The sequence below is a fragment of the Xiphophorus maculatus genome, chromosome 18, assembly GCF_002775205.1.
Source record: "Xiphophorus maculatus strain JP 163 A chromosome 18, X_maculatus-5.0-male, whole genome shotgun sequence".
NCBI lineage: Eukaryota > Metazoa > Chordata > Actinopteri > Cyprinodontiformes > Poeciliidae > Xiphophorus > Xiphophorus maculatus.
Window position 1 is genome coordinate 23,813,108 of NC_036460.1, and position 106,421 is coordinate 23,919,528.

At 41.0% G+C, this 106,421-nt stretch overlaps 1 protein-coding gene across 4 annotated transcripts; it reads left to right on the forward strand.

Annotated features, from left to right (window-relative positions):
* Positions 1–1,869: 1,869 nt before the first annotated feature.
* cux1 (cut like homeobox 1) lies at positions 1,870–95,437 on the forward strand. Of its 4 annotated transcripts, none has more exons than XM_023352028.1 (23): positions 1,870–2,102; positions 25,788–25,898; positions 35,438–35,485; positions 41,644–41,722; positions 47,981–48,118; positions 51,848–51,971; positions 54,926–55,002; positions 56,426–56,492; positions 63,615–63,663; positions 66,211–66,315; positions 67,912–68,100; positions 68,320–68,378; positions 68,505–68,544; positions 68,654–68,750; positions 70,275–71,060; positions 74,023–74,106; positions 75,742–75,843; positions 75,947–76,494; positions 77,196–77,340; positions 77,918–78,208; positions 79,733–79,921; positions 81,855–82,122; positions 83,461–90,390. In XM_023352028.1, the coding sequence occupies exons 1-23, from the start codon at positions 2,040–2,042 to the stop codon at positions 83,954–83,956; spliced, it is 4,155 nt and encodes a 1,384-aa protein (XP_023207796.1). In that variant the 5' UTR covers positions 1,870–2,039; the 3' UTR covers positions 83,957–90,390. The 4 variants fall into 4 exon arrangements, with proteins under 4 accessions (XP_023207796.1, XP_023207797.1, XP_023207798.1 ...); XM_023352029.1 differs by having other exon boundaries at positions 77,921–78,208; XM_023352030.1 differs by lacking the exon at positions 74,023–74,106 and having other exon boundaries at positions 1,872–2,102.
* The last annotated feature ends 10,984 nt before the right edge of the window (positions 95,438–106,421 follow it).

Consider the following 106,421-nt stretch of genomic DNA (forward strand, 5'->3'; position numbering starts at 1 on the left):
TGGAAACGGCTCAGTTTGGACTTCAACAACAAAGTATTCAGCAAAGGCTGTGAATACTTGTGTTAATGTGATTCTTTTTAAAATGTTTTTTGTTTTCAATAATTTGCAAAACTTTAAAAAAAAGTTTTCTATTTGAGGATTGCATCTCGAGGAAGGCGATTCATTAAGTACAATTTGGAATAAGGCTGTAACATGACAAAACGTGGAGAAAGCAAAGTGCTGTGAATACTTTCCAGCTCTGTACATACATTTATTTTTGGTGTTTCCTGACTAAACTACAGTTGCTTTCTCAGTTCTCCCTCCTGTCGGATTGCTTGATTAATGTATCTGTTTTATGTGTGGGTGTCTTTCTGGTCCATTCCCTTACAGTGAGGATGTACTATGTTGAATTTGTGCTAAATGCACATATATGTGAGATGAAGGGCAGTGACTTACTGCCGTTTCCACAAAGGACCAGTCTAAAACTAAATGTCACATTTAGTTTTAGCTTAAATGTGACATTTATTGGGATTCTGTTGAAGAAAATCTTATATTATTTATTTTTTTCTTTGAGCAAAAGCCTGCTAATTTCCAAATTTTTCCAAATCTATTTGGATCAACCGTTTAAAAGTATTTTAACTCCATGCACTTTTCCACATTATGTCACACTGCAACCACAAACTATAACGTTTTTTTGTTTTATTTTATAATTATTTGTGATAGACCAACACATAGTAAAACATAACTTTGAAGTGGAAGGACAGAGATACATGTAAGAAATCATGTATAATGTATCATTTTCCTTCCACTTCACAGTTATGAACTATTGTGTGTCTATACAGTACAATCCCGATAAAAATACATTGAACTTTGTGAATGTGGTGTGGCAGAATCTGGGGAAACAATTATCCCAGAAAGACGCAAGGACAACTACAATCAGATTGACTGGAAAAAGTCATTAATGAAGAGACTAAAATGACTATAAAGAGATTTAAACATGAAAAACTGGGACACAAAAGGACCATAAAGAAAAGCCAAACGGCCATAAAGAGACAATAAAGGCAAAGCAGCTGTTAAGTGAAATGATCTCCAAAAATACCTGTAATAAAAATGAACAAAACAATGCAAGATATAAATATCCTTGAACGGCAAAAACATACATACGCTATGTGTTACAAGTATGAACTAAATGCCCAGTTAGTACTCCATGAAGAGTATATAGTGTATATGTGTAGGAGCCTAAACCGATTTTGATTGTAGGAGCTTCCAAAACTACTGCTCACCACAAACTTCATCAATGGTCCCTTTAAATTGTCCTCATTTGTACATTTTATACATGTGAATGTTAATGTTTACAATGACAAAGAAATCTTCCTATAGAAAACAAAATAAAGCATTAATAGAATATGCAATATTGCTTAAATTTCAGAAGCCAGATGGCAATGGTGTGTACACTGGTGGCACTCTGAGTTACACTTTCTTTTAGAAAGAATGCTTAAAATGCTTAAATCATAGGTCCCCCTACCCCCCTTTTTAAATTTTTTATGTTGCATTTAGAGATTCTAAATTAAAACTAGCTACATTTTGAAAATAATGTATCATTTTTCTTCTACTTCACATTCATGCATCACTTGGAGATGGTCTACCAGATAGATATCAGTAAATATATTGGAATTTGTCGTTGTAAGGTGACAATATGTAACAAAGTTCAAGGGATATGATCTTGAACTTTGGAAGATACTAATAACAAGCAAATGAAAAACATCCAAACTTGTTCCTGCGCATTTTTATTTCCGTTTAACAAAAGTCACTGTAATTAAGTGCTAGTTTGGTTGTTTACCTGTAATTTCTCAATGTTAATAAAATGCTATTTAAGCAATTATAATGGCGTTATTAAGGAGACATTCATACGAGCCGAGTCCGCTCCACATAGCAGCTGTCTCCGGAGCACGTGGCGGTTGCGATCCAGTCCGGGTCTTCCGGCAGCCCAGTCCTCGCCACTGAACTCCAACCCCCGCGCTCTCTATCAGCATCTCATTCCTGTCTCAATATGTCTCAAGATGGCGGCCAATGCAGGATCGATGTTTCAATATTGGAAGCGCTTTGACTTACAACAACTACAGGTCAGTTCAACCCCCCTCTTAACCGCCTAGCCCTCGTCTTCTTCGGCCGCTTTGCCGCTCCCCGGGGGCCGCGTTTTGTGTTTTTATTTCGGCGGCCGCCTCGTCGGTTGTTTCGGAAGAGAATCCAGGACCTCTTCCTCACATTGATGAAAGTGGCTCTCTCGCTGATCAGAAATTGATCCTCTTTGTTCAATTCAACATCGATCGGACACTGCAGCCGGGCAAGCCGGGGCGACGCCGCGGGGGGATGCGCCGAAATAAAAGCCAAACGGCGGGGCTTTGGCGTTGGGGAAAGGAGAAGAAGCTCTCGGCTGGCTATCTTTATTGCGTGTTGTTCAACTTTTACCGGAGCGAGTAGTAGCCGTAGTTAGCCGCGACGCTTTAGCCGCTGTAAGGTTGGATAATTTGGGGGAAGGAAAAAAAAAAATAAGTGCGACTCATTATACGGTGGCGCTGTGGTGACACCAACCGCGGAGACCCACCGGAGCTCTTTGGGCTTTTTATGCTGTTTTGCGGACACATTTTTAGTAAGTTTCGGACCCATTTAGCAACCTTATCGGCTAACGGTTTTGGAACAGTTTACATGGAAGTCGTTTCGGTGATTATGCTTGATGAGGTCGGCCGTTTCCCCCCCTCTTCTGTCGGCATTCACACTTCACAGTGAGTTGTGTTTTTTTTTTTTTTTTAAACAGACATTGCCACGTCCGTGGAAGTGGTCAGGACGGGACAGTTAAGAACGCGAATGTTAGAAATGTGACAGATTGACCTTGTAATTACGGTAAACTCCTTAAAATGTACCTCCCTCATCCTCTTAACACCTTGTGCGCTCCACGCAGGGGATATGAAGAAGAAAAAAAAAACAACATATTGGGCCTGAATATATTAGACCATGTTTGACCTATCACAAGACGCGCGAGACAATGGCACTGTTGTGTTTTTTTTTTTTCCCGTGGCATTTAACACGCGTTGCTGAATTTCAAATCATCATTTATGAATATTAGTTGCCCGCTCGCCCGTCGTCATTAACATAAAGATTGCATTATGCAGACTGTAGCCCCGATTGTTCATACATTATTTTGAAGGCTGCACAAGCTTTGGGTTTTTAAACTTTTATTTGGGTCATGATGCCCTGATGACTGCGTAGACAAAAGGACAGTGAGCAAGTCTTCCCAGCGGGCTTTGTGTTACACTTATGCCACATCATCAAGGCTTCACTACTCCTATTTATTTGATCCTATTTGGTCCTCCTACTCGTTGCCCCCTTGTTCATGCATTATGTAAAAAATGAAAAAAAAGAAGAAAAAAAAAACTGAGACAGCTTTCTCTTGTCTTTCCTCACTATATCTATTAGGCACAGTGGCAGTCCTTGCATGAAAGACTCCCTGGGCAAACCCCTTCTTTGAAGCCCCCACCACCCAAGAATCTGTTACCGATGTATAATAATTGAATGTACAGTTAATTAGTCTATATATTTTATTTTTCATGTTTGTCTTGATCTTAAAAGACCCATTTCTTAAGTAAGCACAGGGATTGTGTTTTATTTTTTGGTGAGCAAATGCTTTATTTTGAAGGATTTGTTAGGTGTACATTGAATCTGTTAAACTTGAAACATTTTTCATTTTTGTTCAGAAGCAGTTGAGTTGACTGTTAGACGCTAGCTATGCTATCATGCTTACATCATGGTAACCTTGTAATTCTTTTTTTTGGTTGTTTTTGTTCGGATTTCAAAAGTACTGCCTAACTTGCTTGAAGACAACATTCGCTTGTCCTTGCCTAGTTTCACAAACTCCTTCTCGAAACTCGTGTTTTATCAACTTTCTGCCGTTCTCAACAGTGCGGATCTACACAATGCAGGAGAGAAAAACTAGTTACTTTATTGATAAAATGATGACTTGCACCAAATAGTCGTCCAAGGCTTTTAATAGCCCAATTTCCCCTTGATACTGAAAAAAGATTTTGCTTTCTCCTTCAAATGCTTTGAATCTGCCAAAAAAACCCCAACTTTTTTACTTTGGTCTGTAAATGCACAACCAAGTGGGAAGTTCTTTGAGGCATAAATGAGGGCAATCTTCCTTTAAAAAAAAATTTTTTTTCTCTGATTTTAAAGGTACGACCTGTCAGAGAACCTGCAGCACGTTTTCTGTTTTTATCGTCATTGTGAAAAGATCGGAATCGGCCACCATCTCAGCCGACTAGTCAGACGACTAGGAAAAGGCTGATCATGGCATCTCTGCCGCGCATCACCCCTCCTCCCCCTCCCAACATCCTTGACTTCCTCTCCGCCCCCTCCCTTCCTTTTTTTTTTTCTCCTCCATTTTTTTCTCCTCTTTCTGGCCCTTCACCCTGCTCTCACCTATTTTGCCCTGTCTGAACTACTATATGTATGTGTGTGTGTGTGTGTGTTTGAGAGAGCTGGTCTGGGATCCGTTGCTGTGTTGTTATGATTTTTTTTTTTTTTTCATAGATTGACAGCCAGCATGGACAGTGGAGGCACTGCCAGCAGCCAGGACATAAAAAATGCATCGCATAAGTTTGCGATAAAGCCCTGGGTAATTATGGCAAAGGCCCCTATCACAAGCGATTAGTCAGGACAGTGAATCTGAGCGTGTGCAAAAAAAAAAAAAAAAAAAAGGGCTGGCGGTTGGCAGGCCTGTCTGCAGGATAGGAATCAGCCGGAGCTGGTGCGCCGTGTGTGTGTGTGAGCGTGCAGAACCGCTCAGAACATTCACTTTCTATTATTGATGACATCTTATTTACTCTCCCTCCCACTGAGAGGCTCCTAGAGGAAAGCCTTCAGAGAACAACCTTTTCTTCTTATCCCCCCCCCCCCCCTCATTTTTTCTCCCGTTTTCTTTATTATTATTATTTTTAAGGCTAATATGTGGCTGGCATGATGTGATCAGAACCAACGCACGGCCTCGTCAGCCAGGTCGACTCCTCGTCTCGCGTCTTTGCCGACGAACGAGACGGGACCGCACACACACAACACAACACAACACGTGCTCGTCGCCTGTTTTTCCTTTCAGGAATGTTTTCTTTCTTGTTTTCCCTATTTGAAGATGAAACTCCAACCCCAGCCGGGATGTCAGTAGCTTTAAGCAGTCGTGGCGTCTGTTCCTCGCTCCAAATGCTGATGTTCATTAAAATCTTATTTGATCAGTATGTCCCATTCCCTGTGTGGGAAAACGAGCTAGGTGGTTGTTAGAGGACAGAGAGTGCTTTGAAACAGCACAGTAAGCTGTTAAGTTGTCTCTGCATGATTTTTTTCCTTCTTCTTCTTCTCCCCCTCCACCAACCACCACTACAAACACAAATGGGTGCAACTGTGAGGCTTTTAGCAAGGTCTTGCACACTTGCAGAGTGGATCAGTGATTCAGAGATGATGGCAGGGTGACAGTGAATTACAGATGGAAGAGGTTTTAACGTCTGTAATCCCTCTCTGTCCATTAGAGTTGAGTTTCTTTAGAGGGGAGGGAGATCATCACTCTTCTCTCCTGTTGGTTTTCTTCTTTTTCTTTTTCCCCTCTCTTTTTTTGTGTGTATTTTTGAAGACCTAGTCAAGCAGTTCGCCGGAACGTCGCATGTCTGCTTGAGAAATGACTCTTCGTTACAGACGCTCCTTAATAAGACGCGGGTGAATAGCCGTGCCCGAACCTATAGCTTGTAATTTTTTTTATTTATTTATTTTTTTTCCCTGCAAGTTGAGAAAATTAAGAACAGACTGCTCAGTTACACACAAATCCCAGTTTAGGCCTAATAGCCCCACGTCTCACCTCGTAATATTTCCCTGGGAAAAAAAAAAAGAAAAAGAAAAGAAAAAACACCCCAGATGCCACTTTGAGAGGAAAATAAAAGCAAAATAGTTCGCGAGTTGCGCGAAGCTAAATATCAACTTGAAGGGGGAAATTGATCCGGACGCTGTTCTTAATTCACCACCTCCTAATGGGTAAATTTAGGAAAAGGGTTTTGTAAACTGACCCCGGAGCTGCGGCCGGTGGCAACCCGAGTGGTATAAATCTCTCAACGACTGGCTCGCTGTTGTCTGCAGGAGTTTTAGTGTTAATTTATGAGCTGGTCGTCTGAACCCACTGGCGGGATATTTTTACCCCTCTTGTTGCTGCACAGGCCGGGGGAGCACCGAGGGACGGTGGGAGGGTTGTGGGGCATCACGTCATGGTTCCACCGTAGCCAACTCGCTGCTCTGCCCAGTGACAGAACCTGGCATCGGGACTGAAGTTTCACTGTGTGGTGCTGAGCGACTAAGCATGAGTCAGAGAAAAAAAAAAAAAAAAGAACAAGTGTATGTCAGGTCTCCAGTCTGTCCTTGGGTCCGCTCTTGGAGGGTCTTTGTCCTCTGTCTGTGAGGTTTTACTCTGAAGGCGTCGGGGATGCTCATGGAGAAGAGGGCAAAGGAAAAAAAAAACAACACTTTTCATGTTTACCATATTGGCCAGTGTTTCTAGGTAGAGACTGTCCTGAAAAACTTCTCACTTTGGTTCCATTTCTAAGACGTTTCTGCTTAGTCTACCCAACCTGCAAAGGATGTAGGACAACACCCAGTTGATTTAAATGTTTTTGAAAAATATTTCACCGAGTTTAAAAGTACTTTAATTAGACATCAGAACCGTAACTTTGCTCTGTCTTGTCTGAATATTGTAAAGAGCTCTCCATAGCTGCAAAAAACTCAGATAAAAAATAATGTAATTAGTTAGGGATGCAGCGGTCACATGTTTCCTGGCCAATAGCGATTTCCGGTCGTCTTTGTGACCGGAACCGCCAATTCCAATTTGGACTGAATCCCAATACGTTTGTAAAAGTAAGAAAGAATGTGCTTCCTGTTCTTTGATAGTAGTGGTATTAAGTCTCTGCGAAAACAAGGTTGTTCCTCTTTATGCACCAAATTAAATGTCCCTAAACTGTATCTGGTTTTTATTTAGAAAATCAGAAACATATTTAAAAATGATCAAAAACAGGATGGGGCTGGCTGGATCAGTGCAGACAGGGAAAACTGATTCTGACTACAGACTGATGGATCTCTAGTAACTTACCAGTATTGAAAATTCTGAAATGACAACAAAGTAATATCGGTTAATACTTTGAGGGGTTATAATAAAAATGGAAAAGGCTTGCTGTGGCCAAAATGTCATTTCTTAGCACATTTATTTTTATTTATTTTTTTTACAGTTGCTTATAACATAAATACATGTTTCCACCCTTTTTTCTAAGGTACAACACCCCTCCACAGTATTTGCTGTTGCTTTAATAACTCGTGTAGTAGTAGTAGTAGTTGTAGTAATATTTGATCACAAACAACTGTTTCTCTCATTAAATGAATGCAAATCCCTACAGAAATCTGAATGCTAGATGTTTCAGTAGTTTGACAGAGTGTGTTAAATAATATTTTGGCAGTTGCTGTATCAGTAAAATCAATAACATCTGTTATAACTCTTTATAGACTCCTATTTGTTTGTGTGGTAGTTGCTGGGATCATAAGCTAGCAAGTAGGGAAAGTAAAGCTACCGTTCAGCTCAGTTGTTCTTATTTACTTTTTTTTTTGTTTTTCACTAAAATGTGGCTGTAGTCGATCAAAATTCCTGACCTGTACGTATTTCGCTCCGTAACTTTAAATATCAAACTCCCACTGATGAGCCTCTCCTCCTCCTCGACCAGCTAGTAACAAGAGCAGAGAGGGGGGGCCGGTTTCCTGAGGCCTAATTCCAAGTGGCAGGCTTTATTTCCAGACCCACTTGGAGTCTCCCTCACCTACAGCATCATAGAGTTTCACCGTGTCTCATGACAGAGGCATAGCATGCATTACTCTCCTGCTCTGTATTCATGCATTGCTGAAGCTAGTTCTCCTTTTGAGTTGAAATCCACACTTGTGGTGTGCTACTGAGCGTAAGAAGTTAGCCAAAAGTTCATATTTTCATTAGTTCATAAGTGAAAGTGTGGTGGCGTAAGAATAGAAAGAACAGTGGCAATATCTTTGCCAATATTTCTTGATTACCTTTGGTTATTTGGAAAAACTGTATGATGACAACGCAGTTAAAACACATGTCTGCAGCTAAGAGCTAGATGGATTCTAAGTTTTCAGAAGTGTAGACTGATGAATATACGCCATGTTCTTTAAATAACTAGGTCTTTCTTTTTTTAAAAAAAACTAGTTTTGTGAAGACAAACAAAACAGTGAACAACAGTCTGGTAAGTAATTAGACCTTTCTACCTTTCAGGTTCGAAGCACTTCACTTTCTAAAACTATCATTTTATGTACCAACAATGTCTTAGACCTAGTATTATCAGATGATGGTTTGCAAATAATTTCTGTTTCAAGCTTTTTAAAAGCCAGAGTGATGTCTCGAACCTCATGTTTTAAGGAAAAGTTAGATAAAAGAACTCTTGTTAGTGAGAAATTGCCTTTTGACATTTCTGTGCCTTTGTGTTATCAAATTACGAGAAGTTTATCAGTCAGTAAAATATGTCCTGTTTTGCAGCGATACATTTATCAGGCATTTACTTCCAGAGACCGATTTCAAGTTTTCTATCATGTCTGACCTGCTGCTGATATGTGTAAACTAATCATTCAATAGTCAAATGTACAAAAAAAAAAAGGGAAGTAGAGCTACGGGTTGCTTGATACAGGTATTAGTGTCGAATCCCAGTGAAAACAAGGATCTACAGCATTACCGCCACAGATGAATCATCACTAACGTTTCAAAAATACTTAAGCATTGAATTAACTTGTAATTCAAGTGTTACAAAAAACTTTTTATTTTCAGATTCATTTTGCGCTTCATAAAGATCGAATGCAAAATTGTGACATAAGTCGATTTGATGAAAATGGGTGGGGGAAAAAATAGCTTGGGAAATCCTACCTTCAAAAACCTGATTGTTTCTTAAGGCTCAGATTTCTTATGACTCAGCCCAACTGATTGTGATTATAATTGTCATCATATGAAGTGTTGAGCAAGACGTCGACAGGGGAAGCAGATGCAGTCGTGCAGGACAGGAAATAGTCTGACTTTATCAGGGTACGTCTGATGACGAATAAGGTGAATATTCATTTGACGAGGATCTTTTTTTTTTTTTAGAAGGTTTACTGAACAGATTTATAGTTTTGTAGCACTTTGTCCTCCATATGTCGTGTTTGTGTTGAAGCACATAGTAAAAGTTGTTTCTCTACCAAATATTCTGCGGTCTTCAGAATCTAAAGCCAATCTATTGGTACCTAATTTTAGTGTTGTTTATCTCCCTGTTATCACGGCATAGCTGGGCTAAAAGTGTCTGAGTGGCCCTATGTGGAGAGCTTATCCCATGTCAACCCATGACTCCAGTATCAGTGTACTGTTAGATCATTGACCATAGGTATTGAATTCTAATAGGCCTATTGGCGTGTCCTAATGGTCCAAGTATTGAATTATGATATTGGCAAGCGCTGATGTCCTCGGGATTGAATTATGATATTGGTGTGGAGCAGCCTAATGGTTCCTAGTATTGAATTATGATATTGGTGCACTTTGATGGTGTAGGGATTGAATTATGATACGCTAATAGCTCACTCTGTGTAATTTTCAGTGTCAATCATGGCTTTTGTTGCTGGATCCATAGTCAGCCCTAAGGGCCGATCCTTCAGTCTTATCCGATAAGTCTTTCAACTTTTATTCTCAGTTGCTCTTAGTCTTTTGAGCAGTTGCGTTATTTGATTCTGTTCAATGCAAACAAAAATGTGTTAGTTTAACATCTATATATTTTTTGTGGTTATACGGTATAGAAACAGCGACTGTTTCCAGAGAACACCAAAGCGATCTAGTCTCGGTTCATATATCTGTGATTTATTCATTTATTTTTCTGTGGATTTTGGTAATCTCAATCTCTACCTTTTTAGTTGTACTGAGCCCGGTGTCCTCATTTCAGTAGTTTTACACCAGAGATGCAACGGTTCCTCTGGCCTCTCACATAGTAAATGGGTGGCTTGCTTCTGTGTCAGCCCTCTAAAAATAACACACACTGCTGGCTAGGCTCAGCAGAAAACTACCACCGATTATGATGATTCAACTACCCTGTATTCACAGGTGCATATTTGTGTCAGATGGGGCGGGGACGAGGGTTTTGCTTTCCAGATCGTCCTCTGCTTTGGGTATGGTCTTGGCTGACTTTTTTTTTTTTGCTTTGTAGTTATGTTGGGAAAACTTTGCTGAAGTGAGGAAAATCTTTTTTAGCAACTGTTGAAAAATACCTCAAACTGCTTATGTGTATATTTACTGCAGTAATTTTAGAAGCCTACATTTTTCACAGCTGGCACGATGTTGATGGTAAGTGCTTGTACCCAGCTATTGTCATTAGGTAGGACTATGATAACGCTTAAGCTAAAATTGATCCCCAGCATTGTCCAATGAAACGTGGGAAATTCAGTACAAATGATGCCCAATAGCTGTTAAATTCATTGAGCACCATGAGACGCCACTAACCTCCCCCCTCTAACCTTTGGGCTACGCAGCTGTCAGACTGGAGCCACAGTTCAGAGGTGGCGTGACCCTTACGGCCTCAGCATGACCTGGGCTGTCTGACAGACCTAACCTTTACCAGGAACAGATGATGACTTCACCATCTGTCTTGTGTTTAGTAGGTCTAGCCTACTTGAACTTGAACTTGTTTGAGACGTTATTGTGAGGGGAAAAATGCATCACAAGATTTTAGACTGAATACCAGTTTCTGGGCATAACTCTTTACCGTACCACGCCCCATGTCCGTCGACTATTAATTCAGGAAGTGATGGAAATATCCTTCTGAGAATGTAGCAACTCCTTCAATACGTGTATACACCATCAATTTGAACAAATTACTACTATTTTAGCATATAATTTGCCGGTTTGTCATAAACATTCTGTTGGAACAAATATAAGCACACATTCATTTTCAAGAAAAAAAAATGCATGGCCTTGATTTATAAAACAACATAAACTTGATTTGTGAAACAACAAATCAAGTTTATTGTATTTAGATTTTCTGTAATGTCGTACTCCAAACAGAAAAATAAACAAATTTAGTCAGTTTCTCGAAAATGCAGACCACATTTATATTCTGACATTCTTGACATTCTGAGGATTAGTCTGATTGCAAGTTTACTTGAGGGCTGCAACAGCTTTCCATTGCTTATGGACAAAAGAAAAGACAAATTTGCATGTTTGAAAATCTTTCCGGATCTGAAGAACAGACAGTCATGGTGTGAAAACGAAATATGAATGAGATGCCGAACGGTCGTGTGGCAAGTGATATTTCAATCCCTGGGAATCTCTAACTAACTGATATGCATCGCACTACAGTAGTATGTTAGAAAATAGTTGAATTTTTTAGCAGAGATCAATTAAGTGGCGTTAATGATTGTTATATACGAGAACTTCATAGTGGTTATTGTAATATTAAGATATAAATTTGTGAGTGGATATTCAATCACAGCTTAACCTTTTGTTTCTGTGAGTGCCTCTTCAAATTCCTAGTTTATCAGGGCTAGCAAGCCTCTCCCCCTACTCCACAACTACTAAGATACTCAAAACGTAGGAGGGGGAATGAACAATTAGAGGCAAGAAGTGAAATGAGCTGTTTCTCAAACTTAAAAAAAGTAGTTTTTAACCAAAACAACTAAAGAAGTTTCGGTTTTGGTGCAGAACTTGTGTAACTCATCCAGAGCTGGATAATGCGCATCATCTGTCGTTAAGTCTGTCAATTGGATTTTCAATGCTAAGCCGCGTAGCCGTCCATCTCCTCTCCCAAAAGTGAGAGTTGCCCTCTTGAGTAAGGGGGAGGGGGAATTGACTGTGTGTGTTTAGTCGACACAGGCTCATCCGCTGACTGCTGTCTGACCCTGAGTTCAGCGGTACGGTTATTAATAGGCCCGGAGGCCTCAACTTCCAGGAGGCCCTCTGATCAGCTCCAGATGTGGAATGAGAGGACAAATCTGTGGGCCTATCCATGTTTCACATGAAGCAGAAAGTGGGGAGATAGGCATTTGGCGAGACTGATAAAGAGCTAGGGAGGAAGGGAGGTACGCAAGACCTTTCCACAGCAGGAGTGTGTTTTGCGAGGCTTTGTTTTCATGTGTGTTTTTTTTTTTTTTCCTTTTTTCTTCCTTCATTTATTACACTCTCTGCCCTCAGACCAAAAGACCATAAAAACGTATGGTATCACCATGGCGACCATAATAACCACCTATAAAACAGCGTGTAAACTGTGAAATAAGACAAACAGACCAGAACAGCCTTGACTGGCTGGCTGGCTGGCTGGCTGGCTGGCTGGCTGAATGGCTGCCTTCCGCCATAAAACTATTTGAGAGCCAGACTGAAGGAATGCCTCGGAGGCTGCTGTGGCTGTCACGACACATGAAAGGATTAGGCTCTGTGTTTTATCTCCTCTTTATCTGATGGTAATGGATAAGCCGAGTGTAGCCTATCATCCGATGCTCGGGCTGGGGGTTTGATGTTTTAGTAGGGTGACGGTTTGTTGAGTTGACCGCTTTGGTCTATTGATTGCTGTTTGATGGTTTTGATATGTAGGCTGCGTGGAACAGGTCAAGTCTTTTATGCAGTGAAGGCTCCAAATAGCTTTTAGCTGTCCTTCACTCCCCCCCTCTTCCCCATTACTCTAGTGGTTCGTTTGATGTTTGGATCAATCAATAGAAAGAGCCTGAGCTCTTACACATGCTTCTTCCTACTTCCCACTGAGCTCAATTCTTCCTCCTTCATTGTGCAGCCTTTATATCACATTTTCTCAACACAGAATAAATGATATAATTACAGCTCATTACTTAGCCTAACGCAGGCTAATTATTCTGTCATTATGGCAAGGATTAGCTATGCTCATTCTCTCCTTTGCACTGTTTTCCCCTCAAAAGTCATGTGAGCGGTGCAGAAAAAGTCTTGCTCATAAAGGCTGAGTAAGTCAAAGCCCCTGGACATGTCCTGTTGACGTTGATCGTATAGACCGCGGGTGTCAAACTCGGTCAGACGATGAGGCCTCGCTAGGAAGTAGTGACAGCGCAGACCAGACACATTAAAGAGTCCGGGCACAGAGAGATGCCTAACCTAATGGGGCATTTTGATGTATGCCTTTTAATTTATGCAAAGAAATCAACATGCTGCTTTTATAGGCCATGGCACAGCTCATGCTGATGTGTCATCAGACGTCTAGAAAATTACTGGATACAACAGATAGACGAGGCTAAATTTAAAAGTGGGGGCTGGGGGGTGAGGGAGGTGGAGAGACATCATGCGGAGCAGGGTTGTGATTTATCAGAGGCACGTGAGTGATGGACACCCTCTCTTTCTTCTTTTCCTCTTTTTTTGTTCACCGTGCCGCAGGTCGTCCTTATATAGAAGTCTAAGTGAATTACAACAAATGAAATGGGCTAACGAACTGAGAGCAGAAGAGCACTGAACACCGTGCTGTTGTCAAGGGTCGGAGGCTTTCTGGGTCAAAAATAGATGCAGATGAGTGGAGGAAGTTGTGGGTGTCTGTAGTGGGACTCTGCTGTAGCACACCTGGGACTCTGTCATTGTCCTGTGATGCCATCTGTGATTCACATATGCAACACACCAGTACTTAAGGTATAAATTGGTACTTATGTAGGGATTTAAGTATTTACTGCCCACTTTTAAAACTCTTCTTAAAGCACATTTCTATCCTTTGGCATTTAACAAACATTGAGACTTTTGCTCTTACTCTATAGCGCTTTATTGCTTCTATTGTTGTCTTTTGTTTTGTTCTTTTCATAATTTGAATGTTTATTAATTTTCATTTGTACTGGACTTTATCACAGTGCCTGTTGTTTTAAAGTGCTAAAGTAGTAGTAGTAGTCTGTTGAATACTTGAAAAATAAAAACTCCTGTCATCTTTGATTTATAAGGACATCAACCAGCGATATGTACTTCAATACACATGTATTTAGTTTAATAATAATCTGATGAAGGTTAGGTTGATTAGTATATTGGGATAAGCTTGCATTTGCTGGAGTTTAAAACTTTCTTTTTCCATGAAGGAACTTACTGTACATTTTTAGGTGCTTTAGCCCTGGAAAAACGAAATGTCAAAGTGATAATCGGCAGGTCAGGCAGTAAAAAGAAAAAAATCAGTATAACCCAGGAAGAGCATGTTTCTGTGAATCACTGGTTTAGTCACTTTTGTGAGATACCAGAGCACCAGAGGAATTGAAGTTTTTTTTTTAAATAACTTTTAGGGCAAATAAAGTAATACTGTTCTGCCCCTCCACCACTTCTTGATGCACACTGCTGGTCAGCTGGTTGAATAAAGGTAAAAACGGTTTACTCCACTTAAAAGAGAGACAAATTCAGCTGTTTGGAAATTAGTTATAGAAACTAAAGGAATATGACTATTAAGTATGATTTTTGTGTTAAATGGGTTCATAATTTGGAATTAATAGTGTGTGAGATCAATGGGCAGGTTCTGGACGGCGCAATCGGCGCACACTCCTCGTGCCCAGTTCACTACATCAACTATAAATGCAGCTTAATCTGTCTTTACAGTCACTGTTACTGGTGTATAAAAACCCTATTTAAAATTAACAAATGACTGTTAGCCTGGTAGGGGGGTGGGCAAGTGAGTCTGGTTGCCCGCCAGGCTTATAATACACTGGGGTAGGCCCTGCTTAAGGTAACTCTGTTCTAAAACTAGGGTTGAGTTGCACAGTTAACTGCAGCCTTGCTACCTGAGCTGCCAGACTTGTGTGCTAGAAAGAATATAAAGATAAAAAGAGCAAAGTGTCCAAATGTTTATTCTATACTTTTACTTGAGAATCCCAGTTAAAATATTATATTTATTGTTAAATAACTTTAGCAATATATATGCAAGTAGAGAAACGACTTTGGCAAAACAAGAATGATTCTTTGAGATCCATCAATCAACCGTCCAAAGTTCAGAATGTGCCAGTTTTCCTGATTGGTAAAATACCCATAAAATCAGATTTTAATTATATCTGGTTCTGTTCATTAAGTACATCACAACTGGAAGAATAAAATACTTTTGATCTATAAACATATCAAACAACATGGGCTTTTTTATACAATAAATACCAAATAAAGGTTGGAATATATATTTATGCTATTGCCTTCTGATCCAATAAAGAATCTGTGGCACTGATCAGTTAATGTCAAGTTTCAACCATTTGCATTTCATGTTATGTCAACTACTAGCACCACTAAGTTGACAGCCTTGGGTCTCAGGCCTGTTTTTGTGCTGTAGGGCCTAGAGAACCCTTGTCCTCCCCCTCCTCTGGACTTGATTAATCCCTATAACCCCCCCCTACTCTATGTAGAATCGCGTTTCCATTTTTTCTAGTCTGTATCTGTTCCTTCATCCCCTCCCCAATCTTCCCCTCACTGGCACAGAATGGCTTCCTGGCAGAATGGAGGCATTAATTCAGGGATGAGAGGTGTGATACTCTCTCTCTCTCTTGCTGTGTCTCTCCGGTTCTCTCTTTCTCTCCACCGGTGTTGCGTTTGTAACTCCTGGCCTTTATCGTAGCCGAAACAGCTCACTACCCTCTGATCCTATCTCGGATCTCAATATCCTCGCCGTTCCACCCTGTAAACGCAGGGATGAAAAATCTTGCCCTTTCACCAATGCATTACACCCCAGCATATCGCCATACGCCCCCCCCCCCCCCCCCCCCCCCCCCCTCCACCCCCTTTCTCCCATCGCGCTCTCCATACCACTCACCCTTTGTGACACGGGCCTCCAGCGAAATTCGAACTCCGCAAAATGAGACCAAGTGAGCTGCACTTCCTTTACGCCAGAAACCATCTTAGTCTCATTATATTTGTATTTAGGCCCAGCCCAGGCCCTTGAATCTCCCTTGTCAGACAATAGGTCAGGCAAAATAATGACTCGCTCTCTGTAAGCTTCAAGAGAGTTAAGGCTTTGGATGTAGGGGAGATAAAACAACAACCGGTCTCTCAGCAGAGAAACATGGATCAATACAAACGAAGCGGCGGTGTAAAAAGGCTGTTTTTGATCCGGGCTTGCGTCAGCACGGCCGAGGTGAGTCTTGACAGCTCCCGCGCTGTTGGTAGATATGGATCTGTGTTCAAAAAAAGGAGCAAAACGCTCAGGGAGCACAAGCGTCTTGTTAGGCTGTGGAGCGTCAGGCCTTCCCCCTACCCCTCTGTTCCCCAACCGCTCTGCGTGCAAACACACGGGCTGAAATCATCATTGCACTGAAACTATAGCATTGGCTTGAAAACTTTGTGGTTTTTCACTCCTCCAAAGTAGGGTAGAGGAAAAGCAAAAATGGAGGATATGACTTGTGGTTTGTTTTTGAAAGCGGCGCCTGCTGGCATATTTAAAGCTCTCTAACCTGCTATGTCAAAGGTAGGTAGGGAAGCAAGCAAGGATGGCAGGCTCTTATCTTTGCTGCTGTTGTGTTTTGGGGGGAAGGGGGGCGTGCCTGTGATCTGCAATCGTGTACTGTGTCGTCGTAGCGAGTGTGCCTGTCGCTCCTGACTGAGCCGCCACCCCACAGCTCCTCCACCCCCCCCCTCACCCCCCCCACAAAGTAGGTTTTGGCAGACAGAACGAGTCAGCCGCCGTGGAGCTGGAACGCTGTGCCGGGTGAAAGAGTGGGGGCGGGGTTGAAAGGTAGGCTTCGTAGATCTTTAGATAAGACATCTTTCCAGACGCCTTTACTGTTTACTATCATAACCGCATAACAGCCTCAGACATGTTGGAGATGAAAGGAAAGATTAGTGACTGCTTTTGCAGGATAAAAAAAAGAACTTCATCTCTTAAACATCTGTGTCATGATGCCAAGTACAAAGGCTGTAAAAGGCTCCTCACTTTGTAATAAAAACTTGACGTCTTTATTTTCATATTGGTTTCCTCTGTAGTGGGGCTTCTATGGTAACCACTCCTAAAGTACATGTGTTTTTTAATGTCTCCCTTAAATTTAGAGCTCCTACTGTAGACATTAAACTTGTAGATGATGGCCTGCTGGATGTATGGATCAAAGGATTGGTGTTTTTATTGACAATTTCAAATTATTGTAAAGCTTTTATGTGCTGATAGAGAATTTAATCAATTCTGACTTTACTTTAAGAAGTATGATGTCAGAAGTATGTCAAAACTGTTTTTATTTTCTAGCCTTCTGCTATGTTTGAGAATGAATTGATAAAATAGTAGTGGGGAGGTGACGTCACACTGTGTGAGGGGGCAATTGCACTATACCAGGGTTTTACCATTTAAAAACGCAGAATGAGTTGGAGTTGGTATTTTAATGACTTTAACATCTCATCCTGCCAGTTAGCATAGCTAGCTTAGAAAAAAAGGACTGTTTTGTGTGGATATTAGAAAGTTTTTTTTTCTATTTGGGTTTTTTGAAGTTAGGTTCTGTGATTATTGGTAAAGGTTCCCTTAGCTTTAGTAGAAAGGTGTTTTATCATCGTAAGCATCACCTGCCAGTGAGTCTATCGGGATGATTTCTAATTCACCAACCTCCTTTGATGCTCAATGTAATTCCACGCAATAACAGGAACTTTGTTCAGCTGAACAAAACGCCACAAAACCTGACAATGATTCCTTGTGAAATTATAAATGCATGCGCACATAGCGTTGTGTCTTGCTGATATAAACATTTTTAGTTTCAACAAGATTTGTTTACTTTTTATAAACTCAGTGGCTTCTTTCTGCTACAGATAAGGAAAGTATTACTGATTGTAATAATCTGAACTAACTTTTAATGTAAGATTTCCAAAAGGCCACCAATATTTTTAAATGCAGAAAATTCCCTGATAGACGCTGATTAAAAGCATGTCTAGTAGTGCAGCTTTGTTGTGGTCTAGTCAACTTTTTCTGTTCCTTGCTGAAAATATTGCTCTCCTTCTGGCTGAATGAAAGACATATTTCAGTATGTAATACAAAATAAAGTTTTCTGTGAAGAAGCGTCCTAAACCTCCGAACTTCTTTGACTTGTTTTTCAACACCTGATGGTGAAAAGTCTTCACTCAATAACAGCATCCACACCAAATCAATTCGCATAAAAATCTTGATTCTCATTTTCTGTGATTCTGAATCAACATAAATTCTCAGTCGATTTAGAAAAAAAAAGGAAAGAAAAATCCACTGACTTTTGGCGTCCATTTTGTAATGACGTGGGATGCCCTGACGTCACCACACAGCCGGTACTGGAATGTTCTCGTGGTGGATAGCACCAAAACAAAGTGGACACAACAAAAATAAAAGAGAGGTTCAACTGAAACCTGCCTTTGTTGAAGTAAAAACTGCAAATCCACACAGCCAAAGTATGCCATACCATCCTGCAAGTTTTGCACTAACAAGGCATTTCTACTGCTTTACCTACAGACTACAAAGAAGGTTGTGACTCACCAGTGCCTTATCCAAGATGACCAAAGTGGAAGTAACATGTGATACTACTTGTAACGGTTCCATCTAAGTATGGATTAATGTTTGAAACTTTATAAATGTGACAGACACTTTAATGTCACCATTTGTCATTCTCTTTTGCAAAGCAGAGTGAAGTAGATCACGAGGATGCTTTGCAAACCTTTCGATTGAAGCAGAAATCTTTGAGTAACCAATTTGAGTGGAAGGTTCATTTGGAATTGAATTGTGGCCTCAGACCTCAGAATTGAATTGAATCTTGAGATGGTCATTAGAGCTACACAATATCAGGAAATCATGTGATAAGCAAACATGTTGGTGAATGTTTCTATGCATGTGTGATTTGCAAAAGATAATTACTTGACAATGTTCCATTTTTGATTTATGAGTCCCAGGATAATGAGTAGCATTTTATTTATATGTTGCGGCGTACTATTTATTGCAATCAAAGTGGTTATTATTATTTCTCACAATGATACTGCGATGACCATTTATTTAGGAGCTCTTTTGTTACCATTACCTGGTAATCAGGCTTATTGCCTGATAGCACAGGCAATGAGCAATTAATCAATTAATTGCATGATGAATTAAAATGAGCTTGATAATTTTCATTCTGATGATGAATATTTTTTGGAAGGGAATGTTTTTGGAGACTTCATAATTCATTCTATTTACAATTTTGGTTTTAAATGGTGTTTGTTTTTGTTTTAATTATTTTTGGTTGTCACGTCTTTTATCTTGGGTATTTAAAACATCTTCCTGTTCCCGTGTTTAACTCTTATTTTGTGAAGAACACTTATTTGTGTTCGAGAGGGCAAACTTGCTTTACTGTGTCATTATCAGTATATTACTTGAAAATTGTCTCTCAACAACATTATCATTTATCGCAATAATTTCTGGGATGATTTAATGTACGGTGAAATTTATCATGAGAGACCTAAATTTGTGTTCCCTGATTGACTGAAGCTGGACTGTTTTATTCAATCTTCAGTCAAATAATAAAGGCAGACAACTCATAACTTATTACAACAGACATAGTTTTTCGTGGGATTCACATTCCCAGCTATTCTCCAGAGCATCAGGCCTAATACCAGGCCGTGTATTATCTCCTCCTCCTTGCCTTAAACTCCTGATCACCGTGTCGGTACAGACAGCAGCTGCAGATTGACTTCATACTGTGTACATAACAATGACTTTGTTGTCATTCCAACGGCTTATCGAGCTCGTCATCGTCGGTGGGTGAGGGCAGAAGGAATTCCACAAAGTTTTGATACCAATTAAAGTGCGTCTGTCTCCCGTTATCTCATTTAGGCTGAAGTCAATATGATTGGCATAATCAGACATGCCTGATTGGGGCCTCCCATTTAATTAATCAGTCGCACTGTATCATCACCTGTGGCTCATTAGAGTAATTAGACAGAATTAGTCAGATAGACGGCCTCTCTCTGCCTGCACATGAGTGGAAGGAATTGCATTAGGAGGGCTGAGCACACAGACGTATACCTAAGTTCTGATAGCCGTCGGTAATGGGATTTGTTTACCCGTGACTGTTATCAGCGACAAGTATTTTTTTTTTATTTACCCCCCCCCCCCCCCCCCCCCCCCCCCCGCCCCCCTCACAGCGGTAGATGGAGAGATGTTCGTTTCCAAAATGGCCCTAACCTCTCCTGCCTAGCTGCAAACAAGCGCGCCCCATGCCAGATTTCGCCGGGGCGAAACATGTTCGCCGACTTCCTCTTCTGAAGCCCGGTTCAAAAGAACACGGAGAAACTGGGCGCGCCAAACTCGCTGCGGAGGGCCTGCCTGTGCGCTCATGTGAGAGCACACGCGTGCGGAGCAGCGTGCGAGAGAGGCTTCTTGGCCAAGTCGGTGTTGAAGTCTCTCGAGGGAGTGTTGGCAATCTGTTCCAATCGTCTTTACAGATGACCAGACGACCAAATGAACCAGGACAGGGACCGCTGCTGTGGGCCAGTCCGGCCAACCCCAAGCAAGGGCTGTTGCAGCAATCACGCAGACATTACAGCCCACTTAATGCTCTCCTGCACACACACACACACACACACACGCACGCCCTCCCCCCCATGCACACACACATTTCGTCCTCCGCTGAACTAGTCGGTGGAGACTTTACTGAGCTTTGCTCCATTTAAAAGTAGTGCTGGAGCTCATTTGAATAGTAGGGTTTTTTTTCTAAATAAAAATCCTAGTAAAGTTTTATTGTTTTCAGATTTTAAAGACTTTAACGACTAAAGAGCCAGAGGATTGTTTAACACACAGAATCCCTGAACATGGTAGATCGTACCTCGACTGAAAAAATACCACATTTTTGTGGTAATAAAACAAAGCTTTAAAACAACAATATAAAAGTAGTTGAAGACGTTGTGTAGAAAGTATTCCTTTCTGCTCACAAGAAGATGGTTATAGCTGGTTAATTAGCCAGGCGGTCTGTTCTGGTTCAAGTTTGATGCTTGTAGTCTTGCCAACTGCACCTTTTATTTTAAAACGGTGATACCTTTTTTTAAAAAAGATTGATGGGTTGACTTGTAAAATTCCAGAAAATATAAAAAACTACAACAGGAGAAATGTGGAGTCACCTGCACATTTGATCTCTAGAACCCCGGACTGTTGAGGATGCATTTGTAGTCCAGTGCACTTTAGTTTCCACACCATAAATGTAGGTGTTCTTTAGGGAACACTTTTTCAAACAGTAAAGAGAGTGTTATTTTCAGCCAGATTCCCAGCAGTGTGCAGCAAAAGGTGTAGAGAGGTGTTGCTTGTTTATTTGTTCTCCACGCAGCTGGAGAAAACATCAAGTTTATTTGTAAAGCCCATTTCAGCAACAAGGCGGTTCAAAGTGCTTTACACCATGAACTTGAAATACAGTAACGAATTGTGAAAAGAGTAATAAACTTCAGATCTTGTCAAATGACATCATCAGCTTTCTTTAGCATCTTATTGAAAGGCTTTAAAATCTTACGAACAGTACAGAGGGAATCTGAATCTGTACATTTTCAAAACTTTAAATTTAGCAGACACGTGACTTTCAGGTATTACTAATGGCTTGTCTTAGTAATTATTGAAGTTTCACTCTCATGTACACAAGGCTTCTTTTTCCTGAAAGCTTTTTCTCTAATATAAAACACATTCTACAAGCTGCTTAATTTTTTTGGGGTTAGTAGTTTGACTGCTTGACATGAAAAGTTTAATTATTAACATCAAATCGGTGAGAAAAAAAAAATCTTAGTGGCATTCCAGATGACTTTGAAGCATTTTGTTTGACATTAACACTTCTGTCTAGTACAAGTTAAAGAAGTGCGTTTGTGGACTAGATTTGAATAAAGGCAGAAAATAAGAAAGCAACTTATATGAGGCGTATAATACGCCTCATATAACATAAGCTTGACCTAATTACAGATCAATGGGTCTGGAGCTGCTCCCATTCTCTAAAACTGATCTTCGGTATTCTGGAAACCAAGTTTGTCCTGTTGACCGCTTTCCCGGCTGCTACAAATTCGTTTTGGCCTGTTCGTGTTCACTGTTTATAAAAATGAAAGGTCCTCATCTTTCTGTTTAGCCATCTGTTAATTAAGCTATCTGCTATATTTAGCCTCAGCAGTAATATCAGCTCCAAAGTGGGTGCGAGGGAGGATAAGTCAGCTGAAACGGCTGGCCACCGAGTCCACGCTGCAAAAGTATTAGAACGGTTGGATGTAAGAGGTTAGAAATTAATACCTATGTCTTAAAGACCTACATCCTTCTGCGGAGAGATATTGCTAAAATGAAAATATAACCTTTCAGGAAAAGGGTGTGTTTTATATGCCAGTGTTCCAATATCAATATCTGTTTTAAGCAACTTAAGAAAGATTGAGGTTTGTCTCCAGCTTAAATTTATTACACAAACACAGTAAGAATAAAGAAAATTAGCCTGTGACATGGTTCTCGTAAAAGCTCACTTTGTTGGGTACACATGGAGACACTAAAAAGCTAATTCCAGAAAGTGTGTGTCTGTTTTTCCTTATTAAAAACATTGTTTGCATCACGGCGGTCAGGGCTTTTAGGCGGATGTTGTCTTTTTTTTTTTTTTTCTTTCTTTCTCCCCCAGTGCACGTAATACAAAAACTGCATTGGGCAGAGAAAACACCAAAGCCTACTTTTTCACTAGTTAGCCTTACGTGCATAAAATTGTTTAGAAATTTTTTAATACGTGGTTTAATGTGCAAGAATAATGTCTGGCAAGAGGGATTGTGAACTTTTGGAAGTCACGCTTCAGTGATAAAGCAAGTGTAAAGTCTACCGTGGCCCGCTGATGTGGGCAAATAGTTTTCTGCATAGCCAAAACCTGATTGAGTCCAAGGGTTACTTTTTTGTTAGCTTAAAAAAAATGTTTTAACTAACACCTGGGACCGACCCAATCCTCTGTGATGTGTTTAGCTTAATGCTGAGAATTCCTTTGGAAATGGGGATCTGGTGTTGGGATATGCGCCGGGCATTGAGACGGGATTAAAGTGAATTGAGGGCGTTGGGGATTGGCACATGACCTTCTGGAGCAGAGCTCTAATTTTGGACCAGGCTTATTTTTAGATGCATCGATCAGCCGTTCCGCGGCCGATGCACAGTTCCCCATTTGAGGGTTAACTGGCAAAATTCTCATTGCGATTATTTTTATTCCAAGGACTGCAAAGCATAAATGGGTAAAAATCCTCAGCATATTTTAGTCCTGAATACAACAGGAAGTGAAAGAGTCACAAGAATATCCCGATTTATGCGTAAGAGCATTTATCTCTAACCTTTATTAGGTTTTGCAGAAATGCATCAGTACTTCTGCAAAGTGGTGTGGTGTGAGCTCGTGGTATGAATTAATTTGGTAAATGGGGAAATATTTGACATTGTTTACACTTACATTAAAAAACTGGCAAAGTTCTAGGTTTGCCTACTCTATAAATGTCTCATTGACCTCCATTTTTTGTAGGTTTCAGGGGAACTTTATAATATAGATACACCAATAAATCAGAAATGATTGTAAATTGCCCTATATTTTCTAGATCTTTCTTTTTATTTTGCTCTTTAAATTAATCAAAATTAAGACTTCCCACCATTTCTGCTCTATAAACACATCAAAGTGTAGCTTTTGCTTTAATGCACAAATTTGATAAAGAAAAATATCACATTAAGGTTGGGGAATTGAGCTTTGATACATATGTTGAGCATTATTTTTTATTTCCTTCTTTTTTTTCCTTTCTTTTACTGCATTCAAATCACTTACCTCTTGTCAAAAAATCTGCAGTACACTTTTTTTTTTCTAGAATAAAAAAATCAGACTCTGCAGTGAGATCAGAATTATGTTCTAGCCAGGATTTGACACATCTGTACTCATTACACCTCTATTTCTAGGCTACATTTAGGTGGATGATGGATGATTATTCCATTTAAATTAAGATCTGGTTCAAACTACTAGTACTAATTGTTAGACATTGTGGTTATCAAAATAAAATCTTGACGTAGTCGTAACTGTAAAAATGAATTATTCAGATATACTCGATAGCGTTAAAATCACAATTTTAACTATATTTGCCCAAATTTGTCGCCTTAATTTGCTGCAGGTTTTAAACTGTAAGATGTCGAGAACATCCAGAGAAACGTAAGATTCTCTTTAACTGACCAACAGCATTGTTAGGAGGTACTGATGAGGACTGCCACATGCTAGCTGCGCCAACGCTAAAAGCTAACATTATTGTTTTTATTTTCATTCTATTTTACTTTAGAATGATTCTTTAGTTGTCCCTCTATTTTTAGAGGCTAGTTGACAGAGAAATGGCACAAAAGCACAATATAAACCGGTATAATAACCGAATCAATATTTTCCAGCATCCTTGTTCTTTTTTTCTTTTTTTTTTTATCAGAGCCCAATCCATGTAGTAGAGCACCCAGTTTCTGGCAATTAATTTCAGGTGATAAAAAAAGAACGTGTTAGGCTCCTCCTTCCGCCATGCTTTGCACAAGCTCCCGCGTACGCTCGAGTTCACTTACACATAGCGCAGCTGCTCCATGGCCACAGGCAGACAGCCTGCTACATCAACTGCACCATGGGCAGCAAGAGCAAGATGGCGTGTAAGCAAGTTTTTTTTTTTTTTGTACCAAGGCTATAGCAGCAAACTGTCAAAGAATGCATGCTTCTTTTTTTTCTCTTCCTTATCCTGGTTTGTGAATAAAACAGAAATAGCGGCTGGCCAGGGAATTAAACTTAATGCTGATGAAGGCAAATCTACTAATTAGTACTTGATCACGCCATTTCTTTAGAGGATTGTATTGTGTGTTTTCGATGGGGTGGTGTGGGATATATATGCATGAGTGTGTTTTGGGACCTTGTCAGCGGACTGGGCCACAAGGGCCCCTGTGGTAATGTGTGTATTAAATGATTAGTGCGTTAGTTAGCATAACGGCCCTTCAGCACCATTTAATCACTCTCAGGGGTGGGCGTCCTCACAGGGGGTGGATGGAAGAGTTTTGTGGTGGTGGTGGTGGGAGGAGGAAGGGGGACTAAAGAGCGAGGCGCACAGTGCAGGAAACTGAGGAGACTAAACTGAGGAACTGCTGGTTGAATGAGTGAGTGGATGATCTGTGGAGAGGCTGCAGGGGGAGAAAAAAAAGAAGGAAAAAAAGAAAAAGAGAGAGGGCAGGAATCCAACAGAAACATAATCCGGCAATTGCCACACAGTCAGCAAAGAGAGATACAATCGGTACAAGTCTTGAACGTGTTGTTAATGTCAGAATTGTACCCATCGTCTGGAACAAGGCCCGTGAATGGCTATTAATAACAATGCAAAATAAATGTGGTTAAAGGCGGGGCTGAGATCAGCCTTGACGACGCTGTTTTAGATAATTGTTGCCGTTGTTATGTTACTCAGAGCGGAGGAGTCGTCTGGGGCTCACAGTTAATAATCGCTGTGAACTGCCTTGAATTTGCTGCCATTTGCTACACAGGTTTACACGGCCGACATAATTGTATTTTATGAACTGACAGGCTGGATGACTAAGATGTTACAGCCAGGAAGAGCAGATTCTGTAGCAGTTTTTTTTTTATTATTATTATTATTTTTGGGTGGAGAAAGGTGTTGCGGTGTTGTCCTCTGGGTGGTCTTCAGCTTTGTTAGATGATTGTGCTGCTATTTAAGTGGCTTGTGTATGTTTGTGGTGTCTGTTTTAATCATTTTGTTTTAACATTAATGGTGCTATGCGCAAAACAAGCCAGAGCAATAAATACAAATTTGTGTTTTTGGGTTACAGAAAGAGCTAGATGCCACCGCCACACAGCTTGCCAACAGACAGGATGAGAGCGAGCAGTCAAGAAAGAAACTCATCGACCTGAGCCGCGAGTTCAAGAAGACGACTCCAGAGGTGAGACGGCTGAACCCGCACTAATCTTTTATACAGCCATACTTGATAAATTAGTATATTGTTGAAAAGTTTGTTGAGACAAGTAAGTCATATATGACGTCTAAGATTAGAATATTACATCAAGCTAGTAGTATGATACAGAAATGTGGGATTGAGGAAAATACGTTAGAACAAATCTGGGTAAAAGTATACTTTGTGTATACCGAGGGAGGTAGCACCTTTTGGATATTCCCAGAACTATTGGGGGAGTTTTATTGTACGTAGACACAAAACATTTCCCAAAGTAAGAATATTTTCTCACTGACAACTCATTCTCCTGAAACTTTTTAATTTACATTCTTTGAGAGGTCAAAAACCGGGTCATTCCTATTGATTATGGACTGTCATGATTACAAACTTTGCTGTATGATAAATTACCCCAAAAATGATTGTGATATTCAATGTTGTTTTTTCAGACTATTTTCATGTAATGTATATGGCATTATCATTACAAGTATGCCCTCTCGCAGATCAATAAACTTTCATTTCTAGAGAACACTCTGGACCTAGAATACATTTTAAATATTCCAAAATAAAATAAAAACAAAACAAACAATATCGATAAATAAAACTGAAATATAAAACAAACACAACCGAAGCCGTAGATATAATCAATTTTGAAGTCTCTCTAAACAAAATTGCCCTTCAAGAAATATATTAATCATTAGGCTCAGACAGGTAAGATGGGTAACGCTGCTAGCTAGGACATTTATAATTATCAGGCTCATTTTAGTTCATCGTGTGATTAATTGATTTATTTCTCAGATGTTGAATGCGTTCTGCCACAGCTGTGTTGGAGAGTGACGTTGGTAAATGGAGTTGTTTTTCAGCAATGCAATTGTTGCGAATGAAAGGATTACGCTTTGACACATGCAACTTCACTTGAACATTTATAGAAAGGTATAACTAACATTTTAAAGCAGTTTCACCAAACTAGGCTTCCAGTTTAAAGTGAGAAGAAACAAGTCCCTAAAATGTTGTTTTGACTGAAAGAGTAACTTTTTTTCCCCCTGCAAATATGATAGTTAAAGTTAACACAAAATATGAGCTGTAAAGTGACACGACACGCAAGAAATAAAAAGAAAATTGAAAAGCTTAGCACTCTACATCCACAAAGCTCAGTCTTAAAGTTTGTGGTTTATAAAATATACTACTTTCCTCCATTTACCCTGGTAAATTCATTGAAAACAATGGCGGGCTATTATGGCGCCATCAAACTACCCTGGTTACTGGAAAGAATCCCACAGTTATAACAAGCCTTCACATGGTGAATACTTTCTAGCATTTTGTTTCGGTCGTTACCCAGTTTAAATCCCCTCTGAGTTCACATTACCTGTTAATTTATGTTTACACAGCAAGTGTTTAGTACTTTTTGTTTGCATTCACTAGACTCAAACCTGGTTATTAAATGTGACGCTTCATTGTCTACATTCAAATACATTAATAAAATGAGCTATCCTTTGTGGAAGTATTCGGAAACATCTGTGGAAGCAGAGTAAACTATCTTATCAGAGCCAGTTGTAGAGATGTAAACTGTAAAATGACTTTATACATGTTTTAGAATGGTAACCACAGTGAAATGATGATTTATGGCTGTAAAACATTGGGTTAAAATGCTGGTTATAGCTCACTTTAAAAAAAAAATAAAAATCTTTGCTCCAAAAGCGAGAGTTTTACATAAATCTGTACTGGCAATATTACTTTGTTTCTTAGTTGCACCTTTTTCCAAGAAATTTGGAATGACTTTACAAGAAGTTGTAAAGTTTAATCCATTTGACAGAATCACTGGTTGAAGTTTTCTTCCTGAAGTTTACGTTATTTCCACAACGGGAGCCTGTGTGTCTTCCACACACTGAGGCCGAACAAGACGTTGGTCCACACTCCCGAAATAGGAGCGACCCCTTTTCAGCATCGACAGATGCAATGTACATTAACAGCCCGTTTTTTGGACCCCACACAAGAAGCAGCCTGGGTAAAACGGGACGTTCTGGAATGGGGGAAAAAACCCGTTCCGGGCCGCATGGTGGAAACGCACCTTGAGAGTTTGCCCAAGTGTGTCTCAGCATCTGCTTTGTTCATAAACACCGCTGTGATTATTTACTGAAAAAAGCAAAGGGGGAGGAGAAGTCGGAGCAGAGAGATGCGGGCTCGTCTCCCAAAAATAGTCCCTCCATTAGTTTCCCTGAAATCCTAAAGAGACAAAACAGAAACCCCCTCAGGAGTTTGTATTATCTGACCTAGTTTTTTATGTGAGCAGAAAGTGTGGTCCCTGAGAGTGTGTGTGTGTGTGAGAGAGAGAGAGAAAGAGAAAGAAAGACAAGAGAAGCAGGAGGGGTAAGAGAGAAAAAGAGTGTGACAACACTACTAAGTGGGATCAGGAGGGAATTCTGTCCTGTTCCTATGTTCCCATCGCTCCTCCTGGGAATATTTGTTTCATCTCTGTTACCAAGGCAACACATTTTAAACCTCGCAGTGAAAACAAAGTATTGTTGTGTTATTATTGGTAATGTCACCATGGTGAATTATTGATGGTGGCATGAATAATGGATGAATGGTGTAGACAGTGGATAGAAAATCGTCAGCTCTCGGTGGAGTTGACAGCAGGCCTATTATAGTTACCACAGGATGAGGATTGTGACGATTGACTCCAGCATGTTGCCTGTCCTGGTGGAGAGGAACTGTAGCTGCACTCCATGTTCACCTCTAAAATAACCAGCAGCACACAGGAGGCACTAAGGCAGAAACAAATAATCGTGATTAATCGGCTATTGAAATAATCAGCTAATTTAGTAGTCGATTAATCGTTAGCTGGAGTATACAGACTAAAAAAATGGCCATTTGATTAAAATAAAAACATTCTGAGCAGTAATTAAACCAAATGTGTACATTCGGCATTTAAGATAAAAAATAAAATAAAAAAATCTTTTCTGTAAATAGGCTTTAGCCAAAACTCCTCAAATGGCCTCATAGTTTCAGCTTCACCCAGTTCAGATTTATTAAAGGAATGCTATGTTAATGCAAACAATAAATTGTTTATTTTCTTTAGGGATGCACTATATTGGATTTTTGGTCGGTATCCAATATGCCGATATACTAAAGCAAATTTTTCCGATAACCGATACAAATATTTTTTCACTATACCTACTTAGTGAAACTATATGACTTTCTCTACTGTGGAATTAAAATACTACATTATCTTTTGTCAGTCTAATCTGCTACAAAATGCAAATGCTGAAGTGATGCAACACTTTTAACTTGCATTATGTTTCTCTCTCTAAGACAATGACGACACTCAAACAGTGCAAATTTGACGCTGTGCTGCAGGTATCATTGTCACTGGTTTGTCATATAAAAACGACTTTTATATCGGTGAGTTATTTTGATGGAATGGCCGAAGTTCGATATTAAATTTTACAGCTAACGTCGGCCGATACAATGCCATGACGATAATATCGTGCATCCCTAATTTTCTTATCTATAAGAGGAGTTGTATTAAAAAGGTTTGTGGTTAGATAAAAAATCTGTAGGGTGTACCTTTTTAAAACAAAAAAATGATTAATCGTCAGAGCAATCGATAAATTGATTACTGAACCGATCGTTAGCTGCAGCCCTACAGAGCACACAAAGGAGCACATAGGCAGATAGCCTCGATCACAGAACAGAACTCACACATTCATCAGTGTAACAAGGCTGTGATTTAGGAAGGCTCCTCTGGCGTCTGTGTGGCCCCTGGCATCTCCCTGGTATGTGGAGGAGGAATCCGAGCCAGGCCAGCCGAGCGACGGGATTCATTACAGAGCTCTAACGGGCTCAATAGGAATCGGCACTAAAACTCTGCAAGTACCCAAGCATCAGAGCCGCCTACCATAACAGGCTGGTTTATAACATGTGATGGCCTGCGCTTGATTAAAAATCTTTGTGTTTGTGAAGTCTTTTTTTTTTTTTTTTTTTTTTTTTTTTTCCCCCATCTGCATGGCTCTGTGTGTGGTTGACCAGCCCATAGAGGGGGCTGTCAGCTCTCTGTGGTCCACACCAGTCAACGGAGATCACAGTCACATCAGATCAAGACTGCATTAAGCGGAGCGGGAGTCCGTCTCTGATCCATTATTCAGCAACCAGGAGACCGGCCCACGTTGACTGTGTCTGGTCTGCCGAGCTGTACTCGGTGTGAACTGCACTCATGGTCTGCATAATAACACAAACGCACACACACGCGTGTGCGCGCTAACACAGCGGCGTTTCTAGCGTTTGGAAAGTAGCGCAAAGAAATGCAGCGTGAAAACAAAGTTTTTATAATTCATTAGAACTGACACACAGATTTCCCCTCCCCACCTCCTAAAGACTACATCTCACAGTGCTTCCTAATTTGACTGAATTATTTATCTGGTTTTTTAATTTCCTTTCAGTTAAGGCTGTGCTGCTAGTGTTTCTTTCTTTTTTGGGGGGGGGGAGTTAAAAAAAGGAGAAGATGGGGATGATTGGAAAATGCCCCAAAGATTGCTGGCCAGAGGCAGTGGTAGTAAAAGAACACACACACACGCGCGTGCACACACACACGTTTGTGTTTAGCTGTAGGGCAGACAGACAGGGAATGGGAGTTCCATACTCCCTGGAGGATTCCTCAGGCTGGCCTGTCTGCTGTCTGCCGGCAGCTTACACACCAGCCATCCATCTCCTGCTGCCTGGGCCCCTCACTCCCCTTCCAAAATACACACACACACTCACACACTCGCAGATTGACCATGGTGTCTGTGTGCATTGTTATGTTATTTGGTCATAAATCTTTAGAAGTGGTGGGGGCTGGGGAAGAGGGGCTCCAGAGTGGACCGGAGGGGTTCAGAGCTTCACTGTCCATCAGAGGTACATGGCTGCTGTATGCTGGGTTGGGTGAATGCGTTTATTTATTTATTTTCTTCCCCCATGCAGGTACTCCCATAAAGTTGAAAATTACAAAAGCACAAGCTTGAAAGATAAATCGTAAAAAGAAAAAAAAACTATTTTTCCATCTTTATTTCGAGGTGCGTATTTGAAGAAAGTGTGCTGCATGTATTCGAAAATGAAGGAATTCTCCATCGAAGCATATATTTTTTACTAAGATCAAAAAGTTCAGCAGAGTTCAGGCTGTTGAGTTGTTTATAGTCTGAAATTGGTGGGAGCTCTTAATTGTGCGTATAATAAGTTCAAATTTAGTATTTGTGATTAGAGCTGGGAAAGCAAAAACTGTCTGGCTGATTGATAGGTGCAAGTAAGAAAATGAGAAAGCAGTATGAACCTTTCACTTATGTCTGTTATAATTTCAAAAAATAAAACCCGTTTTACATTGATTTACATTTCTTTATCACATCCTTTATATTTCATTAGCCAAAACATTTGTTTGATTTTTGTCAAAGTAGTTGAATGATTTGGTTTTTGAGTCGCAGACAAAACGTCATATACACCAATTTTTTCTTTGCTCCGCACCAGGGGTAGCCAACTTCTAAATGTTATAGATTTGTCCGACCCAGCTGCGTTATTAGCAGAGTTATTGGTTTAATTTGTCATGAAGTTTTGCAGAGGTCTGGTTATAACCCCATCATTTGATTCACATGTGTTGAACCAGGGGAATGTCCACAACATGCACAGGAATTGAGAACAGGAACCCTTCCTCTACACCCTCCTTACCTGTACTGTCCTGGGGGTCCGATCTCATTTAGGTCGAGGGTGGGGGGGAGTGAAATTGGATCTTGTGGCACAAGATCTCTCCGGTACAATGACTATTTCTGATCTGTCTTGTGAAGCAGTGAAGTATCTCAAAATCTCAAATTAGACAGATCAAACCGGAGCTGGATGATATGGGACAGTGACTCTGTAGCTTGAAAGTTCTGGGTTCGATTTCATGTTCCTCTTGCCATATGTCGATGTGCCACCGGGCAAGGCACTTCACCCAAAATTGCCTACCAGGCTGTTATAAACGGTTATTTTAGTAATTGAGTGATCTATCAATTATTCTGACAACTAATTATGTAATTGAGTATTATAGATTATCCTGTTCTGCAGTAGCTACTTAAGCTAGTAAAAGAAGTATGTGAAACAGAAAATGCTAATAAAAAAAACATTCAGTTCCTTTTTTAAATAATAAATGAAAATACTGATTATTTCTAATCAATATTTTCATGTCACTACTCTTCTTTATCAGCAAGTAGATGTAATGTTAGTCAGAATGTATTTCCTTGACATGCATGGCATGTCAGATTCTGTACTATCACAGATTAAAGCTAGTGTTTTGCAAAGTGAGCAAAAAAAGTCACCTCTTGGCAACCATGAAGGAGCTCGTTTTATGTAGTGGATGTTTCCTCTTGATTTGTTTGAGGAAGGAGCATCCAGGACTTGCTATCATAAAAAAAAACAATTCCGTTTTGGAGTATGCGCACGTAGCTGTGTCATCTTTTCTATTTAGTATAAAATAATCACACCTTTGACACTTTTTCCCTCTTTACTGGCGATGGTGAGGGACATGGATATGTCACTCAGCATCTCCCTCCATAGCTGCTAATAGCCCTTAGCATTCGTCAGCAGCTCATTGGCGGAAGTGAGAGTGTTGCGCTACACAAATAATCATCCGGCTTTAACACAGCACGCTAAATGGTAAGACATAATTTAATGAAGCCTTGAGGCAAATAATTTGCTTAGAGGAATTTTAAAAATCAAGGTCCTTGAATCATTCATGAATCGTCACAGCCCTAATCGGCTTATGAATGTGTGCACTTTTGTGGGTGCGTCTGGGTAAATGTGGTTCTAGTGTAAAGCACCACGAGTGATCGTTGTGACTTGAAAGAGAAAAGGGTTACATAAATTTAATCCATTGACCATTTAGGACTATGGAGGCTTTTCTCATACCCCTTAAGATTTAGCCTTAATTTTTAACCCAAAAAGTACTTTTTAAATGCTTTATTTGAATTAGCATTAGACAAGAAACGCACAACGAACCTGGACAGAGATATTTAACATCCCCACCATACCCCCAAAAGTTGTTTTTTTTTTTGGTCCAATCTCTTACGCAAACTAGTTGAAAAACCTGAACAGTTGTGTCTGGGAAAGAGTAGAAGCTTTAACATTTCTAGAAACCCTGTAATTTGCTAAAGAAAAGCATAACTTCCAACTCCGTCATGTGAGCACTTGCTAAATAGAATCTGAAGATTGGGTTTGCATGCTGTAACCAATTATTGCAGGACTGATAGACTTTCCTGGAAAAGATGACAACCTCCTAACTGTAGATATTGATCTAAAAATAATTTTATGCCTCTTAGTGGACTTTTAAAATAAAAGATTTACTTAAGTGTGCCAACATTTTGAAGCTAAATTAAATGGGGAAACCGTTGTCATCCAAACGGGAGCATGTATTGGTAATCTCAAATGCACGCCGAAATGGGAGGGGTGGGGGGGACATAATCACAATCTGATGCAAATTTTGTAACAGCCACTTATGCTAGTGGTTTTGGGCGTGGGGCAACCCTGGGCTGGACAGGCGGGGTTAGAGGGTGCAAGTCATTACCCACGACGGGGGAATATTTGAATTGGCCCAGACAAACGGCCGATCCGACCCCTAATGAGGCAACAATGAAGCGGGGTCACAGACTCCTGACCTGTCCTAAGCCCCAGACAAACGGCCTGTCTGGACCTACTCGAGATTAGTCCAGCCCCAGACGCTGGTCACAGGTCAGCTCGGGATGCCTGCTACCCCACACTTCCCACTTGGCGTTTTGGCTGCAGGTTTTTGAAAAGGTGCAGATTGTCCTCTTCAAACAGCTGCTGTTGCCCTACTTAACGTCTTCATTAGCCGGTTTTGTGTTTGTGTTTGCATCCGTACGCTGTGCAAATCAAATGTTTCTGCACATAATGTCCTATTCTGCTGAGCTTTGTACCGCACGCTCCAGTTCAGTCTGTCAGGATGCAGGCTTGGCTAACAGCATGGTGATTTGCATGTTCCCCTGATACATACAAGACTGGCTATCTAATCTGAAATTGCTGATTCGTACTGGAAAGTCATGCCATACTGGACCTGAAGGATGAAATGCATTTGGTTTGTTGTAAGAGAAGGGGGGGGGACCCTGGTGTGCCACTAAAACAATTTGCATTAACTGTAGGCCTGCTCTATGGCTCCTTTTGCCGCCGAATCACACGCACTAGCGGTGCCTCTGGGTGGCCCAGGTGGTGCTGCACCTGTTCTTATGAGAAACACAGTCCGGTGAAGCACCTCAGGGTATAAAACCGGGCCTTTTCCCCCCACTCTGTTCATCACTCGCACACTACAGTGGATTTATTGGCTGCAAGAAGAATGGCTGCCTCTTTGAATCTAGGATTTGATGTATTTTAGCGTTTTGTTGGATTTGGTTTGTGCTTCTTCAGTACATCCCAGCCTCCTTTTTAAATTTACAGACATCTTACTAACAGATGCACCAATTAGAGATTCTGTGGGAACAGGTTTCTTTTTGAAAATGAGATATTATTGTTTTCCATTCTCAAGAGAAATTGAAAAATTAACTTGTTTGAATTACAGTGCTGACTTTTTCATATATGGCTCAACGTTACAGAGCTGTCTCCCTCAGCCACTACGTAAATCCACGAATACAGTGAAATCCTGCAGAAGTATCAATAAATAAAACCCAACTAAAACCGGGCTAAAATCACTGTTTATCTATTTGCAGATATGAACATTTTGAAATATTTCACCAGATGTTTTTTCTCTACAAGATCCACTGAAAAATATTCTGTCTGAACATATTAAATTTAACAGAAAAATGTTTTATTGCAGCTATAGAGAACGTTAAGTGCTTGATCCTTATTTATAATGTGACCAGGGTGATGTCACACTGTGTGCGTGAAGAAACTATTGTCGTTACACAGTTCTGATTTTGAACACATTTTCACTCATTTTCACAAACGATTATGAAAAAAAGAGCCAACATTTCAAACTCTGTAGAAGCTAATATTAATGAGATTAGTATGGTTAGCATAAATACAATAGTTTGAGTGTATTCCTCAGTAAGTAGACCTAACTACCTGTGACATTTCCAAAAGTTTGTCAACCTGTCCTGTTACAGCATGTCCCATGACAGTCCCAGTTAGACTCTGAAAATAATCAAGTGGAACAGTTTTGTTGTAATGTCTATAGCTTCCTGTTATCTGTTGACATCCAACCCACTGTGGATACATGAAGAAAGCAGTTGACGTGTCTTTGGTTTCCTCTTTGCAGTGTCTTTCACCTTTTGATATTTTTCCCTTTTGAAGACACAGTGAACTTTAAATGCTTCCCTCACTAACCACTTCCACACAAGGTTCTCAGTGCGAGCTGGTAGCGTCGATGTGACTGGCAAAAGATCAGATTTATTTTTTGTACAGTTTTCGATCAGAGCTGATTTAGCGGAAAATCACCAGATTCCAGTTAGGAAATGTCTTTTTTTAATACTAAAATGTTAGCAGATTTTCATTGTTTACTAATCTCTCTGCATTTTATTTTCTAGGATTTACGGAAACAGGTTGCCCCTCTGCTGAAGAGCTTCCAAGGAGAGGTGAGTTTTGTTTTTAAAGTATGTGTAGAAATGTAAAGTAACCACCACTGTTCCATTTACAGTACTTAAAAACCACTGTTGACAAACCATGTTTGACATTCTTCAGTGCCCTTTTCTTCCTCCTCTTCTCTCGTCTTTCCTACATTGTCACTTCTTCTCTTCACCAACTGTTTTCTCTCTCTCTCTCTCCCTCGGCACTATCTCATTTCCCCCTTTTCCTCTCCTCCTTGGCTTTGCTCTCCTCTGCTCTTGATTTTCTGTCCTATTCATGAAGTTCTGTAGCCTGAGGGTGTGTTTAAATTGCATCCTGCAAAAAGAAAAAAGTCACCACAAAATCCCTAGCTCTAGCCAGTCACAACTCAGTGACTGCTATTTCCTCACACTTTGTTCCTCTGTATAATTCAGTGGTCTTTTGGTGAACTATAAACTAGCCTTTTCTCCCCTCGTTGTGCCACATTTGGTTATATTCAGTTTAATGGTGAATTCACGAGGATCAATAAAAGTTGACTGAACTGTGCATGTGCTGCATTATGCTCTTATATTGCCGTCCTCCATCATTTTGGCCTGATTCCATCTTGATTCCATCTTGACTCCTCCTTTCTGGGCAGCCACGCAGTTCCAGTTCACTCCCTTATGTGAAAGTCCGAGGGTAGGAGTGGAGACGGCTGGTTAAGACTGGGGCTTTATTCAGGGTCGGAGTGGGTGGGTGCACGCTGACGCACACACACGAGGAGACACACACGTACATGCAGTCGAGCAAAAATCATCTGAATAGATAGTGACAAGGTCTGTTGTACTACTGGCCATGGAATATTACAGTTTAACACTGGGTTAGTTTCCATATTCTTGTGTTAAAACAACAAACACAGCCGGCGGTTGTGTAAAAATACAGTAATTTATCGCGGTTCCACCGCGTTCTGCTGATGATCCACAATCTATTTAGAGAATAGAAACAGCCAGCAGTATAATTGGGGCTTTGTCAGCTGTTTCCACCATCTTTATGTTGACACACCTCGATGGCGTGCACACCAGGACACGCCGAGACGCGCAGTGGGTGGCCGCGGAACTGAGAGACATTATCTTATGATTATTGAGATAATACTGTACACCAGCGCCAGTCTCGGAGCACCCCATCAATCAGGCGACTATTCTGTGCGTTTGCGTGCCACAACTCGAGTCGTTTTCGGAGTGTGTAATTTTAGACCCGTCTTTGTTTGCTTAGCCCTCAAACCCTTTGATCAGAAACAAGACAGCACCAAAAAAACAGAAGGGGTGTGGGGGGTCGTCTTGGAGTCTCTCAGTAACCCATCCCAAAGCACTCGCCCTCCCTCCACCCCCCTCCAACAAACTTTAATCATTACTAAGTGACTGTGGAACTTTGACAGGGCAATAAAAAGTTTTAGCACAAGGAACTCTGAGGGTCCAACACTTTTAATCTTTGTCATTGAAAGGTGGATGCCCTCGGGTCATAATTATTACCAATAACAGTACGGTTTCCACAAGGCCCTAGTTTGGTAAACGGGTTCTCTGTGGGGGTGTGTGTGTGTTGTGTGTATTGCATGCTTACTGTTCCTTGTTGGTCCATCGATCAGATAAGCTTTTCCATTATCCAACGCTTCAGTCTCTGCTTCCCATAGCCTCCCCTTATCAGACTCCACTGGGGCCACACTCGCACACACACAGACACACCCCCCCACACACACACACAGGTCAGCCCGATGCCCTTCACACACTACGGGTTAGATAGGGGAGCAAGGCGGTGCTGAGTGATGGTGCCACAAGCTGCTGACGTATGTATGTATGTGTTTGTGTGTGGATTGGTCAGGGATACCTTCTGCCATTGTAAGCACTTCTCATTGGTAACCCACCGATACTGGCGAGGTATCATTTGTGTCACTTGGTTTGTTGTGCTTGGTTTGCGTCTGTCTGTCTGTCTGTCTGTGTGGGATGGGGGCAGGGGAGCGTGTAACAGCAGATGTCATCGGGATTGGTTGAGCGAGCCGCAGTTTGGAACAGCAGGGCTGTATTTGCAAATCCTGGGTGGTCTTCTAATGGCTCTGGTCCTGCAGTTAACCTGCTTTTAACTGTAGGGTGTGTCCTACATTAAACGTCTATTTCCTGCCTCCCATGTTGCGCTATATAAAGCTGCTGTACCACTGACCTTGGCCCAGTCATTGTACAGTCATGCAGCTGGTTTCCTTCACTGCCATCAGCCCGTCTTTTTTTTTTTTTTTTTTTGTGCCGTCTTTATTATTGACAGTGTTGATGGTTCTCGGAATCTCTGATCGCATGTTATTACAAACACATGCACACAAGTTCAACATTGTTGTGTAAGCGGTCTTAACATCAGTAATCTTCCATTAGTGGCTGAGTATCTTCAATCGCACACGGTCACACAGCATTCGAGAAGGGTACTGGGCATGATGCGGCATGTTGTGGGAACGGGATTTATCATTGGCGTTTAGGCAGTTATGAGAGTCTCATGATGTCTACGCAAAAAAATGTAAACCACACATGATCTTTCACTGTACATTTACTGCAAAGTAAATGTTTAGTGGTGCCTTTTTTTTCTTCTTTCTTTATTTTCCTGCAAATAAAGTTTTAAAAAGTGTGGCTTTATAAAAAATACTGTTTTTGCATTGTAGATTTTTGGATCACTAATGTCAAAGAGGGAGTAGGAATTGAAGGTGGATGACAGGAATTGGGAATGGTCGATAGAACGGCAATAACAGGTTTATGGTAGTAATTTTTTTTTATGTATTGGTCTGATAAGTAACTAGGCTGGTATTAATAGTTGAAATTTATTTCTATCTTGTTCCATTTGTGGTTTGGAAGAAGGGTTGGCACTTGGCATTTGTTTGGGCATGTGACAGTGATGCAGTGCAGGATAATGGAGTGTTTAACATCGGCAAATTAAAGTTAGCGGTGTGGCTTTTTAAAATGTATTTATTTGTTTCACAGTGTCAGGGAAATATAGGTATTGCAAATAACAATACATTATTGCTATCGATCTATTAACAGCAATAATACATTAATTGCTGTTAATGTAAAGTGTATACTTTATACTTGATAAAGTATTGGGGTTTATCAAGTCTAGAGGACGGCAAAATGTTTTATGCTACATTTATTCACACACCAATGGTGGTAAACTACATTGTAGCTGCAGCTGTTTTGAGACAATTTCACAAAAGCGAGGGTGCCATGCACCGACGCCACCAAACCCTCTGGCCACCATCAGCGAGCGAGGCGCGTGAAGTTTCTTGCTCAATGATTCAACTAAGACAGGCAGAGTGGAGTTTGAATGGGCAACTCACCGATTACAGGACAAACTCACACCCCCATCGCCCCAATATCCTAAATATTGGGAATTGGCCATAGCAGCAATATTAATATTGGATATTGATATTGACCCAAATTTTTATATGAAGCAATCTGCTCATGTACTCTCAGCAAGTTGTAAAGGGCCAACGCAGCAGGCAAAGTAAATTGCATAATCAGAGTGGAGGTCTTTGATTTGTGACCTTTGCTTAACTGGATTGTGTTCTTGGCTCAAAATGTTTACTTGTTCACATGACCTAATCAGTTCCTCTGATCGCATCATTATTCTTTCTCTCTACCAGATGACTGCTTTTGACAGTCATAGCAGATAACTCTAACTCTATATACAGTTGGTTTGTGGAAAATAAGTTAATTTCAGTCTACCCTAGTGTATGGAGTTTCAAATATTTTGGAAACCTTAGCTGTGTTTGCAACTTATGTCTTGGTATTTTTAAGGGATACAAATATACATCTGAAGAATAAGCTGAAATGATTTTAAACAATGTCTGGCCAGAACGTTCAAAACAAAACAAAAATTCAGGCTCCTGCTAAAATAATGTGTACAAAATCTATTACTTTTATTGTATTTTATTGTTGACTAGATTAAAACTGTAGGATCTATGATGTCTGCATCATTAAGTCTTAAATTCATTCATATAAAACTAAGGTCTCAAACATCTTAAAATTCTTAAAGAAAATGTAAGTTGGCCTTAAATGTGTTAATCACAAGTCTTAAATTTTGTCATGAAAGAACTATTTAACCTCTTGTGGACGTTTTTTTCTGGAGGGACTTTTCTGTCAGGTAAAAATTTCACTCACTGCATTCTTGGACTCAAGGTGGTTAAGGCTACCGGAAGCGAGCTGTTAAAACTTGCTAGCTAGCTAGCCAGTAAGCCATTAGCATATGGTTAGCTAGCATGTGCCATATGAGAAGCACAAAGCTGCTACCAAAAGCCGCAAAATAACCACAGAAATTTTACAGGTTTGGTCCCTTGCATTTCTTTTGTCTGTCGTAATATAGGACTTAGATTTTATTCACAATGGTCTTTACAAAGGTCTTTAAAAATCTTAAATTTGAGTTGGTTAAACCTTCATAAACCCTGAGATCAATACCCACTAAATTCATCAGTGCTCCTGTTCTGCTGGTTAATTAATTGGGCTGTTTGCTTGGAAAAAGCCTGCAAATCGCTGATTAAACAGACACGCAGCGCCTAGCTTACAGCGTATGGTCGTTAAACAGAGCTTTGTTGGTAGGAGTGACGGCTGGCGCTTCTTTTGTTCTACGCGATGATGACCGTGTAGGTTTTTCACGAATGGAAAGATTTCCAAATCGTTGAGTTTGCCTTCCCTGTATGGAAGCCATTTGTCCACCAGCTGACTAGCAGTGTGCAGCAAACGGTGGGGGAGGGACATTGCTGAGTTACTCTGGGCTTATTAAACTCCTGTTGCTCCAGAACTCTCTCTGGTGGCTCATTAAAACCACTGTATACTGCTGGAACGATACAACGGAAAATTTTAGCCCATTTAAATTTATTTCCATGTACCTCGATACCGGTAACCGGCCCGTTTCTAAAAAAGTTGTTTTTGCTTCCGTGTGAGAGAGTAGAAAGTTCTGTGACAGAGAAACATGTGAGAGACTGACGCCGAAAATCATTGAGGGAGAAAAGGAGGGGGGGAAAATGAGTCGGAGAACATGGAAGTGACAAGAGATAGACTGAGAGAAAGCCAGAAATAAAAAGACTTGGGGGAAAGAAGGAGGGGTGCTGGCACCAGCCTACTCGGGGCCAGATGTTTTGTGGCTAAAAAACTACAGATGAATCAAAGCCATGTGAGGAAATTTATTAGGTTCCCATAGGAGCCGAGGCAGTGTTACATGTAGCCTGTTCTGTTTACAGTGGCAAGAACCCCTCAAACCACCCATCAACTACACTACTGGTTTGGCTGGGAATGTGAAGACTTTATATTTGGACTTGCGCAGGCTTTTGTCTCCATTCCTTTTCAGTTCGTGAACGTGCTGGAAGAGCTGGAAGAGAAACACATGGGCTGTTTAGTCTGAGCGCGGCAGCCAGCGTAGTCAGCTGTAGCTCTGCCCAGTACAGTAGCACCATCTGAATGTCTTTATTTGGCATCTGTTTCCCTCAATTTAGACAAGATTTCAGATGCGTTCTCGACTACCGCGTCTGATTCTCATATGGACGCGTGGCACAGTCTGTAGTAGAGCCTCATCGCTTCCTGCTGCCGCGCTGAAAACTGCTCCAGAAGTCCCACAGCATGATTTTTAGTAGTAATTTCTTATAGATCTGTCCTAATGTCGTCCATTTCGATATTATTGGTGATGGAATGCATGCCGTGCTCTCTTGTGTTAATGGCTACATCAGTAATGGATCCACACTGTATTGCTGCTAAGAGCTGACTGAATAATCTGCCCCTGCTGTGGCTGGAAAGACTGAGCCAGCTGTTTAATGATGTCAGCGTGCTGGAGGGGGGAGACGAACACACACCGTTTTATACACACACGCACGCCCACATACACACACACCGGCTAACAAACGGACTTAGGCACACTCACTCGAGGACAGAGCGACGCAGACGCGCGCTCGCGCACGGCAAACGAAAAGCATCCGTCAGCAGCTGAACAGCTGAACTGGCTTCACGGGGAAGGAAGCGCCGTCGTCGAGACGGCCGCCATCGCAGGCAGCATACCGAAGCATAGTGAGAAAAGACAGATATGCAGGCTCCTCTTACTGTGAATTTAATGGGCCTTCTTTTTGGGTCAGTAGATCCGACTCTCAGATTTGTGGTGATAATTAACCGTTCCTTTTCATTTTTCGTCTTCGCAGATCGACGCCTTGAGTAAAAGGAGTAAAGAAGCAGAGGCCGCCTTCTTGAACGTGTACAAGAAAATAATTGATGTCCCAGGTAAGGATAGTTTCTCGGTCTGTGTTTGTGTAAAATTTCTGTTGGGATACATCAAGTCAGAACTGGAGTTTGAAACCCACATCCACCCAGACGGCCACTTAAAGAGACGAAGGGAAAAACTATAGCTCCTCCTCTCCAGACATGACGCGTTATCTTGAATTAAAATACAAACGTTCCACCATATTTAATATACCAAATTGCCTTTATTTGTAACAGAAAGTCATCATTGAAATATAGCTTTAGCCAAAAAACGTGTCTATTGAATTAATTACCACACTTTAAGATTTAGTTTTATTGAACAAATTTTATATAAAAAAAGTAGGATATATTTTTAAAACATTTTTTATTATTCAAAATTGGTTACCTGCCAAACGGGTAGATAACCAAGGCTAGTAAGGCTAGCTGCTTATCAGACATGATGACATCGTCTGCTACTTGAAGATTTAAAGCAATATCTCTATAACAAGAGTGACTTAGACTGACTTTATTGTCATTTTGCATGCACAGGGTGTATACAGAACGAAATTTCATTTCGTGATTGCTGACATTTTAATTCCACACCCATAACTCTGTTTTTCATGAATAGAAGTATTTCAAAACAGCTAAGCTAGCCTTTGTTGTGATTAAGGACTAAAATTTAAAAAGATTATTGGCAGATTTTAATAACATACTTGGATAAAGACAAAATTATTAGAGTTCATATCACGCTGTGAAAATATAATGTAGAAAAGAATAATATAGAAATAGCCTTTACAGACCAGCAAAGGGGAAAATCAAGTTTAACATCATCATCCAATATAAAAGTTCACACAAAAAAGTTATTAAAGAGTTAAAAACAATTTATAAAGCAACAAGTTTAACAATAAAAACAATCACAGTAATATCCTGCAATAGAAAATACTGTGTAATTATTAGAAAGAATGTCCGACTCATGATCCAAGAGATGTGCAACTGAGTCGGATCACTTTGTCCAGAAATGTAGATAACGTGGTTGTATATTGAGCATTAAAAAAAGAGATTATTTACAATACAGTGTAAGCGCAGAAAAACAGATGTGGAATAACAGTGGAAATGTTATTTAAAAATGAGTAAGAGCAGAGCAGATGATTATGCATATGCCAGCAGGGACGTAAACACTTAATGATTTTGTTGGGAGCAGTGATGGTTATAGAGTAACAGCTGTTGGCGGGAAAGATTTGCGCTATCACTAATTAAACTATCTCCATGCACTATGCTGTTTCACAAAAACGGCATAATTCACGGAGAATCAACCAGTCAACAGACTTCACTCTGGTTGTGGGAAAGGAAACGGGTGATTTTGCAGAACCAGTTGAGACCAAACAATGGGTGAGCACTGAAATCACTTTAGAGCAGTGTTTCTCAAACTTTTCCAGACTTAACACTTAACCCGTTTAGCAAACACTCACGGACCACCTAACTTGAAATTGCCCTCGCAATAACTCAACAGATTAAAATATACAACCTGAAATGAAAATGTTAGTACCTTACTGCCCTTATTGAATTAACTACTTTTAGCTAAGGGTATATGTGCTGGTGGCCTGCTGTTGTGCAATTCACACTGAGAAACTGAAAAATACTCCTGTAGACATACATTCCCCCTTTCAAAGATCATAGTATTTTATTGTGTAAGCTCTTTTAAGTTTTATCAAGGCAAAGAGTTCCATGTTAAAATGTTTAGTTATTCGGTAAGCTAACTGTACACATTTCACTTTGAGCTCATGTTACGACAAATAACTGTTTGTTTACATGTGGTACCTTGTGGACAATTAGGGGGCGCAGTTTGAAGAAGACAATTTTAGTGGAAAAGTCTTCTTCACACACTAACAGCGTCCACACTGAAGAGGGTTGTCATCTTACTGCTCCTAGATATAGAGGATTTACTGATTGGAAATAGATCAGATTTTTTTTACGTTTCTGAACAGCTGGGTATCAATCAGGTTGGAACATTTTCGAGGTTTAACCGGGCCATGCCCAGTCCGCTCTGATGCCGTCTCATTTTTCAGCTTTGTGTGTGTGTGTGATTCCGTAATACATCCCTACAAGGCCTAATCCCACGGGTGTAGCTTTAAGATGGTCTTAACAGAAGGTGCATCCTGACATTGATGACAAGTACGGCCCCGGATTGGCTGTGGCGAAACGCACGCACAGAAGAAAAAAAAATAAAACCAGTCACGTTTCATACACTGAGGCAGAGAAAAATGACAGAAGCGTCTGCACAGCACTGCTGGTTGGAGGTTTTCAGCTGCGCGGAAGTCCTGGAGGGCCCCGGTATGTAGGAACGAGAAAGGAGTCGAGTTCATCTATAACGTAAGGAGGTCATCATATTCCCACACGGATAGACCTACAGTAATATCTTTGGATTGTACTGCTCCCAATAAGTCAGCGCCGGTTCTGACGGGGCTATTCTTAACTTGCAGCGAGACAATGATGTAATGCCTGATGCGCACATGCACAGAGACACAGAGCAGCCTGACTAATGCAGCAGTCTTGAAAGAGGAAACAGTGTGTTTTCTTCTGCCTTCTGTCAGCTTGAAGGCCTGGACAGTCATCCCAGCGTGCTCTGGTTTAGATTAAAGGTGTCTGGTGAGAGCGCTCAGCACCAGCGGCCCACAAGTCAAGCTGTCTTTAACCGGCCGGGGAGGGACGGCGTCTCTGTGAAGGACAAAACTTTGATAAACGGGAGAGAGAAAGTTAATTTTCAAGGGCACAAAAGTAGATAGGAGTCTATATTCAGAGCATACTGTTATGTTACTTAGTATTTGTTTGTTTGGGACTCCAACTTATGTGAGCGAGTGTGCGTGCGCGTGTGTGTGTGTGTGTGTGTCGGAGCTCAACCCTGCGTGGTGTGTCACCTTGACGGCACAAAATCAGCATGAAATTCCCCAATCGTTCTCTGCTGATCTCTCATTAGCATAGTTAAGATATCTAACTGCGTCAGACACAAGACACACACACACACACACACATACACGGCTCTTACCCCCAGCTGTAAGCTGTCAGTTCCTCTTATCTGTACAACACACACACTCACAGAAACACAAACACACACACACACGCATAAACTGCTCTTTTAGCTGGCATGCTGATGAGCGTTGCCTGCGTCTCTTGGCTGCCTGTCACCAGTCTGCCACCCATGAGCACCAATCAGATGTGATTGGCCTGACTGACAGAGCTCTCTTCATCACACTGACAGTTAACCCTGCTGTGTGTTTTCCAGGGTTGTTGGTAAAATGCCTCCAGAAAAGTTGCCTTTCTTCCTTCTGTCTCCGTTTCTCTAATCTCTTATTTACAGTTCTCTCTGCCTGTTTTTTTTTCTTTTTCTTTTTTTTTTTTTTTACAGCTTCGCTTTTGTCCAACTGTCTGCTGCCATGTTTCGCCTTTCCTCTCGCTTTCAAGATGCATCGCAGCGAACACTTTAACTGATCACAGCCAGTAATCTCTCGTTAATGTGTCTAATCTGTGTTGCTGTCTGTCTGCCTCGCTTTGCGTCTGTTATCCAATTCTCCTGCTGTGTCAGCCATCGTCGTGTTAGATCCCCGCTAATACGAAGCCAATGTTTATGACAAAGCTCAACAGTTTCCTCTTACAGGCCATTGTTGACTAGACCTAACGGAGAAAGTTTGTTCACACGGGTGGCGGTAGCTAACGGTGACGTGTCGTTCAGTTTCGGATTTTTACAGCAAGCCTCGATTTTAACTTTTATAATTATTACATCATTAGCAACACATTGAGTAAAATATTCTGGCTGTTGAAGAACAACAATTAAACAATAGCAGTTGAATAAGGAAACTCGGCTGGAAAGCCACTTTTTTTCACTTCTGATGCCAATACAGATATCTGAGGTTTAGCACAGTAAAACAGTGATGAATTAACTGACATTTTTTTTTTTCAAGCACAGTCATAAATGTACTGAATTACAAATTTATTTTATAACTCTGCATCACTACAGCACACTTCGCAAGTTTGGTCAAACATGTAAAAGCAACACAACTTTAATTTGTTCAGTCGGTGCAATTAGGAGAATAACAGCCAATGTAAAGTAACTTGTAAAAAAAAAAAAGACTTAAACTGACAAAAATAATTCTAAATGTAACGTAGAATAAATAATACAGCATAACATCGCTCCGAGCACAAAACTTAGAATTAAACTGAATAGATCTGCCCTTATGTATCGGGTACATTGTCAATAATTACCTGTTCTGGAATTTTCTTTCAATATTGATACGTTTTGATTTTACTTGTTTTTTTTTTTCTTTTCCAAGTTTGAATAGATGTGAAAAAGTCAATAGTTCTGCTAAAAAGTTCTGATAAAAAGTTTCATTTTCAGGTTTTAATTCTCATACCTTGTCTAAATGCGTCCTTACTTCTGTTCTCACTTTCTGTCCAGTTTTTTTCATCTTCTTGTTTTTTCTTCCTCCAAATTCCTTGTGTCCTTCCATACAAGGGAAGGTAGGAATGTCCTACCTTCCCTCTTCACTTTTTCCTTCCTTCTTTGGTCCCTTTTTCCTTTTTTTTCTTTTCCTTAAATATATTATTTTTCCCTATTCTGTCTTTGCTTCCTTCCTTATAACCTTTCTTTCTTCCACCCTTATGTCATCCCATTTTTTTGTCTTTCTTGTGTCCTACTTCAGTTGTTTCCATCCCACCTTTCCGTCTTTCATCCTATCCTTTCTTCCTTTATAGTCTTTTCTTCTTTTATCCTTCCTTTCTCTTTCCTTCCTTTCTTGTAGCATTTAGATCAATAGGCCGACCCTACCTGACATTTGGGCAGTCAGGTTCCAGCACAGAAAAACCTGAAAGAGAATGGACAACATAAATATGTTTTAATCTACTTATTCTTGTCTAAATAGAAGGGCGGCCAGTTTAGCCTGGTCAGGAATCAAAGTGAAGTGCAGAAGCTAATCAGACTGTAGCGAGCGCAGTCGAGGCGCATGCAGCCCCGCCCTGCTCCTGTCAGTCACACTTCCCAGATCATTTGCTGTTGACTCACCCTGCAGTCACAACAAGCAACAAGATGGAGCTGGAACATGTTACACTTAGCTAAAAACGGAGGAAATTACGCTAATAAGCCAGCAGAGTGCAAAGTCGGAGGTCTGGAAGGATTTTAATCTGGTAGCAGTTTAAAGTAATAGATCAGGTTTACTTCGGGCTTGGCTCTCTAATTAGAGTTAATTAGTCAGGTTGGATCAGGCTTCAGCACAATGTCTATGGGCTCGGGTTGGGTTGATCTCATTTCTTCAGGCTTGATCTAAACTCTTGTGTCCTACATCCATTCCTTCTTTGTGTCCTTCATCCTTCTTTATCCTTGGTGTCGTTGTTTGTTGATACCATATTGAAAGCCTTCCTGCTGTATAAATATTTGCCTTTTGCATAAAAATTACAGTGAATTGTTGGGAATTTTTCCAGTACAGTAACCCTGAGTGACAATAATCATGGTGTCAAGGTATTTGGCACAAAGATTTAAAGCAAATTGGAGGCGATCTATTTGCTTTTATCTTCTTTAGGATTAGCTCGACAACTAGTTCATAGTTTGCCCGCTGTAGTTTTAAAACACCACTAGCTTAATTTGAGTGATGGGTGTTGCTCCTTTAGTTTCCATGACTGTCAGTGTTTTCTGCTGCTGCTGAGTCTCTGTGAAAAACTCCATGAAGGAGAATCTGCGCTCAGTAGATCGACAAGATTACACGCATGGCTTTTAATGTAGTTTGTCAAGTAGCCCACATGGAAATGCGGTGCAATAACAAAAATGCCAACACAAAACGATAAAACAATACTGAAAGAGGTTAGACTGATGGAGGACGAATACAGAATTTTCCCTTTTAATAATCAAATACTTAATTTATTTACATAACTGTATATAGATCTATTTCTTTTACCAGTACAGCTGTATTCTGTGTGTTAATGACTGAACTTACATCTTATCTTATCACAGGGTTGCTTCTAATTATGTTTATGTTTCACTTCTTCCTCCAATCAGTCACTTTCCACAGAGATCAAAGGTCAGGGTTCAGCTTCAAACATTTGTCCTTAAGCTTGTAAGATTCATTGCCTTGCTCAAGGACGCATCAGCAGTTCAAACGCTCGCTCTCAGATGGCCTTGACTGCAGTTATTCTAAACACACTCGGCCACCTCGCCGCCCTTGCTTGTCTGATCTGTTTTGGAGTGTGTTAACATGGAGTGTGTTTTTTTTATTTTTTTTTTATTTCATGTCTTTTTTTTATTCTTTCCCCCCTCAGACCCTGTACCTGTGCTGGAGCTGGCTCAGCAGCTGCAGCTGAAGCTCCAGAGGATGCACGACATTGAGACAGAGAACACCAAGCTACGAGAGACACTGGAGGACTACAACAAAGAGTTTGCAGAAGTTAAAAACCAAGGTTAGAGGGGGGGGGGTTAAACGGAGAGGATATTGTTAACGTACAGGGGACAATGAGGTAGCCGAAACCAATCAAAATGACTCAGTTTTTGCTTCACGCTGCGACATTATTTAAAAAGAAAATTATTTAGTTGCTCAACAGAGAAGGAAATCTTTACCTGGTGAATATGCTGTTAATTTGAAGTGTCTCTCTGCGTTCTGAGAAAAATTGAACTGGTCCCCTTGTTTAGAGACTTTAAGTTTCATAGTATCACAATAGTTTGTGATGCTATTGTGAAAACGATGAAAGTGAAAAAAGAACTATTTATTACTTCCCTTTTAGGTAACTGTATGACTGTCGCTGCATGACACAGCAATTATAACCCCATCATACAAACAAATCCATCTGTAATGCGCTGCTTTAGGACACCAGTCACATAAAAAAGTGTGATTTCTGTCACTGAACTGCACATAGTAACTGCACTTCATCATATTTTCAAATTAATTAATATTTACTGATACAAGCAGTGGAGAAAATAGCAAAAATAAGAATCCCGACTATACAGACAGTTTTGGCAGGATTTAAGCTTCATTAATTGGAATTTATCATGACAATGATAAATCAGAATAAGAAATTTATCACGGTAAATGATAAACGATACGATAAATGCACACTTCTACTTCTGTTAGTTAAAAATAAGTCACTCTGGTGATTATGTGAGGTCAAAGTAACTTTAGTTCCCTTTACAAATCGACTCGTAAACCTTTTCTCTTTTTTTCCCCCTCACATTTGCATTTTACTGTAAATTTTATTGGGTCGTTTTCCAACATAGATCCCTTTTGTATATAACAAATATGAATCAAGTTTTCTTTTTAATGGAGTTACTGAAGTACATTCACTTGATATGTGAAGCACAAATACATGTCTCCTAAATTATATTAATTTAGTTAATTTTGCATCAAAAGAATTTTAACAGTTACACAACGTGCTTTGTTTTTTTTTTATGTTCTTCTATAAAATTTATAATTTTAAGGATTGTGACTTACAGCAGGCGGGGGGGAATCAGCTTCCCAGAAAATTAAAATCTCGCGGAGAAATGTCGGCCCACTGGGAAGTAGATGCACACACTAAATATTTTACTGCATCAGTGCAGCTTGGCATGGCCGTCAGCCTGTGGCTCTGCTGTGTTGCTAAGGAAGCAGAGGCTGCTTTCACAGCAGGAGTGTGGAGTCTCACAGCTCATCTTCCCCTCCACAATACCTCCAAGATTTGCCAGGTGATCAGCTTTGCACATCGATGCCACTGTTATTAAAGCAATATTGGTACCTTTGGTTCGCTACTAGAAAGTGAAATCAACATCTCCATGGAGCTTGTCAGCAGAAGAAAGAACCAGGTGCTTTAAGGCTTTCTGATTGGACTTTGGACTTGATGAAACACTGGGTACCAACTGGGACAGAGGACATGGTGAGCTGTGGAAACAACATACTGGACCTCCAGCAGCTTGGATTCTTTGCCTCTGTGCTCTTCCTCCAGACTTTGAATTTCTATATAAAATGCAAAATTAAGTTTTTTCTTAAAGCTGCAGTATGTAACGTTTGTAAAAATGTTGCTCCATATTTCTTAAAATATTCACTCTGTCATGACAGCATCACATGAGATGGATGATCTGTGGGGGGAAAAACAAGCTCCTACGGAAACTTGCCTTGGCCTTCATTGGTTGTTTTTTGACAACTAATCAATGAATGTCTTTAGACGGCTATATCACTAGAGATAGAAGGCAAGGGAACTTGGTTTTTTTTTTTCACAGATTATCTGTCTTACACTGTCACCATATAATAAAAGTTTTAAAGAAATATGTAAAAAAAATATATATATATCAGTTGTAAAAGTTACATACTTTAATATTGCTTTGGACCACTGAGCATACTCCTTCTCTCTGAATTAAGAGTGACTTAACACACTGCCAAGCCAGTAGTCGGCCATATCCTGGATACGGGTGTGCGTGTGGGCGTGTGTGTGGTAGCACTGTGACTCCATTTGCAGTCCTTGTGAATTTTCTCCAAACTGTTGAATGGACTTTGACAACGCTGGATTTTTATTGCATTCCTGTGCAGTTTTTCTTGTACCACACTTTTTCCTTTCACTAAACTTTCTAACAGTGTGCTTGGAAACGAGGCAGATTCTTTGGCAGTGACCTTTTGCGTCTTATCTTTCTTGTGAAAGGAAGGAACCGTCTCCTGGACAGCTTGAGTCAGCATTTTTCTCCATGATGGTGTAGACCAAACCATGACCAGCATTACTGTAATAACGTTCCTTGTGTTGGTCTTATGCAATATGAGCATTTTATGAGATTTAAAATTTTGGGTTTTCATTGGCTGTGAGTCACAATTATCAAAAGTAACTGAAACAAAAGCCAAAAAATTTAATGATGAAAAAATCTGAGGTTTTTTTTGTGATCAAGATGCAGAATCTATCTTAACGAGTTATGAAAAAATCTTTTCCCGTTACGTTTTGCATGCTGTATTAACAGAAAAAAATAATATATAACATCACAACAAATTCAAGGTTTAAGTCCTTATTTGAACATATTTAATGCGTCATGCATATTTCAGAAACACAGGAAAACGTACAAGGTTCTACATTTTCAAATAGGTTTTAAAGATGGGAAAAGCCGGCAGAGGGTTCATGAATAAAAGACGACGGGCTACCTCAGGGTAGAGAGAGATGGAAAAACTGACAAAGGCAGAAAGATAACTGTGAAGCGGTAATAAAAGTGCTGCAAATCCAGTCAAAAAGGAAGAGTGAGCAAGTGAGGGAATGTTTTGGAATCCCCCAACCCTGTTCTTTTTCTTTTTTTTTTTCCTCTTTCTCAGTGAGAGTTAATTGGAACAGCTCGATAACGGCAGGGTTCCATTCTGCCATTGATTTTTCTGTTCCCTCATCCTTTATCCCTCCTTCCCGCCTCAATAGATGCGGGGGGATATTTAAACCCCCCAAAACACACTCTGGAACTCCCACTCCTGTTGAAGCGCACACGTGGACTCGCTCGGCGCGCATACACCAATACACACACACACAGACACGCCGAGGCGCACGGAGAGCAGAGGCCATTGATCCCTGCAACCTAAATGTTTAAAGTTCAGTTAAGCAGTTAAGGGGTAAGAGGGCTCTAAGGGGACTCTCCTGTATTGATTATATGTCAGAGCTGTGAGGCTGTAGTTTAAATCACGTGCACACACAGAGCGCTAAGAGCCCTCAGTCAAAGGCAGCATTGCTTTATATCATTGTCTCACTCGCTTATATCTCTCTCTGAAAAACGCACACGAACACACAGGCCTGTTTATTACTCCAGTTATGTGTTAGATTTATCTCGGCCGGCCCCCATACGGAGCTCGGCAGCCGGCAGGTTATGGGATTTCGGTACTAATGCGGCCCTAATGAAGACAATGTATCTGCTGGCGTGGGGGAGCAGCTGAATATTCGGTACCAGTCGCGGACGCAAAGATTAGGCTGGAGCCACGGGGGCTACGGTCTGCGGCCTGTGCTGACAAGAAGAAGAAGAAGAATGTGTGGATATGAAGCGCTGTTCCCTAAAGGTCAAAATGCCCCGTCAAACACATCACGGTCACGGCTGCCGCTTATCACATCCTAGAAAACGGATGTGCTCTGGGTTTTTTGTTGTTGTCGTTTTTGCAAGTCGTTCAGTTTAGTTTGAACACTTGTTTTTCTGCTCCGACTCTTTCCTTTCAGAGGTGACCATCAAGGCCTTGAAGGAGAAGATCCGCGAGTACGAGCAGACTCTGAAGAATCAGGCGGAGAACCTGGCCCAAGAGAAGCAGCTCCAGCTACACAACGACTATGCAGAGAAGGAGAGGTATGATAAACAGTTTGACTGCTGATAATTATGTCTTTATTATGAGGTTATTTTAGTTCTCTGGGCCGCTGTGGCCCTCAGACAGAATTATCAACACTTTGAAGGATTACTGTAAAGAACATTTAGGGGAACAAATAAACAACGCTCATTTATGAACCACTTGTTTGCAGATGTCTACCAAAACATCGGATTGGATTTTTGAACAGTTTTAAAGGAACTGAGATGATACAGTTAATCAAATGTAAAAAAATAAAAATAGCACCTTCAACTTTCAGTCATTATTCTGGGTTTTAGGCCTCCATTTTTGATTTTAAATTTGTTCATAAAGTAAGGATGTGGGTCCCTGGACTGAAGACAGTTTTGGTGCCCTATGCACCAAGGAAAAGATTTTTCACTTTTACAAATTACAATACATTAATAGCAGAAAGAGCAGGTATGAACTGATGCATTTAACACGTCCTCTGCTCAGTAACTTCATGTTGTTTCCAAAGAAATAAACTATAACTTTATCATTTTCAAATGCTGGGATATTGTTTATATTCAGTAAAATCCTAAAACAGTACTACTCACATCATTTGGGCCTATGAGTTTTAATTACAGTGCAATGTTTTATGTTTTAAGGTTGATTTCTATTGTACAGCATTTGTGAATGTATGTCTCTGAGGGTTAGGGTTGTATGTATGTCTGTGAAAAGCACTTTAAAATGAAACTGTACTTTCTTACTTACAAAACATTCATCATTAATTAAAAACAAACAAACAAAATAATCCTTTAGGGCCATCCCCAAAAATTGGAGCCCTGGGCTATTGCCACAGTAAGCCCTTTCAGAAAATATCCATAGGTCAGTGTCTCCATAGGTCAGATGTTTTCGTTGAGACTCTAATTTATGCTTTTCTTTCCTCTTGCTATGAATATTGCATTGAAAATAACCATGTCGCACTAGTTCAGTTTTAATGTTGTTCCACAATGAATCTGTTTGGAACAAATGTTATCAGCTGTACCTGACCACTAATGTCCGGTAGGACTCCCCTCTGACACTTTTGTTACTTTCAACAATATTTCATTCAAATGGTCACACCCAACACAACAGATAAAAAAAAAAACACAAAAAAAAAACAGAGTCAGATCACAAGCCAAACGGGGAAGAAGAAAAAAGGGTTTTGATAAGACGCATGTTGTGCAGAGATCCGTCTGTCCTCCGTCCATCTGGAGGGAGGAGAGCCGAAGATAATTTATCTTTCAGGAACTGCAAGGATACAAAAACTTAACCGACTTCCTGTGAGAAATCACCGTGTTCCTGTACGCTGTGCCGACAGAGTACAAGCCAGTGCTTTATCGCCCCCTATGAGGCAGAAGTGACAGCTGTTTATGACTAAGTGGAACTCTCTGGTTTAACTGAGTTAAAGATCAAGTGATTTAAAGCACTGCCTTGTTCTCTGGGTCCAGGTGGCTTTGAGTTCAGCTGGTCGACTGCTTCTCTGTTCTGACCTAAAGGTAACGTCGCTCATTTAGGACGGGGCTGAAATTTTTTAGAACAAACTCCCTCTCCATGGTCGCTCCACTGCTAAATGTGTCGAGATTGAAAACTCGTTTTCTGGGACTTTGTGAGAAAACATGCAGGCTTTTTTTTTTTCTGTCTTAGTTTTGATTATAAGCCATTAATTTTCTTCTGCTGGTCTAATTTGATGTTTATTGCTAAGTTCTTTGAGGCAACAGGTGTCTTTTTACACAGTCCGTTATAAATTGAGTGACTTGCTTTGAAAAGATTTGACACCACTGAATTTTCAAAAAGATCAAGAAAGTGACCAGAGTTTTCTCTGAATGTTTGAAGCTTAGGCAGCACCGTGCTGCCCCCACTTGTTGCTGTGCCAGTTAGCTAACAAAACGACACCACATTATGCCCTAGTTTACAAGAAAGACAGAAATATGTCACACTAAGTCATTTTACTTTTCTATCTTAATTAAAAGCATACAGTCATGTTTTGGATTTTATTTGTTTTGTATAGAATACACATGTACTGTTATGTAAATCCAAAGACTTTGGGTTGTCACTCTTACCATTTCATCATTTTGAGCGAGAAAATACAGAAGACTCATAGTTGTAATAAAGCTTTAATAACTAGAAGTCAAACTAATTGAACAGGTATAATAAACAGTTGACCCAGTTATCTGAAGGTGGCATAAGTCGACCTAAACAAGGGTTTGTTTCCATAATGAGCTCCATACAGACTATATTTTCCCCTTGTCAATCACCTTGTTTACGTTCCGAAGGTGTTTTAAAGATTTCTAGGCTTGCAGTCGAAGATCAATTGTCCGACTGCGTTTCCTGTACGTCAGAGTTTTATAGGCCCCTTCCTGTCAGCAGAGAGCCGACTTCCTGTGTCTGAGAGGGCTGGTAAATGGATGGCACCTCCTGATGCATTTTATGCCGCGAAGGAGCGAGCGGAGGAGAGAGACGGAGATGAAAGGCTGAAGTAGAGGGCAGAAAAATAGAGATGACAGGAGAGACAGATTGGTGGAGAGGAGGGGGGCGCATCAAAGGGTGTCATAAAGGCCGTATTTGTGCTGGATTATTGATGTTTTTACACGCAGCGGCAATTTCTCAGCAGAGCCCCACTTTTTATGTGCCAAGAATGAATCTATTTTATCCCTGTGGTTTCTGCCCACCCTCGCCCACCTCCCTCCCCCCACCTTCTGAGTCAGCCATTGCGGCCCCCCACTCCACCCCCTGGGTGCAGCGTGCCCCAGTGGCCAGACATTCCTGCCTAATAGGGCTGCTTAATGAGGAGTGGGTTGTGTTGTGGAGGGTTTTTAGTGGGGAAAAACTCTTCAGAAATGGTGGGAAAATGGAGGAATGGTTGCATTTTCCACCAAGTGTGAACCCGAGAATGACTGACTCACTATCTCTTAACTGCGACTTTGTGCTTCCTGCTTTGTTTTTCGCACCTCTTTAGGAAACTCCAGGAGAGTCAGGACTCCATGTCTTCAAGGTTGAAAGAGGCTGAACACAAGGCGCAGTCCCTGCAGACAGGTACCGGGCCCACCTCTCTGGGCTTCCACTGACTTCATTTTGAGCCCCTTTCTGACACTAAGAAAAGCTTGCTTTGTGTCTCCTTCACTCTGTAACCGACCCAATGCCACAAGAAAAAAATTTTTGTCACCATGACCTGGTTGCACTCAAAAATAATACATTCGCTGACCGGAAAATTATCTTTGAGCTTCACATTTTTAGTTTTCAGGTCCAATCCAACTTGAAAATTGACCAATTCTGATAGACTGATTCTCTGTTCATTTCTGCTTAACTTTAATCTGGACTGTGTGTGTGTTCAGACGGTTGAAGATAATGTTAGAAAAGGCAAATACCTGACATAAATTGGCACATAAACGTCTGACATCGGGATGTAAACAATTAATTGACTTATGACTACTTGTCGACTAATGGTTTATTAAATTAAAATGAGTTCCATTCGACTATTTAATAACATCCCTGTAGACCTGATTGTAGTGATGGAGGTTGTCCGTCATCCAGCAGAGGGCACCGAAGGTCATCCTTAAGCAAAGCCAGTCAGAAATAAAGATGGCGGAGCCGCCTCTGAACGTGAAAGAGAAACGGTCCCATAAAAGTCCGGTGTGGGACACAAAATGCATTTTATGCAATTCTTCTTTTGAAATCCAAACGCTCCAGAAGTCGTAACCGTAATAGCGCTCATTTAGTTGAGCTACATGACGGTGTCAACTTCTCATTCAAAAATTACTGATGCGCTAAAAGTGGGCAGCATTACTGCAGAAAAAAGATTACTTGATGATAAAAGACATGATGAAGGTTGATTTCATCATGTTGAGGGCAGTTGTGAGTTTATGCACTTCATAGAGCGAAGCTTTAACATTCTTCCAAGAGCAACCACAGACGGTAGGGAGCTACTAGTATGAATATCTCTCTGATTCACATATGTTTTCTTTTCATCTTTCATTTTTTTCTACTCAGCAGCCTAAGAGGTACCTGTTTTGTTACATTTTATAAATAGGTCTAAGTTAATCTGGGGGAAAAAACAACACGCTTTTCCATTTCTCAGTCAGTATTTAATACAACTGACACAACATAATAGTAAAATATATATTTTTTAAATTCAACATATTATAAAAATGTAGTCCTTAATGTTATGAAAAAAACGGTTGGCCCTCTTGGTACAAGAGAAAAGTCAAGCTTTTAAGAAAGTGTACGCTTATTAAGCATTAGTTGATCAATAAGATCAATCAACTTTAGATTATTTGATAACTTGCTTCCCTAATCCGATAGAAATATCACCAAAATTAATTAAAGGTTGTGTTCATCTCTTGTTTGTGGATGAGAAGTTAAGCTAATATAATTTCCTGTTTTTGTTTTAAGATGAAATGCAGTTGGAGAAAATAAAAACACAACTAATTATTATATATTTTCCCCCCATTTTTTTCAGCACTTGAAACAACTCAGGCCGAGCTCTTTGATTTGAAGACAAAGTATGACGAGGAATCCACGGCAAAGTACGTGTCTCTCTAAGCTGCATGTGTGTTTACAGGGTGACTTTTCCCCTCTGGCGCCCTCCATATTCTGCTCTTGACATAATCATCCTGCTTTAGTGAATCTCCCTCCCTGGAAACTCCTCCTGCTCTCTCCCCTAACAGCTGGAATGTCTCCCACAACGCTCAGCAGCCTCCAAATCCCAGCATTACCCACTCACAGTAAATACTGAGAGGGATTGTAATGCGTTTTGCAGATTCGGCAGAGCATCAAAATTGATTTATGTTTTTGCCGTGGAGTTTAGAGTGCTCCGTCTGAATCGGAGAGACACAGGGGCAGCACACTTTGAGGCCTCTGACTTGAAGCCACACGGGTATATATTTTTTTTACAGGACCTGAAAGACAAGATGGCTTCGGGTTCTCGAGCTGTGTGCATCTATCATTATTGATCTGGTTGTGTTGGGCATGATGAAAACTGTTTTTCCATGTCTGCAATCCACACTGAGAGACTCTTCACTGTCTAAGGTTTAGCTATGGGAACTGAAACCACTTAAGTGTCAAAACTCCTTTCAGAGAGCTGAAAAATTATATTAGTGGGAGTAGGGCTGAAACGATTAATCCAATTAATCGGGATGAATCGATTATTGAAATAATAGTCAACTAATTCAGTAATTGGCTAATCATTAACTGGAGCATACACACTCAGACATGCCATTTGCTGAAAGAGCATTAAACTCAGAGCAGTGTTTAAGCCAAAACTATGCAAAGAATGTATACTTTTGGCATTTACAATGGAAAAAACCTCCTTTTCCTGTAAATATGTTCTTTCCATTACTGAAGTGGCAGTTTTAGCTACACCTGGTTCAAATACTGTTAAAATTTCCTTTTCAGCACCTTTTACTGTCCAGTTATCAATTTTTGAATCCAAAAAATAACCTAAACTCTTGATAAATCAAGCAGAAGTGGCTGAAATTTTCACGTTGACGTGTTGTTTTAGCTTCAGATCCATCAGTCGTTCACTAAAGTAATGCTGTTATTGCATTTTATGGAATTAAAATATTTTATTTTCGTACTTGGAGAAGGAATTCAGTTGTTTATTTAATGTATTTTCAATATTGTATTTAAAAAAGGCTTGAGTGGTTAAATGACAAATCTGCAAAATGTGCCAATTTTCTTTATCCAATTAATTATCGTTAGAAAAATCGACAGGACAGTCAATCACTAAAATAATTGTTAGTTGCTGCCCTAATTGGGAACGTCTTTCAGAAAAACAACTGAAAAGTGCGGGAACCATTTGCATCCAGTGCAGTTAATCATTTCTTTTTTCTTTTTTTTTTTTTTACCCCTCCAGGTTTTTTTTTTTTTTGTGGGCTCTGGTGTCCCTTATATGAAAGTAGGCTGACAGGAAAGGGGGGAAGACATGCGGCAAATATTGTTGGGTCCGGGAGTTGAACCCGCGACGGCCGAGTCGAGGATTCAGGGCCTCCAAACATGGGTCTCGCTATCCCCTACGCCACCACGGCACGCCCAGTTAATCATTTCTAAAAGTAACCTGACAGGTCGGGTGGGAAAAGTTGTGGAGAAGTTCAAAGCAAGGTTGGATTATAAAACTTAACACCATGGTAAAAACGCCATTCCTATGGGGAAACATGGCGGTGGCAGCATCATGGTCAGCTCTCTTTAGGATCTTGAAGCCACAGGAGCTGAAAGACTGGTTCGGCTACTAGAGATGTGTGCCGCCATCGTTATTGATCTCCTAGTGGTGGGCAGGATGAGAACAGAAGCTTTTCCATGTCTGCACTCCACGCTGCAAAGTGCCACTTTATGACATTCACACTCCGCCGTCTCTCAGGGCTATCGGTGGAAACCAGAACCACTCGAGCGTCCGGACCCCTTTTACAAAAGCTGAAAAATTATATTTATGGTACGGCGGGTGGAGAGAGAGGCGGGGATGGGAGGAAGGAGACGTTTATCGTTTTATTGATCACCTGTGCGCAGTAAGAGAAAGTGGCACTTTTCTGGAACTCCCTTGCTAAATACGAGGCGTTTAATAAAAGCTTGAAGAGCGTCCCGCGTTCATGCATAAAGTGCAACCTGGAATCAGCCCCGCTTTCAAAAAGCCACGCCATCCAGTGGCGTTCACGCCGCCCCGGACTCGCCGTGTCTCTCCATTACCAGCGTTGTTAAATTGATTGGGTGTTAAAAACAGATCGATCCCTCCTCTGTCTTCGTCAGAATATTTTTTTTCCCTTCCTTTTTCTTCCACCCACCCTTTATCTTTTATCTCTCAGCCTTGTGTGTTTGTGTTAGCGGAAAGGCCATATGAAGATATTGCGTGCAGCGTGGAGGCGCTAATCGATAGTTATTGTTTATCAAGGAGACACCTAGTTTTTCCACTTCTGACTGTCTTGGACTTCTTTCTCCACTTTCTTAGAACTTCACTTCTTCTTCCCCTCCTCCCCCTCTTCTGTTTCTTCCTTTCATTTCAGACAAGAACCCTGTTAAAAGGGATGCCTATAGTCAGCCCCATTTGCTTACAGAAGCTAATAAGCACATGCCCGCCCACATCCACACATGCACTCACATTAAAGTATACACACACTTGCTCGCTCCCTCGCTCACTCATTCGTGAGCCTCAGGCAGTCAGGGTCCTTGACTATGTGGCGTGCTGTGATCTGAAATTTTAATGCAACGCTTTAAAGCGCACACAAACCCCTCTCCGACCCTGCACCCTCCCAGTCCTCGGAGTCCTTCCCCCCCGTTTACTGCTTGGCTGAGCAAATCACCAGTGTTTGGCTGAACAACTTTTAACCCTTTAACTGGGTCCACTTTCACACAAATGCCATTCATATTATGTAAAACATACACGCGTCGATACGCGCGCACGCGAAAATGAATTCGCCGTGGAAACTTCCCAGCGAGGAGTTTACGTGACAAATCCGACCCCTCCTCCTGCGGCCCCCTCGTCTCTCGCTGCGTTTAGGTAATCTCCCTTTTAAAATACACCCTCACACACACTGATGACACACCCCGACAATCTGGATGACGTGGCGATGCCCACGGTGTGTGTGTGTGTGTGTGTTTGCGAGAGAATCAGCGGGAGGCAGACCCTGTGGATGTAACGTTGCCCCCCCCCCCTCTGCTAGAGTCTGGCCAGCCGCCTTTTAATCGTTTAGTTCTTGTTAAAGATTAATGATTTATTGATTTCCAGCCCCGCAGGATGCTTTAAGAGGGCGTGTGTGTACAAATTTCTCTAAATGGTTCTCTGTCTCTACCACTCTAGTTATTCTTTTATTCCCAATAGTTAGGCAATGTACATATATTTTTTAAATTAACGTGACCAGTACAGCTGGACGATAAATTGATTTCATCAATTAATCAATTTTTCTTTTGGTTTTTGAAGATGACGTTTCTGGAAAAACTGATTTTTCTTTTTCTGACTATTTCAATCCTTGAGTGACGTCAGCAGGCCCAGGGCGGCCATCTTGTTTTGACAAGTGTGTTTTACAGCTTCTACTTATTTAGACTTTGAAATCAGGTCAACTCTGTCATGGAATATCAGACTAAGATTTTTTGTTTTTACGAAAATAAAGTCCTAGTGTCACAAGAATACAGTCGTAGTAACACAAGAATAAAGTCATATGACAAAGTCGAAATAATACGAGAATAAAGTCATAATATTAGAAGAATGAATAATTTTTAATGAGAACTTCAACACAAGGTAAATGTACAAGTTTTTTACTCATTAAAACAACTTTGTTCTCATAATTGTAAGACATTGTTCTGGTAAAGTGACTACATTCTCGTAATTAAGAAAAAAAAAATCTTGTAGCCTGGCCCTGATATTCTGTCGTACAACTCGCATAAAGAATGATTGAAATTAAATCCACTTTTTGAAAATGTTTTCTGTCATTTTGTAATTTCGTTTTTGAAAAAGAAAGCAAGAGGGACAAAATCGATTTGAAATCGGATCTGGTGTGAAAAAAATAAATAAATAAATCGGAGAGTTAATTTCCAAGCCGCATCGCCCACACCTGGTGTCCATTGCAAGCACCCACAAACATAAAATGGTGCGAGGATATACTCAAAACAAACACATACTCTCTCTATCTCTCACGTCTCGTTTCGTTTTAAGCCTCCCTGAAATCCCTACGGTAACATGCTGTGAAAATGCAATGTGGAGAAAGCCAAGGAAAGAAAAGAAATGGAGTGATGAAAGCTGGGGGGCAAAAAAAAAAAGCAAAGCCAGGGGGTGCTTGAGGCTTCGGCGAGGAAGACGGGATAAGAGTGTGATAAAGAAGGGGAAATGAAAATCTAATTCAGGGGAATATCCTGCTGGCACAGAGGACAGAGGCCGAGGAAGAGAGGGCGATAGATGAGAGAGAGAAAACTGGAAGGGAACAGTTAAGAGGAGGAGAACATAGGCGGAGGGGAGAAAAAGGAGCAGTCGAGAGGAGAGCAGGACAGAGAAGATAAGAGATGAAACGGCCTGTCTGAGATGGAGGATGTGCAGTCAGGGCTCTGAGGCTCTGGGTTGCTTTCAGAAGTCCTACTAATGTCCCCGGCGGCACCCGCTGGCTCTCCTGGCACAAAGCAAGCCTCTATACGTCTACCTCTCTGTTCCTGTTTGCCATTCCTCCCTGTGGTCGCCGCGTTAAGCTTTACATTTCGGCGGTGCGAAACCTCACACCGTCGCGCCGCTTTATTGTTCGTCAATGAATTAGTTGGGCCTTCGGGTCCCGCCCCGCTTGGCGGCCGGGCCGACTGTTATCAGGACGCGCTGAAAATCCCCTTCCCTGTGATCTGCTTTGGCCCTCAGCCTTTATAATTCCCAAATACAGCCAAATCCAAAGGTTATTTAAGAAGACTTTGTGCTTTGATTAAGCGATCACATTTGGAGCAGGAGCGCCGCTGTATTTGGGTTGCATTACCACCCATAAACGCTCTCCATTACAAGCTTTTTGAGCTCGGTGACTTCCTGACCTCGTGTGTGTTTGTGTGTGCATATATGTGTGTGTGGAACGTAGGCTGAGTCCCGCACGGTATAGCTTAGGACTAGATAAAAGCTGTTTGCGGTAGCGTTACCATTATGTTGCCTAAACACACACCAGATCCTTTCAACTATTAAGGAAAGAGTAAAAAAGAGAAAAGAAAAAAAAGCGGAGAGCGAAAAAGCTCTCCCACCCACATCTGATTCTTTTTGCTGCATCGCCCGTGGCACAATGTTGACCTAATATCAACTGTGTCTGTTTTGTTAAACACATTCAAATCAGCAGTACGCGAGCCTATGGGACACAGCGCTGTTTCGCATACTGTGACACACAAATACAAAAGCTGCGTGGGCTTATTGGGTTCGCTATCAAAAGATTGCAGTCGGATCAAAAGGTCCTAATGGAGGCAGCGGTGCACATATGGGCTCACATCTTTGCTCTCGCCGTGTCTTAAATAAGCGGGCCGGCGTGTAGCGTGCTTTCTTTGTGCTGCGCTGAACGCCATTTCTGGGGTCTTTATTTCCGTTCCTTCTTCTGCAGCGCTTCGCAGAAACATTTAATTCTCCCTGAAGTTCATGTTTGGTCTTATTACAAGCAGATTTTATTTTTATTTTTCTGGGAATTGATGGGATAGGTGGATGCATTAGTAGGAAGTGGAATGAAATATCTACACTGTTAAGAAATTTGCCAATAAAAATCTGAAAGGTGTGTAGTGCTTTTGTGTTTAACCCCACCTTTAGTGATGTTGGCTCCTCCGCCTTCTTCGAATCGAACAAAATTAACCTCGGTTTGTGCTTCATTTGTGCCAGTCTTTTCCTTTGGAACTCTTTATATTGGTTTACACAATTCAAAACAGAAAATTACTAGAGTCGGGTGATTAAACACACACACAAAAACACCCCAGATTCTCCTCATTATTGGAACCCATTTCCAAAATCTGCAACCATCTAACACAGTTAGAGCTGTAGTAGAAAGAGTTGGATCTATTCCTTTACCAAATTTAGCCTCTGCAGCAAAACTTGAGTGTCTATGAATTTTGATTTTCATTGACACCCATAAATCCTGACTTGAATTATTTTACTAAGAGTTTGAACATGTGCAAAGTTGGTAAAGTTACCTAAACAGATTGTGATCGCATTAAAATCTACCGAAAACATTCAAATTCAAAAATACCTCTATTGATCCCAAAAGGAAATAAAATGATGTATTAACTCGTATTAATTCACGATTCTTCAAAGAGTTACTATAGAAGGTGATGGCTGTGGACAGGAAGGATCTGCTGTAGCAGTCTGTATTGCAGCAGATTTGAAGTAACCTCTGACTGAAGACACTATTTTATGAAGAGGATACTCAGGATTGTCCATAATTTTCTTAATTTTATGTTAAACAAGAAAGCATAGAAACAAATTCACAATAAAAAAAAAAACATGTATGCCTGTGAGCTTTAAGGTACGAAGTACTCAGATGTTCTAATTTTTATTTGTAGAAAAATTATAAAAAGAAGTTCAAAAAATATTCATAGGTAAGATTCACCCAGACCTGAAAATGAGCATAAATAATGTTTTGATGAGAAAATTAAAAGTTTAAACACATCAACTTTTATTTAACATTTACATTCCCCCTGTTTGAAGGCAGATGGTTGACGTTTACATCACCTTCACGGAAAACGTGAACAACTTTTTCTGTGTCCGTTTTTTTTTTTTTTTTTTGCATGGATGTATTCTTGCCGTCTGACCTCTAGCAAGTGAGAGGTGAACCTTGGCCTCCATCCAGACCATTAGTCAGACACAATCACACAGCTTCATAGCAGATTAGTCTGCTGTATTAGGACTTAGAGCTCTATTAATGTAATCCCTCTGTTTTAGTGTGGCCTGGGGTTTAGGGGGCTTACATGTGCACACTCACACGCATAGGCACACATGTGCACTTAAATACATGTATGCAAGCATGCGAGCTGTTTGAGTAATGGAGTTTTACAATCAGTGGATTAAGGTGAAATTTAGACGGTAGCTAAATGGAGGCCGAGTTCGTGAGCAAAATGTTCTTTTATTTCCGGGAACCTGCAAAGTTTTCCCTCCTCCTCCCCTCACTGTGAGCTCTGTTTGCCGTTTCATCGTGTTTTGTCCGTTGATTAATCGGACATGTCTCTTTCAGGGCTGACGAGATTGAGATGGTGATGACGGACTTGGAAAGAGCCAATCAGGTAATTCACTCAGTGTCATGTTACCGTTTTATTAAAAATTGCCCGTCACTCAGAGAAGTTAGACTTTGGACATGAATTTGCAGAATCAATTGGCCAAAATTTCATTCAATCGTTTAGTTTATTTTTTTATTTAACAGCAAATGGCCAAGGTTAAAAAAAAAAAAAATTGCTTCCACTTTTTCCAATCTGGATATGTTTGAGAAAAAAGAATGAATATGGCAAGATATTTGTTTCCAGTCACTTTAATCTGTTCAGTAATTTTCATATTAGAACGTTATAGTAGTCAGAGATAAGCTATATCTGTAACGAAGCGATCTTTTGAAACTTTTTCCAGTTTACAGCAACTCCCAGCATGACTTCGATGAGTTTCATCAAAATTTGTTTGTTTAATAGGTGAAGACATTCTCGGCTCTTGGTGTTTTTAGACAAGAAAAGCTGTGCATACAAGTAGGAGCTCAAGATCATGGGAACTTTATGATAAAAAATGAGCTTTGGATGTTGACATGTCATGATGAGAAAAGGAAACATTTTTCACAGCAAAACAAGCTCAGCACCTCACTATCTTAAGATAACCAGCCAGTGAAACTTGTAACAAAAAACCCAAAATTATATAATTTTGAGACGATTTTAGAGAAATGATCACAGCAAAATGGACTTGATCCTGTGCTCCTGAGTTAATACAACTGTTAAGCTTGAAAGTGAATGGAAAATTGTTAAAGTTACACATTAGGCATGGATTTGTAGAATAGTTTTTTTGCATTATTATCTAAGTTTTCACAATGGAGATGTAGGAAAATTCAAAGTGCAAAAAAACCCCAATTAAAACATTTGTTTCCACGCTTTTGTTTTGGTTCCGTTTCCATCAGATCTACAGCTAATCTGTAGATGATTTTATCCCAAACATTTCATGCACAACATTTAGGCTTTGAAATAATTGAACGCTCAGTGACATGTTGGTTTGAATAAGCTTCAGGTGGCTGTCTCTCAGGTGATGCGATGTGGTTTTGTTGTTTGCAGAACTCTGATGCTGAACTCCAAACACACAGAAATGACATCAACGTGTTCGTCTGTAATGCTCTAAGATGTTACGTGTGGAAAACTGTGAATTTTGAGATGGAGAAAGCATGTAGGAAAAAAAAACAAAAAAAAAACACAACAACTTTCAACCAAACGCCTGCCGTCTGTGTAAACCCTCCGACGCTGAGCTAAAAACGCGAACCGGGGGTAAAATAAGAATCTTTCTGACCGAGTCATTCCTTCATTATGTGTAAACAGGCACTGCTGCTGTTTTAACTCGACCCCACCCTTGTCGTCTTTGCTGCAGAAAATACTCACCTGAGCGTCAGCTGTGTATTAATCTGTGGCTGAAAATAGTCCCGAACAAGCGGCCTATTTGTTCTACTTTGAGCAGCGCTAATGTCCAGCTGGTTTTAAGGAATTAAGCTCTTTCTAAAAATGCACCGTGTATTTTTGACTATTTTAAACCCAAGAGAAAAAATTGTGCTGCTACTTTTTCTTTCCTTTTGACTGGAAAAATAGGCATTGTTACTCATAATCGCTTACCAGTTCAAAAGCTATGAAAACTATCCCCTGTATTAAAAACATGAATCTTTAAATAGAGCGAACACCTACTGAGTTCATCCAGCTGGAGCGAAGCTCCCAGCATTCCCTCTGCCCTGGCGTTGTTAAAAATCCCTTTGCTATCTGTTAATGTCATTGTTGTTAACATTCATTGTTAGGCCAAGAGTATGATTTTGGTTAAAGGGCCAGCATAGGCATGCAATGTTAATATTAGCCCAAAGGTTAACGCTCCGACTATAATGCCACTCATACACACACACACTCTCGCGCTGTTCACACTTTTGATTTGAGGTTTACTGAGGGTGACAGCGTGGCCCGCAGCTCAGTCAGACTTTTTAGAAGCTTTTACGAGAAGAAAATGGAAAACAGGACTTTTTTTCTTGCTTTCCTTTTTTTTTTTTTTTTGTCTGGCCTGGCACTTTAACTCCCACCCAGTCAATAACAGCTCTCAAGATGGTTGCAATTAGGAACGCTGTGAAATCGGCTCCCTGTAACTCCTAATGATGGCAAGTTGGGCCAGTGTAGCAGATGATTCCAGACTAGAGCATGGCCGAGTGGTTGTAAATGTACAGCCATGCTTATTATTTCTGTTCTTCAGGGAAATATATTATGATTTATGAAGAAAATCAATTTATTTATTTATTTCTTTTACATTTTGAATATTCCCCCCGTCGTGTTATTGAGCATTTTGTTTAGGCTGTAAAGGGGGCCCATTTCCTTTTGTATACAAACGCTTCACAGCATGATGGCGGATTGTGTAATGGAAAACCTTTACGCCTTCACTTTATTACCTTTGGCTCCACGCTCGCGCGCGCTTTAGGGGATTCGCTTTTCTGCACGGCGAAGTGAGCGTCCTTACAGTTTTGATCAATAACTGTAAAGAAACAGTTGGTGCCGATCAAATTGAATTGGGTTCCCAGCCTAATAACCATCTCATCTCCAGTTTACGTTTCTGTTTGTTTCCAGCGAGCGGAGGCGGCACAGAGAGAGGCGGAGGCGCTCCGAGAGCAGCTGTCATCGTCTAACCAATCCCAGCAGCTCAGCAGTCCCACCAAGGCCGACCCTGACTCGGTAACCCACTTTCGTTGCCTCGCTGATTGGTTGGTGGAAAGCTGCTGATTGGATAAAACTCCCTTTTTCTAACCTAGAAGTGTTTGGTTGTTTATATTTTATGCAGCTGTACTCACTGAATTGAGCAGTTATTCTGTGGGAACATCAGTGATGGTGTTCAGAGCCAAAAGGGCTTTTTTTTTTTTTTTCTTTCTTTTTTTTTTTAGAAGAATGTAAAGCTGCAGATTTTTTAATATTTGGGTCCAAATCTGGATGAAAACTGAATAATATAATTGAGTAGGGAGAAATTATTCAAGTTTCCTGTCCTGTTTTCCCAGATTATTCTGGGGGAAAAAATGAGTTAATTTTCTGACAGTTTATGCAGAATAGATCAGGGGTGTCCAAAGTGCCCCTTGGATGTTTTTGTGGCCCCTAATTGCTTCTTTATTTTGATAATTAGACAAATGATTTCTACAAATAAGCTTAAAAATCTCATTACTTCAAAAATAGTTGAGATAAGAAAACTAGTTGAAAATACTTTTTTCCTCAACAGAATTATATTGTTGACAACACAGCCAAAATAAGTTAAAATTTGGTAATTGGGAAAATACAAATCTGAAGATTCCATTGTGTTGAGATAATAAGAAAACTGTATCGTAATATAAAGAAGCAGTTAAACTGTACACAGATGACAACGAGCATTTTTCTCAACGACTAAACAGAAGTGAAATTGCTCTCGTGACAAAACGATTCAGATTTCATTATCTTGAGATAAGGCGGTAAAACTAATGGCAGCAAACTGAAGCCCCCTTTATCTCAAGATAGTGAGATAATAAAAACTGACATTAACAACAAAAAGAGCTGCAGGTGTCCTAATCATGTGATATGTTTAAATGATCATACATTTAAATCACATTTGAAAGTACCAATATCACTGTTATCACAACAAAAATGAGCCATGGATTATATTATCTTCAATTTTTCCATTTATTAAAAGTGTCATCACTCGGGGGGAAAAAAGCAGTATATTTCATTCTGGGATGGTGAAATAATGGTTTTGTTTTGATAACAAAGCAATCTGGACTGATTATCTCGGGTGACATGACGAAAAAAATCACTGCAATATTGTGTGAAGCTGTAATTAGCAAATGATGCCAAAATACTAAATTGAGCAGCTTGTTTCTACACACTGATAAAAGTCTAAATCTATTCATTACATTTGTGGTGTTTTTATCATTACTGCATAGTTTTATATGACTAATAATTAACCCTAAAATGCTATTAAAGATGGAAGTTTATCCAATTTATGTTAAATGTTTGCATAAACTAAAATATTTAAACATTTGAGGAAATATTTTGATGATTTTGTGTCCAGAAGAGTCAGTTTTATGTTTATAAAGGACTAGGAACTGTGAGGTTTTTTTTGTTTTTCTTTTAAAGCTTGATTCAGTGGTAAATGAAACTTTACAACATACGCCGTCATGGATTGTTTTGGCTTATTACCATTGGCAAATGAGTTTATTTGCAAGGAAGTTTCTTTATAGACTCTAAACAAAGATTTGAAGAAGTTCAAATAATGAAAGTTTTTTTTTTTTTTTCCCTCTTTCTTGCCCGCAGGATCAGGCGTCAGAGGTGGCGTCGCACTCGAACCTGGAGGCGGAGCTCAGGGCCAAAGAAAGGGAGACCGCCCAGCTGGTGGAGGATGTCCAGAGACTGCAGGCCAGCCTGACCAAACTCCGTGAGACCACCAACTCCCAGATCTCCCAGCTGGAGCAGCAGCTTAGCAGCAAGTCTGCCGTTCTCAAGGTATATAAACAAAGCATCCAACTTCCTCACTTTTCTCTTCTTTTCTTTTTTTGGCATGGGAGTTCTACTCTTCAGTCATAAATCGTTCATAGGACTCTGTAACTTCTTCCCATTTTCCCCTTTTTCCACTCCGCGTTGTAATAATCGTGTTCATCTCGACTAAAGCCGCTGGAACGTTTCCATGAAATGTTCACTTTTCATCTCGTTGTGATCCCTCAGGAACTGGAGGAGAAACTGGAAAGGCAAGCCGACTATGAGGAGGTCAAGAAGGAACTAAGGTGGGGTTAAAATGATAAACACTTTTGAATACAGTTATGTGAAAACCAGAGGAATATCCTCATTTCAACCAAGTGAAATGAGGATGCGTTTTAGTGAGCTGAAAGTTTCTTCTTTTATCCCCTCAGCATCCTTAAGACGATGGAGTTTGGAACCAACTCAGTGCAGGTAAAAACACTAAATTCACGTCTAATGGGTGGGAATTGAAGACCTGAAGGTATAAACAAAAATCAACAAACGCTCATCACCTCTTCGTTCCACTTGTCCTCCTCGTCAGGACTCGTCCAAACCTCTGGAGGTGCTGCTGCTGGAGAAGAACCGGACTCTTCAGTCGGAGAGTGCCGCTATGCGCATCGCCAACACGGAGCTGAGCGGTAAGTTCGAGTCGATGCCGGTGTCAGGTGTGGGGTAAGAGGCCTGGAGAAGTCCACAAAAACTTCAATGGCTGAAAGTTCTGCTTCGTACGAGGCTGAACAGGAATGTAGAGCGAGGCAGAGATGTGTAGGCATGCGCAGTGGCATCAAAAGGTCTTTTTTCTATACACGTTTCTAGAGTAAGCCGTTTAGAGGAAGGATCAGAGGAATGAAAACTCGCCATAAGTTATAAAGTGAATCAGTTTAAGGTGTTATATTTTTGTTCTAAATATGACCTAAGCATCTCAAAGTACAAAACCAGATGAAAGACATCAAGATTGTATCAGAAAATGAGAAAAAACAATCCTTTTTGGGTGGAATTATTCCATGTTTTGCCATTGTCGTTCACTGAAACAGAACTTCTGTCTGGGGTTCTAAGACTTTTGATGCCACTTCATGTTGGTTGGCAGGTTCCTTTTCTCTGAGAATACTTAAATATTTCATTTTCGATTGAATTATTTAAACATTGCCACCGCCAAACACAGATTTATCGTTTTAAAACGGGGGGTAGGGAGGAGGGCCGTTGTGTGACTGTGAAACCTTTGTTGTGGTACAGAGATGTTGCTTTTGCCTCACGTTTTGCAGAAAAGCATGTGTTGTGTTTTTTTATAAATGCACCAGCAGGCAGTTCAACCTGAAAGGTACAAAAAAAAGAAAACAAATCCTAGCATTGTACAACAACAACAAAAAAAAGGAGGACACCATCCTCTGTTCTTTACATCAGGACTCGGCTGCCCTCTCCAAACTGTTTATGGGTTTGAAATGTCATTGCTTTAGGCTTGAATAGCTGAATAGCTTAGAATTGATTAACATTCACAGTGAGAGGAGCTTACTGTCTTATTCGATCATGTTAAAGTCTCAATGGTTACGCATTAAAATAATTCTCCCAAGCGCTCAATGGGATGAATTCTAGTCGTTAAGACTGGAGAAATATAGTTTATGTCTGCATGTTCTGGTTATTGTAATAAAAAAAAAATATTGCTGTTTTTTTTTTTCATTTGATAAAAGTTTGAGATGTTTTTTTTGTAGCTGAAGTGTTGTTTTTTTTTTTTTTAAAATGAACACTTTTAAATGAAAAGACTGTGACGCAGCATCTGCAGTGAACTGCGAAGATCGTTGAAGTGGACTCGCCCGGTCTTATTGACTCCATCAGGAAACCTTTTGTTTTGTTTCTTTGTAAACTCTGTTCAGCTACCTCTAGAGACCGAGCCTGTGGCCAGGCTCATCTGCCCGCGTGGCACGGTGACAACTGTTTTGTTTTTGTCCTGTTTCCTTCCAGGCTGTGGCTTACAAGAAAGGTTGAAATCACAAATGCATGGGCACTTTGTCTGGGGGGGGATTGGCAAAAAAGGAAAGTTCACTAATTTAAAAAAAAAAAAAAAAAAAAACTTCACAAAAATAACTTTTTTTTTGCTCTCTCTTGTTTTGGAACCCCCTTTTTTGTTGACTCCCCCATAATGCATTGTGCTTTGACCTTTCTTGTAGGGTCAGCCGGGCGGAAAGGGACAGAAGAGTCCGCAGCGAAGGAGGATGCCGTCAACAGCGACCCCTCTCTCCCTTCATCCTCCTCCTCTTCCTCTCAGCACCACTTATCTCGCGCTCACGTAGACCCCCTGAACGCCGCCGCCGTCAGCAGCGAAGCCCCGCCCTTCACCCCGACGGGCATCGGACAGGAGCTGTACTCCCCTGTTTTCCCCCTGGTCGGCAGCAAGATGGCGCTGAACTCTCTGATTCAGCGGCAGCTCCTCCAAACGTTCTACTCCAAAGCTCTGCAGGACTCGTCGGGGATCCACAGCGGCGCCCTGCTGTTCACGCCCTTCACCCCGGCGCTCAGCTCCCTCCCTACCTCCAACCCCGGCTCGGCCTCGGCCGCCGTCCCGCTGGCGGCCAGCAGTCCCCAGCCGCCCCCTGCCAGCCCCGACATGGCTCCCGTCAACGGGAGCGGCACGGCGGGCGGCGCCCCGTCGCCATCGCCCAGCCACTCGGACGCCGCCACCGCCGGCAGCGGCGTCCTGGACGGGGAGGACATGGACACGGCCGAGATCGCCCGGCAGGTGAAAGAGCAGCTGATCAAGCACAACATTGGCCAGCGAGTGTTCGGCCACTACGTGCTGGGACTCTCTCAGGGCTCGGTCAGCGAGATCCTGGCCCGACCCAAGCCCTGGAACAAGCTGACCATCCGGGGGAAGGAGCCCTTCCACAAGATGAGGCAGTTCCTGGCCGACGAGCAGAACATCCTGGCGCTGCGGAGCATCCAAGGGCGACAGAGAGGTTAGTGTGTGTCTTTAACGCAGGGGTGTCAAACTCATTTTAATTTTGGTGTTATATCTAGATTATGAATGTTCTCAATGGGCCATTTGTGCCAGAAGGCATTGTCAATACTCATTAACAAACTGTTAAAATACTAATAACAGTCCGTCTGAATACGATGAGTACTTCTTAAAGGGACAGCATTATGGAAAATTGACATTTTTGAGCTTTACATCATGTTATAACGTTATTCCCTCATCAATAACATACTTGGAGTGTTGCTTTAATCTCCCTTGGCAACAACTCAGATGTGCAAAATGCTTGACAGGACCAAGTACCTCCTCCTTAAGGCGGAGTTTCAGAAAGAGCAGGAAGGAGTTTTAAAGAGACAGAGGCCCAATTTCAAGGTGTTAATTTACAAAGTCACATTTCTTTTAAGTGATCTTTGATATACAGTGTTTTTAGAACGACTAAAAGTTACCAAGTGATTGTGTTATAAAATGGCACAATGCATACATAACACTGCCTCTTTAAAATTAAATGTTGATCATATTTTCACACTGATCAGTCCCTCCAGGATTTTGCTTTGTTTTTGGAATCAAATGTAAATATTTGCAAGACATTATGCGATATTTGTGCTTACTTATGATGGTAAATAGGACTCTTTGTTACTCGCCACATCGATCATACTATTAACTTTACATCAATCAGACTGAGGTAGCAGTGTTGTAGTAGTAGCAGTAGTAAGAAATACTGTCACCTGCAGGTGATAATTAACATCGCTTAAACCCGATGTCTGATCATTTTTGCTGAAAATTTTCCAAAAAACAAGTCGCTGCACTTTTTCGCACTGAGTGAATTGATGCGAGAAAGTGCAGGGATTTGTTGATTTCTGCATGAATTTCCACGATTGTGGAATCGTGATAAAACGGATGTAAAACAGATTAAAAACTGCCTTCATTTAATTGATAAAATATTTAAGCTCACAACTGTCATCTTGAAGGTTTAAACCACCCGACCCACATTAAAAAAAAAAAAACTATGGCGGGCCAAATTTGATCCACTGGCCTTGAGTTTGACATATGTGCTTAAAATGGTTCTCTTTGTGTGTGTGTGCGGGTGTGTGTGTGTGTGTGTGTGTGCGCAGAGCTATTGATTAGCTTGTCGATACAGACTATCTTTTTTTTTTTTTCCATTTTTCTTTCTGCCTCCCGCCTCCTGTGCTGTCCCACACCTGTGTGTACTGAATGAGTTCCTAGTCACACACCGATCCCAAGAGCCTGTCCTTGCTATTGTGATCAATACAGAAACCTTTCACACATCAATGGTATTGATCGGTAGGGAACCAGGAGGAAGGCAGGGATGTACTGTTAACTGCGGGGTAGATTCGATTAGCCCCGGCCCGCTTTTCTTAACGCATCAGGACATTTCTGATTGAAGGTGGCCTCGGTGGAACAAAAGTATTATAAAATGAACCTGCACTTTGTCTGCCTCTGCGTCGGCCATGCTACGCACGAGTCTCTGTTTCTGCTGTGGCTTTTATCGGGCAGAAGTTTAACTACCGCTCCAGCCACAGGTGCTAAACGTCAGCGCATTCACAGGGGCATCTCAATAAATACAAATATCATATTGACAAGTTGTATTTTTTTTTGTAGACTTTAGTTCAAAAAGTGAAAGGGATTTAATTGAAGTGTTTGTTTTTGTTCATTTAGGTGATTTTTGGCTCACAGCCATCAAGAAGCTACGTTGAAAATTGAAAGACCAACACCAGCAGATGATATGGCTCCCCAAATGTCAATGTCAATTTATTTATAAAGCACTTTAAAACAATGTACTGTAAAACAAATGTAAAAAAAACAGTAATTATAATAATAGTAAGGTAAAAAGTAATAAAATCTCCCCATAAAACAGGAAAAAGAACAGATATGTCACTCTGTCGAGTTTTATTTTACTGCGATGCCGCCTTAAATCATCTCTGGAGAGACTCATCGTCCAAGCTGCTGAAAACCCATTGTGGAGTCTCCGTCACAACTCTTCCTTTAGTCTCTGGCAACTTCTTTCGCAAATGAAATCCAAAATTAACTTTTACATTTTTTACTTCCACGCAACTTTTTTACCTGCCTTGTGCAGAGACGACTATAAAGTCAACAGTCGGCCCGCTGATTATTTTCTGCTCTAACTTTCCTCGGAAAACAAAACATTGCGATATTGTTGATACTGATCATCAACATTTTCTTTCGATCATCACAACCCCTCCCTATCTCCTTCAGCTTTAGGATCTTGGTTATAAGTTAGCCTGTCACAATAAGCAATTAATCAATTAATTGCATAATAAATTAAAATGATCTCCAGATTATTTTTTTTGGAGAGCAGTTTTGTTTACAGACATTATAATCCATTCCATTTCTGATTTTGTTTGTGTGTGTTTTTTATTTCTGATTTTATTTATCATTTTTGGACCTTGAGCTGCTCCTTGTACATCTAAAAAAGTCTTCCAGTTCCAGTGTGTTGATCTTTCAGAGGGTGAACTTACAGTATTATCCCATTTTCATTTTATTACTTGAAAATGGTTTTACTGGGACAATTTATCATCCAGCTAAATGTGTTATTGTGACAGGCCTGGTTATAAGATCTACATCAGTTGGGAATGGCTTCAAAATGGCTGAATACTTACTGGGAAATCTCAATTTTAAATCCAGTGACACTACCTAAAGTAGCAAACCATTGAGAAACTGGACGTTTGGTTTTCATTCACTGTAAGCCATAATCCTCAAAATGATTGAAATGTAACAAATGAAATTCTAAAATCACTTTTTAATGATATTCTTATTTATAGAGATGCAGCTTTTTCATGTAATGTCCATCAGGCGGAGCAACGTGCAGGACGCTGTGCGTCACCGTGTAGTCTAGCTGTAGAAAAAAAAAAGACACAAAGCAACACCAAAGTGCTGTAACTTAGTGTGTGGTGTATTGTTTTTAACAGAGGGCTCAGGCCAGCCCCAGCTTAGCCGAGTGTTTCAGGACGCTCCGAAGCGGAGAACCCACTCCGATACACCTTCACACACAGGTCTGTCCCGTCCACATGCAGAGATTCTGGCACGTTTGTGTCTGTGTGGCATGTTTGTGTTGGGGGTAAACCGTATCCATGGTGTGTGTGTGTGCGCGTGCATACGAGTGTGTGACGCCGTTTGTTAATTGCGGGCAGGCATACAGATGTAAATGTGCCTTGAAGGTAACCGCACAGTTCCAGTGACTTGCGTCAAAGGAAAAACCCAGCATGTGTATTTAGGCTTTTTATTGGTAGCTGTTGTTCTGTGGGGAGTGTTTTTATTCGCCGAAGTGTGCATGTGTGCACTCCACACAGAGAGACGTAGGGGCACTCTCCAGTGCTGTCGCTGTGCCGTTCAGTGGTGGGAATGTTGGTCTTTGTGTTGTGAAATGCAGGCGCCTATCAATTAAATCAGAACGTCATCAAAAAGATCACTTATTTCAGTAATTTCATTCAAGAAATGAAACTCTTTTATAGATTCAACATTAGGGGTGGACATTTATCGTATCGTTTATCAATTATCATTTTCTTATACATTTTCTTGAAACAATGTTAAATACGTTTTTTTTCCAATTTTTCTCTACTGTTTGTTCCATAAGAGCATCAACAAATACCAGTAAATTTGAAAATATGAGTAAATCTTGTTACTGTGAACAGTTTGTTGATATAAATCACACTCTTTTTTTTTTTTTCAGATAGTGGCAGGAATGCGCCTGTTTCAAAATGGGAATGGTTTTCAAGGGCATTATTTTTGTTTGTGGCACTACAAATCCCACCTGTCACAGGCAAAAAAGAAAGGATAAAAAAAAAAAATCTTTTTTTAGTCAGAATTTTTAGAGACGCACCAATATAAAAATTTGGGCTGATATGGATGACTGGTGTTAATATTGCTTTTATTACTGATAATATTTGCCAACATTTTATATGTTGGCACCAAGATTAAAAACAAATATCTGTTAATATCTTATTTGTCGGACAGAGACCGATATGGTAAAAAATTACTAATATCGCCTGATGCTGAATCCTAGTACTGATATATCGTGCGTCATTAATACTGTTATCGCGATGGTACCACAAAATATCACAATAAAATTTGAAATCCACATCACCCACCCCTATTTTAAGTTTGGCTTACAGCTGATGGAAATTCAAAATGGAGTTTCTCAGAAAAGTTGCATAAGTTGCATATACTAAACCAAAAGTACTTGGTAAGATTTTGTGTTTTTTGCGGTGTTCATCCTTCACTTGTGCTGACGAGCTTTCCAGAGATGCTCATATTATTTTTTTGCTCACACGGCCAAGCGTACCAGCACCTCTGCTGGATTTGACTGAAAGTGCTTGAAGCAAAAGGAGCCCTGACCATGCATTGAACAGACTCAGTCATTTTCTTCAAGCCAGAGATGTGGGTTTTTATTATAACACACCGTAATCACAGAAATAAATGTTTGAAACTGATCACTCTGCTTACTATGAATCCAGGTTTCACTTTTCGAACTGAATTGCTGAGATAAACTTTTTGATGATGATCCAAGTTGCAGAGCTGCATCTGTAGTGAATGTTTATTCATTCTGCTGGTTTTTCCTCCTATTTTATTCTTGACGCCTCTTGTCGTCTTTTCCCGTCCCCACCCGACCCCCCGCATGTCCCTTCCAGGTAACATCACGGCTCGCGTCCGCACCCCGGAGGCGGGCTCGGACGAAGCCATCAAGTCCATCCTGGAACAGGCCAAAAGAGAGCTGCAGGTGCAGAAAGCTGGTGAGTTCTCCTTTATTTCCTCATCTCCACGGTAACCGGAGCGTTAAAGACGGACGCTGCGCCCGTGTCTCTCCTGACTGCCCATTTCCTCTGCTTTTAATAGACCTGTCCCACGCTCAGCCGTCTTACACGGGGCTAAAAGGAGGGGGCGGAGGCGGCGTGGGAGGTGGCGGGGGCAGCGGATCGGACGAAGCAATCCGCTCCATCTTGGAGCAGGCGCGCAGGGAGATGGAGGCTCAGCAGGCGGCATTGGAGCCCATCCTCAAAGCTTCGTCTTCCTCCTCCGCGTCCCTGTCTCAAAGAGACATCCTGGGCTCGTCTCTCACCGCCCCGCTGCCGCCCTACAACCCCCTGGCGCTCTCCCTCAAGAAGCCGCCGAGCTCCCACTTGTCCTCGCCTCCATCCCCGTCTCCAGTGCTGGACTTCAGCTCCGGCGGGAAGAGAGACGGCCGGGCTTCCTCAGGGATTGACATGTCGGCCGACGGCGCGTTCAGACTGGGCCGGCCCTCGGAGTGCTCCGGCCGCTCCGGGAGTGCCGTGGGAGGGGGATACTGGAGGGAGCAGTGGTGGAGCAACATGCACTCGGACCACCGGAGGGCCATGTCCAGCCAGGTGGGAGAGGACAACCACAACCAGGAGGACTCCAAAGAGGTGAGAGCCAAGACGGATGTCCTCCTTCTGATATGAAGTCGGGGTTCCTTCACTGTCCAGAGAATTTATGAAACGTTGAGTTGTCCAAAGTTTGTGTGGTTGTAGAAAAAGACAATTGAGTGGAAAAATGCAGTAGTTCAAGCTGTCACAATGTCTGTCAGAAGTTTATTTGTCTGTCCCTCTCTCAATCTTTCCATTCATATAAATTTGTCTATCAGTGCATCCCCCATCTTTGAATCACTCTATTAATCTATTACTGTTTTTGGTTTCCTCCACCATGTGTTGTTGTACTAGTCTCTCTGTCCATATATGTATCTATTTTATACCGTTTTATTATTCCTCTTCCTGTGTTGTTCTTTTAGCAAATCTATACTATGTAACATTTAATCGGTCACTATATTAGCTGACAGTTACTTTAATAATCGATCCATCTTGATTAACCGTTCCAGCGGTAATCAATCTGTTATTTTATCCAGCTTTTTATTCATCCATCCATCTGTTCATATTTCTGTTTAATCATCCATCCATTAGCCTGTCAATCTATCTATTTACCTCTTCATTCCTCCGTTTACCTAAACTTGACCGCTCCTCCTGAAATGAGAATCTGGGAAAACTGGAATTTCTCAACGGAATACGGCGAAGGGAAGCCCTGTAGGATTTGCCGGCGTGCCTGAGCTGTTCTTTCGGTGTGTATGTTGCAGGGAATATTGAGCGACACTTTAACTCGACACAAACCTTGGAACAAGTTGAACCAGAGGAGCAGGGAGCCGTCATACCTCCGCATGCAGACGTGGCTCAACGGCGACCAGGCGCAAAACACACACGTCCCGCAAGCCCAGAACCAAGGTGAGCCCAATCCCGACCCACGTTCCGCACGCTCCTCACCCGGCCAACGCCGTCACCTGACGCCGATTAGCGCCAGTGGCTAGTTGTTACTGTCAGCCTGTCACTCACTCCGCCCTCCTCCTGGCTTCCACCATCCCCCCTGCTCTCTCTCCACATCCCCAGTTCTGTGGCAGTGTCAGCCAGCAAGCTGCTGGTTTGTCATGTCATAGACAAGTTAGTGTTGCAGCGCCAGATGGCAGCGCCGCGTGTGTGTGTGTGTGCGCGCGCGCGTCTCTTTTTCTCTCTGGGGGTGTAAACAGCAGCTAATGTACACTGACAGCTCCTCATGACTGCTCTCTTCCAGCCTGCTGAGCGGCGCAGCAGCACTACACAGATACATGAAGGAATGAGAGGAGGAAGCCAAAAATAAAAAGAGGCTTCAAACCGAAAACTTAAGCACCTTTTTTACAGCTTTTTTTAAACGGAAGTCTTAGATTTGTTGATGCGGCTTGATTGAAGAGATGAAACTCTGCACACACATAATGCAACATGTCACCTAACCTGCGTTGTCTTTGTCACCCTGTCCGTTCCGCTCAAGCAGAGGGGACTCCCAAGACGTCGGCGAGCTGCAGCCCCGCTCCCGAGTCGCCGCTCAGCTCGGCCGAGGAGTCCGTCAACGGTCTGGCCGGGGACCCCCTCGCCTCGCAGTCCTCCAGCCTCAAGCCGCTGTCTGAAGACCCCTCGGGTGGGGAGTCCCAGCCTGGCACACCGCTGCCCATACCGGGCCACTCCGGCCTCAGCATCCAGGAGATGGTCGCCATGTCTCCCGAGCTCGATACGTACGCCATCACCAAGAAGGTTAAGGAGGTGCTAACTGATAATAACCTCGGTAAGAAACACGTGATTGGAATTTTTTAATTTTTTTTTTTTATTTTGAACTTTTTCACATTGAAATTCAAGCTTTAATGGGTTTTATTTGAGTTTTATTTAATGAACTGGCCTAAAGTGGTGCATAAAAGTGTAAGAAAGATTGCTAAATGGTTTTCAGTGTTTCTTGCAAAGCAAAATCTGAGAAGTGTGTTCTGCTTGTATTGTCACTCGCAAAGTTGAAACCTGGTGGAGTCAAAATACATGACGCTACCAGCTACAAATCTTTCTTTCTCTACCCGCTTTTGCACATTCTGTTTTGCAAAGTAAGTCAGGTCCAGTCAGATTGGAAAAGGAGTGTTGGTGAACATAAGTTTAAGTCTGGACTTTATCTATTCCATTGTAACACAAGATGCATGTTTTTGATCCAAACTCTGGTTGTATGTTTTGCTGTGTTTGTTGGTCTTCATGAAACTGTTTCTTCTCTAAATTATGAGCTCTAACAAACCTATGAAGCCTTCACAGAACTGTTTTCTGTTTATTTATTTACACAGAGGCAAAAGTACCAACATTTCATTAACCTTTCAGAAAGGTTGGTGCCAGGTTATGGCATAAACAGCTAATTTCCACCTGCAGTCCCTGGACAGGATGATATAATCAAATAAAACTTAACAGATTATGAATTGGTGAAAAGCCAGTATAATGAGTAATTGCAGACCTGTTTGATAATTCATTATTCTGATCTCACTCAAACCAATCAAACTGAAAACACAGACAATTCATAAAACAGTTTATTTGCCTTCATCAACAATTTGTACAAATCTGCTTGTGTAGTAGCCATATTTTTGCAAGAACGTCTGGATTTAAACTGAGATTAAATTACACACACGTGGGCTTAAACTCACCAGTTCTGTGACATCTGGGTTTCATTTTAGGGTGTCAAAGTAAAGGATGCTGAACGATGCCGCGCTTCTCATGTTTTGATTTGTAAAAGTACTAAGCACTGTTTTGTGTTTATCACAAAAACAGGATTCACACAGGTGTTTGAAATCCTTGAAAGTGCTTGAATCCTTGAAATAGGTGTTTTCAAGGTTTGGAAAGTGCTGATTTCTGTACAGAGTGCTTGATATTCAAACCACACACTTTTGATGTGCATACTTCTCTGATATTTTATTCGTTACACAAAGTTATTAAAATTGGGGGCTTTTTTTTGGTGAAATTATTGTTTTGTTCTAAGACCAATCAGGTGTGTAGCGTGACATTTCAAAATATAAAATATTATATTTTAGTCTACATTGTCCCTGCTATGTAGAATAATACTCACTAATGAATTATGTCACATAATAGCCAATTAAAGCTGTCGCCTCTACTTGATTAGTTGTTTTTTTCTCCAAAGTGTGGTGCTAGAAAAGTTTGAAAGCTTAACTTGGAAATGCTCAAAAAGTGCTTAAATTTTGTCGTGGAAAAAGTGTACTAACACACGAAGTGCATTGAATGTTGTGTCTGAAAACAAACCTTTTTATATTTCTCCCTTTTCCTCAACAAGGTCAGCGACTGTTCGGGGAGACCATCCTGGGTCTGACTCAGGGTTCTGTCTCAGACCTGCTGGCCAGGCCTAAACCCTGGCACAAGCTGAGCCTGAAGGGCCGGGAGCCGTTTGTCCGGATGCAGCTGTGGCTCCAGGACCCGCACAGCGTGGAGAAGCTTATGGACATGAAGCGCCTGGAGAAGAAAGGTGCGCCGCAGCAGAAGCTGAAAGAGACGGCAAAGAAATTCCTTTTTGAAAACTAGTAAACAAACAAACCAAAAAAAAAAAAGGTCACAGAGATGCGGTCATTGGAGTGCTTTTATTTTTATAAATACATTAGGAGGAACACACAATGGCACACACACATACACACACACGCTATCCTTTGTGCAGGACAGCAGAGCATGTTGTGCAGATCACAGTCATCTTGGTGTGATGTCTGTACCAATCAGGGCCGCAGACATCACATCCTCTATTGGATGTGACAGCTCGGGGACCGCCGCAGGGCTGCTTACTCACACTCATCAGCACTCTTCTTCATCATCATCATCATCATCATAATAATAATCATCAGTGTCTATAGGCTTGTGTTTTTGTTTTTTTGTTGGGGTTTTTTTGCCCGTCGTTCGTAAGCGCGTCGCCCTCTCTGTCGCTCCATCATGCCGTATTATCCTCTGGTGGTGGGATTTGTTAAAAACCTACAAAGCCAGCAGACTTTGCCTCTCTCCTACCCCCGACTCTACCGACGACCCACTTAAAGCAATTTCCTCCTGAAATGCAAAAACGCAGGTTTTGAACCTGTCTGCGTACCATCCTAGAAGCGCCGTGGCAAGCTAACCTCACATCTTTCTGAAGGTTTTGGATCAGAGAGTGCACTCCCGAGTATTGACCAAAAAAATAACTCAGCGGTCTGGGCCACCAGCGGAGCCCAGAGGAAAGACATGGACCTAATCTAGACTAACCGTATTTGACCTCTCGCTCTGGCACTGCCTGCCCTGTGAGGCAGCGCGCAACTTTTCAGAGAGCGCTAACCTTGCTCTGAGGGGTTTCTTCCCCTGAAACACTAATATATCTGGCAGCGTGTATCGGGGTTGGGGAAAATGTCAACCTCATGTTGAAGCTGCCACGAGCTGTTCATTTTCAGCTGCTGGTGCCCGGAGTAAACACGGCTGCTTGTTTGCTGTGAAAGGGGAAGAAGGGAGGCGTTCGCTGGTAAAGATGCTGAGAAGGGCGAGAGCACCATCTAGTGTTTGAAAGCTTAACTTGGAAAGTTAAGCTTTCCAAGCACCATCTAGTGGTGCTTGGGTTTACGAAGCTGTTAGGGCTTTGGTGTCATTTTTGACCTTTAGTTCGCGCTGCATGACACCAGAAAAATATGAGATTGTGGGGTTTTTTGTAGTGTTACATTTTTTCACTCTGCACTTTTTCATATTCATGATGCTTCATGAGCTACTGAAACCTGTAGCCAGGTGTGGACATGAAGAGAGGTGAAAGTTTACCCAACTGGCAAAATGTGCTTGCAGAGAATCAATGTATGTCGCTTTAAACATATATACATACTCTTTCCAAATTGTCACTTTGTTTTTTTTTGTGTGTGTGTGTGTGTGTGTTCTATAAGGCGTTAAATTGCGAAGTCAAATTTTCTTTAAGTCATGTTTGATGTACAGAGCAATTTTATAACAACTGATGGTGCTATAAAGTGGCACAATGTGCCTGGAAAATACCTAATACTGCCCCTTTAAGGCATCTTTAACCAGATTTTAAGGCGCCTCAGGAATTATTGTAGTTATTAACTACTTTCTATAACAAAAGCAATAAAAAAAATCTATTTGTTGAAAAGCTTCTTCAGCAGATCTTCTCCTATAAAATCTACTTTTACAAATCTGGGCAATGATGTCACCTGTTTTTCTGTCCTTTTTTGTATTTATACTCATTTTTATATGCATATGAATATATAAGATAAATAAAGCATAAGAATTTATATAGTACATAAGTAAAGCACATTTTGTTTAAAACATAACCGTACTTTTCCTTTTTTTTTAAATGATGTCATCTTAGCCATCAGTTGGTACAGGTTTATACTTTGAGTGTATTAACTTCATTTTTTTTGTGTGTTTTCGTTTTTCTCTCTGTTGTCCAGCTTACATGAAAAGGCGGCTGAGCTCTCTGAGCGACGGCCACTCTGTGGACGGAGTTTTACCGGGGCCCGATTACATGCAGGGCTCCCAGAGCCCGGGGGGCCAGCAGCAGCTGAAGAAGCCCAGGGTGGTCCTGGGCCCCGAGGAGAAGGAGGCCCTAAAAAAGGCTTATCAGCAGAAACCCTATCCCTCCCCTAAAACCATAGAGGAGCTGGCCTCCCAGCTCAACCTGAAGACCAGTACGGTCATCAACTGGTTTCATAATTACAGGTCAGTCTTGAATCTAATCCTGAATACCAACTGGTGAGACGCAATGCTTCAAATCATACTTTACAATGCAGATGGGAGGTTTGCATACATATTGTCATATTAATTTTGGTCTTTTAAAGATTTCAGTCTTCTGGTACAAACCTGACTTTTAAACACAGAAATGTTCAGCTGGTTCTCCAGGCTGAGTCATTCCTTTGTATCTGAGGTGAACTGTTTGGGCTGGATGGTGGAAACAAGAAGTCGTTTATTAGTTAATCTGACCTCAACATAATTGAAAACATATGAACCGTTTAAATCCCAGTCAGTGTCAGCAAACCAGCCAGTCATAATGATGATGAGGTTGGCTTCTTTAAAGGACATTTTGCCAAATAGTTTTTGTAGGGTTGAAACGATAATTGAAATAATCATCAACTTACTTAGTAATACATTAATTAATTGTTAAGACAATGTATTCAGAGCAGTAATTAAGCCTCGCCTGTACAAAAAAACCCCATACAACTTGCATTGAAGATGGCAAAGAAACTTGTCTGTAAATTTGTTTTACCCAGAAATCCTCATATGGTGTTTTATCTTCACTTAATTCAAATTTTTTGAATAAAAATTGCATTAGCCCTTTAACCCTCACCCCCAGAAAATACAATGCATGTTGCTATCCAATCATTATTCCCTTAATCCAAAAATAATAAACACTGTATTGATGTTAAATCAAACAGAAAGAACTGAGCTTTCCACATGTTGACGTTGGAAGCATTTTTTAGCTTCAGATGCTTCCTGTTACAAATGATATAGCGTTCACTAAGGGAATGCTGTGTTATTGCAGTTTAGGCAAGAAGATGTTTATTTAAAAAGGATTCGAGTGATTTGTTTATATTTTTAAGTAGTTCTAATATTAAGAACATTGTTAGTGGTTAAATAAAAAAAAAACTGCTTAGAATGATCAATTTCATAATCAGTGACTGAAATGATTATTAGCTGCAGCCCTAATTTTTAGAGGTGTACGTATAAATTTGCCTGTATGTGTAACTTTGAACATTCATTAATAGCGGAAAATCCTCACTAATAAACATGAGCAGCAAATTCTGTTAATATCGTCCCACTCATGTAATAGTAGTTCAAATAAATCATTGATGTCCCATAATCTCTTCCTCTGGCAACTCAGTTTTTATTCTTCTTTTTTTTTATAACTTGTCCAGCAGTGAACTCGTTGCACACTGCAGCAACGCAAATAAAATGTTTATCTCCTTGTTCCGTATGAAATATTCTAAAACAGGCTATGCAGAGAACCTAGAAATTATTTCATTTCAGACTTTGACTCTGGGTTTGAACCGTCTTCTCCAGGTCACGCATCCGAAGAGAGCTTTTCATAGAGGAGATCCAGGCAGCTGGGGGGATGGGGCCTGGCAGCGAGGGAGGATCTCCATCCCTCCGCGGGTCCAAATCAGGGGAAGGGGACAGCTGCGACGGGACAGAGTCCGAGGGCACAGTGGAGACCCGCCAGGGCCTGGGCGTCGGCCTGGAGGATCACAGAGGAGCGTGCAAAGACCAGGGCATGGAGGTAGAGTCCGAGGCCGGGGGCTCCAACGACTCCCCCGCAGAGTTGGACTGCAGCGCCTCGGGCTTGGCTGGGCCGGGCTCCAGCTGCGGGCAGAGCGGACTGGGCATCTTTGGCCTCACGGAGGCGTCCTCCGCGAGCGCCGCCTCCAGTACGAACGTCCCCGCCAGAAACCCCAGGGACAACAATCTGCGCAAGAAGAAGGCGGCCAACCTCAACAACATCATCCACCGGCTGGAGAAGGCCGCCAGCAAAGAGGACCCGTCAGAGTGGGAGTTCTAGCTCCACCCAGACCGACCCCGGGACCCCTCCCCTCGTCCTTGCCGTCTCATAACCTCACGACCTCTAACCTTGGAAACCCCTCCTGCTCTGTTCCAGTCGGAGAGCGGACACAGCCAAAGTCAAGCTCAGCAGCCATTTTTATTGCATAGAAGCTTTCCAAAAAAAAAAAAAAACCACAAATAAAACATAAAGAAACAAAGTGTGGTTGGCAAAATCCTTAAAAAGAAGATTTTACGGAGTACGTAGAAGAACAAAATAAGAGAATTGTCTCTCCTGTTTTTTTTTTTTGTTTGTTTTTGTAACTGAATTCTTTTTTGTTTGTTTTGTTTTTGTACTGAGAAAAAGCACTTAGCCGTCCTGCTGGCCTCTGGCCCTGCTGTACCTCCCCCCCTTATCACCAGCCACTGGTGCACCAGAACTGGTCAGTCCTGAGCTGAGGGTCTGACCCGCAGCCAGGGTTTGAACCTGGACTCGGTATCACAGGCAAGGCCTGACACAGCAGCTGTCACAGTGATTAGACACTGATAGACGATAGATAGCGACAGAAACTCTCTTACAAGAACTCTCACTTTCTTAAAGGAGATTTTTTTTTTCCTCTTCTTCTTCTCACCTCCCAAGTGTCCACAAACCTCCCCTCACTCAGTGAGACGCCTCATTTTTTCACACTGTAGAGTGACTGTTACAAACCCTTTGCCTTTTTCACTCACTGCGTGTGTGTTTGTACGTTAGGGGTTGTGTTGGCGTGCACCTGTGTGTGTGTGTGTGTTTTATGTGTGTGTGTGTGTATACACCTAAATGTGGTGCGTACGTCTCTTCTCGGCGGCAGCGTGTTTTCTTTGAGTCACTCCTACGCTCTTTGGAGGGTAGTGGGAAGCCTGCTGGCTGAGCTGCCATGGTTACTGAAATAAGACAGATGAACTTTGACCTGTTCTGTCCCATATCCTGTCCTGCTGACTGCCATGTGATGGCCAGAAGGATCGTTTTAATTCCTCGCAAACATACGCACTCATCTGAAGAGGAAGGAAGGAAGGAAGGAAGCGACTTTTTCTTGCCGCCTTTCGCCCCCTTCTTCTTTTTAGGATGACGGATGATCCGTTTTTGATACTGCAATTAGGTTGCCAATAAGAGATTGCACAGTCTTATCGACTCTAAAGAATACAAAATAGGGAATTTTAGGAAAGCATTTTTAATTAGTACAAAAACGACAGAAAAGAAGAGAGAAACAAGTTACTGCTAGAATTTGCAACAAAAAGAAAAAGGCAAGTAAATTAGAACGGAATAATGTTGCGTTGTCGAGATGCGACACGACGTATCCATGTAGTACTGTAGCTGTCCGACATGGCGACGCTCTTCGTGGGTCTCTTGTTGGGGTTTTTTTTTTCCTAGGTTGTGCACACTGCAGCTGTGTGCGTGTTTGCACCACTAACGAAAAAGAAACGTTTTTTCCTCTGTTCACAAACCATGTTTTTATAGGCCAAATCAGGAAGAGTGTGTGTGTGTGTGTGTGTGTATGTCTTTTTGTGTGCATTTATACTTGCCTGCATGTCAGTCAGGGTTGAGGTCAATTCACACAGTAAAATTTTAAGACTTATATTATGATTCTTGACTGAAAAAAAAACAAAAGAGACGAGTTTTAGCAGAGTTGAACTGCTGAGCTCGATTATCATGTACTTTCTGCTGGTTTTCTGTCAAAGTGAGTTCACTCCAACCTCCCCCGACCTTTGACCCTCTACCTGACCCTTACCGATTGTGAGTAGTTTCCAGTCTTCTCCAGTCTATCCTGAATCCAGGGATGTGTGTGTGTGTCTTTTTTTGCATTGAATTCTACTGTAAACACTACAAACTTTAAGGCATATCACTTCCCTCCCTTGTCCTACACAAGCCCTCAGTGCCTGTCAGCCCACTGCCTCCCTCTCCCCCAGAGTGTGTGTGCGCGTGCGTGTGTGTGTGTGTGTGTGTGTATAAGTTTGCATGGATGCACGAACACACAACGTGCTCGTGCGCGAGCGATCGAGGAGCGTTGGGCGTTTCTAACGAGTGGGGTCATATTTCGTATATCTACTTGCACACACTACTAGTGCACAACTGACACCCTTCTTTAAGCTGTTTGATGCGTTACCATTGCATTAATCTTCTCACAAAGTAGTGTAATACTATGATTTACTGTAGCTTGGTTTTATTGCTATTTTTTGCATTTATAGTTTGGTTTTTATTCTGCTTATTTATAGGTGCTGTATTTTTTTTTTTCATTTAATGTCTTATCATATGAGTTGTCTATTTTTTAAGGGATTATACTGTTCCTGAGGGCAAGTAACATTTTTATTATTAGACGTATAGACTGCCGGCAGTATTGGTTACTATTTACAAAGATGTACTAGTTCTCATTTGTTTGTATATTCATGAATCCTAAAGTTTAGTGTCATTTCAATAGCTTTGGAGATGTGTTTTTGCTACAGTTCATGCTCCCATAAGCATAAAAGCTCTTACCACAAATGTTATGCTCTTAAATTGCTAGCTAGAGAATCAAAGGACATATCAAGATCACTGAATATATGTTAGTCTATTTTATTCTATTCTGGGATAATGATGTTTTAGTTGTTCTTTTTTTTTTGCTTTGGGGCAAGCCCAACACTAACGCTCAACAGGGCATGCAGCTCTTTCTTTAGCCAGACTTCGCCCATCCATTTATTACACCCACATAATTACCTGGTCTGAATTTGTACTCTTTTAGTCAACAAAAAAAAAAAGCAAAAACAAAAAAAAAGAAAAAGGTCAAATGAAATTACTTTAACTTGAGAACGCATGCTCACTTGAAAGAGGTCATATCTGCCAAATTGAGATTAGAGAAGCGTACCAGCGAGCAGGACGAGCTGCGCCATATCGAGCAGAGATAGCCAGCCTATGATTATGCAGAATTTCTATTGCAGTTAGCAAACGAAGCACTTAGGAGGATCTTTTTATGACTCAAACCTCGGACAGGGTCTGTAAACACTACGACGGAGTACGAGCCCAGGCATCCTGGGAAGTGTTTGCCTTTTTTTTATTTTTTATTTTTTTATTTATTAGTTTTTAGGGTAAGGGTTTAAATTTTTAAACAACGGTTGTAAACCAAGCACAGACTCCTTTTCCGCGTCCGAACACTAAAAACAATAAGGTGGCTGTGCCTGTGTCGAACACACGACAAACTGTAATCCTGTCCAAACTACAGATCTGTGTGACACAATAAGCTGTTGTCCTGTACAGTTGTAGATACTGAGTAACCACCTGCTTTGGTCTCCATACTAAAGCCTTTCTTCACACACACACACACGCCCCCCCCACACACACACACCACTTTTTCCGGACTTGTTCATCCTGGTCAGCCAACAGGGTCTTTGCGCTGATGCGTTTGCTGAAATTGGATTTTCTAAAACAGATGCATCTTGGTCATTTAAAATATGGTTTGAAGGATTATTTATTCAATTCCAAAAAGTCAAACTCAGATTTATTTATTTTTTCCCACATAGTGTGAAATACTTGAGGTGTTTATTTCTGGCCGTTTTGATTATTACAGCTTATGAAAACCCACAATTCAGTTTCTCTGAAAATTAGACTATTTGGTTAGATCAGGAGCCAAATAACTCGTTTAGAGACGTAAATCTCACTTGAATTTTTGAAAAGCAGCTTTTTTGACATATCTACTCGAGCGAATTTCTTATCATATTTGAAGTACTGGCATTTATTTCTTATTATGATTTAAAGTAAAGATAAACATAATAGGATAGTTTTTTATTTTTTTTAAATCACATAGATTCTAACTGAATGACAATGAGAACAGATCTAAAAACGTATCAGTGGTACTTTTAGTGTCATTCTTTTCTAATGTTGCAGGTTAGAATTTAAAACCTTTTTAAAACAAAAAAAAAACCCTGCTTTTGTTATATTTATTTTAAAACATTACCCAATTACTTTTGAACTTTTAGCCAAATTTATTAGGAGCGTCTCTTTGGACCTGCAGGTTGCAGAAATAAGAATATTTAGCACAGAAATACTTAAGAGTATGTTTGATCAAGACTACTTTGGCTTGAGTTACTGCGTTAATGCGGCGTGGCATGGAGTTCTACTGAGTTGCCATGGAAACCCAGGTTGCTTTGACAGCTGCTTTCATATCATTGTCCTTTTGACAATACAGAAACTAAATGTTGGGTTTTCATTGGCTGTTCGCTTTGACCTTTAAAATGAATCCAAACTCGTTTCAAATTTACCGAGACGCTGCAGCGACTCTTCCTGCGGACGCCACGATGTCAGACATCCGTCGTCCATAGCAGATCTTTTTTTTTTTTTTTTTTTCCACACTAACCCAGCAGCCTCTGCAAAAACACGAAGCACTTAAAACCATCGCCTGTTTTCTACAGCCACCGTTTCATCCCAAACCGAGATCATCAGATTCGTGCCTTTATCTGCAAAGCAGGGCACCAAACTAGTGATGTCACATGGACAGTTCCAGCTGATGTCTCACTCCAGATCCAAGTTTCTTTCTCACAGATTTCATTTTTGGTACCGAAAGCGTTTTCTCGTAGAGTGCAAACTGTGGTGTGTTCTCCTGACTGAGCTGCAGTCGTGTTTCAGTCCAGGTCCTCATGTTTGGCCCTTCCCAACGCCTCCAACAACCCCTTCCACTTCCTTCACTCCCCCTCAATGCGTTTCTTGTGTTGTACATAAAACTAGCAGCGAAAAACAAAAGGCCAGAGCATTGAATGAAGGAGGAAGCATGCAGAAACAGCAGCGTACACTGTAAGAACACTGAATTTATTCACGGGGCATTTTTGTTGTAGTTTTTTTTTTTATCTTTTTTTCGTCTGTTTTTACGTCAGGTTTTGCTGTGACATTGATAATGGCACTACATGTATTGATAATGACGCGTGCCAATTCAAATGGGTTCTTAGGATGAATTTAAAAAATGAAAATGGAGAAGGAAGAGAGAGAGAGACGGGTGTAAATAAGGTGCCGATTGATTCGCTTTTGTCACAGCGCGCTTCTCGTTCGATAGACAGGAGAGGAGAGAAGGGACGATTCAGGACTTTTCCATGATCCACAGATATTTTTCTACAAATTTAAATCAGATGATTCTATACACTGTTGAATAACATTGTAAAGGTGTAACAGATGCTGTATATCATATCATGTTTCTGAAGTTGTGAAAGCTTTACTGTATGATCTGTTTTTGAAGTAGTAGTTCCTCGTTAGTTGTGATGGAAGCCCGAACAGCAGCAGCAGCAGCACTGGTCACCATATTCAGGAGAAAAACAATAACAAAAAAAAAAGAGAGAGAGAAACCTCAGATGTTTTTTTTGTAAAACTTTTAGAATATATCTTATGAAGTGGGTTTTTTGTAAAGAAACACTTTCTGAATCAGCGGTGCTGTACTTATAGCACACTCAGTAATACATTTTATTACATAGCACAGCACAATAATCCTCCTTTTAAGCTTCCCCCCTTCCCCCCTCCCCTCCCGGCCCGTGCGTCCACGTGCGTTTTGTTTTCCCTCTCGCGCTCACGCTGGCTCGTCTTCCGTCTGAGAAACCATCATCTCTCGGTTCCTTCACGCTTCAGTGAAGGACTTGGAACTCCGCGGCGGCAAAACATTTCAAGACGTGAAAGACGAAGCAAAAAAATAAATAAAATAAAGAAAGAAAAGGAAAAATAACAGCCAAATAGTGACGTAGTTCTCCGCTTCTGTCGGCAGGCGGTCGACAGATTTCCGTGTTGCTACCTAGTGTCCGTTCGCTCATAGCAGGAACCACAGTGTAGTCTGAAAACCAAATGACCCGGAGGGAGGTCTCCATCCCCCGCATATCGCCCTCCTCACCCCGTCGTCCTCCCTCTTTTGGAAAGCTTTAAGATGCTCGTCGAGGCTTTAGCAGGTTCAGAGTGTTTCTAGATGATTTTTTGTTTTTCTCCCAACACCGCCATCAACAACGTGGAAGTAATAATCCTCATAACTTCTCCCACTGCTTCTTTTGTGAGTGTGTGTGCGTGTGTGTGAGCGAGCGGAAAGTGTGTGTTGTAGTACAAGAGGCTGCATGACTGTAAAGGGATGTTACAATGTTTTTATTCTGGGTTTTTTTTTTGTTTGTTTTTTTAAATAAGTGGTTTCTTCAGCACTTCTGTCACTCCTGAGATGCTTTTATTTCTCTGTCCTTCGGGGTGTCCCTCTGTTTGTTTGGTTTTTTTTCCTCATGTATCATTGTTTCTTTTAGCTTTCTATTTACTAAACGTATCATGTTGTTTGTTCTCAGCACTGTAAAACAGTCCCTTCTACGACATTGAAAAGCAATATCACTGTATGAAACGTTCACAATGTATTTGTTATGATTGACATTTGATTCATCATCATTATTATTCACATGCACCCTAGGTGTGATAATTGAAGTAAATCTCTTTTATACAAATACTAAAAGTGTGCTTTTGTTGTTTGTTTGTTTGTTTGTATGGGTTTTTTTTCTATAACACGGTCGGTTCCCAAACTTATAAGTATTCTCAGAGAAAGGGGTCAGTTGAGGTTGAAATGAATCGTTAGGGTTTCAGAGGTCTTTTGGACTCCTCCGGCCGTCTCCCTCAGGTGAGTCGCTTCAGATGATGATGTGTTCTGCACAGGAAGTGACGCGTCTGTAACCTGTGACTGATCTCGTGCGCTCCACAGGCCGCTACTCCGAGCTGCAGGTGGAGTTTTCCGCCGCGGTGCGCACCAGCGCCGAGCAGAAGGAGCTCATAATGAAGCTGGAGCACGACCTGAGCACCATCCAGGCCATGTCCTCCCTGTCGCGGCCCGACGCCGACGGGTCGGAGGTCGGCAGCATGGGCAACATCCCGGAGCCCATCAAAGAGGCCTCCGCTGCATTTGCAGGTGCGTCCACGGCAACCATGTCGTATCGAGTCACTTCTGCAGACAAAACATGATTCAAGTTAGTTTCAATGTGATCAGATTTAGTTCAGTTAAATCCTAATTCTAATATAATATAGTTAGAAACTGTTAGAGAAGCATTGGACCAGGCGTACCTTTTATCAGACAGAAAAACTAAGCATACACAAAGTCAGCAGTAGCAAAGGCTTTGAGGAACAAGGTAATGATAACAAGGGTTAAATGGAGTCAACCAGGAAGGATGCACTTCTCTAAACAGAAGCACTTTGCGGTGAGTACTGTCCATTGGAGAGTCGATTCAAAGATGCACAATGTTTCTACCTTAGGCATAAGTTACATTAGTGAGAAAGGTGCAGCTAAACTTTGAAGCACTAGGTCAGGCGTACTTTCTCATTGATAGAAAAACCAACCGCATCTGTAGCACTGAGCAGGGGTCACTTTCTATTAGGATTACAAAGAGCCCATTTATAGCTGTGACGGAAACAGATCGGTCAGTAGCTTCTTTCTAGAAAGAAATACAGGAGAGAGAAGCCAAGAGGACTTTAAATGAAAAAGGAAAACGAAGGGAACACGAAGTCGATGGCAGCAATAACTCCACCATTGGTTTTTGTTCTGGAAAGAGAGACAGCTAAACATGGCAGAAAAAAAACTAAGCTTAATCAATAGCTTCCTCAGTCGCTTAGCTTAGGAAGGAGACGTTGCTAAAAGCAGAACTGGTGGTACTTTCCGCTGAAGCGAAAAGCAAAGAATTGTCAGTGTTGGTGTTGGTGGCACTAGTAAATGTCAGTCGCTTTCTTCCAAGAAAGGGATGCAGTAGAACTGAGCCGGAGGTACTTAAAGGAAGATATTATGCAATCAATGGTATCAATATATGTTTCATTTCCTTCATCCAAGAAAGAAGCACAGCTAAACAAAGAAGCACTGAGTCTGGGTTACTCTCTGAAGAAAACACAGTTGATAGCAGCCATGTTTCTGTCAAAGGAAACAGGTGGACGTTACAAGAAAGACACTTCTTACCTCATTAAACAAAAACCCCGTCCGTCCCACAAGTACAACGTTTTTCTTTTAGATTTGTAGAGTTGAATGGAAAGCAGTATGTGCTATAAGATGTTTTATTTCTGAAATCTCTTTATCCTCCCACAACACACACACACACATATATATATATATATATATATATATATATATATATATATATATATATACACACACAGTATATATTACTAACTATGCAGTAGATTGAGGGAAACTCAGATAATCAAGAGAGCAAGAGTTTCTTTCAGCCTAATCTGAGCTGCAGCAGGATTAAAAAGAGGACAGCGTGCTGCTTACACAATCAAGCCCTTAAAAACAGAAAGGCAAGTGTTCTTTGATTTGGCTCAGGGGTTATCGATGGGAAGCAAAGTTTCTGTGACAGCTTGATGGCAATCCAAAGCACGCTGCCAAAATCCCTCAGCAGCTTCTTACAACAGAAACCTTGCTGAAGGCTGCCTGATCGGAATCTCACCTTTTATTAAGTCTAACTTTACAATCATAATGAGAAAAAAAAAATAAAAATAATCTAAATTTGAACTTCCGTTTGCCACGACTGACTTTGTTCTGTTTAAGTTAGATTTTTTTTCTGTCCTTTTAAATTCAGATCAAGAGAAAAACATCCGTTATTAATCTGTGGCAGATTATATTTACAATAAAGATGGATGGTTTAATTAAAATGGATAACAAGAAGCTCCACTGCTGGTTGGTAGTAAGAAAAGGGAAGTAAAGACATTAAGTTTTTTTTGGTTGTACTTGATTTAAGATAAAAAAAAATTTAATCTTAAAGATAAAATATTAGTTTCTGCAGAATTTGTACAAATGTTATGTAATTTTGAAAGATTTTTCTTTCATTTTGCCTCTCGTATTACAGACTACATGTAGTGTAGGGTCAGATGGTTTGTTTTCTGTCTTCTGATGAGACAAATGAAAGAAATCGGCTTTTCACCGGGTGTCTGCACATCTTTAAAAAGTCTTAAATTCACATATCTAAAATTGAGGCCTTAAAATGTCTTGAATTCATTTTTTAAAAATGTAAGTTGGTCTTAAATACATTAATCACAGGTCTTAAACTTTGTTGTGGTAGCATTATTTTATGTAGTTTATTTTAATTCTCCCGGGACTTTTCTGTCACTCACAAACACGTTTATTGCGTTCTGTGACCCGAGGCGATTGAGGCTATTGCTAACACACTGCTAATAAACCCTTGCTAGCAAGCTAGCTAGTATTTTTGCCTGTACCATGGGGATGAAGCTGGGTTCAGTTTTTGCTATCCTCGATTGTAAAGCAGCAAGTTCTCCCCAAAATCCCATATATTTACTTTTGTTTTAGGTCTTAAATTTCATTCAGGGTGGCATTTAAATGATCTTAAAATCTCTTATATTTGATTAGCTGAAACCTGCAGATACCCGGTTTACAAATCCACCTGTATGTAAACAACTAAAGTCCATAATAGTTTGGTGTTGAGGTGATGTCTGTGGCCCGTCACCTCCAGGTTCAGCCGCGACCCCTCAGCCTGAGCTTCCCCAGGGCCAGATGGACTCTCTGCTGTCCATCATCTCCAGCCAGAGGGAGCGTTTCCGCTCTCGGAACCAGGAGCTGGAAGCCGTGAGTCGCTCACACAGACCTTAAACGTGCCCCCGTTTATGTTTCTACCGGATGGAGTCTTCCTCATGCGTTTCCCTCTCGACCCCTGCAGGAGAGCCGCTCCATGCAGCAGACCATGCAGGCCCTGCAGGGCGAGCTGGACAGCCTGAGGGGCGACAACATCAAACTCTACGAGAAAATCAAGTTCCTGCAGAGCTACCCGGGCAGAGTGGGTCTTCCCTCGCTCTTTTGGAGGTTGATCCCGGAAGAGAGCATGAAGGGAAACTAAAATCTGTCCATGTTGTTGTTTTCAGGCCGGAGGCAGCGACGACACTGTGATGCGCTACTCCTCCCAGTACGAGGAGAGACTGGATCCATTTGCTTCCTTCAGCAAGAGAGTATGAGACACGCAGCACACTTTACTCAGCACAAGCAGTCCTGAGTGCTCTCAGTAGAGTCCGAATAGTTGTTTTTCCCCTTATTTAAAAACAACAATATTTTACCTGAAGTTTCTGATTCAGTGTTTCATTCGTTGCCACCTTTTCAGTCCATCTTTAATTTGCAGAAATCCAACCAACCTTTAGTGGTTTAAAGGTAGATATACGGAAGAGGTCAGATCTGTGAGCTGAAGGGAAGGAGTCCATACGAGTTGAAAGCAAGAAGGAAGAGAAACCATCATCAGTAGTGGCTACATACACCTAGTGTTTAAAATGCATTTTTTCATTCTAATAGTCCTAATTCACCTTTGAAAGAGTTTCAATTTAAAATATAAATAACCCTGGATGTGGGTCAAGCTGGATAATTGTCTGTTTCTGTGACATTGATGTTGTGTTCAGGAGCGTCAACGTCGATACCTGAGCCTCAGCCCTTGGGACAAAGCAACTCTCAGTCTGGTGCGTCTCGGTCTAAGAGAATCTCTCTGTCTCTGTGTTTGATGCCACTCAGACCCACACACTGCTCTCTGTTCCCAGGGCCGTGTGATCCTCTCCAACAAGATGGCCAGAACCATCGCCTTCTTCTACACCCTGTTCCTGCACCTCTTGGTCTTCCTGGTAAGGAACGGGTTAAACCACTGTGTGAAGTTTAGCTTTAGAGAAAAAGGGACTCACCGTTTTTTGTTTTTTTTTTTTAAATCTTGAATTATTTTTATTTTTTTCCCCAGGTGTTGTACAAGACTGCTTGGAGCGAGAGCATCGGCAGAGACTGCACCGCTTTCTGTGCTAAAAAGTCAGCGTTCGTCCTGCTCTTGGCTCTGAAGGCTCAAACATCCTGCTAACTAAAAAAAAAAAAAAAAAATTTAAAATGTTTTTCTCCATTTTCCTGCCAGGTATGCTGACCACCTCCACCGCTTCCATGAGAACGACCAGAACCTTTAGGCTGCCCCTCTTCGGCACAAGCTTTAGAGCAGCTCTCCTCTTGCTTCAGAAGTCGATTCTCCTCCTCTCTGGTTGCAGTAGCTCTTCTGTCCACCAGAGGGCGTTTAAGGCTGTGGACAGTTGAGCTTTTCATTCCCCGTTTCCTTCTCTCTAACAAACCTCAAACGCTTTACTGGTCTAGGTTTATGACTTGCTGGTTTTGGATCACTTATATACTGAAAATGGTGTTGACATTGTGTTCTGGTTTAATGAAGGTTAGTGTAGTTAACGGGACCAGGGTAGTCATTTTTTTTAACGGTTTCTATGGTGACAGGTTAGCAGTAGAAATAAGATCTGATCACGGTGGTGGTATGAATACAGTTTTTTCTTGATTTACGGCGTTTAGAAGTGAATTGGGTGCAGTTTCATTGATTTTTCTGTGGTGCAGAGATCCTCTGGTTACTGTGACTTCCTGACTGATGTCACTGCAATGATTTGAGTTACGGAGTCTGTCATCCTTAAGGACATTACTGTGCATGTTTTCCTGCTTACTCCTCCCTTTCCATCCTTGCAGCTGTATTCTAAATAAAGACCATGCAGCAGTTTGCTGTGGAGTGTTGTCGTTTTGTCCCCGTTCCGAGCCGTAGCTGCTTTATTTCTGCCCGTTTCCCTTCAGCTTTTATTTACGTCTAGAAGTGATTTTTCTCTCCTTTTAAAGTGCCGGGCTTCAGGGGTCAGGAGTTAAACCTGGAGCCGCTGCATCATGGACTCTGGCCTTCGTATGTGGCACCCCTGCTCTCTTCCTCCCACATCTGAATTATTAATTGCATTTATATGTCAGGTTTGTGGTTCCAACACAATAACGTGACCGATGCAGCATATTATTGTCGACGTGTGCGTGGCAAAATAAGGCGAGAAGACAAAAACCATTGCATTGGGACGAGAAATTAACATTTCATTCTATTTTCTGTTTCATTCATCCAGTAACAAATATGAATATAGTTCATGTCGCAACAAACAGAAATCGTGAATGAAAAGGAGCAGGCAGAGGTCAACTTCTGCCTGCTCCTTTTCAACTCGAAAGACTATTTCAAATACACCAAGAGATGCATAATATTAGAAATATTGGGAAAATATTTTAATTTCTATATGTTATCCATTTGTTTCATCAATCTGTTCGTCTTCCATCCTTGTAGTTGGTGGATTTTGCCGTTTCTACACTTAAAGCTTCTCCAAAGGCTTCATTTTCTTTTAAGATTTTAAACACGCAGAATTCCCAAAACCTTTAAATTTTACAATTAAACGATTAAATTGAGATGAATCTTAAATGTGTGTGTTGGTCTGTTTATTGCTTCTTTCACTTTTATTATTATGAAGCAGTCCGCACCAGTTTTTTGCCCCCATAATTTAAAGTCTTCCTACAGGAATCGAGTGATTTCTCTGAAGCAGAACTACAAACCCCATAATGCACAGCAGCTCAGTCTGAACGAAATGATTCAGAGCATTCACTTCAAGCCTGCGTACAAAGTTCTGTGCCTGAAACCGACTTCTTGCGTTTTCAGATCAATTGAGCCGCTACGCCAGGTTTATGCAAAGAATAAATTGCACATTGGAAAACCAAGTGAGGCGACTAATGAAGAAAATCTCTACTATTTGGATTTTATTTAGAGGCATATATGAGTAACAGGAGCAAATGTAAACACATGGAACACTGTTTTTGTATAATTTCATTTGTATTTTGGTTTTTTTATCGTATAAAATACATTGAAGTGTAGTGATGTCAAAAATGTCAACATAAGCGTTTATATTTCACATAAAGAATACAATATTGTATGGAGGCGTTGAAGTGGAAAAGCAGGTTTAAAATTAAAATTATGCTCAGCCCCAAAGCAACACGGATGCACACACAGGAGGACAAACCCACTTTGAGAGCGTCATGTGTGTTTTAACTGAGAGGAAGCAGGAGTACCCAGAGAGAAGTGTTGCTTTTTTCCAGGCGGTCATATTCTAGCATAACTTGAGCTTCTCTTGTTGACCTTTTGACCTCAAAGCAACCAACTAATAACTGCAGTGAAAGTAAAAAAAAACAAAAACCTCACAATGTGCTGATTGGAGATTTAAACGTCGGCAGCCCCACTCAAAGCTCCCTTCCCTCCCGTCTGCATTATTCATGAGACGCCTCCTCTTCAGGAGCGCCTCAGCGTGCGGCCATTAGAGCCTGGCACTCTTCCTCCTCCTCCTCATCCTCCTAATCCTCCTCCTCCACTTTTCGCTGCGCCTCGTCCTCGTTTTGCTTATCAATCAGAGCAGACGGCGAGCTATCTCAGCACAATTACGGCCTCATCCTGCCCTCTGCATCGCCGTTCACCTTTAACCCCACACACCTCATTCAACCCCCATCATCCTCCTGGGCTCCAGCACTTACTCCGTTTTCCCTTATCTCAGCTGCTCCAGCCTCCATCAGGAATAACAAAAGGTCTTGAGTGAAGCCTAATGGCGCTGATGTTATTTTTACTGCGGACGACGGCTCTCTTTATTCAGACTGATCTGACGGGAGAGGCCCTTCATGTCGCATTTCCCCCAGTGAGGAAGTAATCTGCTTTGGTGGTTACAAAAATATATATATATATAGATTGAAATATTCTTGTTTGTTTCATTTCCAGCAGGAGTTCAGCAGAGGGCAATGAAGCTGTGTTTTATTGTCAATATGACTCATTCATCTGTCATGGCTGTGAAGTGACAGACCGTGTTAGGAGTTTTTGCAGGGAAATCTGAAGTATAGTCCCTGTACGCATCTTGAAGTTTTCTGCAAAACATCTACAAACTGTTTATTTTTATTGGGGTTTAACGGGGATAATGCTGTAGGTCAACACGAAAATAGTGCATAAAATTAAAGTGAGAAATTAAATGCGCAGTTTAACAAGAGTCTTCACAAATAAAAATGTGAAGGTATAAATTTGTATTCAACCACCCTTGAGAGGACGCCCATAAAACACCATGTTTTATGGGCGTCCTTAAATTCATGTGTCCAAAATTAAGTCCTGAAAATGTCTTAAATTAATTGGGGGTTAAGTTAATCTTAAATACATCAGTCCCTGGTTTAAAATTTTGTTGTGGCAGGACTATTTAATCTCATTTATTTCATGTAGCTCTTTTATTTTCTTGCAGGACTTTACCGTTACGTGCGCAGACATCTCCACTGTGTTCTATGACTCAAGGCGGTCGCTAATTAGCTGCTAATATGCTCATGCTAGCTAAAGCAAGGGTAGAATTAGCTAGATGTTTTTACATCCATTTTAGGGAAGTGTAAGTTTATCTGCAGTTGGCTGAACATACTTATCTTCGCCGACATATATAGCTTCTTTGCGATTTTCTTTGGTGCATTTCTGTCATGATACAGGTCTTAAATTGCATTCATAGTGGTCTTAAAAGGTCCTTAAATTTGAATTGGTGAAACCTGCAGAAACCATGTAAGTGAAGTGCTGTCCTCCTACCTCAGAACTGTTCAGAAAGGATTCGAGCGACATGGTGAAGAGGTCGAGGAGTTCCTCTGGTTCCCAACCCACAGGGAATCTCACCATCCCTCACCGTCCACTTATATCTTCAATTTACTCAAGTAAATTGAAGATTTACTTGATTTAAAGTCTATCTTTACTCAAGATCTACTTGAGTAAAGATAGACTTGAGTATATCTTCAATTTATTCAAATAAATTGAAGATATAAGGTGAGTGGTCATAATGTTGCTGCTGATCCATGTCACCATACCTGGTTGCAGCCCAGGGGCCCACATCCTGGTGAACCCGGCCCTGTGTGTGTGTGTGTGTGTGTGTGGGTGTGTGGGGTCTGTGCTGCTTTGAGGGCCTGAATTCCTCCACGCTGTGTCCTGAATGAATGCAGAGCTTCAGCAGAGCCTCCGGGGGGAGATGAATTATGTAACAGTTCCTCTCTGCTTGTTTTTTGTATTTTTATTTTTCTTCCTCCAGGTAAGCTCTCCGCTCCCTCTCCCATTCAGAGGCTCCGTCTTCATTCATTCCTCTGCGGCTGTGAAAATCTCATTCAGGGCTTTCATTGAATCGACGGATCCATTCAGCGTTTCTCTCCTTTTGTGTCGTTAAGTAGCTCAAACCAGAAACTGCTGCGGATACAAACACTGTGTGTGTGTGTGGGAGTGTGTTTCTATATTGTGTTTCAGAATGAAATCCCTTCATTATATTTCAGCTCCTCACAACACTTGTCCTTTGAAATCCTCGCGCTTGTTTTCTGTGTGCATTAAAGTTGTTGTTTTTTTCTGCCCCCTCCGCCTCTGCATCACCCCGTCGCCACGGCGTTGCGATGGCAACAGGCCTCCTCTGTCAGGTGACTCCATGCCAAACGCTCCCCTTGCTCAGTCCAAACCTCTCCCCACATTCAGAGTCTGGCTGCGGGGAGAGCATCATGGATTTTATCGTCTCTTTATTGACACAAAAAGAAAAAAATCCAAATTTAGATTAATTCAAATTCAACCCTCACACACCAAAAAAAGAAAAACTGCTTTGAAATAATCATAAGTAATTTTATTCTCTATATAGGGAATCTGAACTTGATTTATGAAGCACAGCATGAATACTTTAGCTGAGAAACACAGATATGTTTTGAGGAAAAGGATGCTACCAAAGTGTGAACTTCATTTCAGCATTCAGTCTTCATGAGAATCTTGACTTGCTCATATTTTCTCTTCATGGTTCTCCTGGGGGTTTTTTCCCCCCCATTCTTTCTCTGAGCACTGACTGGTCTTATTTTGGGGTGAATCTGATTGACAGCGCTAAGACCCTCCCCTTGGCTCTGATTGGCTGTTTCTGAACGGGAGCTGCGCATTTCAGCAGAGGGCGATCTTTGTTTACAATCTTTGTTTTATAAAAGTTGAGAACTGCAGCTTTAAGAGGAGACGCTGGCCGATTTGTTGTGCTGTCGTTGTCCTTGCTTTTCTTTCTCACGATCTTGAAACAATAGTGTCGGCCTCTATCGCTCAACAGCTTCAAAATTACTTTTTTAAAAAAAAACTTAAGATCAAAATTGAGCATCAACACCTGCTGTGTGAACGTCGCAAGTTTTATTTTAACGTTATACGTGTGACCTTTCTGTACCGTCTCTCTTATTTTTCATTATTATTTCCTAACTTACTACTGACCTACAGTTATCTGCATGATTCCAGTTGTCGGCACAACAAAGTTATTTTATTCTATTCCATTCTACACTCAAGTCCGGAGCCATCATCCTGCAACCTTTACTTGCATGCTTAAATTAATTACAGATTTGCAAATATGCCAAATGTGACTGACTAACCCATCAGGACAACAGAAACTAAAAGGATATTGATGAGAATACTAAAGGATGGAATGGGCTCTCTCTCTCTCTCTCTCTCTCTGTTGTGTGTGCCGTCCCGCCTGGACCGTGCCGCCCTGGGCGGGGAGCCATTTTGCCCATGAAAAAACCGCATCTGATGAAACTAATGAAATGATCTGATTTCAGTTGCAGGTAATAATGTAACAATAATGTGCAGGTCCAGCTTTTAGTGCGGTGCTGCGGTGGTGAAGTGCATTTCAAGTAGAAATCTTTCTGTTGTTTAAAATGAAACGCATTTGTAAAACAATTCAAAAGAAAGAAACCAAACCATCCGGTTCACCAGACGCTCCTGTCTCGGTGTTGTCAGACCCGGAACACATTTTTTTAATCTCTGCAGCACACGAGCGCGCCCTGACGTCGAGTCTTTCCTGTTGTTCGCTCGTGTTGTTTACCGTGTCATTGACGCTGTTATTTCCGGTGTTATGTTTGGGCCGAACCCTCCGGGCTTGGATGGGATGACATCATCACACACATCGCCTCCTGAAAGCTCTGTAGGAGGACGCAAACGGAGAAAACACACACACACACGCACACGCACATCGCGGTGTTCCTGCAGCAGGTCATCTGAGGATCCCGGTCGTTTCTAATTTGGCGCCTCGTTGATCGCAGGTGAATCTGCGGCCCCAGTACACATACAGGATTATTATTATTATTATTATTATTATTATTATTATTATTATTATTATTACGGGATGTTTTGTTGGCTCAGATTGAATCGCAAAGGTTTTCTCACCCTTACCAGGTTGCAACCATTAATTACGATTTGTTGGCATTTAACGTGACCGGCAAACACACAGCGGCATAACTAAGAAATAGAAGGAAAACGATTTATGAGTTTAAAATAAAATGTTTTTTTGTTTTTTAATCTGGAAAGTGTGGCGTGCATTTTTAACTTAAAACCCAGAGCTTGAGGAAGTCGATACATTAAAAAAAAAAACATCAAGCACATTCAGATAAACTGCTAAGTGTTTATCTGAACTTTCTCCAACAGGGACAGGAAAGCTGCTCAAAGTTGAGAAGTGATGAAGCTCATCACAGGACCATCCTGAGAGGAAACTTGTTAGAGGCTGAAAAAAGTTTAAGGCTATTCTGGAAGATTACTTTTAAGAAGAACCAGTGATACGGTTAGAATAGCCTAGTCAAAGTCCAGATCTGATCTAGTTGAGAATCTGTACCATGACTTTGAAAATGGTCTTTTTGCTATTGCAAAAAAATCCCAATAAAATATAGTGAAATTAGTGCCTGTAAGGTAACAAACTGGGCATTTATCATGTTGTTTATCATTTATCACGATAAAGTTCCATCATAAGAATTTATTATTGTCAACAAATTCCATTTAATTGGGTTCGCCCTTCTGCCCCCAAAACTGTCAATATATTTTAGGTTGTCAGTTTTACTATTTTTTCCACCTTTAGTTCATTGAAAGTATCAATAAATTTGAAAATATGAATAAATTCGGTTACTGTGTGCAGCGTAGCGTTACAAATCACACTTCTTTATGTGCCTGGTGTCCTGAAGATGGATGTTTTTCAAGATAAGTGTTTGTGTTTGTCTGCTAATGCTGTGCTATGTAGCATATCCATACGGTTGGCTAAAAACAAAGCAATAAATAGTTCTTATCACTTTTATCGATATCACGATAGTACCGCAAAATATCGCGATAAAACTTCGATATTGTCCAGCAGGTAAGAACCCGAAAGATGCGGAAGCGTCACAGAGCTTTACTTGACAGAAACTGGCTAGCCTGGACGGAGGTGTGTTGTTGTAGCTGAGCGTCACAGCAGATTCTGGTCTGCAGACGGTAAAGAAGGACCAGATTCTGCTTATTAAAATCCCGCTAACACGCTGATCATCAAACAGCCCCGAGAGGCCAGTTTCTATCTCAACCACTTAAGAAGCTTTTACAGGAAATCGGCTTCATTTCCCGCTCCTCATAGTGTGCCGCCCCGTTTGCAGTCAGAGTCCGAACGGCTCTCAGGAGGAGGTCATGCTATTCCAGCAGAGCGGCGCATTAAGCGCAAAAAAGATGAAGCCGAGACATCTTGTTTCAGCGGAGGGGAAATTAAGAGGAATAGAGGTTAAGATGTCGATCTGAACAGAGTGTGGATGAGGGATGTGAGGAGGAGGCGGCCGTCGATCCGTCCTTCCGGCAGGAAGTGTTTGAGGATCAATAAGAAGAGAGGATCTACGGAGGGAGACGGCACCGTCACTCCATCCACAACTCGATTTTCTCCTTTCCAATGTTTAAATTAGTGTTAGAGTTTTTTACTTAGCAGCATAATTCAGATTACCTTCCGAACACATCCTGTTGATTTCCATCGATAAAATGAATGTGAAATCCTGTGTTCATCCTATTTGCGATCTGTGTGACACTTGATTATGAGGATTTACTTTCTGGAACTTTCTTATCTCCAGCATCAAAGATTGAGAGTAACAGTAACCAGCTACTTTTAACGAGTGTGGAGAACGATCTGTTCTCCATGCCGAGTTCTTGATGGTTGAAGACGAGCCAGTGAGTTGAATTCCATTTATTAATACCAAAATACAGCTGCTCCATTTCGCATGCTACCTTTAGGAGTTAGCAGGACAAAATTGCATCAAACAAAAGTTTTCCATTCTCTTTGTTAGCTTGTGTCTAAGCTACGTCCTAAAGTGTGTCACTTCCTTTAGCCCGAGCTTTGAGGGCGTTTCCTAACATGTCATTTCCTTTAGCTTTAGCCTAGCAACTAGCTAAAAGAGATAGATGGAAAAACACAGAATTATTTATTCACAACACTAGTAACTTTTGACAATAGTGACAATACTTTTCGCGGTGTTGTAACTACGTTTACTTGATTAATTTTATTATCAAGTATCGCTACTATTGAGTAAAACATCTGGATACTCTGCCCACTGTGAGTAATTTTAACAAACATTGTTCTTTTAACCAAAAATTCACCAGACACAAACACACACCTAAAGTTTCACAAGTTTTGTGTTGAAGCAAACCTATTTGGAAAAATGTTGAAATAGTTACATTTTTAACAGTTCCATTTATTCTAAAGGAATCATAAGAAGTTCCAGTGAATTTGATTAGCCAGAACCAACCATCTATAGGAAGACCATGAGATCAGTTGTCTTAAAATAAACGAAGCGTTCTTTGGGGGAATGTTTAAGGTTTGTTGATTTAAAAAATACAGTAAGAGAAAACACGAGGAAAATGGGACAGACCCTGATTTTTATTTCAAATAAAAATGACCACGGTACATTTAAGGTCTATCTACCAAAATTTCATGTTGCCATGGTGATATGATAGCGATTCAGAGTTGCCTCAGGACAACTACGCACTTTTCAGAACTGGCACTTTGTTGGCTCTGGGAAACGATGGCAATTTACGCGACTCATTGAAGTTTCCGGAATTTAATTAATAAATAAATTGCATTAGGCTGCGAAACTAACTTGCCTACTAGTCGTAATGCATATTTTAAAAACAATAAAAAAGGAGAATGTTTTTATGGAGAAAATTGACAGAGCCGTTTCTACAAAAACATGGCTTCCTAAGAGTTATCTGACAAGTTAAATAAATTTTATTTGTTATCTTTTTAAGAGAATTGCGTCATTTGAAGGGATTTATTGTGTTGCTAGCTGACCCAGTTTTCTTGTAAAGTACACCACAACATTAAGCTTAATCAGATATTAAGGTTTTTTTATGCAGGTTCTAAGAATGTTTGACATGAAGTTGTAGTATTTATGAATGATTTATCAGTATTTCAGCAGACTGTCGTCCAATCGATCGACCTGTATGCACTACAGACGATCTCACTTCCACAGATTTGTTTCTGCTTTGCTAGCAAAAAAAACCCCAAAACAAAACAAAAAAAACCTCAGAGTGCATAAATCCTCGACTCTGTGCTTTCATTTGTTTATCTGTTTGCTGCCAGTAAATGATTTGCTCATCGCAAGCTTCAAGGCTGCCGAGTGGAGAGTTTGGAAAACGAGATTAATTTGTGGCTCGATTGAGGCGAAAGGCCTAACCGGTGACCCGGTGAAGCAGCTGATCGTTCCCGCTCCGTCACCAGGTGATTATTTTTCGCCCTCCGTTCAACAGATCCGATCCTCTCAGAGAGGATTACGCCGAAGCTAAGCTCGCCGTGCCACTTACTGAGAGGAAAGCGGCACAGAGACACACGAGAAGTCACGGTTTCTGCCAAACACAACCTGCATGTGGAGGGAAAACGAACGACGTGAAGCCCAGAGGAAGACGTGAGCTGAAAACGTCTCCAATCCGGATTGGGAACATTGAGGATGTGATGTCAGTTTTATGTCCCTCTGGTAACTGAAAGCGTCTCAAAACGAGGATGTCCTGTTAGATATCAGCTCTCTGAAGTTCAAATATCCTAATAAGTTTGTTTTTTTATTATTTAGAAAGTTATTCAACTGTTGTTGCACAGCAGTTGTTACCTTGGTTTGCAGCAGATATTAACCAACAGGTCCTCCAACTGAGAAAGTTGACTCCTGATAGCCAGCTTCTGTTAGCCGTCTGCTTGTCCTTGCCACCAGTTTAAGGAAATATTTCTTCACTCCTCCCTATTACCTCTAAGATTTTTTGGAGGGAGGTTTATTGTTTGAAATGATCTCACAGCATCTCATAAAATCAAAGTATCAGCTTTCTTCTGGCCCAAAGCTTTCATTTTCGTCGCTTTCTGACAGTTCCTGGTGGATTTGCTGTTATGTTTCGGGTCATTATGGTATCGCCTAGTTGTCAAAGCTCTTTAAATCTTTTTTCCAGACGAGAACCGATGCTGTTCTCTGACAATAACTCTGTCAGTAGCACACCAAGCTAAGTGCTTTAGCTTTAAATAGAGCAAACCTCTTTGAAAATGCTCAGTGTTGCTTTTGTGTCAACCTGATGTGACAAACCTGTTTTTATCAAAGTCCTCTACTCGGTTTTTGATGTTTGTTTTCGTTACTTTAATTGTTCAGTATTGCTAAACGTATATTATACATGTTGCTGTTATTCTCAGCTGTCATAGCCGTATGTTAGGTTGTACACGAGGTCATGTAGGCAGTCGAAAGATGTATTCGTTTTATTATTTTGAAATGTTCAGCCTGTACCATCATAGAAATGTGATTCTTGGTATTTTAAAATGATTGAAATTACTCATCAACGTTTACTTTCCCGCTGGAGTAGCTGGCAATAAATACATAAATAACAATAAAAGTTGACATTTCTGAGATTTCTGCAAGTTTGTTTCGTTTTAGCTTCACTGGAAAACGATGGGGAAGTATGACGGACCGAGTCGAGGCACAGAAGACTTTATTTTTTTCTGGTTGAGGTCGGTATCGTTTATCAAAGTCATTTTGGTGAAAATGAAACTAAAGAGAAGTATAACAGGAACATGGTCGACGATTCTGCCAATTTCCACTTAATCTGCAAGAATCCGAATGACAGAAACAAAAAAACATCGTCCGGTAATTTCACAGGCTGTTTGATTCTAGGAGTTCTGCTTCTTTTAACTTCACAGGTTTTATGACAAGATGGACAAAATATCAAGAGCAAAACTCCTTAGGGCACAAGTTTCTTGCTTCTCTAATCTGAGGGGGAAAATCTCTCGTATTAAACGACATCTTGGATGAAACCCAATAACCACGTTTGCCGTGATGAAAAGCCTCTTTGAGGCTTGAACATTTAAATGGAAAGTTTACGGTTTCGTCATCAACTGTTTTTCTAAGAAGCTGTGAGCAGTCGGTAGAAAATACGATGGAAGAAAGATGTTAACTAGTCTTGACCTCTTCATATTGAGTTGAATGTCTTTATTGTGAACACAGCTGCTTGGCCCTGGAGCGGCATAGCAGCAAACATGTCAGGTCAAACATAACGATGCTAAATATAAAGCTGCTGTTATGTTCCGTAACTTAATATCAAAATGTCCTTTATTTCAAAACTTCAGCCATCTGCTGACTTCTGTGACTTTGACTAAAGACGGTCAGCAAAAAGCTGATGGGGGAAAAAAAACTGGTCATTTGACAAATGATCAGTTTCCAGTGGTTTCACTTCCTGCTTTGGTCGACGACGTTTGAAAATACTCTGAGGTCAGGGTCATACTGTACTGCAGTAGTATTAGGGTTCATCTGTAATTTGATTTTGTTTATGTGTAGATCTTTGTTTTACTCACTTTTAATTGCTTTTCCTAATCGTCCGGGTCGGGAGGGTCCAACTCATTTTCA

What these genes read in the sequence shown, in the direction of transcription:
- cux1 (XM_023352028.1), top strand. Translation starts at nt 2,040, where the DNA reads ATGGCGGCCAATGCAGGATCGATGTTTCAATATTGGAAGCGCTTTGAC. An exon ending in ACCAGGAGGACTCCAAAGAG is followed by an intron (nt 76,495 to 77,195) that starts GTGAGAGCCAAG and finishes TGTATGTTGCAG; the next exon opens with GGAATATTGAGCGACACTTT. An exon ending in GAAGCGCCTGGAGAAGAAAG is followed by an intron (nt 79,922 to 81,854) that starts GTGCGCCGCAGC and finishes TCTGTTGTCCAG; the next exon opens with CTTACATGAAAAGGCGGCTG.